The sequence below is a fragment of the Oncorhynchus nerka genome, linkage group LG18 (assembly GCF_034236695.1).
Source record: "Oncorhynchus nerka isolate Pitt River linkage group LG18, Oner_Uvic_2.0, whole genome shotgun sequence".
NCBI lineage: Eukaryota > Metazoa > Chordata > Actinopteri > Salmoniformes > Salmonidae > Oncorhynchus > Oncorhynchus nerka.
The window spans coordinates 60,419,890-60,564,068 of NC_088413.1; the positions used below are offsets into that span (position 1 = coordinate 60,419,890).

Sequence of the window (144,179 nt, forward strand, 5' to 3'; positions counted from 1 at the left end):
TTGCAATCTACTGCAAAGATAGCCTGCAAAGTTCTGTCTTACTATCCAGGTCTGTACCCAAACAATTCGAGCTTCAACTTCGAAAAATTCACCTTTCCAGAAACAAGTCTCTCACTGTTGCCGCTTGCTATAGACGACCCTCTGCCCCTAGCTGTGCCCTTGACACCATATGTGAATTGATTGCCCCCCCATCTATCTTCTGAGCTCGTGCTACTAGGTGACCTAAACTGGGACATGCTTAATACCCCGGCCATCCTACAATCTAAGCTTGATGCCCTCAATCTCACACAAATTATCAATGAACCCACCAGGTACAACCCCAAATCCGTAAACACGGGCACCCTCATAGATATCATCCTAACTCGTCCTTCAAATACACCTCTGCTGTTTTCAATCAAGATCTCAGCGAGCACTGCCTCAATGCCTGCATCAGTAATGGGTCTGTGACCAAACGACCACCCCTCATCACTGTCAAACGCCCCTAAAACACTTCTGTGAGCAGGCCTTTCTAATCGACCTGGCCGGGGTATCCTGGAATGACATATCCTCATCCCGTCAGTAGAGGATGCCTGGTTATTCTTTAAAAGTGCCTTCCTCACCATCTTAAATAAGCATGCCCCATTCACAAAATGTAGAACCAGGAACAGATATATCCCTTGGTTCACTCCAGACCTGACTGCCTTTGACCAGCACAAAAACATCCTGTGGTATTCTGCAACAGCATCGACCAGCCCCCGTGATGTGCAACTTTTCAGGGAAGTTAGGAACAAATATACACAGGCAGTTTGGAAAGCTAAGACTAGATTTTTCAAACACAAATTTGCATCCTGTAGTACAAACTCAAAAAAGTTCTGGGACACTGTAAAGTCCATGGAGAATAAGAGCACCTCCTCCCAGCTTCCCATTGCTCTGAGGCTAGGAAACACTGTTACCAGCGATAAATCCACTATAATTGAGAATTTCAATAAGCATTTCTCGACGGCTGACCATGCTTTCCACCTGGCTACCCCTACCCCGGTCAACTGCACGGCACCCTCCACAGCAACCCACCAAAGCCCCTATTACTAGCCTGTTCAACTTCTCTTTCGTATCGTCTGAGATTCCCAAAGATTGGAAAGCTGCCGCGGTCATCCCCCTCTTCAAAGGGGGTGACACTCTAGAGTCAAACTGCTACAGACCTATATCTATCCTATCCTGTCTTTCTAAGGTCCTCGAAAGCCAAGTTAACAAACAGATTACCGACCATTTCGAATCCCACCGTACATTCTCCGCTATGCAATCTGGTTTCAGAGCTGGTCATGGGTGCACCTCAGCCATGCTCAAGGTCCTAAACGACATCATAACCGCCATCGATAAGAGACATTACTGTGCAGCCGTATTCATCGACCTGGCTAAGGCTTTCGACTCTGTCAATCACCACATTCTTATTGGCAGACTCGACAGCCTTGGTTTCTCAAATGATTGCCTCGCCTGGTTTACCAACTACTTCTCTGATAGAGTTCAGTGTGTCAAATCGGAGGGCCTGTTGTCCGGACCTCTGGCAGTCTCTATGGGGGTGCCACAGGGTTCAATTCTAGGGCCGACTCTCTTGTCTGTATATATCAATGATGCAGCTCTTGCTGCTGGTAATTCTCTGATCCACCTCTATGCAGACGACACCATTCTGTATACTTCTGGCCCCTCTTTTGACACTGTGTTAACTAACCTCCAGACGAGCTTCAATGCCATACAACTCTCCTTCCGTGGACTCCAACTGCTCTTAAATGCAAGTAAAACGAAATGCATGCTATTCAATCGATCACTGCCCGCACCTACCCGCCCGTCCAGCATCACTACTCTGGACGGCTCTGACTTAGAATACGTGAACAACTACAAATACCTAGGTGTCTGGTTAGACTGTAAACTCTCCTTCCAGACTCACATTAAGCATCTTCAATCCAAAATTAAATCTAGAATCGAATCTTCCTACATTGCAACAAAGCATCCTTCAGTCATGCTGCCAAACATACCCTTGTAAAAGTGACCATCCTACCGATCCTCGACTTCAGCGATGTCATTTATAAAATAGCCTCCAACACTCTACTCAACAAATTGGATGCAGTCTATCACAGTGCCATCAGTTTGGTCACCAAAGCCCCATACACTACCCACCACTGCGACCTGTACGCTCTCGTTGGTTGGCCCTCACTTCATACTCACCATAGCAGCACCCACTCGTAGCACGCGCTCCAGCAAGTATATCTCACTGGTCACCACCAAAGCCAATTCCTCCTTTGCTCGCCTTTCCTTCCAGTTCTCTGCTGCCAATGACTGGGATGAACTGCAAAAATCACTGAAGTTGGAGACTCATATCTCCACCACTAGCTTTAAGCACCAGCTGTCAGAGCAGCTCACAGATCACTGCACCTGTACATAGCCCATCTGTAAACAGCCCATCTATCTACCTCATCCCCATACTGTATTTATTTATTTTGCTCCTTTGCACCCCAGTATCTTTACTTGCACATTCATTTTCTGCACATCTACCATTCCAGTGTTTAATTTCTCAATTATAATTACTTCGCCACCATGGCCTATTTATTGCCTTAACTCCCTTACCTTACCTCATTTGCACTCACTGTATATAGACTTTTTGGTTTATTTTTTTCTATTGTATTATTGACTGTTTGTTTAGTTTATTCCACGTGTAACTCTGTGTTGTTGTGTGTGTCAAATTTCTATGCTTTATCTTGGCCAGTTTGCAGTTGCAAATGGGAACTTGTTCTCAACTAGCCTACCAGGTTAAATAAAGGTGAAAAAAAATAAGACTAAGGTTGCCAAATGTGGAAAAAGTCAATTGGTCTGAATATTTTGTTAATGCACTATTCCGGACTTTTTGATTATGTGTTTATTGTTTTGTATTTACAGGCATTAAAGTTGTTGGAGCTAGAAACACAAGCATTTCGGTGCATCTGTACATCTGTATGAGACCAATACACTTTGATTCGATTCATTCCTTTTGGGGATGCCAATTGATACAGTGTCATGTGATAGGACTGTAGGCTATAAGAAAGTTTACCACAAATAGGCTAACAATGCATGTGGCCCAACTGGATTGCACGCTACCATTTATTGATTCAATTTATAATGACAGAGCTAGTTTTGGCAATATATTCATGAGAAGTAAATGGTAGACTCGGAATAAATTGATCACATTTCATAGTAAAGGCATAGTTCCACAAGACTAAATTGCAGTTAAATTCATTTTTCAATAGAATAAACATATTTACTGAATTATTCAAACTTTCCCCAATCCAATCATGATATTAGCATTTTAGGCTAGGTAGTATGGGGTGTGTTAATGCGAAATGTATCATGTTCTGTATCCTGAAATTATAATTTCAGTGACCTGTTCCCGATTTGGAGAAATTACTTTGCCAAAGACCCAAATTGTTATACATTAGGCCTACTAATATTTACGATTGTGAAACGAATAAGCAACAAAACATTAGGTTAAATTAAATCACAAAATGTTCTGACCGAAGTGTTTGTCACCTGTCTCGCCAAATTGAGAAATGTTTGATTTCAATTAGACGTATGTTTAGCCTTATAGAAAACAGACAAAAGTTGTGAAAATCTTTCATTGATTTTTTTTAGCTCTTGCTTAGTGCGTTGGAAACTGTCATGGACACATGTGTGCTGTAAAGAAATGCTGAGAAATGAGCATGGCGTTTGAATATCTATTAGAGAAAAGCCCGACACACCCCACGGCAAAAATGGATTGTTTCGAAATGAAAACATAAGCCCCACAAGACAAGTCACATTTTATTCCTGACATTTCCGCCTATAGACTCCTTTGTCTCACTTGATTCCCGTCCTTTTACACCTTTTAAGACCGTTTCATAAACAGTACTTTTAATGATTATGGGGCAAAGACAGTGAGTCAATATGTGTTATGTTTAAACTTTAGTAGGCCTATAGATTATAGCCTACACGTTGTTGAGGACAGGAACGATCCATATTTCACCTTGGGCAAATAAACTGCTAGCTATGCATCTTAGAATATAAAAATAAAACAAATATGTTTTTCTATCGGATAAACCAGTCACAGTAATATACATCTTTGATTATTTTAGGCAACTTTACTTCATATTCGGTAGTCAGGCGTTTTTACTGAGGCATATATATCCACACCCGTGTGCCAAATGACTGGCACAGCGCCTATGCTGAAGGTCTGTACAGGATATGTTGAGTTCTGAAAGGAGTGGATTTGTTGATTAGGCCATGTTTGCAGTTATAACCGTAATCCTGAGTATTTCCACTCTGTTGCTCGTAGTAGTAGTGCATTATTTGTAGGTCTACTGGCACCATCTGCGCAACACATGGTTGGCGGCCAATATTCGCAGCAACGTCAACATAATGCAAAGCCATGATAATATAGGGCTTTCAAACAAAAAGACATGCAGCGCACATTACGATTGTGCACAGGACTGTGGTGAATGTGGTGTGAAGGACTGTGGTGAATGTGGTGTGAAGGCAATTAATTGACGTGCCAGCAATGCGATGGTATTCCTATTGCTGAATCAATTCAATTAGTTGACAAGACCTCGTCAGGATGCATTGTGTGCAATTATTATTTTCAGATTTAATACGCCATCATGGCTTGATAGCCTACTGATAATCTAAACTAGTGAAAAATGATCTCCCCTTTTAACCCAAATTAGTCTCAAATAATAAAACAATCTACAAATGTCTATTTTTAATAGGATAACAGACCACATAGCTGATGTGTGTAGTGGGTCGTTAGGGACATTGTATGCACTAGATATGCACTTCATCCAGGATTTTTATTCCAGATAGTGACCATTGCGCAGTATTCAATCATATCCACATATCCCCTCCCCTCTGTCTATAATGTTTGAGGTCTAAACACCTCAATAACAACTATAGTTTATTTATGTCCTCGTGGATGTCCTCGTGAATATTCCATGACCAGTGCTAAAGGTGTGCAGTGGTAAGGTCATTTGCCTGAGGTTATCAGACACACTTTTGATTCAACTGAGAGGAATAGTGATACCATGTTGATCAAATTTTGTTATCCAAATTCCGTTACATTCCTATGGGTCAATAGTGATATGCCTTCACAAGCTTCTCTTTCCCTTGTAGGTAAGAGTAGTGTCAGCCTGTGGCACAGACATTCTCAAAAAGACAGAAAGGGCACCATCTGCTGGATTAAGCAGTCACATAAATCACAGACAAATGTCATATGAAATACAGTAGTGCTGCTACACTGAACAAAAATATAAACACAACATGTAAAGTGTTGGTCCCATGTTTCATGAGCTGAAATAAAAGATCCCAGAAATATGCACAAAAATCAAATTTCTCTCTAATTTTGTGCACAAATTTGTTTACATCCCTGTTAGTGAGCATTTCTCATTTGCCAAAATAATCCAGCCACCTGACAGGTGTGGCATATCAAGAAGCTGATTAAACCGCATGATCATTACACAGGTGCACCTTGTGCTTGGAACAATAAAAGGCCACTCTAAATTAAATGTGCAGTTTTGTCACAAAACAGATGTCTAGTTTTGTTTAGATCTTATGAACTTGAATATACTCTTTTTTTCTAAGCAATTTATGTTGGCTAACAAACTAGAGACGGCAATGCGTCTCTCGCAGCTCTTCACCGTCTATCGCTCAGTAATGTTCATTCTACCTTTCTTAGGGTAAGGGTCAATGCTCCAATTGTTGTCTTTGTCTATATGTCTATTTAGAAAGCAATACGCTATGATAGGGACTGGTCATTGGGTTTGATTTTCTACTGCACTGTGCAGTTTGGGTTTTGCATTATATCGTTAATGTTTACTCAGTTCTAGCACCAGGGATATTTTTTCTACATGTGCACATAGCAATATAGCAGGGATAACCAATGCAGAACTGCCAAATGAACAGATGTTTTACCAATGGCATTATCAAATTTACATTTACATTTAAGTCATTTAGCAGACGCTCTTATCCAGAGCGACTTACAAATCAAATGTCTGGAATGATCGCCTGATGCCACCACATAGTCACTTCCATAGCATATTGTGGTCTAAATTGTTGTTCCACCATTTTTATATACTCCAAAATGTATACTGAACAAAAATATAAAACGCAACATGAAAAGTCTTGGTCCCATGTGTCATGAGCTGAAATAAAAAGATCCCAGAAATGTTCCATATGCACAAAAAGCTTTTGTCAATTTTGTTTACATCCGTTAGTGATCATGTCTCCTTTGCCAGATAATCCATCCACCTGACAGGTGTGGCATATGAAGAAGCTGATTAAACAGCATTTAAAGATATCCTGACCAACAGATGCATATCTGTATTCCCAGTAATGTGAGATCGATAGATTAGGGTCTAATTCATTTATTTCAATTGACCAATTTCCTTATATGAACATTAAAAAATATATATTGCATGTTGCATTTATATTTTTGTTCAGTATACATTGCAGCTGCCCCGACAAGTGATTTAGTACACCCCCTTCTGGAAGAAGTTGCAATTACCAGAGGTGATTGGCTCGATTCAGCCTCTGGACAATTTCTTCATGAAGGATGGTCAGGTGGCCAAACAGTTATAACATTTGACTAAAACAATCATGTCAAACCTTTCATTATTTACATGATCACATCTCTCTATTATGCATGGGAATAGTTTGGAACAGATTTCCAAAACTTCTAATCACGTGGAATGGATTTACTGTTGTTTTTTTATCCGTCTTTTAAAATCCGCCAGTTTGGGAACTCTGCCCTACATGATATGTCCTAAACAGCATGTGTGCAGACAGTATTATGAATTGCTCCCAAGTTAAGAAAAACATATTTTTCTACACTGCTCAAAAAAAAAAAGGGAACACTAAAATAACACATCCTAAATCTGAATGAATGAAATATTCTTATTAAATACTTTTTTCTTTACATAGTTGAATGTGCTGACAACAAAATCACACAAATTGGATTTGGAGTCACACTCAAAATTAAAGTGGAAAACCACACTACGGGCGGATCCAACTTTAATGTAATGTCCTTAAAACAAGTCAAAATGAGGCTCAGTAGTGTGTGGTGTGGCCTCCACGTGCCTGTATGACCTCCCTACAACGCCTGGGCATGCTCCTGATGAGGTGGCGGATGGTCTCCTGAGGGATCTCCTCCCAGACCTGGACTAAAGCATCCGCCAACTCCTGGACAGTCTGTGGTGCAACGTGGCATTGGTGGATGGAGAGAGACATGATGTCCCAGATGTGCTCAATTGGATTCAGGTCTGGGGAAAGGGCGGGCCAGTCCATAGCATCAATGCCTTCCTCTTGCAGGAACTGCTGACACACTCCAGCCACATGAGGTCTAGCATTGTCTTGCATTAGGAGGAACCCAGGGCCAAACGCACCAGCATATGGTCTCACAAGGGGTCTGAGGATCTCATCTCGGTACCTAATGGCAGTCAGGCTACCTCTGGCGAGCACATGGAGGGCTGTGCGGCCCCCCAAAGAAATGTCACCCCACACCATGACTGACCCACTGCCAAACCGGTCATGCTGGAGGATGTTGCAGGCAGCAGAACGTTCTACACGGCGTCTCCAGACTGCCACATGTGCTCAGTGTGAACCTGCTTTCATCTGTGAAGAGCACAGGGCGCCAGTGGCGAATTTGCGAATCTTGGTGTTCTCTGGCAAATGCCAAACGTCCTGCACGGTGTTGGGCTGTAAGCACAACCCCCGCCTGTGGACGTCGGGCCCTCATGGAGTCTGTTTCCGACCGTTTGAGCAGACACATGCACATTTGTGGCCTGCTGGAGGTCATTTTGCAGGGCTCTGGCAGTGCTCCTCCTTGCACAAAGGCGGAGGTAGCAGTCCTGCTGCTGGGTTGTTGCCCTCCTCCACGTCTCCTGATGTACTGGCCTGTCTCCTGGTAGTGCCACCATGCTCTGGACACTACGCTGACAGACACAGCAAACCTTCTTGCCACAGCTCGCATTGATGTGCCATCCTGGATGAGCTGCACTACCTGAGCCACTTGTGTGGGTTGTAGACTCCGTCTCATGCTACCACTAGAGTGAAAGCACCGCCAGCATTCAAAAGTGACCAAAACATCAGCCAGGAAGCATAGAAACTGAGAAATGGTCTGTTGTCACCACCTGCAGAACCACTCCTTTATTGGGGGTGTCTTGCTTAATTGCCTATAATTTCCACCTGTTGTCTATTCCATTTGCACAACAGCATGTGAAATGTATTGACAATCAGTGTTGCTTCCTAAGTGGACAGTTTGATTTCACAGAAGTGTGATTGACTTGGAGTTACATTGTGTTGTTTAAGTGTTCCCTTGATTTTTTTGAGCAGTGTATTTAACAAAAATGACAAGTTTTGAAATGGTCAGACTGCAATGCAGAGGTGCTTTAAATAAATACGGCTTGACAAGTTTTATTCATAAATTCCCCCCGAAGGTGTCTTGGTCAGTTCACATGTTTAATCCAAAGCAAATTAACATAGTAATTATAGAAAATAAAAGCAGGGAAACAGTTTCGTAGACCTTTACCAAATTAGGACCGCAATTAAAAAATTAATAAAAGCAAAAATAAAACCTTAATGGGCAACTCCGCCACTTTTAACATCTGGGTTGTTATGAAGTATTTAGTGATGTTTTACACAGTTTGTGTGACTTCATGATTTCATGTATATTGACTGTTAAGTGATACGCAAAACCAGATTCTTTTTTCAAGTAGGATCCCTGAAATTACTAATAAAATAAATGGACAGTCATTTTCAGCTATCGATATAACCCATCTAGTTCTGATCATATGTTGCTCGGTTGTCTTCATCTAATAACATCTGTAAATAAATAGACGCTCAAAAACCTATATATATGTATAGCTAGTTTACATCCATGTGTTTCTGTTGTTCAAAGCTCAAATTGCCATGATTCCATTTGGCAAAACCACTCCCACCAACAACAAAGTTGCAGCTCCAAATAGACTATATTCTCATTAGTTCCAATAGGCCTAATATTGTTGGATGGTTGCTAAGGCTATATTTGGCAGCTATTGTTGAGCACACTACTTCCAATGGAACAGGGTTAGCTACTTAGCTAGCATTGCTAATGTCAGCACAAAATATACAGGCTTTAATGAGAGACTAGGATTCCATAGTGATTTGCCTGTAAATGTCATAATAAATGTGATCTAACAGGCCTACATGTTGTTTGGACTGTTGTTTAAGACAGTAGCCAAGATTAAACTCAGCTGTTATTGTTGCAAAAACCTATTTCGGATGTAGCAGTCAGGCTAGCTAGAATGCTAGCTAACCATCAGATACAGTAATTTATGCTTCGCATTCGTTAGCATCTAAATTCTATTATTTGAGTGTAATGCAGTTGATTGGTGACAGTGGGATGAACATATATTCAGCGTGATATACATGCAAGCATTATAATATGAAATGCACTCAGATGAAGCTTGTAAAGCGAACTGTCGACTGGACGGAGCATTGCATCCTGGTAGGTGAAACGCAACCTGGAAATTGCAGTATACTGTAGATGAGGGCAGTGCAGAAGCTTAAATGACAAACTAGGAATCGTGCAGTATGACAGACAAATTAGTTTCAGATCTTATGGTGGGGCATATACGAACAGCATAATAACTGGTTATAAAGTGGTGTTGTCCTTTAACTCGAACACCTTCAAGCCATACACCCAACCGTTCAGCAATTGCCTTTCACACTAGTCTAACAGACTACAAACACCTTCAAAAAAATACACATTCCTTTACACTGATATGCATGTGCAAAACTATTTTACCAGAGTAAACTAGTAAGGCAATGCAACAAATCAGTCACCCCAAGCACTCAACGAACAGCATCTAAGAAGCAAAATAAATTAAATCCCTGAAAACAACTGAAGACATAAACATTGAGGGAATGTTTTGAAGCTATACAATGAGACAGTATATATCCAGATAGGGAGACCTGCATAGTGAAGGGTGAGTTCTACTAGACTAGAGGTCTATGGGCTTGGTGGCTGACAGCAGTCTGCCCTCGTTGAGGAGGTTCCTGGGGGAGCCTCTGTAGTAATACACATCCTTCTCAGCCACCTGCTGTACCACAGACCTCTCACCTTCACCTCCTGGGTCTTTAACAGGTGTCACACCTTTGGCCTTCAGTTGTACCTTGTTGGTCACGTCGCTTAGAGTGTAATTCCTGGGTTTGCCGGCGATACTGGCTGGCTTCTTGGGTGGGACTGGAGGAGAGCAGGTTTTTGTGGAGCGGACCGTGTCAAGTGTGGGGCCTCCCTGATCGTTTGGCTGGCGCTGAGCCCCAGCAGACAGGCCACTCTCCAGGCTGACAGCCTCTCCCACAGGGATGGTGGTTACCTGGCTGGAGGATGTGATACCAGCCGGTACAGGCCACCTGTCCCCCAGCAAGGAGTTGATCCTGCGGATAGACTGGCGCACAGGAGTACGCTGGAACTTGAGGGGGGACCTGACTGCTTTGGCCTGTGATTTGGGTGAACACAGGGTGAGCTTATTGAAGCGCTGGATGTGGTCTACCACCCTTAGCCTGCTGGTCTCCAGGATGCCTGGGGAAGGCAGCTCCAACAGCTGCTGTTCCTGCCTCTGGGGGTGGGCACTGGGTTCTGGGGATGCCACAGCCTCAACATGTACCATTACAGGCACTGTATCCAGAGGGGGAAGAGGGTTCTTGAGCTCCTGAAAGTACTCCAACCCTGAAGCTCTGTATGGAGTGGACTGGACCCCAGCAGCAATGCTGCGTGTGAAGTGAGCAGGGCTCTGGATGTCCAGGGCATCGATCAGCTTGCTGCAGTTCACCTGCTCAGCCACAGTATCTGCCTCTCCCGCTACAGACCTGTCACCAGCACACAGTGACCAGTCACAGGCCTTCTCTGACAGACTGCCACATCCTCCCACTTCAAACAGGGCACTATCTATATACAAGGGAGACAGAGGAACAAACTCAATCTGACCAAATGTAATGTTCTGGTCATCAGCCAGATGCCTCCAAGGAGTTGGCATGCCAGAACGCTCTTTGTTTGGTGACACACCTTTAAGTGTAGAAGATTCAGAAGGAGTTGAATCTGTTGAATCAGTTTGAGTGTTCTCAGGCTGTGTTGCCTTGCCCCCTTCAGAGGGGGCACCGTCATCCCTCAGTACTCCCTGTAGGTTGCTGCCAGACTCAGTGAAGGCTCTTTTGATCTTGAGCAGGGTGGGCCTGGTCAGAGTCTGGCTGAATGAGCACTCACTCTCGAGGCTCTCAGCTCTGGAGGCACAGCACAGCTTCTTGGGGAAGCTGGCCACCATGGGGGGCTTGGCCACCACGATGGCAGGCTCAGAGTAGTAGTTGTTCTTCAGACACATGTTAATGGGGGTGTCGGTGAAGGAGCCTCCACTGAAGACATGGCCCTCGTCAGGGGTCTCCCCACTCCAAGACATCCGGAGGGCACTGCCGTCACACTGGGGGGTTAGCAGGTTGTCTTCTGACTTGCTGTAAAACTTGGAGCCTGTGGAGCAGTGGGCATTAGCAGACATCACTTCCCACAAGGGACAACAAAACACTGATCCATTTCATGCATTACTTTAGCACTTAGCACAAATTATGAAAGTACATTATAAATTATGTTAGTAGGTTTTTAAAAAGCAACTCACCCTTTGCGGCACTCTTGTTTCGCAAAACAGTAGGGCTAAATTTGGCGTCTTTGAAGCAAAAACTGGTGGTGCTCTCTGGAGTGGCAAGTCGCCAACCAATGAACTCTGAACCCTCTCTCTGAATCGCCAGCATGGAATAAGAAATTACATTGTTGGGATGGAGTCATACTTTTTAGTCAATCATATAATGTTGCCTTACACTAAAACCTTGTTAAGTTATGTGAAATATTTTCTTAACTCTTCTTGAAATGCACTGTTGGTTAAGGGCTTGTAAGTAAGCATTTCACAGTAAAGACTTGTTGTATTCAGCACATGTGACAAATAAAGTTGTTTTGAAAATCTGATGCATCATAATTTAAGGGTCTTCGGTGTATGGTAAAAAGTTACTCAGATGAAATTAGTGTTGGTCAATATTGTTTTATTAAATTGCAAATATACATCAGTATGCCATTATAAAGTGACCCATGCATAAACCAAGTTACAGTTCAGTTTAGGTAAATATAATATTTGGTTAATATTAAATGTTTTTAATGTCTTAAAATGTTAGATTTCACTTATATTAAATATTTCAGATCCTAGAATTGAGAATATAAACATCAAATGTTACAGAACAGTCATGCAGAAATAACGGAATTCTCGCCTTGAAAACAAGAACGTTTGATTTACGTCAAGTAGAAGCTCACAACCTCAAAATGCTCTCCAGTCAATTTATTAACTGAGCATGCATTACTGAAAGTAAACATGTGCCCAAACTGTTATAAAATCAACAGCCCAAAAAAAGAACCTAAAAAGATGAGAAAAAAGTGCTACTGTGCAAAATTGTACCCTACAATTGCACCCCAAGCATAAATGTAGATGATTTATTCTGATTAATACAATTAGTCAATTTGCAAGGGGGGGGGGGGTCATCATCAAGACTGGGATTGAGTCTTTTCCTCCCATTTGAGGGGCAGATAATCAGTGTGAGGTCATACATGGGTATCTGCACTTACAGGATCTCTGCTGCTCTTGCCCAGGCTGAAGCGAAGGCGCAGGGACTTGCGAACATTTTCTTTCTTGGTGACCTTGGGAGAGAAGCAACCAGCCTTCCCCGACTCTACTCTGAAAAACAGACAAGAACATACTGTTTCAACCATTGTCAAGTTATAAATATTATACAATATAAACATTTAATAAGAAGGCCTCTAGTCCGATGCAACAGAGAGAAGTGTGACATGAAAAAGTTGGTGTGTTTGAGATCGTTATCAGCTTAGACATAAGTTGTCATCTGCTTGAGCAATACATTTTCAATTCCACATAGGATCAGGAAATAGCCTTTGATAAACCACATGATGTATGTACCTGTCGACAAAATGTCGGCGACTCAGTCGTTTGCTCTTTCTCCTTGCAGAGCTGGCAGACTGCCCGCTGGACCTCCCAACTAAGGCCAAAGCATTATGGGAGGAGTCCAGGGATTTTGAGGCACTTGGGTCAAGGTATCCTGAAAAACAGGAGCAACACACTCAATGCACATGAATACTTTTTAGTAAAAAAATAAAATAAAAATAATAATAATTAAAAAAAACTTTGATTAAATACAGATGTGAGTCCTTGTGGAGTTACCTGGTCCAGGAGTGGAGCTTCCACCGAACAGAGAATTAGGAAATAATTCTACACCAAGGTTATTTTTGATGGATCGCCGTTTCTTGTTGGAGAATCCATAACTATGACCAGATTCCAAAGGAATTTCTCTCTTGGAGCTGGGAGTAATTATCACAGGAGTTGCAGAAGAAAAGACTGGTGGGGTAAAAAAAAAAAAAAAATCACAAGAAAGAATTCACTATTAGGTCATAGTCTCCCACAGATAAATATTCAGAACAGCTGAAATAATTCGCTAAAATTCTTGATTAGCGTCGATTAAGAAAATTAAAGCCAAAAACAAGCACACAGACAGAGTAGGCAAGACAATTTGGGCAGGCATCAAATCAGTAATGTAATAGCGGGAAAAAAATGACAAGACAGTGTTACTACGCATCCACTACATAAGCTCAAATGAAAAGAAAATCTGAAAACAAATTTAAATTAAGAGTTGCATTTCTGTGAAAGACAAGCAGCTGATTCCCTGTTGCAGGCTGAATTAAATGAATGCGTCAGAGCTACAGGGCATTGATGCTCTCATTAAACGGCAGGAGGCGAAACATGACCTCGGTACCTACCATATCTGTCTGACTGGGGAGTATTTGTGGGTGTTCTATTTGTTTTTAACTTATTCAGAGCTCCATTGACCATATCTGCAATGCAAAAACCATTCCATATCTTGAAATTCAATGGAGATTTACAGAGGAGGAAGAATAAGCCTATAACATTGGATCATTTAATATAATTTCAAAGACGACCCAATGCTGGAAAAAAATACAAATTCTAAGAGCAATGTTCTTCCAGGGTATCTTACCCCCTAGACTGCGCCTGCATCTCCTCTTGGCCCCTGAATTTGTGTCCAAGTCCTCTAGTCGCTCAAGAGTAGGGAACAGAACATCTGCCTCACAGCCCAGCATGGCTGGAATCTTCTCCATGATGAACTGAGGTACCACACCTACCACACAGAGACACATTTAGACACGGTTTGCTATGAACATTCCCTTTTAACTTTCAATCACCAGTTGATTGATGACACTACAATAACAAGGCTTGAACTGCTACCGAAGTCTGAAGCGTGTTCTATAAGGCAGTGGACCACAGCTGCCTGTTGCTTGAGGCGTTTCTCTGTGCTGGCGTTCATCTTGTCTGCCCCGTCTCCAGCGTGTAAGAGGTTGGGAGCCAGGATCACAGACAGGTTACTGCTGTCCATCTTATTCAACCCACTCCTGAGAGAAAAAGCAAAACCAGATTGAGAAATAATGATTGACCAAGTCCAAAATGTTACAGTGTGAAATGATACTATTTAATGAGACAAACTTGTGAAATCATACCTTTGAGAGACTTTGTTGAGGAAGCCAAAAAAGTAACGTAGAATGCTCATGTTCCGGTCAGGCAGTACACAAGACAGCAGCAGGGTGGCATAGGTCCTGTCCTCCTTTGTGGGCAGCTGCTGGGCCTTGAGGAAGGCATCATGCAGCTCTGTAGGCATAACGGGATCCGGCAGCTCCCTAAAGAACTGCTTGACCAAGCCAGCCACATCACACGGCAGGGCAGTGGACAGGCACCTCTCACCCTTATCCAACTTCACCTGCACAGAAAAAAAACCAATCCGGCCTTGCGTTGAACTATTCCAGCAGCCAGGGCCTTCCTATTCATAGCAAGGTCAATCTCCAGCCATCACTCACCCGCAGTGCTTTCAGACGAACAACAGAGCCAGACTTTCTGAACAAGCCCTCTGTATCCACATGCTCCAGCAGACTTGCACATGCATCTATGAGAAAGCTGGAGAGCAAGGGGATGGGAGAAACATTAGACCAAAAAAAAGGACAGAGAATGTTGGTCTACCACGCACAAATGAAGGACGACAAAATATTTTGTTAGAAAGTACAAGTTCTAGCTAAGACAGGTGTTTATCTTACCATGGTATATTCGCATTCTCCACATTGTACTGCAGAAGGCTCTCCAGCGGTACACCAAACACTTTCACCTGGAAAACATGATAAAACAAGTTCATGTTTGATTTCAACAAGGAAGGCTTTGCATGGTAGCTGGTTAAATGATCCTACATAGGACTAAGCTCACTAATAAGCTTCGACTTGGTATCCCATCCAACTTCCCGCCACGGAAATGTCTGTGAAAGGGCACAAGTTTTTACATGGGATTTGTCCCCATTTAACAGAAGGCCCTGAAAGCTGTTTTACAACAGTTCGGCATTCCCCTACCCAAGGAAGTAGTTAGTAACTCATCACCTGATCAAATACAAGCTAGCGCTATGTTGTGGCTGCCAAGCGTCAAACATTCCGCTAAGTATTTTAGAGGGAGACTGGAAAATAGGTGCCTAGCTGTGCTTTTGAAAAACAACAGCCTATAGCCTACTACAGTATAATGACAGCCCTGTGCCTTTTACTTGGTACATTTTCTGCCAGTAATTTTCACCTGGAAAGTACAAGTTTAATGGACCAAACCAATTGCCTGAAATCAAATTAGGCTAACTGCCTAAAGGCAAGCATGTGCCTTGTACTACCGTCTCAGCACCAAGCCCACTTAAACAGTCCACTGCACTATTATGTATGCCAAATGTGTCTACTATTGTCAATCATTTGAATCATTCGCAACAATTCACTTCAAATCAAATTTTATTGGTCACATACACATGGTTAGCAGATATTAATGTGAGTGTAGTGAAAGGCTTGTACTTCTAGTTCCGACAGCAATAATATCTAACAAGTAATCTAACAAATTCACAACAACTACCTAATACACATAAATCTAAAGGGGTGAATGAGAATATGTACATATAAATATATGGATGAGTGATGGCTGAGTGGCATAGACAATGTGCAATAGATGGTATACATGTGATATGAGTAATGTTAGATATGTAAACATTATTAAAGTGGCATTGTTTAAAGTCACTAATGATTCATTTAAAGTGGCCAGTGATTGGGTTTCAATGTAGGCAGCAGCCTCTCGGAGTTAGTGATTGCTGTTTAGCAGTCTGATGGCCTTGAGATAGAGACTGAAAAACAGCTTCTCGGTCCCAGCTTTAATGCCTCTGTACTGACCTCGCCTTATGGATGATGACGTGAACAGGCAGTGGCTCGGGTGGTTGTTGTCCTTGAAGATCTTTTTGGCCTTCTTGTGGCATTGGAGTGCTGTAAGTGTCATGGAGGGCAGGTAGTTTGCCGCCGGTGATACGTTGTGCAGACCACACCACCCTCTGGAGAGCCTTGCAGTTGAGGGTGGTGCAGTTGCCGTACCAGGCTGTGATAAAGCCTGACAGGATGCTCTCGATTGTGCATCTGTAAAAGTATGTCAGGGTTTTGGTGAAAAGCCACATTTCTTCAGCCTCCTGAGGTTGAAGAGGCGCTATTGCGCCTTCTTCACCACACCATGTGGGTGGACCATTTCAGTTTGTCTGTGACATGTACAAGGAGGAACTTGAAGCTTTCCACCTTCTCCACTGCTGTCCCTTCGTTGTGGATAGTCCACGATCATCTCCTTTGTTTTGTTGACTGAGTTGTTTTCTCCAAAAACCACACTCCGAATGCCCTCACTTCCTCCCTGTAGGCTGTCTCGTCGTTGTTGGTAATCAAGACCACTACTGTTGTGTTGTCTGCAAACCTGATCATTGAGTTTGTAGGCGTGCATGGCCACGCTGTTGTGGGTGAACTGGAGTACAGGAGGCGGCTGAGCACGCACCCTTGTTGGGCCCCAGTGAAGTAGAGATGTTTCCTACCTTCACCCCCATTTAGTTCAGTTATCTTTGCCTTCTTGGGTACAGGAAGAATGGTGGCCATCTTGATGCACTTAACTAGCTAGTTATGAACCCCCAACACAATTCAGACGGACAGACTAATCCAACAATGAACGTGAATTACAATGACAGGCTAACAAAAGTGCTCAGACTGAATGCAAATGAGCTAGTCAGCCAGAATGGTTCTCAAAAGGACTCTTTTCACACCACTTCGTTACCATTGTTATAACCGGAGACGTGAATTATCCTAACCTGCTGCCTAAATTACACTAATCTGTTACAAAACCAAACCACTTCCGTAACAATGTTTCTCGGTTTGCAAACATGGAATTTTAGCTAGCTAACGTTAGCTACTTAGCCCACCAACTGACTCATTCAGGCACTGTTTTACAACCAAAGTTTGACAATTCTGTCTAAGAGTAACGTTAAGCATTTGAGTGTTTATCTAGCTTGTAAGCTAAACAAAAATAGACTTAGTTACCTTGTTGTTAGCTGTCAACTTGCAGCTGGTGCGTGCTTTGTTTTTGTTCCAATTCTTAGTCTTTATCCCATAAGCAGTACGAAGGTGTTGCACAATAGCCAGGCGCATCACATTTCTTTCCATTACCTTCATCTTTAACTTTACAAATTACTTTCACTGTGCCTTCTTAAACTTTCAACACATACTGTACCAACTTAGCCAACTTGCAGGTCTATGCTTAGCTACTATTATCCCTCTTGAATCTAACGCGTCAGTATAACAGCTAAATGAGTTATCGTAACCCACGTCCGCACGTCTCCTTCCTTTTAAATCGCCAACAATTCTTTGCGTATGCCCTTCTCATTCAAAACAATCTCGCTAACTTGACATACCAACTCATTCTACACGTAACTTACAACTAGCTAGGTCGACCTAAAAGCAACCGCCGAGTCACTGCCAATTATCCAGTCCCAGCAGAATCGACCCAGCTAGGCGCGATCATTCTCGTGTGACTAGCCCACGTTCGATATCATCTAACGTTAACAATTATCATAGCTAGCTAACCATAACTAATGTATATTACCGTATGCCTAAATCTGTATTCTAGCATTTACCTGAATACATAATTATTCTCTTGTTTTTATATAATCTGATATGCCTTAGCTAGCTATATTGCTTGCAGACAACGTTTCCCTGAAATATTTTTCCGCACATCTTTTAAACGGCAAAAGCGTTTCTACATGCTCCGCTCTGATTGGCTAGAGTGGGTTCAAAATATTAAGACCCACACAATGTTATTTTTCTTCTTCGTTGGGGTTTATCGGCTGTTGGCATCCAACATTATGGTGCATTACCGCGACCTAATGGACTGGAGTGTGGGCCAGCGACTGAGAAACCAAATCCTAACTCAGCCCCTTTTCTATTAAAACATCATACAGTAGACATATGTTAATAATTATTTAGTAAATATAAGTTGACATGCAATCATAACTGACTGTGGTGCATATAAAGCATCCACAAGCTACTGTAAAAATACATGCTCCACTGTCTCTGTTTCCTGGCAATAATCACACTTTCCTGTCGGATTATTTCCTATCACATTTAAAGTCTTACTCACCCTTAATCTTGTAACAATAGCCTCCTCTATTCTGCCCCTTCCTGCTGTCTGTTTCAATATGCTTTGCGTTGTAGTCAAGACAGACAAAGATGTATAAGCAAACTTTACTAGGCATGTTGTCAACCACTGGTTTCCGTTTCCTGTGTAACATCAATATGAGTAACATCAATATTGCTACATGTAATTTTTTTTTACAAGAGCAGACTCCATCTAACTTTGGCTTGTAGTCAATGTCTGCAATAAACTTAAATGTGAACTGAATGTTTGTTTACTGTCTGACTGTCCATTCATTATTCAGGTGTAGGGCCATTACTATAGTAAGTAACCACTGGTTTCCGTTTCCTGTGTAACATCAATATGAGTAACATCAATATTGCTACATGTAATTTTTTTTTACAAGAGCAGACTCCATCTAACTTTGGCTTGTAGTCAATGTCTGCAATAAACTTAAATGTGAACTGAATGTTTGTTTACTGTCTGACTGTCCATTCATTATTCAGGTGTAGGGCCATCAGAAGACCTATACAAGACCTTGTGTTGATTACATCAGGAGGTGCTTGACCTGAGATGTTTGGATCTTCTTGTTGATGTGCAGCGTTCACCTCCAGGTTGTGTTCAGCACCCTGCTGGGCGTCAGCTGGTGCTCTGTTTACTGGCTATGTGCCAGGCTCCTCCTCTATTTCTCCGCTCTTCCTCAGGTGTCGCCTGTTCCTCCTGAAGACTTGTCCTGGTTCTGTCTTCACCTCATAGGACCTTTGCTCCACAGGTCTGACTACTGTGACCCTCTGCCACCACTGTTTCTGTCCTGTGAGTGGCTGAACTCTCCCACTGTCATCTCATTGCAGCTCTGTGAGATCCTTAGCAGAGGTGTCGTAGTACTTTGCCTGTTTCTGCTGTCTTTCTTTGAACTTCTCCAGCTGACAGTTTTCCATCCCTGGTCTCAGAAGATTTTCACTCATTATAAGTAGTGTCTTTGTACGTCTTCCCATGAACACCATTGCAGGGCCGCTGTCTGTTCCTTGTGACGGGGGTATTTCTGTGATCCAGCATTACCAGGTATTTTTTTTTCACCTTTATTTAACCAGGTAGGCTAGTTGAGAACAAGTTCTCATTTGCAACTGCGACCTGGCCAAGATAAAGCAAAGCAGTTCGACACATACAACAACACAGTTACACATGGAATAAACAAACATACAATCAATAATACAGTAGAAAAATATATATACAGCATGTGCAAATGAGGTAGGATAAGAGAGGTAAGGCAATAAATAGGCTGTGGTGGCAAAGTCATTACAATATAGCAATTAAACACTTGAATGGTATAATGTGCAGAAGATGAATGTGCAAGTAGAGATACTGGGGTGCAAAGGAGCAAGATAAATAAATAACAGAACCGTCCAGAGAAGTGATGCTGGACGGGCGGGCAGGTGCGGGCAGCGATGGATTGAAGAGCATGCATTTAGTTTTACTTGCATTTAAGAGCAGTTGGAGGCCATGGAAGGAGAGTTGTATGGCAGTGAAGCTCATCTGGAGGTTAGTTAACACAGTGTCCAAAGAGGGGCCAGAGGTATACAGAATGGTGTTGTCTGCGTAAAGGTGGATCAAAGAATCACCAGCAGCAAGAGGACCATCATTGATGTGTACAGAGAAGAGAGTCGGCCTGAGAATTGAACACTGTGGCACCCCCATAGAGACAGCCAGAGGTCCGGACAACAGGCCCTCCGATTTGACACACACCCAACTCTATCAGAGAAGTAGTTGGTGAACCAGGCGAGGCAATCATTTGAGAAACCAAGGCTGTTGAGTCTGCCAATAAGAATGTGGTGATTGACAGAGTCGAAAGCCTTAGCCAGGTCGATGAATACGGCTGCACAGTAATGTCTCTTATCGATGGCGGTTATGATGTCGTTTAGGACCTTGAGCGTGGCTGAGGTGCACCCATGACCAGCTCTGAAACCAGATTGCATAGCGGAAAAGGTACGGTGGGATTCGAAATGGTCGGTAATCTGTTTGTTAACTTGGCTTTCGAAGACCTTAGAAAGGCAGGGTAGAATAGATATAGGTCTGTAGCATTTCTGGTCTAGAGTGTCTCCCCCTTTGAAGAGGGGCATGGCCGAGGCAGCTTTCCAATCTTTGGGAATCTCAGATGATACGAAAAAGAGGTTGAACAGGCTAGTAATAGGGGTATTGAGATAAACTTTTGTTATTGACCAAATACTTATTTTCCACCATAAAAGAACAGGGCTCCGGGCAGCCGAGCGGAAATGGAGGAAAACTCGCCTCCCTGCGGACCTGGCATCCTTTCACTCCCTCCTCTCTACATTTTCCTCTTCTGTCTCTGCTGCTAAAGCCACTTTCTACCACTCTAAAGTCCAAGCATCTGCCTCTAACCCTAGGAAGCTCTTTGCCACCTTCTCCTCCCTCCTGAATCCTCCTCCCCCTCCCCCCTCCTCCCTCTCTGCAGATGACTTCGTCAACCATTTTGAAAAGAAGGTCGACGACATCCGATCCTCGTTTGCTAAGTCAAACGACACCGCTGGTTCTGCTCACACTGCCCTACCCTGTGCTCTGACCTCTTTCTCCCCTCTCTCTCCAGATGAAATCTCGCGTCTTGTGACGGCCGGCCGCCCAACAACCTGCCCGCTTGACCCTATTCCCTCCTCTCTTCTCCAGACCATTTCCGGAGACCTTCTCCCTTACCTCACCTCGCTCATCAACTCATCCCTGACCGCTGGCTACGTCCCTTCTGTCTTCAAGAGAGCGAGAGTTGCACCCCTTCTGAAAAAACCTACACTCGATCCCTCCGATGTCAACAACTACAGACCAGTATCCCTTCTTTCTTTTCTCTCCAAAACTCTTGAACGTGCCGTCCTTGGCCAGCTCTCCCGCTATCTCTCTCAGAATGACCTTCTTGATCCAAATCAGTCAGGTTTCAAGACTAGTTATTCAACTGAGACTGCTCTTCTCTGTATCACGGAGGCGCTCCGCACTGCTAAAGCTAACTCTCTCTCCTCTGCTCTCATCCTTCTAGACCTATCGGCTGCCTTCGATATTGTGAACCATCAGATCCTCCTCTCCACCCTCTCCGAGTTGGGCATCTCCGGCGCGGCCCACGCTTGGATTGCGTCCTACCTGACAGGTCGCTCCTACCAGGTGGCGTGGCGAGAATCTGTCTCCTCACCACGCGCTCTCACCACTGGCGTGCCCCAGGGCTCTGTTCTAGGCCCTCTCCTATTCTCGCTATACACCATGTCACTTGGCTCTGTCATAACCTCACATGGTCTCTCCTATCATTGCTATGCAGACGACACACAATTAATCTTCTCCTTTCCCCCCTTCTGATGACCAGGTGGCGAATCGCATCTCTGCATGTCTGGCAGACATATCAGTGTGGATGACGGATCACCACCTCAAGCTGAACCTCGGCAAGACGGAGCTGCTCTTCCTCCCGGGGGAAGGACTGCCCATTCCATGATCTCGCCATCACGGTTGACAACTCCATTGTGTCCTCCTCCCAGAGCGCTAAGAACCTTGGCGTGATCCTGGACAACACCCTGTCGTTCTCAACTAACATCAAGGCGGTGGCCCGTTCTTGTAGGTTCATGCTCTACAACATCCGCAGAGTACGACCCTGCCTCACACAGGAAGCAGCGCAGGTCCTAATCCAGGCACTTGTCATCTCCCGTCTGGATTACTGCAACTCGCTGTTGGCTGGGCTCCCTGCCTGTGCCATTAAACCCCTACAACTCATCCAGAACGCCGCAGCCCGTCTGGTGTTCAACCTTCCCAAGTTCTCTCACGTCACCCCGCTCCTCCGCTCTCTCCACTGGCTTCCAGTTGAAGCTCGCATCCGCTACAAGACCATGGTGCTTGCCTACGGAGCTGTGAGGGGAACGGCACCTCAGTACCTCCAGGCTCTGATCAGGCCCTACACCCAAACAAGGGCACTGCGTTCATCCACCTCTGGCCTGCTCGCCTCCCTACCACTGAGGAAGTACAGTTCCCGCGCAGCCCAGTCAAAACTGTTCGCTGCTCTGGCCCCCCAATGGTGGAACAAACTCCCTCACGACGCCAGGACAGCGGAGTCAATCACCACCTTCCGGAGACACCTGAAACCCCACCTCTTTCAGGAATACCTAGGATAGGATAAAGTAATCCTTCTCACCCCCTCCCCCCTTAAAAGATTTAGATGCACTATTGTAAAGTGGCTGTTCCACTGGATGTCTTAAGGTGAACGCACCAATTTGTAAGTCGCTCTGGATAAGAGCGTCTGCTAAATGACTTAAATGTAAATGTAATTTGCAAATAAATTCATTAAAAATCCTACAATGTGATTTTCTGGATTTTTTTTCTCATTTTGTCTGTCATAGTTGAAGTGTACCTATGATGAAAATTACAGGCCTCTCTCATCTTTTTAAGTGGGAGAACATGCACAATTGGTGGCTGACTAAATACTTTTTTGCCCCACTGTATGTATCTTAAAAAATAGTCTACTAAATGCAATCAATCAGTCAAAGGAAAATATGAATACCAAAAATCGTATTTACTTTTTCAAAATTCAATATTTCTATGCACATTTCAGATAGATATATAGATTAATAGATACATTGATTAAAGTTGGCGTATGGCATCTTGATAGGCCTATAACAATGCCGAAAACAGTTTAGAACAAATGTACTTAAAAGGATCTATTTTTATTACAACAGTACATGTATATACAGTAAACAACACAGTATGAATGTATGGGTGAAGGGGGGGGGGGGAGTTGATTGTTTAGAAGCACTTCCTGTGGACAATGGAGGGGCCTGCCTCATCGTACTCCTGCTTGCTGATCCACATGGCCTGGAAGGTGGACAAGGAAGCCAGGATGGAGCCACCGATCCAGACAGAGTACTTACGCTCGGGGGGAGCGATGATCTAGAAGATAAACAGAGTACAGGGAATTGCTTAGTTTCACGTAGACCCACTGTAAATCGGAACATGACAATTAACTTGATGGTTAACTTCATGAAGGTTAACATGGCGGGATTGTCCCTCACCTTGATCTTCATGGTGCTGGGGGCCAGGGCTGTGATCTCCTTCTGCATACGGTCAGCAATACCAGGGTACATGGTGGTACCACCAGACAGCACATTGTTGGCATACAGGTCCTTACGGATATCAATGTCACACTTCATGATGCTGTTGTAGGCGGTCTCATGGATACCAGCAGACTCCATACCTGGTAGAAGACATTACAGAAGTCCATTAATTGACACGGCAACACAATACACATTGTATTGCAACCATAATGCATAATGCTTACTGTAGGTGTGACTTACCAATGAAGGAAGGCTGGAAGAGGGTTTCTGGGCAACGGAAACGCTCATTACCAATGGTAATGACCTGACCGTCAGGAAGCTCGTAGCTCTTCTCCAGAGAGGAGGAGGAGGCAGCGGTGGCCATCTCATTCTCAAAGTCCAGAGCCACATAGCATAGCTTCTCCTTGATGTCACGCACAATCTCACGCTCAGCTAAGGGGGGCACGTTTCAATGATGAGAGGGAGAACATTTACAGAACTGCACAGCAAGAGATCGCTCTAAACACACAGAAATTACAATAATATAAAAAATGAGGCATAACGTCATTGACAGAAGTTAGCTCTCCTACACATCCTTACCGGTGGTCACGAAAGAGTAGCCACGCTCTGTCAGGATCTTCATCAGGTAGTCTGTCAGATCGCGGCCAGCCAGATCCAGGCGCATGATGGCGTGGGGAAGAGCATAACCCTCATAGATGGGGACGTTGTGGGTCACACCATCACCAGAGTCCAGCACAATGCCTATAGGGAGCAGACAAGGCACGCTAGTCAGTCAGACATGACTGACAGGAATGACTGACAGGAATGGTCGGCTGTTATATGGGAATCACTCCAAGCATTTGTCACATCATAAACAAACAATGCCGCTGACATCAATGGCTACAGGTGTGCCACACACCCTGCCAAACAGGGATTAACATGTCCTTGACAACAGAGGAACAATTCATCTAGCTATCTCTGACAACTAAACAGCTCACTTACTCAACACTATTGTTATTCGTGTACATCACCTTGATTTGAGCTGTCTCCTGTTGTTATGTTGACCACTAATGTGTGGAAGCGACCTACATATTGTATCAGTAATATAGCAACTATCCATGGTTGACATTGGTACATATAAAAGGCAGTGTCCTGGAATACTGACCGGTGGTACGACCGGAGGCGTACAAGGACAGGACAGCCTGGATGGCCACATACATAGCAGGAACATTGAAGGTCTCGAACATGATCTAAAACACAAGAATAAGAGAGACATTTCAGAAGTTTGCTGGACTGTTATGCTCTAACAGAAGACGTGGATTTGAAATACAGTGGGGGGAATAATGGAGTTAAAAGTACCTGTGTCATCTTCTCTCTGTTGGCCTTTGGGTTTAGGGGAGCCTCTGTCAGCAGGGTGGGGTGCTCCTCAGGGGCCACACGCAGCTCATTGTAGAAGGTGTGGTGCCAGATCTGCAAGGATACGAAAGAGTTCCCTGTTTATTATGTTATTATGCTGCATGTGTTTATCTTGCTCTCTAGTCTTGTGCCAAAGTCAATGCCAAAACTCAGCAAGATGTTGTAAGAAGTGTGTAGTAATTTAGGACCCACCTTCTCCATATCGTCCCAGTTAGTGATGATGCCATGCTCGATGGGGTACTTCAGAGTTAGGATACCCCTCTTGCTCTGAGCCTCATCACCTACATAGCTGTCCTTCTGACCCATACCCACCATCACACCCTGGATGAGAAAGAAGAGAGGTTAGGAGTGACACAATCATCACTGTAGCCTAGATGACAGACTGCATACTAACATACTGCACCCTTTTTGACAGTTTCCCCCTATAAATGTGTGTCCGTACAATGACACAATCTATGCCCGCCCCAGTTACATTATGGTACAGTACCTGGTGACGGGGCCTTCCAACAATAGAAGGAAAGACTGCACGGGGAGCGTCATCTCCGGCAAATCCAGCCTTGACCAAGCCAGAGCCATTGTCGCACACAAGGGCGGTAGTCTCGTCGTCGTCACACATGGTTAGGCTTTACTGGGATGGTCTGTGTGTGACAGAGAGACACAGGGGTGAGACTGAGTGGTGGGAACAGCTGCACCCCCCCCACCATTGAAAGAATTTCAAGCAAGCCTATCCTAATTGGTTTGTTCACAGCCACAGATTTATTACTGTACTGACATGAAAAATGTTCGCATCCGATATACAGCATTTTTTTTGTCTTTTGGAATAATATATTTATTTTACTACTATAGTCAAATTCGTACAACTTGTCTTATAACTATTTTGAAAATGTTATCAATTCCTTGTATTTCAAATATCAGCTATCTACAATGTATCCCATGTTATTTTTGTCCCAAACATGTTGTGAAGTTACTGATACTATGTATCAGCTGTCATGATTGTTCCTGGGACATTATAGGGCTGCCTAGGTAGCTCCAAAAAGGGGCATATCAGTGGAAGCAGGAAGCAAGACCAGCTATCTATTTTAAGCTCCACCCCCTGGCTGCTCCATGCACAGCTACACCAAGTGCCACATTGACCTCCATGGATCCCTATCTGGAACTATTTCAGACATGGGAGAGTTGGAGCCAACCCAGAGGGCAGCTGTCGGCACATTGTAGCACCTCTGTTTACAGCATGGCTCCTTGCTCCATCTGCCTATAATGGCTTCATTCATTAGACACAATTTAGTTCTGTCTCAATGTTCCTGACCAAACCAGCGTTGGTCAGTGTATCGGTAACTGTTATTATACTAAGTTATTACACTGTATTTGCCGGGACCCTCCCCACCAACACCTGATGATAAATCATTTATTTCTGAATAGCTGAATGTCTTGTATTATTTTGGAGCGATAGCATGAATCCATTCCAATAAGCAGTTACTTCAGTTTGAAGTGTATTTCAAGTTCATGCTTCAATAAAGCTACAAACAACCCATCCAGGTAGAAAACACTATATCATCCAATGTCAGAGACCAGCTCTGTCTGGTCAGCGCCAGGTTAAGATGTACTCAAATAACTAAAATGTGGACACTTAGTCCCCACAAAGTCTCATGTTTTCCATAGAAATAAGTAGTAATATACAGAAATATGCACTCACCAAGTTGTAGCGCAAGACTGATGCTTCCACTGGGACAAAGGAGGAGGGTGAGAGGACCCCTTAAATAAGAGTGGGGTCTGGGGACCAGGGGTGGAGCCTGGAGTTCACACAATTCCAAATAAGAGCTGCTAGAAAAAAGGAAAACGACCTACAAGTCAAATTATGCGATTGGTTGAGATGGAACTCCTCAAAAATGGTGAGATGCTTCCTGAGAAATGCCAGACTGATATGCTTTAGAGATGAGAATTGAAAAGGGAATGTTTTGTTTTATTAAGATGTCTGGGTGTTACAAAGGTGTCAGACCATTAAAATGCAATTACAATGGTCTTCTTTATTTAAATACTTTTCTGCAGGTAAAGCTTTAATTTAAATTGTATTTTTTTTTTACAAACAGAATAGTTTAATTATAGCAAGTTCAGTGCATCCATTTGACACTAAAGAATTCTGAATCAAGGTTCTGATCAGTCATGATTTCTGAAATCACACAAAAATGTGCATTGGTCATTGTAAATTTAGATTGATGGTGTTGTTGTTTTAAAGGACAGGGTTTGTGAGAAATCTGAAAAGTGATTAAGACATTTACTGAAATTGTACATCATACAATTCTCTCGAAAAACATTGAGCAGATGTGTCACAGTGTTTTCGTTGACACTCACTAGGTAAGAGCGGAAATAGTAGACTTGCGGGCCTTGTTAAGGAGATGAAAAAGAGAGGCTTTGGTCCAGTCGGTAAAACACTGTATATGTCAGTGGGCCAGGCTGCTGCTGGAATGTGAGCTGAGCCACTAAATGTGGTGAACAGCTGAGGGTTATGACGTCTCGTCCTTCTTCCGAGCTGGCGGTCTGACTGGTCTGCGTCCACCGTGCTGATCCCTGATTGGTCCTGCTCTCTCCTTTTAGGGTCATGGTGTGTAACAGGTGTCGTTAATGTCCATCCAGTGGGGTCCCCCCTTGTTGAGTTTGCAAACTGAGATCCTTATTCGTCCCACCCCCTTCAACAGCCTTTATTTTTTCTCAATGTACCTTATGAGGAAATAGAGTCTTTCAAGTTTCACCTTTTCAAATGTATTGAGAAAATCAATCACCTATTGAATGATCCAAATGATTATTTTCTATAACACGTTTTACCCATATTACTGAACTGAGCACTATTGGCACAGTGCATTATCAATGGCAGTCGTCCATCTGATGTTGTCAGGTATATTTGGACTTGTAAGGCAGGTAGAACAGACAGGGGACACTGTAGCAGACTCTGTTAGTTTATATCCACGGCTGGATTATATGAGAGCATTTTTCCCTCTAGGCTGTCCCACTGGATGTTAGGCCTGCCTATTTATAGGTGTTACTTTCTCTCTATGTCCACAGATAGATAGGTGTTGGATGCTATGGTTTAGAATTCCATTGCCGTGTAATTATGTTCTTCTGCCAGCCAATGAGTGATGGGAGTTAACAGTTAAACTGACACGGATGTTATCTGAAAGATCCTTTTCAGAATCTCACACAACTCAATGTCACACAGCTTGTTCTGAGCATAGGCATCTCTTTGAACTCTCTTATCACACCCAGAGCCTTTTACACCAATAACGTATACCATTGAATATCTGTTATAATTTTTTTTTACCAGAATATTTTTTTTTTATTACGGCCTGTTTTCCCTACTTAGCCGCTCGTTCTCCTCATCACCATAATCAATATTTAGTCACTTGAGACAGGAATTATTGGCCTTGATAATTACACAACAAATTGTGATTGCAAATTGTGGTTGATAATAAAGAAGTCAGGTGAACAGATGTGTGATGAATTGCATAACTTCCATTTAATGTTTTATTTAATTTTTCTTTAGAGATGTGCATTACTGCCATCTACAGTTATGTTTTGGAAATGTTACGTAATGACGTTACATCTGCGACGGCACGTATGACGCCTGCCATGCACCAGCGTTGCGACTATGTTGTGATTCCGTGGTGCTGTCAATGCTGGAAGTTCCTCGATTTGGAATCAGATACATTATTGATCGCGTAACTTTATCCAAGGTTGATATTGTAATGTTACTAAGTAACAAAAGACGAGTGTTACAATAGGTTGTAACTAATTCGCCTCGATATTAAGACGGGTGTATGCGCGAGACATGTGTGTCCATGTAGCTCAGCTAGTAGGATGAGTTGTCATCAGACTTCTGCAGCTGGGAGTGGAACCGACGACTATTCTGTTCAACAGGAAAACGAACTAGAAGCGCTTGCATCCATTTTTGGAGATGATTTTCGGGATCTGCGGAATAACCGTCCATGGAAGGTAGGCCTACTTTCAACACAATTGTTTGATGAATATAGTTCCTGATTGCTGACTTGCTAATGCGACGTGGTGTTGATTACACCAACAATAATTCCCATATTTGTGTCCTTCTGTGTTCTGCTCTCTCCTCATTCAGATCAAAAGGCCACCCGAGGTATACCTGTGCCTGCGACCTAACGGACTAAGCAATGGGAAGGAAAGTTATGTGACAGTGGACTTGCAGGTCAAAATCCCACCAACGTACCCAGATGTGTGAGTATCATTAGATCAATCCATCGATGGAATGCATGTCATACGGTATATCTTGCCCTAGATTCAGATGTATAATGTTAGATAATGTTTCCTAGTATACACCACTGGGGCCACGTGTAGTCAGGCCAGCTGTTGCTGTCTGATGAAATATGAATAACAGCTGCCACCTCTGGCATTAGGAATAATACTGTGCCTGATTTGTAGTTAAACGTGTTTTTCGGTTTGATACAATCGCCTAATCATTTCATCTGTCTGGAACAAAATGGTATATGTTTTTAAACATTCATTCCTTTGTTTGTTTGGGAGACAGGCCTCCAGAGCTTGACTTAAAGAATGCCAAAGGTCTCTCCAATGACAACCTCCAGAGCCTCCAGACAGAGCTCACTAAACTGGCTGCAGAGCGATGTGGGGAGGTGAGATAGTCTTTTACAGGCCGGCAGACAGATGACCAACATCTCCACTGAATCCTTAGACACTACAATTATAATTTTGCTTTGGTCACGTCATTGTGTAAGTCTCAAAATGACATATTTTCTCCATCACCTCCTCCTCTCTTCCCCCAGGTGATGATCTATGAGCTGGCCGACCATGTTCAGGGGTTTCTGAGTGAACACAACAAGCGTCCGTCCAGCTCCTTCCATGAGGAGATGCTGAAGAACCAGCGGCTGCAGCAGGAGAGGCTAGCCCTGGAGGAGCAGGAGAAACTGGACCAACGCCGCAGGCAGGAGGAGCAGACGGTGAGGAGGAGACACACACACACACACACACACACACACACACACACACACACACACAAATGTACTATATCTTTAAACCCTTTCACCTCTACAGAAATTTGAGATCATGGCTGAAATCCAAAGAAGAGAGGAGGAGAAACGAGAGGAGAAGAAGAGGAAAGAAATGGCCAAACAGGTGCCTTCATAATCTTCAAATGTTTACATTTAGCCAACTCACTTTTTTAGAACCAATACTTCTTATCCCTCTTTGGAAAAGTGACGGACTTTAGGTTTTTAGGATACTGATCATCAATTAATATAATATTGTTTGAAACCAAATGAATTAAAATCATGCTTGACTTGACCTACATATTAAAAATAAACCTCCATACAAAACAGAGCATGAAATGTAAACAGATTCTGGCTTTGTGATTGCCCAGGAGCGCTTTGACAGTTTGGACCAGCCTGCCATAGAAAGTTGTTCTGTATTGGGCAGCTCACCTTGTTCCCCTGGACCTCCACCTGAGCTCACTGAACCCAGAAAAGGGGCCAACCACCGGAGACGAACCAACTCGAACACCCGCCACAGGCACGGACCAGCAACATACATTCCTAAGATATAGCTCTGTCCCTGAACTACGCGGAGCTAATGTTGTTTTTGTTGTCACCAGACGGGACACATACAGCGAGGATTGCCAACGCTCACAGGAAGTGCTTCACTTCAGCAACAGTACCCTGGGGGACATCGTAGTGCATAGAGGGAAGTGCCTGGGTAAGAGATTATAATTTCCTGTAAATCTCTCTCATTACGTTGTTTTGTATTGTAGTTTACTGTACTGTCAGTGTTGAGTTGTGCGCCTCAGTATGCTATGTGTCTGTGTCTCTGGCAGGGGAGAGTGAGAGGCTTGGCCGTAATGTTTATAATGCTTTCGATGCGACCAACGGAGAGTTTGCTGTAGTATACGAGTGGATCCTACGCTGGAACAAGAAGATTGGCAAGTTCTTCACCAGCGAGGAAAACGGGAAGATTGACAATTGTAAAAAGCAGGTGAGTAATTCCTTGCTGAGATCCTTCCTGACTTCAGATGCTATAGTCATAGATTTCAAGATATTGTAACACAGATGCCTACACACTAAGTAATACCCTCTGTCCATGTCTTTATAGATCCATGGAGCAGAGAGTGAGCTGAACTCCCTGCTGAAGCTGGAGCACCCTAACCTGGTGCACTACCAGGCCCTGAGCTCCAGTGAGAGGGATGACTGCCTGGTGGTGGACCTGCTGGTGGAGTATGTCGGGGTCAGCAGCAGTCTGAGCCAGAGCCTGGCCAGCCAGACCGCCATCCCCCTAGAGCGCCTCCGCCTGCTCACCACCCAGCTCCTGGCTGCCCTCGAGTACCTTCACTCCAACTCTGTTGTCCACAAACAGCTGGGCGCCTCTAGTGTGCTGCTGGACCACCAGGGCAATGTGCGTCTCACAGACTACAGCCTCTCCAAGAGACTGGGTGACATCTGCAATGAGGACATCTTTGTGCAGGCCCGCGTGCACTTCTGTGAGGACATGCTTCCCACCAAGGCTGGGAAGAAAGGGGACGTATGGAGCATGGGGCTTATGCTGCTGGCATTGAGCCAGGGGAAGGAGGTCAGGGAGTACCCTGTGTCTGTGCCCACCAGCCTGCCAGCTGACTTCCAGGACTTCCTTAACAGGTACGCCTGCTTGACAATAACCATCAACTCAGTTTGGCCAGACAGCTAGTCTCAGTGACAGCTAGACAGCCCAGTCTCAGTCACTTCTTCCATGCCTGGACCTTCTCACTTTTTTATGGTGGCAGTCAATTAAAACTTGTATTTTTCTGTGGTTAAATTAAAATGTGTTTTACAGATTATGACTCATTAGCACATATGTTTTTTGGTATATCTAGCTAGATGATTTAGGAAACATGTCAGCTTTATTATTCTTGTGATAGAAACCAGGCACACTGCACATACAGGTTCAATTTGATATATTTCACTTTCCTGTGCCTTTTGGCCTATTGTCCTCCTATCATGGACAGTGTGTTAATCAGCGGTTGGTTGTCAGAGTTCGTCCTCTGTGTTTGGGTACCAGTGTTAGTGTAGTGTGGATGCAGAGTAACACAGTGTGGACCAGATGTTGATGGCCACAGTGGGCCTTGCCAGGAATCCCCTACATGAATGTTAGCTCTATTGGAAGTTTCCATGTGTAATGCAACGTTCACTGTTTGTGTGTGTGGTAGGTGTGTGTGCCTGGATGATGCTGACCGCTGGAACACCCAGCAGCTCTTGGACCACCCCTTCCTCAACCCTCCACTTCCAAAGACCCCTCTACAGTGCCAGGATGCTAGTCCAGAAGGTGACAACTTCTCTTTACAAAGTTCAGAACAGAGCCACTAGATATTTTCAGTGTTAAAGTCACACACTAAGAGTTCAGACTTCTGATTCACCATATAGAGTCCTGACTGGTGTATTCTGTCCTCTCCCAGACAATGGGGATGACTTTCCGTCGTCGGTCATCCCTCACAGTCACATCCTCAATGCTCCGTTCAGCACTGGGCTGCAGAGGCAGTTCTCACGCTACTTCAATGAGTTTGAAGAGTTACAGCTGCTGGGGAAAGGAGCTTTTGGTGCCGTTATCAAGGTAAACCATGTTTAATATAGCATAGCTGACAGTAGCTTTCATAGCCTTCCCCTTGTCTTTTAGGCCATGGTTATTGTTCACATAATGTTAGTATTCGCTTGTCTCCCCACCCATCTTTGTTTGTCTTTCTGTCTTTCCATCCTCTCGTTATGTGCAGGTCCAGAACAAGTTGGATGGATGTTACTATGCTGTGAAGCGTATCCAGGTGAACCCAGCCAGTAAGCAGTTCCGTAGGATCAAAGGTGAGGTGACGCTGCTGTCGCGCCTCAACCATGAGAACATCGTCCGCTACTACAACGCCTGGATCGAGAGGCACGAGACCCCCTCCACGGGGGTCCTGAGCTCAGACAGCTCCGAGCCCAAGAGCACAGCGGAGAAACTGCCCCAGGTCCGAGCCCCCTCTCTGCGACTCAACGAGCTGGGCTTCAGCATTCTTGACAACGTGGAGGACAACGCCCCTCCCCCCGCCCTAGCCAGCTCGGTGGAGTGGAGCACCTCCATCGAAAGGTCCTCTAGCGCCAAGTGTAGTGGCCACGAGACCAGCGATGAGGACGACGATGATGAAGAGGATGTCTTCTGTGCCTCCTTCCTGTGAGTTCCTCTAAGGGTACATCTGATGCAGTGCCCTGTGCACTTGATATACTGAAATAAAATGCACTTCTTGTTATCTGTTTTGTTTGCGTCTAGCCCGTCAAACAGTGACTCAGAGAGTGACATCATTTTTGACAATGGGAATGGCAGCATATCTCAGGTTAGTGTTCACATTATTGCCATAGTGTGTGTTACTAGTGTGTACAATTTCACCAATTACATTCAATGTAATCTCCATTCCTTAGGAGGAGCCAAGCAAGAGAGTGGGGGGTGACACGATAGATAGCACAGACTCGGAGAGGCCACAGCTCATAGCACATTACCTTTACATCCAGGTAAGGCTCAGTTCACTAGCACTTAACTAATACCATACTAGAGGGCACTGTTTTATGTCTGACATCTAACCCAGGGGTTCTCAAACGTTTTGGGCTGTGACACAAAATTAATCAGGGACCCCCTCATAATCAGAACACAACTTATATATATGTGTATGTATTATTATTATTATTTAAAAAATGTTGCTCTGACCGTGGACACCCTGACCCACTTTGAGAACCCTGATCTAACCTGTTTTCTCTCCTCCCTCCAGATGGAATACTGTGAAAAAAGCACTTTGCGAGACACCATTGACCAGGGCCTCCATCAGGACAACAGTCGCCTGTGGAGGTTCTTCAGGGAGATCCTGGATGGCCTGGCTTACATCCACGAACAGGTCTGTCTGTAAAGCCCCATCTCCCCTAATCAGAGTGCACTGTAGGGTTCAGTGTCTGCTTCAGGGTGTGGAAAACAGAGATATCATGTTGAGATCATAGAGTTGGAGAAGAGTGGAGCGAGAGAGGGTCACATTCGGTTAAGAAGTAGGAAGTCCAGGACAGTCACGCATGACATGCTTCTAGCCACGGTTCCAATTAGCACTAATTGATCACCTCCCCATCACCCTTCCAACAGGGGATGATTCATCGAGACCTCAAGCCTGTCAACATTTTCTTGGACTCTCAGGACCATGTGAAAATTGGAGACTTTGGCCTGGCCACAGACCATCCTGCTAATGTGGTATGCCTTAATGTCCTCAGCTTCGCTGTCTCCTGGTGATAGAGATTAATTAACTGATACCTTGAAGTTCATGTTGAGGTCTATAAGTGGAATTTTGACGCTGTATCAAGTTGATGTATTTCTTGTGTTTTTTGTCTTTTAATGTCAGAATTGTAATGTGTTATTGCCTTCTCTGCAAGCCCAAGTAAGTCAAGAATCAACAAATAAGTGGTTTTGACTGTACATTTAATCTCCTCATAGGCTGCAGCAGGTAAACTGGATATTGAGGAGAGTGGCTCTGTTCTGATTCTCAAATCGGACCCAACAGGTACTGAGAAGCAACCTCCTTCCACGTCAAACTGCCCCAAGTGTTTCAGGCTTTGTGACTCTGTTAAGCTCATATTTTGTACCTTGTTATTTCTGAACAGGGAATATGACTGGTATGGTTGGTACTGCCTTGTATGTCAGTCCAGAGGTGCAAGGAAATACTAAAGCCACTTACAACCAGGTAAGAAATACAGTATGAATGGAACAAGCACCAAAGTCAATTCAGAAGAACAAAATAAGGAGGTATTGTCTCAGTACAATCATTCATAAAAGATCTCAAAATTAGTCTCAAAAGAATTATACTATCTTATAATGACTTTTTAAGGCCCTTGACTCCTGGGTGGAGCACAGACTGATGTCCTCTGTCATTTTAGGCAGTTCAAGGTTTTCCCAACGGTGTTACTGTATTCTCACTAGGAAATATATCATTCTGTATGAACCTGATGTAAAAGGGGAGAGGGTTCAACCCACGATGTGTTTTTATCCTCAGAAAGTGGATCTGTTTAGCTTGGGTATCATCTTGTTTGAGATGTCCTACCGGCCCATGACCACCGGATCTGAACGCATCTCAGTCCTGAGCCAGCTGCGCATGGTGAGTCTGTCCAGCAAAGGGAACACGGGGGGGAGGGGGTCTCAATCATCTTTCATCACCGTCACTCTGTCATTCCACTCTGCAGGAGGACATCCACTTCCCTGAAGACTTCCCTGAGTGTAAGAGTGGAATGCAGGTGACTAAGGACATATTCTATTCATGTTACACAAGTTATACTCTCAGCTCTGTGAATTTTGTGAAGCTATGTATGAAGTAGAAGTAGTTCACATAGTCTGACGATGGGAAGTTTAATGAAGCCAAACTGAGTGACGTTACACGGTATGGGCCGATTGACTGATCCTTAGCCCTGTGTCTATCTCAGAGGAAGGTGATTGGCTGGCTGTTGAACCATGACCCGGCCCTGCGTCCCACGGCCCAGGAGCTCCTGAAGAGTGATCTGCTGCCCCCGCCCCAGATGGAGGAGTCAGAGCTCCACGAGGTCCTGCAGCACACCATGGCTAACGTCAATGGCAAGGCCTACCGCACTATGGTCAACCAGCTCTTCTCCCAGAACACCTCCCCCGTCATGGACTACACCTACGATATCGACCTCCACAAGGTACTAGGCAACTGCCCTGGCCAACACACCGACACATTGGACCAGACCCCTCAAACCTGACCTAGCCACACAAACACAACACAAAGCCAACCAGACGTTAAAGCTTGGGTACGATTATTCTTTCTGCCGTTTCATAGCGTCTCAAACCACTGTTTGTGACAGACAGGTATTGGAGAATTTGTCTTGAATGCTCAGAACAGAATGGTCCAAAGTGGGAAGAGCTTCCCATCTCCTCCTGTAGGTGTCACTGTAGACACAGTAATGATGCTGGTCCTGTGTTCCGTTGCAGTTCTCCCGTCATCTGTTCCACATAATGCTGGGATTGTTTAAGCTTTAATCGATGCCTTTTTATTCATAACAGACTGCGTTTGTTTTGTTTTGCTGCAGGGTAGTTTTAATTTCAACAGTGCTAAATTGCAACAGTATGTGTACGAGACAATTACCAGGATCTTCAAGAAACACGGTGAGTCCGGACTATTTTGTCCCATTTTAAGAGCTGAAGTCATGTTTACTCTCTTGTGCAAACGACTTGACCCATTCCACTGTAACTCGCTGTTATGAAGACCTCACTGGGGGCCTTGACTTAAACATCTGCTCCCATATATACTGTTGTCTCTAGTGACTATAATTCTAGGCAGATGTTTGGTTATATATACATGTTATAGACCTTTATACAGCTGCGATTCTTTATTTGAGTTGTTTATTCAGTTTATATATTATCTGCTTCGTCCAGGTCAAATATATATATTATGCAAAGTAGATACTGTACATGGCTGGCGGGCACACTGGTTGAATTTGAACTTCCATATTGTGTTTGAGGTTCTATTTTTATGTACATTAAACTTATTAACATACATTAAACATAGTGTTTCTGTGGCTGTCTGTCCAGGGGCTGTGCGTCTCCAGACCCCCCTCCTGCTCCCCAGGAATAGGAAGTTGTATGAGGGCAGTGAGCTGGCCTGCTTGATGGACCACAGCGGTATGCTGGTCACCCTGCCCTACGACCTCCGGGTGAGCATCAAGAAGCAGGAAGTACTACACCGTTATCGTGGCACGCAATCAGAGTGGACTAGAGCCAGGACAACCCTGGAACATCCTAGGGACTAACTGTCTGTTTCCATATAGGGATCTATTGTAGTCTTGCATGCACTGTTTATTGAGTCTCTCTTTTGTCTCCATTCCAGATGGCATTCGCAAGATTTGTGGCCAGAAATAACATTACCCATTTCAAGAGGTAAACCTCATAGGAGTCAATCATTGAATTCTTGAGTCTATGCATGTTCAGTCTTTGCATGTCATCTGAGCATGTGTTTATATCCAGCATAATGTAACGGGGTGTGTGTGTGCACAGGTGGAGCATCGAGCGTGTGTTCCGGCCCAGGAAGCCAGACAGGGCTCACCCCAGGGAGCTGCTGGAGTGTTCCTTTGATGTCATTGTCCCTGTCACCAACAGCCTGCTGCCTGACGCTGAGACCATCTTCACCATCTCAGAGATTATCCAGGAGTTCAGTGTCCTGCAGGTATGAGTACTGGACCACTTCCTGTCTGGCTCACTCCTTTCACCGTGGTACTACCGCTGTCACAGTCTAGTTCAGGTCACAGGCCTGTTCACTCCCTGGACACTACACAGGGATTTTTCTGCCATTGAAATTCTTGGGCGGGAAAAACACTTTCCGTGTAAATGTAAATGACTAAAACCAGATATAAAGAATGTAGAAAAGATAAATTACCTATGTATTTTTTAAGAATATAATCTTTGAAAACTAGCAGTCACCTAAATATAATCTAGATAGTCAGGGAGAATTGAAAATTCAAAATAATAATTTACCAGTGTAGTTAGAACACAGCATTAGCCATTGCAAAATGCTTAGATTTGCAGGAAATTAGCTTTAAAACTTTAAAATCTTCTCTCAGCTCCATGGCAGAATATGTCAAATCACACTAAATTTGTTTTAAAACTGCAACATATCTTCTCTGTTGCATGGAAAAATGTGTAGAATTGCAGGAAATTGGCTTATAAAAGCAAAAATGTCTCTACAACATCAAGATGGGGGCCTCTAAAATGTTCTCTAAAATTCATCCAGGCCGACTGCAACCCCTGCCACGTTCACCACCTAAGCTCCATTTTGATCCAGAAAAAACCCTGGTACAGTAGGCCCAGTTCACTCAGCATGAGCCCAGTCCCCCCCCCAGCCCTGTTACAGCCAGAGGACCCCCGTGGCTCCAGGCCCACTCTAAAAGGCCCTCTCCCTGATTGCACCATTTACTGTATATTCCCTCTCTCTGTGTGAGAAAGCTGTTAAGAATGTGTGAGTCACTGAATGAGAGAGCAGCAGCCAGCCTCTGTGGCCATTTCACTGAGCAGTCCTCCTACAGTAGTGATTTAGGGATGAGAAGTCCCCCTACTGTAGTGGTTTAGGGATGAGAAGTCCTCCTACAGTAGTGGTTTAGGGATGAGAAGTCCTCCTACTGTAGTGGTTTAGGGATGAGAAGTCCTACAGTAGTGGTTTAGGGATGAGAAGTCCTCCTACTGTAGTGGTTTAGGGATGAGAAGTCCTACAGTAGTGGTTTAGGGATGAGAAGTCCTCCTACTGTAGTGATTTAGGGATGAGAAGTCCTCCTACTGTAGTGGTTTAGGGATGAGAAGTCCTACTGTAGTGGTTTAGGGATGAGAAGTCCCCCTACAGTAGTGGTTTAGGGATGAGAAGTCCCCCTACAGTAGTGGTTTAGGGATGAGAAGTCCCCCTACAGTAGTGGTTTAGGGATGAGAAGTCCTCCTACAGTAGTGGTTTAGGGATGAGAAGTCCTCCTACTGTAGTGGTTTAGGGATGAGAAGTCCTACAGTAATGGTTTAGGGATGAGGTCCTCCTACAGTAGTGGTTTAGGGATGAGAAGTCCCCCTACAGTAGTGGTTTAGGGATGAGAAGTCCCCCTACAGTAGTGGTTTAGGGATGAGAAGTCCCCCTACAGTAGTGGTTAAGGGATGAGAAGTCCCCCTACAGTAGTGGTTTAGGGATGAGAGGTCCTCCTACAGTAGTGGTTTAGGGATGAGAGGTCCTCCTACAGTAGTGGTTTATGGATGAGGATTGTATTTGTGCTCAGGTGTATTGGTTGTGTGGTGTGGTGTGGTGTAATGGTGTATTGTGTGTGTTGTGTTAGGAGAGGAACTACCACATATACCTGAACCACACCAGTCTGCTGAAGGCCATCCTGCTACACAGCGGAGTCCCAGAGGACAAGCTGAGCCACGCCTCCAGTATCCTTTGTGAAGCCATGGTTAGTACTCCGCCCACCGCACTCGTGCAAATTAAACATACACATACACCATGCATGCGTAGATTGTGTGGTAGAAGTTTTGTCTGTAACATATTTGTTCTACCAGTGGAACTATAAAATGGTATTCTGTCTCTGTTCATAGAGTGAAAAGCTGACCAGGCGAGAGGTGGAGGCCAAGTTCTGTAACCTCTCTCTGTCCAACAACAGTGTAAGTATCTACTGTTGCATGACATGTCTGGTGAAATCATCAGTGTGTCCACTGTGACTCTGCTCAGAGGGAAGACACTGGTCAGCTTTTCTTGAACATTGCCTTGCTCTCAGCTACAGATACTGTATTTTCTCTCTGTTCAGATCTGTGTCTGATGTTGTCTGTCTTTCCCTGCCAGTTGCAGACGCTGTATAAATACATAGAGCAAAAGGGAGACCTTCGGGACCTGGTCCCCCTCATCACCTCTCTGACCAAACAGAAGACTGCCGTAACCCAGCTGGCCAAGCAGGGCCTCAGAGACCTGGAGGAGCTCACCGGTCTGCTCAGGAGACTGGGCGTCAAGCTGCAGGTACTGCTACTCCCTCTCACCCTCCATCTTGATTGTTACCACATGTGTATGAAGTGCATGGAGAGAATGGTATTGAAATGTGTTTTGCTGTTGAGTGAGTGAGTGATTGATTGATTGATTCTCTCTCGTGTGTGTGTCTTTTAGGTAGTGGTCAATCTGGGTCTGGTATATAAAGTGCAGCACCATTGTGGGGTCATCTTCCAGTTTGTGGCCTTCATCAAGAAACGCAGACGCACAGTGCCAGACATCGTGGCTGCAGGAGGGAGATACGACCACCTGGTAATGCCCCCACCCTACCCATGCCGCCAACAGATTATGTCCCAACTTAGGTCCTTGGAAGTGTTGAACTATCAGGGTTTCTGGTTCTCTTCCTGTAGATCCTTGAGTTCCGTGGTCCAGCGTCCTCTGCTCCTGTCCCCTCGGCAGTAGGGGCCAGTGTGGCTCTGGACAAGGTCTGTGCTGCCCTGGCCAACATGGAGGAGCCGGTGAGAACACTTCATCAGTGATAATGACCCACAGACACAGAAGGTCATATTTGAGGATGGCTTATTACTTTCAGTTATATGTTATTATCCTGCCTCTAAAATGTTACTGTTTTGGGAAAGGCTCTACTGTATATTTCTATACTGTAGAATGACAGTTGATGGGTTTACCCCCGAACCCTCTGTAATCAAATCAACTGAATTTGTGTGGAGCTCTGTGTGTGTGTTTAAACCTAACTCCCTGCCTCCTAGCCCTCTATCAGTTCGTGTGATGTGCTGGTGGTGCCTGTAGGCCACACCTCCATGGGCAGGGCCATCAATGTGATCCAGAAGCTGTGGACAGCAGGGGTCTCTGCTGACATCGTCTATGATGTGTCACAGGTAAGTGATGAGCAGCCTGTAGCACCTTCTGCTGTGACAATATCTAACCAACAGGGGGCAACACCTCTATTCTCTTCTACCCAACATGGACAGGGGGTCCAAACTGCCCGAGTTATTTACCTTGACAGTGTCTGGGCCTGTAAACACTCAGGGGAATGGGATCCATTTTGAGGTTACTTGTATAAGCCTGTTAGTGTAGCACGTTTAAGAAATACGATGAAATACATCTCTGTTATTTTATAGAGTTTTCTACGCAGTTTTTATTTTCAGTTTGTAGTTGAAGTCTGACCAACTTTATCCTGAGAAGAGTTTCAATGTGTTCCAGTGTACTTGTTGTCATCCTGTTGCATGTGGGTGGTGTAGTGTGACTGCTGTTCTGGTGCCATGCCTCGTCCCATTCTTCATGTTTATGTGACAGCCTGATCTCAGGCCAGGAGCTGTACGTCACTACTGCTGTGTGTCTCTCTCTGCCTGGCCCCCATAACCTGGCGTTAGCGTGCAGCTGACAGCTCTCCTCTCTCTCTTACGTTGAAACTTCCCCTCTTGTTCTCTTCTTTTAATCCTCTTTTCCTCTGTTTACCTCACCCTTTTCTCCCTTGTCCTCTCCATCATTCCTTCCACCCACTCCAGTGTCCCCCCTCTCTTCTCTACTGTTCATTTGAACTCTTCTGTTTCTGTCTCGGTGACTCTCTGTAACGTCACTGATTGCCCAACTCCATCCCCCTGAGCCCCAAGCAGCAATTAAAAGCTTTGCTTTGTCTGAGCTCACGCTGCTTTGCTGGAGAGGAACAACATGTCACTCCAAGTTGTTAGGGATGCCTGCCTTATGGACCAGCCAGCCAGCTGGGGGGAGGGTGAGAGACAACATCCAGTGTTCAGAGTTTATTAAGTGCTGAGATTACTCCACTCCTAACACCTTTCACATGCACTGCTTTTACTGGACAAATCTCCAGTAAATGATCATTTATGGTCCGGAGATGGTTCCTTTCTTTTAGTTTTTCTAGCCAAATATGGTGAAACCTGAGGTCAGCTGGGAGGCATATGGCCGAAAGCTGGTCTACCCTCAGGCATCCACAGTGGCAGAGCTATAGCCTCTGCGGTCTCAGTGAGAGAGCTGCTGTGAGGACGCTGGTGGGGAGAGAGACCGCTGGAGAGCAGAGCAGAGAGATGATATACAGTACAGGGATTGTTCCTCAGCAGAGTCCGTCTGCTGCTCTGTTCTGACTCAGCATTGCCTGCCAGTTGAAACCTGTCTGTCTGTATTTGATTAGGATAAATCAGCTCTGCTGCTCACACACAGCCACGGGTGAGTGCACTACCCGGACAGGACCAGGTGTGTGCAATGGGCAGAGTTGCTCTCCGTTCCAAGCTAAACTTGGTTCTCCGCCACTCTGGAGGAATTTATGAGGCACAAGTGAAGCGTTCCCCCAGCACGCATTTAATTTTCCAGGCTTTATGCTGCCGTGGCCCAGTGGTATCTCTGCCACCCCTGCTCTCTCTCTCTCTCTCTCTCCCACCACATCACTTACTCTGATCTCAGTGTTAAATGGGGGCGTTTTCTGCTTTTATTATTACATTCCTGCCGTGTTGTCCAACACGTATGGCTCACACTCTCCGTTTGCTCGCACACTCTCCGTTTGCTCGCACACTCTCCGTTTGCTCGCACACTCTCCGTTTGCTCGCACACTCTCCGTTTGCTCGCACACTCTCCGTTTGCTCGCACACTCTCCGTTTGCGCGCACACTCTCCGTTTGCGCGCACACTCTCCGTTTGCTCGCACACTCTCCGTTTGCGCGCACACTCTCCGTTTGCTCGCACACTCTCCGTTTGCGTGCACACTCTCCGTTTGCTCGCACACTCTCCGTTTGCGCGCACACTCTCCGTTTGCTCGCACACTCTCCGTTTGCTCGCACACTCTCCGTTTGCTCGCACACTCTCCGTTTGCGCGCACACTCTCCGTTTGCTCGCACACTCTCCGTTTGCTCGCACACTCTCCGTTTGCACAGGAACTGATGAGTCACAGGAAAGCCACTGAAACCTGCCTGAACCCAGCTTTCAGCACACCACTAAACCACCAGAACTGCTTACAACTCTTACTCTTAAACAGACAGCCCACATTGATAAATACGCCACAAACTAACTTTCCCATAACCCCACTGTCATATTACAGGAGAAACATGGAGCTGAAGGAGAGTATCCTCAAACGAATTCACTGTATAGTGTTGAATGGGTCCACTTGCTCACTGTAACCACTGAACTCTAGCTCACTGTTACCACAACCCCTATAGCTGGAATCATCAACTAGATTCAGCTGAAGGCCAATTTTCTTTCTTGAGGGGATGGTTGGGGGGCTGGAACATAATTACAAATCATTTGTAGACTGCAAATTGACAGCATGAAGCCCAAATAGATGTAATATTTGACTAAAACATAATCATTTTAAACCTTGATTACATTTGTATATGATCACATTTGTAAACGATCTATCTATAATGTGTGGAAATACTTGAACAGATTTCCCAAATTAAAATCACTTGGAGCTGATGGGGGGATTTCGGGGGCCAAATAAAACCTTCCGCTGGCCCAATTCTGCCCGCAGGCCACCAGTTTGGGAACCCTGCTCTATTGTAAGTACATGCAGGTTACAATTCACCAAAACCATACAGTTGGTCAATCCACATATAGTAGTAGTAACTGTAAATGTTCATCTGGGTCTAGAAATAGGTTGCAGGATCTGTAGCCCGTTGGGACATCATCATTTCGGGGGCAGTATATACCATATTTTCACTTGGCTATTACAACGTAGTGTTTTCTTCCCACCTGGATCTGACTGTGTTGTGTTCAGTCCCAGGAGACTCTGCTGGAGCACTGCAGACAGGCTGGCATCACCTGCATGGCCCTGGTCTCAGACAAGGAGGGGTACTACATCAAGGTGATAATAACTATTCATTTATATAAAGCTTGTCCAGATGCTCAAAGCTCTGAGGGCAAACGGGGTGGTGAAACTCTATATTAGGAAGGTGTTCCTAATGTTTGGTATACTCAGTGTATATGGTATTGATATGAATTCCCCAAAATATGAGAATTTTGAGTGAACGTGTGTGTTGGAAGCAGGTCTGATTCCCCTCCCTGTCCCCTGTGTGTCCCCAGGTCAAGTCCTTTGAGAAGGAAAGGCAGTCAGAGAAGAGGATTCCAGAGTCTGACCTTGTGGATCACATTGTTCAGAAATGTCGGACCAAATTCTATGAGGAGAGAAATGTCAGGTGACAACACGGTTTACTACCCCACGCACAAACTCTGTTCCACACTTCCAGTGAAGTTGGGGAAAGAGACTGACACAGCGATGTTGTTTCTCTCCTCCAACAGGGAAATCTCTGAGACTGTCTCTCTTCAGAATTCCAAGGGATCACTCGTCAGTACCTCAGGTACAGTTGAACAGCCTCTTGACCCTGTGTCCAAGGATGACCCCATTACCTTTGAGAGAGAGCAAAGCAGTAATTATGGTCCTCTGGTTTCCTATGAACCTACTTTGTTCTGGGTTTAAGTCCCTACATGGTGGCAGAGCTTTGTTAAATGGATAATCAAAGAGTGATGGTGAATATGTGAACTACAAAGTGATTAGTGGTAGTGTTACATTTCTCACCTCTGGCTCAGATGTACACTAGATATAACCCTTAATACAACACACTGGACTTATTAGTCTGGCTAACAATGATGGCTTCTCAGTCGACTGGTGTCTGTGGGTGGTGGTGGGAGAAGGCTGTAACAGCTCTGACATATTGCCATGGTCTCATTAGGAGTGTGTGTGTGTGTGTGTGGTGTGATCTGACAGGATCATCAGAGCAGCACGGGAGCAGTGCCTCTAGTAACATGAATGTGAACCTCCTCACCCCGGAGAAGGTGTCCTCTAGCACCAGACGACGCTACGAGACCCAGGTCTGTCAATCAATCACATATGTCACTCACACCTCTCCTGGAGTAGGCTATAACAGACAGACAGACAGACAGACGGACGGACCGAGCCAAGCCCAGTCATGCAGCCGATCACGAGACCGGGACAACCTCGCCCTCTCTCTCCCTCTCTGGCTGTGGTTCCCAGCTCTGTCTCACTGTAGCGTTCGTCACAGTCAGACAACGCACCGCCTTTTACACGCCGCCAGCCCAGGCTTAAACCCCATTGGCTCGCGTAGAGACGGATTGCATGTGAGGATGAAGTGGCTTTTGTTTCCCAGTTTCATTGTGTTCATGGGAGCAATTACTCCTTTTCCCCCTCTCTCTCTCTCTCTTTGTTCAGATACAAACCAGATTGCAGAATCTAGGTAGCAATTTACAGAGCAAGAGCAATGACATCGAAGTTCTGGCTGTAAGTCATTTTCTGTTTTCCCGCCTCTACACCTTATCTGTTGAATCCATGTATGAAATAGATCTGTGCGTGAAATGAGGACAAAGGTTAGCCGATCAGTTGGACTAGTGGTCCTCCCCTCTGTTTTTCTCTGCATGCAGAGGGGTTACCAGAGCTCTCCTGGAGGTAGATGGCTACAAAGTGATTCCAGTTGCTCCAAAACAGAAAACGGAAGGAGAGAGCATGTCATTTGGAGCTAAATTGCTAGCATATTTTGTTTATTTGTGGTTTCGTAGTCAATTTGAAAGGAGATATTCACAGAGTAAATTATACAGTGTATTATTTACTGATACGACAGAGTCCAAATACATTTGTCATTCCATATGTTTGTGTCTGGTTCACATCAGAGGGTTAGATGCTGGAGCGTGAGGTATTGAAGCGTAACAGACATATTCACCTTGATGCCGGTATGTATTTACTGAGAGCTAGAAGTCTGTTTCCAGGTTACATCAGCAGTAATGCTACCCGTCTGTCATAGGTAATACCCCTAACTAAAGAAAGAGGCAATTTAACCTACATTTTAAAGCATAGATGGAAAATCAGCACTGACAGTTCTATGATTTCCTGCAAAGGACATTTTACAGTTGTGCACTCAGTGGTGGTGAGAGCACCATGAATGAGTTACAGTTGTGCACTCAGTGGTGGTGAGAGCACCATGAATGAGTTACAGTTGTGCACTCAGTGGTGGTGAGAGCACCATGAATGAGTTACAGTTGTGCACTCAGTGGTGGTGAGAGCACCATGAATGAGTTACAGTAGTGCACTCAGTGGTGGTGAGAGCACCATGAATGAGTTACAGTAGTGCACTCAGTGGTGGTGAGAGCACCATGAATGAGTTACAGTAGTGCACTCAGTGGTGGTGAGAGCACCATGAGTGAGTTACAGTAGTGCACTCAGTGGTGGTGAGAGCACCATGAGTGAGTTACAGTAGTGCACTCAGTGGTGGTGAGAGCACCATGAGTGAAGAATAATGAACAAAGTCTATGTTCTGCTCTGACTAAATTGCTACAGCACAGTGGGCAAATGATCTTCATGACCTTGAGCTGAGGGAACTGAACCTTCTGTTTTGTGCCATTGTGGAATGTGTCTTGAATATTTATAGCTAACATTTGAGTGCTGTGGCTGAGGTTACATATACTTCCTAAGGAAAAGGACAGCATGCTATGTACAGTGTGGTCTGAGATGACATGGTGAGATGCAGTAACAGCCGTTGTGTTCGTGGAGTCTAACGCACCTCCCTTTGTTGTTCTGTCCCAGGTGGACCTGCCGAAGGAAACCCTCATCAACTTCCTGTCTTTGGAGGTCTGTACCCAGCTCTGCTTATCATGACCTCCATCTGCACAACCAATAAAGTACATCTTGGCAGGATGGAGTAGGGGAGGGAAGGAAGGGGGGTCAGGCCTGCGGAGAGGAAACATTTGGGAGTCCTGACTCCTTCCTTAGCCTTGTCTGGGGAGGGGAATAAACACCACAGATTTACCCAACTATCAGCTGGGACAAGGTGTGAACACTCACATTCCAAATTCCTGGCTGCAGCGCCTGCCAAACGAAGCAGAAACCCCTAGCTTTCATTTAAACAAAGAGAATGTAAATGATATGGTGTTAAAGATTTTTTTAAATGCTCCAAACACAAGCTTATATTAGCAGACAAAGCATAGAATGAATGGCAACCTTCTACAGTTCCACTCTCACATCATACATGGCTTTGTGATTGAGTGTCAGAGAAAACAACTTCCAATACACAGTGTGCATGCCCAGACCCACAGGAAACCCCCCATCACACTAATTACCCCACAGAGCATTGAGGGCCTGAGACTCTAAACTATCCTAGCAGCTTTACAGAACCTCCAGTCTCAACAGGCAAAAATATACAATGTGTAAAATCCACAACCCGCAGATCTATCTTATATATTTCCCCCCATTAACTGCAGATGGTGGAGTCTCTGACACGGTATCGACAAATACAATAACAACCGTGTTTGTTTGATCATAGTGGCTATGTTGAATGTCTGATCTCTCTCTCTCTCTCTCTCTCTCTCTCTCTCTCTCTCTGTCTCTCTGTCTGTAGTTTGATGGAGATGAGTCGTTCAATATCAGCGTTAAACATCTGCTGTCGCGTCTCCCCAAGCAGCGCTACCTCAAGTCCATCTGCGAGGAGATCCACCGCTTCAAAATCATGAAGAGGTGCGTAGTTGTACCTGTGGTTACTGGGCTGTTTTGAACAGCGTATGGGTGTCTCAGGGCGGGCGAGCCCAGCCAGCGTGAGAGAGCAGGGCAGTATACCCCATCGCCTCGCCCCTGTGTGCTCCCAGGGTCTGACTCAGGCCCAACTCGCCTTTTTTATTAAAAATCATGAAACCTGAGGAAAACGGTAGAGACCATTAAAGGCCCTTTAAAAACCAGACTTCCTTTTGTGACCAGCAAACATCAGAAAACCCCAGCCCATACCCCAGGTAGGTGGATGTCAGTAAACTCTTCAAACAGATCAGGTCAGAGATAACTATAGTCTAAAACAACTCCTCAGATGATCAGGTCAGAGATAACTGTAGTCTCTAAAACAACTCCTCAGATTATCAGGTCAGAGATAACTATAGTCTCTAAAACAACTCCTCAGATGATCAGGTCAGAGATAACTGTAGTCTCTAAAACAACTCCTCAGATGATCAGGTCAGAGATAACTGTAGTCTCTAAAACAACTCCTCAGATGATCAGGTCAGAGATAACTGTAGTCTCTAAAACAACTCCTCAGATGATCAGGTCAGAGATAACTATAGTCTCTAAAACAACTCCTCAGATGATCAGGTCAGAGATAACTGTAGTCTCTAAAACAACTCCTCAGATGATCAGGTCAGAGATAACTGTAGTCTCTAAAACAACTCCTCAGATTATCAGATTTCCATTTGGAATCTGGGGGAAAGATTTGGACTGCTTTTCTGTCTGCTGTCTGGTTGTTTCCACTGTGAGTGACACCTAGAGTCCTGGGCCATAGGCCAGGTCACAGGTAGGGCTAAAGCCCCACTGCAAGCTGTCTACAGGAGCCTGGGCTAATATCAGACTCACTGCCTATAGCCCTGCTCAAAGACTGGGCTAAACTCTTTTTTTTTTTTGCATTGCCTAGCTTCATTTGGATTTTCAGAACAAGGAACATGTAGGATTTGACGGATGTTCTCTTTCATGCATGGGAGAAAGCTAGAGCCTCTTTCTATGGTTCCATCTGGGCTCTTCGTAGACTGTCCAGAGCAGTTGGTTTTAATTTCCTGTGTGTACTCATTCACCGTTAAGGGAAAAGTGTTTACTGACAACATCATTTGGGCTCGCTAACAATGGAGATATTCACAGTGGGTGTTTTTGTGTTTGTTTTGGCTGGAACTAGGGCACAGAGAAGACAAGATGAGTGGGCCAAAGGCCACAGTAGTCAACAGTCACTTGGCTGCACTGTGCCTGTAAACTACCCATAGGGCCCCACAGTCATTGAGCTGCCCCAGTCTTACAGCTACAGCCACTATTTCATGTACTTCAAAACAGACTAGCTGCCCCCCCCCCCGGGTCATCTGAAATGCCCTGTTAATGAATGGAAAGCTAGGGCCAATAATGATCAAGGTGACAATGAATAAAAATAGTCCAATTAGGCTGTTTTTACACAATGAACTGGCCAGTTAAACAGCTAAACAGACTTTATCTGGTGTGGTAGACTTACACAATAAAACAGTTATAGGTTATTGTCTGTTTTTGATGGCCATAGCAAGTGTTCTACATTCCCTTTGCATATGGAAACATCAACAGTCTGCTAGTGGACAGATGTCTGCTAGTGGACAGATGTCTGCTAGTGGACACACGGTGGGGTTGTTTTGGACATACATTAAATATCAAGTTTTTGACTTGATGAGTGTGTTGTCTTTGCAGAGTTGCTGTGGTGGTTTTGTACAGCTACAAGGATGATTACTACAAGATTCTTCTGTGAAACCGAAGATGTTTCTGCCCAGGACAAGCTCCAAGCTGCTCCCAGCACAACGGGCTTCCTGTGCTTTTCAATTTTGTGAAACAGTATCGGTTTGAAGATGTTGACAGCTTTATTCTGTGACTTTCCTTTTCAGAGTGAACCCAAATTCAAAAGTAAGTGTTGAAATGTAATCCAGGTACAATCAGCTGTTACCCTGAAGCTCACAGCATTGTGTTACTCCCTACCACAAGACCAAGACCGTTTCTAACCTTACTGTACCTGCCTTAATGGAACAGCTCATATACATTCTGAAGCGGAAGGTTTTTTTGATTGCAGATAATGTTTTCGAAAATAATGTCCAATTCCATATTTTTTAAGTGACACGATTAATAATGGCAATAAATCACATTTTCCCTCAGTTTGTGGTTCTCTTCTTTGAGAATGCCCCAGTCTGCGAAAACAATGAATGTGTTCATAAAACAAAGTAGCTCAAACCTTGGATTAGCTCAAACCTTGGATTAGCTCAAACCTTGGATTAGCTCAAACCTTGGATTAGCTCAAACCTTGGATTAGCTCAAACCTTGGATTTAGCTCAAACCTTGGATTTAGCTCAAACCTTGGATTTAGCTCAAACCTTGGATTTAGCTCAAACCTTGGATTAGCTCAAACCTTGGATTTAGCTCAAATCTTGGATTAGCTCAAACCTTGGATTTAGCTCAAACCTTGGATTTAGCTCAAACCTTGGATTTAGCTCAAACCTTGATTTAGCTCAAACCTTGGGTTTAGCTGAGAAACTTGATAATTAGCTATGGACTGTGGATATTATTTTACTGAGAGATCTATGGGGTGTTTGACTAGTACTCTGAATTTCACAAAATGTTCCTGTTGAATGTGACCTCTGATGGTATCAAAAAGCCATCGTGACCACACTAATAATTGGTTTAACCGTTATGCTGTAAGAATCTAATCTTTCAGAAAAAGCTCCTTAAATGGTTGATTTCTTGTGTTTTCGGACCAATCTTCACTTCCTCATGTTGAGCTTTATGAGCAAACGGTGACAGACAAGTCAAACGGAATTCTTCAGGTTGTCTGTTCAAGCCTGGTTTTTTCTGGTTTTCTGAAGCCCCGAGTGTGAAACTGAGATCTGGCCGCTGCATTCCCCACTCACGCCTCATCCGTATAGTCCTGTGGGCTGTGAGAAACACCAAATACACATCCCCGGTCTTCCCCATTCGCTAACACAACACGGATAAGGAGAGTAGAGCAACTACGCTTAAGAGAAAGGAAACTTTAAAACCTTTGGGAAACTTAAGTGAGAGAAGATTTTTTTATTGAACCTTTATTTAACAAGACAGTTAAGAACAAATTCTTATTACAATGACTGGCAAACCCGGACGACGCTGGGCCAATTGTGGGACTCCCAATCACAGCCAGATGTGATACAGCCTGGATTTGAACCAAGGACTAGTGACACCTCTCCTTAGACCGCTGCGCCACTCGGGAGCCCAGGAAGCAGATGCCCTTCGGCAGCACCGGGCAAGAGTAGATAAAGGAACACATGTCACATCTAACCATGCTATGATATGTTACCTCTTTTGAACCCAACTGTTGCTAAGTTGATATTTATTTTATTTGTTGGGATCTCCAGTCTTTTTTTAAAAGCACGGTGCATCAGCCAGCTCCGTCACACTTCTCATTGCAAACATCATGTCACCATGAAAATGTCACAAGCACTGAAATGTCTTCCCAAATGTTAAACGTAAAGGTCATTTTTGTTCCCACATTTTGTTTTTCAAAATAAGTATAAATGTTACAGTTCAACAGCAAAGAAACATGTATTTACAGTTCAACAGCAAAGAAACATGTATTTACAGTTCAACAGCAAAGAAACATGTATTTACAGTTTGCAACAGTCAAATAAATAGGCTTGAAAAACAAAGCAGATGGAAATGGTAAATGGCTTACAATATCTCAAATGTACAGCAGCTTTGGCTACCAAGTTCATTTGCCAAAAACATGTCATTAACTCAAACTATACTTTAGTATTCATAAATAAAGCTATGAGAAAAAATAAATAAGGTACACTTCTGTCCTACTTTTATCTACCTTTTTTTTACACATAGGAAAAACAAATAACTTTTACAAGTCTCCTCTTTCCTTAATTTAAACCACATGGTTGTGAATCAAACAGACCCAAATCTAACTTAATTACTTTTGAAACTCTTCAGTAGATATCTGTATTTGTCTCCACACAGTTTTGGCATCGAGAGACTGGCAATGTAACTATGAAATCAGATCCAAAGATTTCCTATTAAACCCCAGTCTGTTTTGTAATGCTCTGAAGCACATCCATTTCACTAGGTTGATCAGATTGTTAAATAAGCCTAGAATTTGCTGCACCATTATGTTTTCTTGAGTGATTCATCACCTCCATGTGCTAAATATGCCCATCAAATCCTTGATTAGGCCTTTATCCCGCCAGGAATCTCACCCACAGCTTTTTAAAACACTGGATCCTAACAAAAGTGCTACATTTTACGAACATGCGCTGTTGGAATGTACCATTATTTGCATTTCATAGCAGAGTCTCCTTGAGACCCTTGCCCCTGTTCATTGTAATATGTTATAAACTGGTGGGAATGGGGAGACCTTCAGTCAGGTGACCTTGGCATGGAATACATGGCACAAGTCATTACAGGAGAAACAATGAAATATGAAAAACATTAAGGCTATAAAATAAAGGCTACTAATGTATGTTAACATTCTCTGGAAACAGTAGCTCATGTTTACGCACAGCAGTAAATGAAGTTATATAAGCGAGGCTTATTGTATGTTGACATTCCTCATGAGTAACTGTCTGGAACTGCTTCTGTAGTTTCCTGTAACGAGTCCTCTTATCTGCAAGCTATAAAATAACAGTCTGGATTGGTATTAATCCACCTAATCGTGAAGTCCATTCCCATTTGTAGATGAAGTCCAGCCAATGGCATGATTCCTTCTAAAGGGAGTTGTTGAGTACATAAGGGTGAAGAACCTTACTGTATTACAGACAGACACACTGGCTTCACAGCTGAGGCAGAATACATCCACACTGTTTTCCCTCTTCCCCGGGGTGGTTGGTTGTTTTCAGAATGGAATGATTTTGGTCATCACCTTTGAGGCAGACAGAAACCACTACAGTAAGTGGGAATAGAAGAGTTTCATTCCTTTGCATCGATGGGGAATGTTTAGTCTGGCATTTACAATGTTTTAATCTTGCCACCATGGAGACTTCCATAACAAAAACGAGGCTTGACCAAGAAAAACACTACAACTATTACACACAGAAATATATATTTAAAAAAAACTAAGATGGAAACCACACGTTCTAAAGCAGGAGTTTGGGTTTCTTTATTTTTCTGGGCCATAGTCTGCTGGGTTCTGATGCTGCTCAAAGTCATTGACTGGGGAGAGGAGCGAGTCATGGAACTAGCCATTCATCTGATAATTGACTTACCCTCCCATGCAATTTTGATTACAACTGGAAGACCGGCTAAATTGGCATCACTAAAACAATTGTTGATTAATCAATTGCTGTGCTGCGGCACATAGAAAACAGCAAACTAGAGACCCTCGACTAGAACCCAAACCCCTGTCCTGAAGCTGTTATATTCCTCCTATTAGTTTCACGTTCTAGTTCCAGAGGAGGTGAGAAGTGATGATGATCATGTTCACATTTCAGAGCTCTCTCTGGCTGACTAGTAGCCTCTCTGTCTGACTAGTAGCCTCTCTGGCTGACTAGCAGCCTCTCTGGCTGACTAGCAGCCTCTCTGGCTGACTAGCAGCCTCGCTGGCTGACTAGTAGCCTCGCTGGCTTACTGTCACTCTGTCTGTGGTGAACTGTATGGCAAAGTCCCATAATGGCCACATCCTCCTGCCTCCCCAGTCTCTCCTCACTGTACCAGCAGTATGATAAAGCAACAGGCAGTTGCATTGCATTGTTGTGGATAGATCACCATGAAAATGTGAGAAAGAGAGAAGAGGTGGTGCTTGGTAGCCCTTTGGGCAGCGTAGAGTTTGGGGGTCTGGTGAACGGGGGTTGGTGTTTAGGGGGAGGGGGGTCTAGCGCTGTCCCCTGCCCTGGCCTGTACTCAGCTTGGCCCGGGGGATGAGCATCCTCTCCCCACATGGTGAGCTCATCTCTGGGGAGAAGTTGATGCCACAGTCATTCTTCACGCTCTGGAACTTGTTCTCCTTTGAAGGTTCCATGTACACCACCGGGTTCTTATTCGCATGCTTCTTCAGGATCACAGTCTAGGAAAGGAGGAAAGGAAAAAATGTAAATATCAATTACTTTATTTTCACACAACAGGTCTTGTCAGCTAAATTGATTGAATCCTACTGCTTTGTATTATCATGTCTAGTTAGGACGGGAGAGACTTTTTCGGAAACCGTGTGACGAATTACGATTTTCTGTGCTGCTCTAATCTCATTTCATGGGGGCGTTGTAAAACGATCACATTTTATGATAAACTTGACACAGTTCAAAGTGCTCCATCAGAATTAAGTGCTGGAAAAATACATTAATCCCTACTTTATGACACCCTGAACATGAATTGTAGCAGGAGCTGGAAGATCAAGGAAAACCCACGACCCACCCACAGATTAGATCCTAAAACAACGGCCCACCGCCCCGCTATGGTGCTATGATTTAGCACCATAGTGGTCTGAGTTTGGGCAGCAACCCCATACCAACATATCGGGCAGAATCATGAGGCATTTCGGTGCTGGGTTACAATTCATTTGTGAATAGTCTTTTTCCGCAAGCTGTACGTACAGTACTGGGCCTAATGAGCGGCTTTACCCACAATGCCTCTCACCTTCTTGGGGGCGCTGTAGCACGACATCTGCACCCACTTTTTCTTCTTGTTAATGAGGACTGCCACAATGAGGAAGATGACGATGGCCAGGAGGAGACCGGCCAGTATCCAGGCAGCTGATTGGTAGATGAGAGCCATCTCAGTTTGACTGGGGATGTTCTCTCCCAGGTTGTTACCATCTGCAGGGAATTTCAATATCAGCTCTCCCCCACAGACTGGACAACACATACTGCTGTCACACAGGCCAATATTTACATTACATTATTCCCCTTCTAATCAATTGAAATGAAAAAGCAGCTCATGTCCTTCCTAGGTGTTTGGCAGTTTTCCCTGGCCAATACGTTAGATACAGTCTCCAGATGAATGTGTGTCAGTGTGCATTTATCTCATTTGTCAAAGCATTCCCATTGCCCCACAACAATGTAAACATCATCAACAGGCTGGCTGGGAAAGTATGGACAATGATACCAAGTCACAGGTCTGAAGCAGTTGTTACCTATCAGTAATCTATCATTTAACCATCTATGTGGGCCATGTGAGTGAGTGAGTGAGTGAGTGAGTGAGTGAGTGAGTGAGTGAGTGAGTGAGTGAGTGAGTGAGTGAGTGAGTGAAAGAGAGAAATAGTGAAAGAGAGAAGGTGAGCAAGAGAGAAAGAGAGATGGACAGACAGACAGTACCTGTAGCAGCAATGATAGGAGGCAAAGGGACAGTGGTGATCCAGACTGTATTGTCCACTGTGGTAGTAACCCTGGTCTTGGGGGCCTTGGTCGACACCATCATTGGAACAGACGTTGTTGTCATTTCTGTAAACCAAAGAAGATAATCACAAATAAGTCACAAAGCAACCCACGTACGTAATGTCAAACACACTTGAGCTGAAAACAAATCCCACATCCCAGATCAATGTAACAGAAGGTTATGGTTGGGTGGAGTGTCTGTAGATAAGGTGTGTTTACGGGATGTGTTCCCTAAGCTTCCATGACCTCCTTTTGTCAAGAGTCTTATGTAAAAGTGCTGTTTTCCACCGAGCAAATAACCAAAACAAAGCTGAGATGAAACGGTTACAAATCAGAGTGAACAATGCATGCCTGTGCCGAGGTTTTCCTCTATAGGAAAAGCTGACATGGAGCTTTGCCTTCCTGTGCCGGCATTGAGAGTGGCGGGTCGGCTCAGCCGGAGACAGGAAACACGTGTGAATGTGCGGATGCTTGGGGAATGTTTTCACTCTGAGTGAGTTGTGTCACATGGAATGTTGCTGTGAGTAACGGTGTTTGCCCAAGCAGTGCCAGCGAAACAGGCCCCCAGAACGCGACTCACACACGCTTGCTTTATTCTAGCTAAGTTTTAAAACTGTTCCTCCGTTCCTACAAGTTACACTGTGAATAATAATGTTCTCAATAACAAGCTGTACCTTGTCCCAAAGGAATAACTTGTTTTAATGCATACTTAATATGGGATTTTTCACAAGACACAAATATACTACACACTAGAATTACAGTGGACATCATTAGAGAGGCTAACAAGGCAGTGTGCTCTCACCCATCTAGACATTCCCAGGAGTTTAGTTCCACGGACAGACTCACTCTCACACATACACATTCACTTACCCAGACAGTGAGGGCAGCACTGGCCCTTGCGCAGGACGGGCACCCTGCAGTTGGCAGGCGGGCAGCGCTGGGAGAAACACTGAATGGTTCCATTGTTGCAGGTGCAGCTGGTGCAGGCATTGGCCTTCCAGGTGTCCCCAGCCAAAAGCACATCTCCCTCGCTGGAGATACAGTACTCCTGCTGACTGGTGCTCACCGGGAGCTGGGGACCCTGCTTGTCCTCTGTGGACGGAAGGATGGAGAGAGAGGGACACCAAGGCAATAAGATGGTTTTACTGTATGGTAAATTCTAGCAGGAAGCTAGCTGATGACTAGGGACTAGGGAAGACATGGCTGCTGTGCTGAGCTGTGTCAGTTAACTCTCAGGCTTATCTCGGTGTCTCATAGCCATAGGCCCATAGATCAATGGCCTGTCTGTGACAAAAGCTTAGCTAGACTATACACATCTCAACACTAATGTAAATCAAATCAAATGTTATACATCACATGCTTCGTAAACAACAGGTGTAGACTAACAGTGAAATACTTACAGGCCCTTCCCAACAATGCAGAGTGAAAGAAAAAAGAGAAATAATAGAAAAGTAAAACACGTAATAATAAATACACAATGAGGAACGATAACTTGGCTTTATACAAGAGGTTCCAGTACCGAGTCGATGTGCAGGGGTATGAGGTAATTGAGGTAGATATGTACATAGAACTAAGGAACAAAGTGACTAGGCAACAAGATAGATAATAAACAGTAGCAGCAGCCTATGTGATGTGTCATAAAAGTTTGTGCAGAAAGGGTCAATGCAGATAGTCTGGGAAGCTGTTTGATTAACTATTTAACTAACTATTTAGCTGTCTTATGGCATGGGCGTAAAAGCTGTTCAGGGTCCTGTTGGTTCCAGACTTGGTGTGTCAGCACTGCTTTCCGTGCGGTAGCAGAGAGAACAGTCTTTGATTTGGGTGGCTGGAGTCTTTGAGAATTTTTTGTGCCTTCCTCTGAAAAGGCCTGGTATAGAGGTCCTGGATGGCAGGGAGCCATACACTACCAGTATACACTACCATCTGTAGCGTCTTGCGGTCTGATGCCAAGCAGTGGCCTTACTAGGGGGTGATGCAGCCAGTGGCCATACTAGGGGGTGATCCAGCCAGTTAAGATGCTCTCACTGGTGCAGCTGTATAACTTTTTGAGGATCTGTGGGCCCATGCCAAATCGTTTTAGCCTCCTGCCACCCACGACTGTGTTGGTTTGTGTGGACGACGATTCATGTAGTACATCATCATCTCCTTTGTCTTGCTGACATTGAGGGAGAGGTTGTTGTCCTGGCACCACATGGCCAGGTCTCTGACCTCCTCCGTACAGGCTGTCTCATCGTCGCCGTGCGCATCCACGCAGTCGTGGGTGAACAAGGAGTACTTGTGGGACTAAGATCGCACCCCTGTGGGCCCCTGTGTAAAGGGTCATCGTGGCAGATGTGTTGTTGCCTACCCTCACCACCTAGGGAGGCCCTTCTGAAAGTCCAGGATCCAGTTGCAAAGGGAGGTGTTCAGTCCCAAGGTCTTTAGCTTAATGATGAGCTTGGAGGGCACTATGGTGTAGAATGCTGAGCTGTAGTCAATGAACAGCATTCTCACATAGGTGTTCCTCTTGTCCAGGTGGGCGAGGGCAGTGTGGAGTGCAATAGAGACTGTGCCATCTGTGGATCTGTTGGGGCGGTATGCAAATTGGATTGAGTCCTGGGTGTCTGGGATGATGGTGTTGATGACCAGCCTTTCAAAGCATTTCATGGCTACAGATGTGAGTGCTATGGGGCAATAGTCATTTAGACAGGTTACTTTGGATTTCTTGGGAACAGGGACTATGGTGGTCTGCTTGAAACATGTACTGTATGTATTACAGACTGGGTAAGGGAGAGGATGAAAATGTGAGTGAAGTCACCAGCTGGTCAGCGCATGATTGCAGTACACGTCCTGGTAATCCGTCTGGCCCTGCGGCCTTGTGAATGTTGACCTGTTTAAATGTCTTACTCACATTGGCTGCGGAGAGCGTGATCACACAGTCTTCCGGAACAGCTGGTGCTCTCATGCATGTTTCAGTGTTATTTGCCTTGAAGCGAGCATAGAAGTAGTTTATCTTGTCTGGTAGGCTTGTGACACTGGGCAGCTCTCGGCTGTGCTTCCCTTTGTAGTCTGTAATGGTTTGCAAGCCCTGCCACATCTGACGAGCGTCAGAGCCGGTGTAGTACGATTTGATCTTTGTCCTGTATTGACGCTTTGCATGTTCGTCGGAGGGCATAGCGCAATTTCTTATAAGCTTCCAGGTTAGAGTCCCGCTCCTTGAAAGTGGCAGCTCTACCCTTTAGCTCAGTACGGATGTTGCCTGTAATCCATGGCTTCTAGTTGGGGTATGTACAGTGGGGCAAAAAAGTATTTAGTCAGCCACCAATTGTGCAAGTTCTCCCACTTAAAAAGATGAGAGAGGCCTGTAATTTTCATCATAGGTACACTTCAACTATGACAGACAAAATTAGAAAAAAAATCCAGAAAATCATATTGTAGGATTTTTAATGAATTTATTTGCAAATTATGGTGGAAAATAAGTATTTGGTCAATAACAAAAGTTTATCTCAATACTTTGTTATATACCCTTTGTTGGCAATGACAGAGGTCAAACGTTTTATGTAAGTCTTCACAAGGTTTTCACACACTGTTGCTGGTATTTTGGCCCATTCCTCCATGCAGATCTCCTCTAGAGCAGTGATGTTTTGGGGTTGTTGCTGGGCAAACACGGATTTTTAACTCCCTCCAAAGATTTTCTATGATCTGCAGACTGGCTAGGCCACTCCAGGACCTTGAAATGCTTCTTACGAAGCCACTCCTTCGTTGCCCGGGCGGTGTGTTTGGGATCATTGTCATGCTGAAAGACTCAGTCACGTTTCATCTTCAATGCCCTTGCAGATGGGAGGTTTTCACTCAAAATCTCAGTCGTCCTTGTCCCTTTGCAGAAAAACAGCCCCAAAGCATGATGTTTCCACCCCCATGCTTCACAGTAGGTATGGTGTTCTTTGGATGTAACTCAGCATTCTTTGTCCTCCAAACACGACGAATTGAGTTTTTACCAAAAAGTTATATTTTGGTTTCATCTGACCATATGACATTCTCCAAATCTTCTTCTGGATCATCCAAATGCTCTCTAGCAAACTTCAGACGGGCCTGGACATGTACTGGCTTAAGCAGGGGGACACATCTGGCACTGCAGGATTTGAGTCCCTGGAGGCGTAGTGTGTTACTGATGGTAGGCTTTGTTACTTTGGTCCCAGCTCTCTGCAGGTCATTCACTAGGTCCCCCCGTCTGGTTCTGGGATTTTTGCTCACTGTTCTTGTGATCATTTTGACCCCACGATGTAAGATCTTGCGTGGAGCCCCAGATCGAGGGAGATTATCAGTGGTCTTGTATGTCTTCCATTTCCTAATAATTCCTCCCACAGTTGATTTCTTCAAACCAAGCTGCTTACCTATTGCAGATTCAGTCTTCCCAGCCTGGTGCAGGTCTACAATTTTGTTTCTGGTGTCCTTTGACAGCTCTTTGGTCTTGGCCATAGTGGAGTTTGGAGTGTGACTGTTTGAGGTTGTGGACAGGTGTCTTTATACTGATCATTTGCAAATAAGTGTATTAAAAATCCTACAATGTGATTTTCTGGATTTTATTTCTCATTTTGTCTGTCATAGTTGAAGTGTACCTATGATGAAAATCTCATCTTTTAAAGTGGGAGAACTTGCACAATTGGTGGCTGACTAAATACTTTTTTGCCCCACTGTACATACGGTCACTGTGGGGACGACGTCATCGATGCACTTATTGATGAAGCCAATGACTGATGTGGTGTACTCCTCAATGCCATTGGAGGAATCCCGGAACATATTCCAGTCCTGGAGCTTAGCATCTGCTGCATCTGACCACGTTTTTATTGATCAAGTCACTGGTGCTTCCTGCTTTAATTTTTGCTTATAAGCAGGAATCAGGAGGTTAGAATTATGGTTAGATTTGCCAAATGGAGGGCGAGGGAGAGCTTTGTATGCATCCCTGTGTGTGGAGTAAAGGTGGTCCAGAGTTTCTTTCCCTCTGGTTGCACATTTAACGTGCTGATAGAAATGAGGTAAACCGTATTTAAGTTTCCCTGCATTAAAGTCCCCAGCTACTAGGAGCGCCGCCCCTGGGTGAGCATTTCCTTGTTTTCTTATGGCGTAATACAGCTCATTCAATGCGGCCTTAGTGCCAGCCTCAGTCTGTACTGGTATGTAGCTCTGAAAAATACAGATGAAAACTCTCTATGTAAATAGTGTGGTCTACAGCTTATCATGAGATACTCTACCTCAGGCGAGCAATAGCTCGAGACTTCCTTAGATATTGTCCACCAGCTGTTATTTACAAAAATACATTGTCCGCCGTGGGGGGTTTATTGGGGGGTTTATTCGATCGCCTATGAATTCTCAGAAGGCAGCCTGCCCTTTGCCCCTTTTTCTCCGCCTTCTCTTCACGCAAATCACGGGGATCTGGGCCTTTTCCCAGGAGAGCAGTATAACATTCACGTCGAGCTCGTCAGACTCGTTAAAGGAAAAAAAGGATTCTGCCAGACCGTGGTGAGTAATCTCAGTTCTAATGTCCAGAGGTTATTTTCGGTCATAAGAGACGGTAACGACAACATTATGTACAAAATAAGTTACAAACAAAGCAAAGAAACAAACAAAAAAACACAATTGTTTGAGGACACGTAAAACGGCAGCCTTCTTCTCTGGAGCCACCTTATTTATTTCAGTTTTCCTGCATTAAAATCACCAGCCACTAGGAGTACCGACTCTGGATTAGTATTTGCTTATGGCCCTATACAGCTCGTTGAGTGCCATCTTAGTGCCAGCATCGGTTGGTAGTGGTTAATAAACTGCTACCAAAAATATTGATGAAAACTCTCTTGGAAAATACTATGGTCTCGTTCTCTTAGAAGTCTTTGGGACTGGGGGCTGGTCCTTGGTGAGCAGTATGTTCAGCGCCGCCAACTTCGACATTTTCATCAAAATCGACATTAGTGATCGTTTTTCTGATGTCCAGAAGCTCTTTACGGTCATAGATAATGATGGTGTAAACATTATACAAAACAATTCCCACTCAAAATAGCCTGTAAAACGGCAGCTATCCATTCCAGCGCCATTCTTAGTCTTCCACAATGTACACATACATCAAGGGGCCTGTCATTGAAATGTGTGTTATTCCCACATTCTTCAGAGACAGAACCATACATATATCAAAGGGCTGCCTCTTACAATCTGATTTTGTGGTGGGAGATGTGGTGATAACGCAACTAGCCGAGCATTCCCAAGGAGGCTCTGTGGGTTTCAGGGGCTGTCATGCATTTCTGATTTGTAAGGCTCTTGCTTGGGGGCTGGAGGGAGGAGTGAGGGGCGGGGGAGGTGGTGCTGGGGGAAGGTGGTGATGGGACAGGTGGAGGGGTAGGAGCGAGGAGCGGGGGGGGAGGAGTGAGGGGTGGGGGAGATGGTGGGGGGGGGGGGGGGGGGACAGTGGCCTACTTGGTCCAACTCTATTCTTCTCAGCAGCTGGTGAGGTCACATGACCTGAATAGGGTTGCGAAATTCTGGGAACCTTTAATAAATTGCCTGGTTTTAAAGAAATCCTGGTTGGAGGATTCTGGATTTTCCCTATTGATTCTGGAATCTTCCAAATGGGATTTCTGGAAAACCAGGGAATTTATTGAAAGTGCCTGGAATTTTGCAACCCTAGACCTGACCAGGAGAAACTAGTTATAGGCTATAACTAGGGCCTAGAGTTTTTCCTAGTCATATCACATTGCCATGAAAAATACTGTTCTTATGTACGACTAGTGGAAACAGACAGGCTTGTACCCATGTGTTCCTCTCTGGAGGATATATCCCCATGTAAAGCCAGCCGGTTTGGTCTGGTTTCTTTATTAGCCTGTGTGTACTGACATTAAACTGTGGGACAGATTGCAACATGCACCAAGACAAGGCAAGACCCTCAATCCACCACCACATGCTGCTGATAATGGCTCCAGATCAAATGTATCCCACTCTATACTGATCACAAACTGACATCGCTTCTGGAACCATTCCTGGATGTAAGTGCTTTTGATATTATCTGAAATTGCTCTTGTCAAGGCTAGTATGATGATAGAGTTCTACATTTACAGAGAAGAAAATGGCTTAGTACTAGAGGTTTCCTAGTAAAGCAGCCTATGACAGATGCGGGGGATGTAAGGTACTGTACCTGGGCAGACATGGCAACAGGTGTCCCTGTTCCTGGTTGGGGCCTGACACACAGCAGGGGGACACACTTCAGTGTCGCACAGGACACGGCCCTTCCTGCAGATGCAGCGTGTACACTCGTCCAGGTTCCAGGTCTCTCCCTCCACATAGAGTTTCCCCCCAGGGGCTCGACACACCACCAGGTCCATGCCCTCTGGCTGACCACTGCCTGACTCATCTGGACAGACAACACACAGGTTATGAGAGGCAGATAACAGTAACACAACAACACATGAAAGACTACTAAGAATAAGGTTCACATCTTACTAGAACTAAGCTCGGGAGTTACACAACAATTTGTGTTCGGACATACTTTCCTCTAGTCCAGTACAACAGTACAGATAAAACAATTGACTGCAATAGGGTTGATATCTGTAAGGAGTTAGTCTGAAAGTTGTAGACATTCTTTCACTTTTAAATATTTGAACAGTCCACTGAGTCACTCCCCTATAAATATCCCCAGTGACTCTGAGGGGTGTGGATGAAAAGGCGTGGGTGTGTAACTGTGTATCAGTGTGTGTTGCTCCTTACATCAACACAAAGTGTGAGTGTTCATGGAGCCTGAGACCTGACTGATGGGGCAGTAAGTGGACTGGGCTCCAGGGTTTGAGCTCCTATGGGACTGTGAACTGCCAGACGTGTGTGTGTTGATAGACCAGCCGGCTCCAGACAAGACGTACCTTCACAAGTGGGACAGCACTGGTCAGGCCTGACCACGGGGTTGGGACAACTGGGCACAGAGCAGGATATGAGCACACACATCTCTCTCCCAGCAAGGCAGTAGCAGTCTCGGCAGCCATCGTGCCAGCTCTCGCCCTCCTCATAGCGGTGCCTGTTGGAGGTCAGGCAGTAGCTGGGCATGGGGGCGGGGGCAGTGGTGCTTGGCAGATCACTCTCTGGAAAAGAAACATGAACACAGACAGACGTTAGGAAGGGAGGGAGACTGGTGACTTGAACCTGTGAGAAACCATCAACAGGGATGTTTCAGGGCATGGGAGACGCAGGAGTGAATTCAAAGTGGAAATGTCATTAAGAATAATTATTTACAATGAATAGTAAAGCTATCCAATGTTATTGTCTTGGGTCCATTGGAGGCTAACGAGAAAGCTCTGCTAACCATCCCTGGTTCCTCCCAGCTCCACCTTCACCAAACACCATTATGTGCTCTTCCTTTTAAAGTCTCTTTATTTCACAATAATCCATTTACAGTTACAACACAAATAAATAAAGTTTAATAATTTCCCTGAAGGTTTTGGGATCTGACCCAAAACCGAGGTCTTCTGTTTCTGTTGAGAGATAGGTTGAGGTTATAAAACCCCACATCTGCCAATAGCTGGCCCCCAAGTGGGATATAAACCCAGTGTGGCTGTTAAGTCTGGGGAGAACAGTGTTTTTGATAGAACGTAGTATTTCAGTGAATCACATCATGTTTCCACATCCAGGGCAGATGTTAGTGTCTCTTCTCTCTCAACACACTGTTATACACTGGGAAAAGGTACACTTCACAAAAAAGTTTCCTATCCATAAATATTTTAACAGTCCACTGAGTAACTGATCTAACAGTCTCAAAATAAGATAAACATGATGGGGTGCCACTGCACCGCCATCTTGCTGAGCAAGAACCCCCAAATACATTCCAAGCTAAAATATTTATAATATTACTGGGAAAATGAAATAAATGCATTAAAAAGTATTAAAAAAGTACAGATAAAAAGTATAAATAAGCCGTCCAAACTTTCTTTAACTTGTGTGGTTGGTGAATCTAATCCGACATGCACACACAGGCCTCAGCGGTAGCTAAATAAAACACAAGAGTCAAAACATCCATTCATAACAGGCTTCACAGCAGATCAGCTAATGGTTCCAGCAAATCAAATCTGCTACATAGTGATAGAAAGTCAACACACACACGGTCACATCAACACACACGCGGTCACACACACATGTGTACACACACGCTCGTTCACACACACATGTGTACACACACGCTCGTTCACACACACATGTGTACACACACGTTCGTTCACACACACACACGCTCGTTCACACACACACACACACACACACACACACACACACACACACACACACACACACACACACACACACACACACACACACACACACACACACACACACACACACACACACACACACACACACACACACACACACACACACACACACACACACACACACTACTGTTATTGAACTGAAGTCGTGTGACCGGCTGACCCAGACGGATGAATATTGATGCGGACCAGATGAGACAGACAGACAGATGAGAATCATACCTTTGCACATGCAAATGGAGCAGCCCTTCCTGTTCTGCCGGTAGCCATCGCTGCAGTTCTTGTCACAGGTGAAGGGGGGACACTTGATACAGCGACACATCTCACAGCTGTGCTTATTCCTCCTGTGGGATAGATAGAGCACACATATGTCTATCAGATATGTAATGAGGGAGGGAACAATAAGAATGGCATTTTACATCTCAAATGGGGCATATTAAACTCATATTTGAATGAAAGCTCAATAGCCAGTGATCTTGTGATTACATTTACATTACATTTAAGTCATTTAGCAGACGCTCTTATCCAGAGCGACTTACAAATTGGTGCATTCACCTTATGACATCCAGTGGAGCAGCCACTTTACAATAGTGCATCTAAATATTTTAAGGGGGTGAGATTGGTCTGATTGGTCTGGTGGAGTACTGCCATGGAACCAGATGGTCAGGTCTGGTATAATAGACATATGGTTCTGTTTTCCCCCTGCTATATTAGCTGGCTTTGAAGAGGCCTGATAAAAGCAGCACCCTGGAACACGTGAGAGCCCCATGGTGCACGGCACACACACCATACCAATGCTAGAGTCTAGGGCACTGGGTTTAAAGCAAATTCAGATGCTTTCCATTTGATTCAACCTATTCAGATGGCTACTGTATTGCTACCAAAGCCTTTGGCTGACATGTGAGGTCCAGAGCAGGGCCAGATGATATTAATGCAGCCAGGTTGATTAAGGAGACTGAAGGGCCCTGCTCTCCATTAACTACGAGCTCATCATGGTTGATTTGATGACAAACAGATTTGTAAACAGAGTAGACACAGGGATGACACAGAAAAAACAAACCCAGAAGAGTTTGAGAGACGATCTACGCGGCTTCTGAAATAAACTAAACCCCCACTGAATGGCCAAAAGCTAAGGTAGATACACGCAGAGAGAAAACCATAGATGAGTTAGGAACGGACACAGAGCATGTGACCTAGTTGGATCCAAATATAGAGGTCATAAAACATAGACGAGCAGCAGGTTGAGAAATGCCCAATCGAGATGGGTTCATCTATTACAACTCCAGTCTCTCTGTCTCGTTCTCTGTGTGTCTCCCATACTCTCTTTTTCTGGAATCTGTAACCCATAAGGCCCTTTTCAATTAAACATGGATTCCGTTAGGTTGGATTAATTACACTATTAGTCTCTGTAGGCCACATAAATAAAACAGGAAATGAACCCAAATCAAATGTTATTCATCACATGCTTCGTAAACAACAGGTGTGGACTAACAGTGAAATGCTTACTTACAGGCCCTTCCCAACAATGCAGAGAGAAAGAAAAAAGAGAAATAATAGAAAAGTAAAACACGTAATAATAAATACACAATGAGGAACGATAACTTGGCTTTATACAAGAGGTTCCAGTACCGAGTCGATGTGCAGGGGTATGAAGTAATTAAGGTAAATATATACATATAACTAGGAATAAAGTGACATATGGTAAACAGTAGCAGCAACGTGTGTGATGAATCAAAAAAGTTAGTGCAAGCAGGGTCAATGCAGATATTCCGATAGCTATTGGGCAGTGATGTAATGTAACTAAGTAAAAATACTCTGAAGTAATACTTAAGTACATTTTTTGGATATCTGTACTTTACTATCTATATTTTTGACAACTTTTACTCCACTACATTCCTAAAGAACATATGTACTTTTTACTCCCATCCATTCCCCCTGACTCCCAAAAGTACTCGTTACATTTCTAATGCTCAGGCAGGACAGCAATATGGAGCGGCAGGTATCCTAATGGTTAGAGCGTTGGGCCACTAACCGAAAGGTTGCTAGATCGAATCGCCGAGCTGACAAGCTAAGAATCTGTCGTTCTTCCCCTGAGGAGCAAAGCAGTTAACCCACTGTTCCCCCAGGCGCCGTGGATGTCCATTATGGCAGCTCCCCGCACCTCTCTGATTCAGAGGGGTTGGATTAAATGCAGTAGATACATTTCAGTTGTGCAACTGACTAGGTTTCCCCCTTTCCCAATATTGTCCAATTCATGCACCTATCCATATTATGTGTTGTCATCCCTACTGCCTCTGATGTGACGGACTCACTAAACACAAATGCTGTGTTTGCAAATAGTGTTGGAGTCTGTCCTTGGCTGTCTATACATTTTAAAACAAGAAAATTGTGACTTCTGCTTTGATTAATATAAGGAATTTGATATATAATATTTACTTTTACTGAAGTATGACAGTTGAGCACTTTTTACACCACTGTTATTTGGTTAACTAATTAACTAACTATTTAGCAGTCTTATGGCTTGGGTAGAAGCTGTTCAGGCTCCTGTTGGTTCTCTGCTACCGCTTGCTGTGCGGTAGCAGAACAGTCCATGACCTGGGTGGCTGGAGTCTTTTACAATTTTTAGAGCCTTCATCTGACACCACCTGGTATAGAGGTCCTGGATGGCAGGGAGTCCGGCCCCAGTGATGTACTTGGCCATAAGCACTACCCTCTGTAGCGCCTTGCAGTCAGATGCCAAACAGTTACCATACCAAGCAGTGATGCAGCCAGTCAAGATGCTTCCAATGGTGCAACTTTTTGAAGATCTTGACCTAGGACAAATATTTTCAGCCTCTGAGTGGTGTTGTCATGCCCACTTCACCACTGTGTTGGTGGGTTTGGACCATGAAAGATCTTTAGTGATGTGGACACCGAGGAACTTGAAGCTCTCGACCCGCTCTACTACAGCCCCCAGAGGCAGTCGGAGACAGAGCCCTGCCACTAGCAGTGGTCACATCTCTACTGATTCAGCAGTAATGACAGTATGGAGAGGCCAGGCTGAGCTTTGAGCTGGCTGGGCCCTCAGTGTACAAACACAGAGACAGAGAGTCTGGCCATCTTGGTAACTGGGCTTTGTTTAAAGGTGGTGTGTGGAATTTCGTGCACAGCGCTGGGCTCTGGGGCTGGGACTGCTGGCTCTGCACAAATTCCAGCGTGCTGGGCAACAGGAGAATTCCGTGCATTTCCTATCAGGTCCGATGATGATTTAGACCCATTGAGGAGGGGAAACACTTTAAGTCCCCCTTTGTGTCCTGCTCGAAGGCGTTCAACTATGCCAAATGTCAATGTAAACACACCTTTAGGGCTCTCACCCACTCTGACAGCCCACTGCTCATTGCTTACATGATGTCCCCCTCTACCCTATGGAGATAAGAGAACTGGACTGTTCATACATAGCAAGGATAGTGTTTGAGGCAAAAAATGATATAGTTGACTTCTCTGTAGAGGTTATAAATGCAGCCAATTTATACAAAGCCGTCTCTGTGCCACCTCTTTGTATCTTCTCACTAGTCCATTATAGGAGCACCACTCTGCTAGAAGATTGATGCATTGCTTGGCTCATCGAGGATTCAGACTTCTGAAGCCGGCCCTGAACTGGTGCTTATGAATGCTTCCTGCTCCTCTTCCCCCTCGGGGGGACTCTCTGCTGGCATCCTGTGCAGACATATCAGGCCCATCTTGAGCAGAGGCTCCAGAGAGCATGGTTCAGATACCAGCAGAATCTCACTGTATACACTTCATAGAGACCGCTTTTGTGGGGATGTGTTTTTGATCGTTGTTTTGAGACGGAAAGATGATTTATGAAATGAGAGTGTGGGGGGAGGGGTAGAGGGGCTGAAGCACCGGACACCGCACTGGTCACACAGAGACACAGATTGGCCCCTGATTGGCCCTGAATGACCCTTTAGATCTGAGCAGGTGGGGAGAAGGTGAGGCTGCCGGGTGTGTAAAAGTATACTTCCTCTCTGCCCACTGAGACCTGTATCTGCACCCTGCCAACTACTCCACCTGGAGAATGATGATGTTGTCTGTACACACTGATCTACAGTCATGTTTTTACAGAGTCTGATCGTCCTGTCAGCCAAGACACGCTTGTGTTCCATTGCCAGAGCCAAAGATTTCACAGTGTGAGTAGTAGCGCGCTCAAATGACCAAAATCAAAAAATAAAAGTGTTTACACAGTTGAAGTCTACATCATTACAAAATACACGACTGAACAAAACAAACAATGAGAGGAGGAGCCCTATTTATACCTACATGGTACAAACATAGAGTGTTTTTCCAGCTAACGAGAGGCCGGATTGTATGTTAGGGCCCATGTCAATAATAAACCAGACAAATCACCATTACTTCAGGCTTTGGCCTTCAGTCGTAACCAATGGGGCTGTAACAGCCTTTGATCAGAGTGGAAACTAAGGGGTGAATAATGAGCAGTGCTTAACTTGAAGATGTGGAGACGATCCAGAGGACTTACACATATCCGTAGGGACAGGTCTTGCTGCAGGTCAGGGGTCGGCACTTGGGCATTGGAGAGCTGCACTCACACACCTCGCAGCCAAAGTTATCCTTCTCGTATCCCATGGGGCATTGCAGGGAGCAATATGCCCCCAGGTCAGGGCAGGATTCATCTGAAACAGTTCACATGGAGGTCATCTTACCATCAACACCATGTTAGTTTGCATTAGGGTTTTTCATTTGAGAATTCCTACAACTTAAAACGGCAAAATACTATGGAAACACATGAGGTGCGACAGATTTATTTTTATTTAATTTTATTTAACTAGGCAAGTCAGTTAAGAACACATTTTTATTTTCAATGACGGCCTAGGAACAGTCAGTTAACTGCCTGTTCAGAGGCAGAACGACAGATTTGTACCTTGTCAGCTCGGGGATTTGAACTTGCAACCTTCCGGTTACTAGTCAAACGCTCCAACCACTAGGCTGCCCCGCCCCAGATATTTCTTAGTGTGTGTGCTTATATCTGTGTTATGGAGATAACGTGCCAGGGAATCGTCATTTTAAGCAAGTTACAGTATGTGTGTGTTTACGGTATGTGTGTATTTACAGTATATGTGTGTTTACGGTATGTGTGTGTTTACAGTGTGTGTGTGTGTTTACAGTGTGTGTGTTTACGGTATGTGTGTGTTTACAGTGTTTGTGTGTGTGTTTACAGTGTGTGTGTGTGTGTGTTTACAGTGTGTGTGTGTGTTTAAGGTATGTGTGTGTTTACGGTATGCGTGTGTGTGTTTACGGTATTGTGTGTGTTTACAGTGTGTGTGTGTGTTTACGGTATGCGTGTGTTTACAGTGTGTGTGTGTTTACAGTGTTTGTGTGTGTTTAAGGTATGTGTGTGTTTACGGTATGCGTGTGTTTACAGTGTGTGTGTGTGTTTACGGTATGCGTGTGTTTACAGTGTGTGTGTGTGTGTTTACAGTGTGTGTGTGTGTGTGTTTACAGTGTGTGTGTTTACGGTATGTGTGTGTTTACAGTGTGTGTGTTTACGGTATGTGTGTGTTTACAGTGTTTGTGTGTGTTTACGGTATGTGTGTGTTTACAGTGTGTGTGTGTGTTTACGGTATGCGTGTGTTTACAGTGTGTGTGTGTGTTTACGGTATGCGTGTGTTTACAGTGTGTGTGTGTGTTTACGGTATGTGTGTGTTTACAGTGTGTGTGTGTGTTTACGGTATGCGTGTGTTTACAGTGTGTGTGTGTGTTTACGGTATGTGTGTGTTTACAGTGTGTGTGTGTTTAAGGTATGTGTGTGTTTACGGTATGCGTTTATTTACAGTGTGTGTGTGTGTTTACGGTATGTGTGTGTTTACAGTGTGTGTGTGTTTACGGTATTGTGTGTGTTTACAGTGTGTGTGTGTTTACAGTGTGTGTGTGTTTACAGTATGTGTGTGTTTACGGTGTGTGTGTGTTTACAGTGTGTGTGTTTACGGTGTGTGTGTGTTTACAGTGTGTGTGTGTGTTTGCGTATCTGGGTTTAACCCTTTGCATCCAGTATGAGACTCACGGTTGAGGCACTGGCAGAGCAGGCAGCCGTTGTTGTCCTGCTGGAAGCCGTAGGGACAGTCTTTCCCTGATCGAGAGCAGTTTTCCAGACGAGGACACAGCATGGGGCTCACTGTCTCATACGAAGGCTCTGTGAGATAGAACAGTAGGTTATAACCTTCATATGATGCTGCTATAACTCTCTATGACATGCCATACTATACTTGACACTATGAAGCCTATAACACTCACAGACATGTCATACTATTCTGAAATGAGGCTTTATTGAGAGTTCAGAGTAAAGAAACATACATTTAGACACACGCAATGTTACACATCTATCTCCATGCCAACAGAAATAGTTCAGTGTTCACGTTGCTCCTATCAGAGAGTGCTGTGATAAGAGATAAACGCAGGCCCATTACAGAAGATACTGTAGGTGCTCTCTATCAAAGGGCTCTGATGAATGAGCACCTCACATGTTGTCTAAATGACCTGGAGTGCAGGAGCACGCCTTGCCTTGGTTCTCTCCCCTAACAGAGTAGGCCCTATGTGGGAGTCTGGTGTGTCAGAGGCTGGCACTGGACAGACCCAGAGGGCTTCTGGCCCTGGTCAGGGCCTCATCCTCACTGGAGCCGGTCAGCGATGAGGTGTTCTGCTGGCCTGGGTCACACATGTACGAGCCACAACCAGAGGATGTTAAGGTGGAGTTTGGGTGGGAGCCCATTATCTTGCCACGTTCAGTGGGAGGAGCACCAAACAAGCTGTAACTAATTATGCTCACAAAAAAACAGTGATCCACTCCAATTAAGCAGCCTTAAGCCCTCAGTCTAAGCTGCACCTCATGGAGGTGGGTCTCATTTTGCAGTCTGGACCAATAAAAAATAACAAAGGAGCCTGCAGTGGAAGAATGCTGTGCGGCCTCCCCTTTAATGAGCCACCAACATGGCCTCTACATAGCTGCAGGGGGAGAGACTATCCCACAGTTCTGTTCCACCAGTCAGGTTCTAAGCTCAAAGTGACTGTATTGTAAAACAGAACTGAATTGTAGCTTGGGCCAACGAATTAGGAATTATTCCATTTACAGATGAAGACGTCAATTGGCGGACGCACTTGTACATTGATTTGTTGCACATCTGATATAGCTACATTGACATTTGAGGGGGTTGCATTAATGGGGGTGTTTTCCTGAAAATCAGCTGCCGAGTTGTAAGTTGTTTATGACAGCAGTTTGGCAGATACACTACGTTGGCCATATGTAGAGCTCAATGGAATGACAGATACAATTTATGGTGCCCCTGATCCTTAAACATCAGAAACATTGAGGTTGTTGTGCTTTCAAAAATGTTATTAGATTAAAAACGGAGTATACATTATATTATACAGTCTTTACAGCCCTATTAGGCTAGATGAAAGGAACATTCCATCTACCATTAAAACCTATGGTATGTCAATTGCTTGCACATGTAATATTAAGCTTCTGGAGAAGTGCGACGTCAGATATTTCCTTATGAGGACATTGGTTGCTTTTGACAATAAGGGGTATGTCTTGAACATGCTAAAATTGGACTTGTTCCTTGCTATTTTCAAACTTAAATCTCCAACTACTTCAATGCTGTATGTGATTAGGTACAATATGATCACACATTTATGAAGCAGGTGTGTGTGTGTGTGCGACTGTTTGTGTGTGCGCGACTGTTTGTGTGTGTGTGTGTGTGTCTCGCTCTCTCTCCGTACCCTCGCAGAAGGGGCAGCATTCTCCTGGGATCTTGACTGGGTTCTGGCAGCTCTGTTTGCAGGCCATGGCGGTACAGTGAGGGTCTCCATCCACACACTGACAGAAGGTGCAGTCATCCTCCTTCCACTGCTCCTCGTGGCCACGCAGCTTGTTGTTCACCCAGCAGCTGGCCTCCGTGCTGTCCATAGACAGGAGCTCCACATCTGGACACACAGAGAGGGAGACAGATAGAGGCTGGGATCAGAAGGAGATGAAGTGTGGGAACTATACTGTGCTCTTTGGTATACCATCCTTACTTGTAAATACTGTGTGGTACATATGCTGTATGACACACAACTGTAGGATTGTTTTGCAGCCTCAATTCATCTGGGCATGGACTCTCCAAAGTGTTGAAAGCATTGAGCATGAAAAACCATGCAGAGTTGCAGTTCTTGACACAAACCGGTGCACCTGGCACCTACTAACATACCCCGTTAATAGGCACTTAAATGTAGTCTTTCCAATTCACCCTCTGAATGGCACATATACACAATCCATGTCTCAATTGTCCCAAGGTTTAAAAATCCTTCTTTAACCTGTCTCCTCCTTCATCTACACTGATTGAAGTGGATTTAACAAGTGACATTCGTAAGGGACCATAGCTTTTACCTGGATTCACCTGGTCAGTCTGTCATTAAAAGAGCAGGTGTTCTTAATGTTTTGTATACTCATTGTATGTACATATCCACGTAATTGAGTTAACAAAGTCCTGGGTGGAAGCAGGATATTGCTGGAGGGACCAGGAGAAACTGGTCGCCACCAAGACCGGTGGAAGAACACTCCAAAGCTCTTTAAGGAGTCAGAGAGGATGTAAAGAAACTGTACAGGGATCTAATGTACATATAGTGTAGGTCTAATGTATAATGTATGTAATTCGAGCTAGATGGAAGAGCATGGTATCGGATAATTTCATATTGGAGCGAGATTAGTTCATTAAAAGCAAGACAGACATATCTAATTTCCTGTCTCTGCAGTGTCCAGTCATTCCCTTTAAGAGGAGTACCCTCAGCCATGTGCAAGTCACACAGATCCAGTTTCACCAGTGCCCCCGAAGGCCAAAGACCAGTTCAGGGTTCACCGTCAAAAATTTCACTCCAAAGCAAGAAATCCCATTCAAGAGCATTTCATGCATAACATGCGATTTTACCCATTTGTTTGAAGTCTAGGAACAGCAACATAATAAAGCCAGCTGTTTAAGAAGCAACCCAGAAAACACATTGTGCTTAGAATTCTGGGACCTGTTCTGATGACTTAAGAGTTTAAATAACCATAATTGTTTTTTGTTCAACTGTTTATTGATAACAGAGGCAGGCCATTACCACAGCAGCAGTGTGTGTGTGTGTGTGTGTGTGTGTGTGTGTGTGTGTGTGTGTGTGTGTGTGTGTGTGTGTGTGTGTGTGTGTGTGTGTGTGTGTGGGTGGTGAAGAAGGGGGGTATCCCTAAGGCCAACGTCCTATTTGCCAATTTTGATTCCAGCAGAGATTTGGCTGCTGTGATTCCTCCGTCTGGGTGTGATTACCACGAATATGAAGCAGTTCTGCTTTTCTCTCTATCTATCCCTTTCTTTCTCTTTCTATCCATCTCTCACTCTATCAATAGTGAGCCTAAAAATACACATTGTATTGCACTCACACACAAGCCTTCAAGCACTTTTAGGGTTTTAGTTGACTTGACCAGCCTACGAAAAGGATTAGAACAGGTATGCAGCTGTGCCTTGTAAATGAGACAGCTATCAGGTACAGAACCGGAGGTTCCTCTTAATAACGACCATGAACCAGGTGCCACCCCCAGCTTACCACAATAACTCTGACTATAGCCTCCTCAATGACTGGAGCTTTGGCCAAGCAGGGGTACAAGATGAAAGCATTCCCCATCATCTCAGGGGCTGAACATTCCAGGTGTACCTCCGACACTGACCTCCAATAACCTCCCTGTCTCCCTCCCTCTCATGTGTCTGATCAATTACAAAAACACAGGCAGACAAATCTGGCTACCACCATCAGCATTATACACTGAACAATGAGCTGATGTAAAAGATCAAAAATTTACATTGGTTTAAATCCCTGTTAGTAACCATTTCTTCTTTGCCAAGATAATCCATCCACCTGACAGGTGTGGCATATCAAGAAACTGATTAAACAGCATGATCGTTACACAGGTGCACCTTGTGCTGGGGACACTAAAAGGCCACTCTAAAATGTGCAGTTTTGTCACACAACACTAAATGTCTCAAGTTTTGAAAGAGTGTGCAATTGGCATGCTAACTGCAGGAATGTCCACCAGAGCTGTTGCCAGATAATTGAATGTTAATTTCTCTACCATAAGCTGTCTTCAACAACGTTTTAGAATGTGTAAGTACAACCGGCCTAATAACCGCAAACCACGTGTAGCCACCCCAGCCCAGGACCTCCACATCCGGCTTCTTCCCCTGCTGGATCGTCTGAGACAGCTGATGAAACTGTGGGTTTTCACAACTGAAGAATTGCTGCACAGAAACAGTCTCAGTGATGAGTCTCAGAAACAGTCTCATTTGCATGCTCGTCGTCCTCACCAGGGTCTTGACTTGACTGCAGCTCGACGTCGTAACCGACTTCAGAGAGCAAATGCTTACCTTCAATGGCCACTGGCAAGCTGGATGAATCCCGATTTCAACTGTACCAGGCAGATGGCAGATGGTGTTGTGTGGGTGAGCGGTTTGCTGATGTCAACGTTGTGACCAGAGTGCCCCATGGTGGCGGTGGGGTTATGGTATGGGCAGGCATAAGATACGGACAATGAACACAATTGCATTTTATCATTTGCATTTTGGCAATTTGAATGCACAGAGATACCGTGACGAGATCTTGAGGCCCATTGTAGTGCCATTCATCAGCATGATAATGCACAGCCCATGTCGCAAGGATCTGTACACAATTCCTGGAAGCTAAAAATGTACGACATCGTGTTTCAGTTTCCTCCAATATCCAGCAACTTCGCACAGCCACTGAAGAGGAGTGGGACAACATTCCACAGGCCAGAACAGTCTGATCAACTCTATGCGAAGGAGATCTGTCACGCTGCATAAGGCAAAATATGGTCACCAGATACTGACTGGTTTTCTGTTCCACCCCCATACTTTATTTTATTTTATCTGTGACGAACAGATGCATTTCTGTATTCCCAGTTATGTGAAATCCATATATTAGGGCGTAATGAATTGATTTAAATGGACTGATTTCGTTATATGAACTGTAACTCAGTGAAATCTTTGAAATTGTGTGTACTTCACCAGACAGTGTACTTCACCAGACAGTGTACTTCACCAGACAGTCTTTTGTTGTCCACATGTGCTGCCCAAACCCTTTCAACAGCTCCAACCGCAGGTACCAGTGTTTTTACCTGCCTCTGAGGACATGTGTTTTAGTGAGGAGATCAGGTACAAACATGTCAACCTCCATTAAGGCTACCAGATATAATGAAGCCAAAGCAGTCACTCAAAGGAGGTTTATGTTCCTGACTTCCTAGACATGGCTAATTCTTTTGACCGGTCCTTGTATGTGAAGCATGTTAATGACTCGAGTCGAGCTGGATGTAAACGGAAGGGATTAAGGTAAGGCCATTGTATGGCATGTTGGGTGCCCTGGGAGAGTGGACTAAAGCCTTATGTGCTTGATACGTCTGCCCCCTGCCTCCCTAGTGCCCCCCCCCCCTGCCAGTCTGGCCACAATCAACACTAATCACAAACGGAAGTAGTAGTTCCCCTTGCTCTGCAAGTGCCGCGGCTTTTGTGGAGCGATGGGTAACGATTCTTCGAGGGTGACTGTTGTTGATGTGTGCAGAGGGTCCCTGGTTCGCGCCCGGGGACGGTATAAAGTTATACTGTTACATTGATGCTGTTGACCCGGATCACTGGTTGCTGCGGAAAAGGAGGAGGTCAAAAGGGGGGTGAGTGTAACGGATGTGAAACGGCTAGCTTAGTTAGTGGTGGTGCGCGCTAAATAGCGTTTCAATCGGTAACGTCACTTGCTCTGAGACCTTGAAGTAGTAGTTCCCCTTGCTCTGCAAGTACCGCGGCTTTTGTGGAGCGATGGGTAACGATGCTTCGAGGGTGACTGTTGTTGATGTGTGCAGAAGTTTCCTGGTTCGCGCCCTGGTATGGGCGAGGGGACGTTCTAAAGTTATACTGTTACATACCTATGCATACTGGGCAGCATTCTCCCTCCGGGATGTAGAAGTTCTCACAGTCGAGTTCCGCACATTCTGCTTTGGAGCAGAAGGATATCCCTCCTCGGCACTGGCAGAGCCAGCACGTGTCCATACGGTACACCTCCTCCTCTGAAAACTCCTTCCCGTTGTGGACACACTTGGGAGAAACTGGGGAAGTGGAAGAGGAAACAGATTCTGTCAACCTGAACGATATGTAGGGCTCTTGATGGCTAACATACACTAACGGCTGGCTCATTCATCCCCCCTCCTCTCCCCTGTAACTATTCCCCAAGTCGTTGCTGTAAATGAGAATGTGTTCTCAGTCAACTTACCTGGTAAGATAAGGGTTAAATAAATAAATAAAATGAATGAATGTACTATGCTTAAACCATCCCATTTGGTATGTATAAAATACATGATCCACCCCGGGACAGAATGAGTTTGTTGCTTCTGTATCCGTGCATTAACTCAGAAGCAATAATTACAGTGTAGCTAGCTGTGGATGGAAGAGCAGTGTGTTGTGGTAAAGTCGTGTAGAGCTAGGCACTTGGGCCGAGAGCCCTGTGCACTGGGCTCCAACAGCATTAGACAATGAAGCCAGCTCCATTAGGTGGAATTCAGCAGAGATTTGTGAAGTCTTGGTGGAGACAGCACTCGCGGCGTAGCTCAGCTCAGCTCATCCCAGCGCTGGGTAAAAGAAAACAGCAGCAGACTGTGCTGGTACAGTGTGGTCTGGAGAGCTGGGATGCAGACAGCAGACAGGCCCAGTAACGCCAGCGTAAGTACCGGAAACCTCAGCTGTCTGTCTCCAAACGCCGGCCCATAGAACAATGACTACCGTACGGATCATTAGAGACTCATAACAAGCCCCGAGCAGCCGCTTCGCAGACACAACTGTCCACTCACTGCACGCGATACTCCTGGAACACTCCGGGAGATAGTGTGTGTGTGTGTGTGTGTGTGTGTGTGTGTGTGTGTGTGTGTGTGTGCGTGTGTGCGTGTGCGTGTGTGTGTGGTGAAGGACAAGCCCATTCTCTATTTAGTTTATTATTAAAGTTCCATCATTTAAATGTCCATAATTTCATTCAAATGGATTCTGTGTTATTGCCAAATAAACAAGAGGGGATGTTGACAAACTAACTCAGTGATTACCACAGCCATTTGTCTTTGACACTTTCACTGACAATGCCTTTGACTCAGGGTCTTGAAAGACCACATTAACTTCTCATCAAAACCATGATGATTTAGCTACTGCTGGAGAGTGATTATGTAAACAAGTCATGGTTTGATATGCCATGGAGGAGAAGGAGGGGTAAATAACTGCCCAGATGCTAACAGATGTAGCTAGCCCCACTAAGGTTTCCATCTGTATACCATACCCTGATAGAGCACTGCTCTGACCCCTCTCCTTGCCCCCTGGACCAGCCCTGCACTTTAATACAAAGCAGGTGGGCCAACTGAGTTGAAAGTAAAGCAGGGATTCTCTCCCTGCCTGCCTGCCTGCCTGCCTGCCTGCCTGCCTGCCTGCCTGCCTGCCTGCCTGCCTGCCTGCGAGAAAATACAATAAGCACTTCGCCAGACAGAAATGTAAATGCATGGAAAAAATAGGAAGTCAAAAGGCAGGATGTTCACGTGATTTCCACAGTATTTGTTAATGGTAATCCCTAAAACAAACTGGAGGCTGGAACACTAAATTCCATTCATGCTTTTATCCGACTGGATTCAACATTTAAAAAAATATCAGACTGGATTCACTTCTAAAACCAAAGTTGCGCCCTTGCATGAAACCCTGACTTTGGCCCACCCTAAAACATTCATTACATTCAACATGGTGTGACCGTCTCTTCCAGCAAACAAAAATGTAAAACCAAATTATAAACAAAAAATCTGAGGGAAGTTTCTCAATGGAGGTCTCAGCATATTAATTCTGGTGAATCCAATTTCCTCCCATATAATGCACATCAAGACTTCTACCATGCATTCTTGATTAAAATTGCCAGACACTTCGTGTGGTTGTAGAGCTTGATTCAAGTTCACAGCTTTAATGTTCTTGGAAAGCAAGTACCATACTAGTCTACATCAAGCTGTGGTTAAACCTAAATGCTACATGCGATGAAGTCCGTTCTGTTTGCTCGTCGAAGGGCTGATAAACAGTAGGCTGCTGTTAACACGGTCGTTTGGAACCATCTGTAATATCAGATGACATCAGGTCAGGAAGGCCATGCCAGCTCCTGCCCAGCCACCCAGACCCATTCTTCAGCTAGAGCTGGAAACGTCTTGTCAAACATGGCCAAAACACACGGGTCCGACCCATTGTCATAGTACTCTGTACACTGACCCTGACCAAATACCCACCAAAAGCCAACCTCGGGTCTGTAAAAACATTTGTTCAATGCCTTAGGTCACTGAAAGTTGGGTACTATTATGTGTTCCATTGCGAAATACTCTAGGAATCCCAAACGTTGTGATTAATGAATCGGATTAGAATTTGTTTTGTGGATGGGTTTTAGTGTTTGTGAGTGACCCAACCATTAGCGAACAGTCATTCATTTTGAGCCCCACCTGTTTAGCAAAAAATAACAAAACAAAAAACAATTGTTTTGTTGTTGTTGCCTGTTTTGTATGTTATTTTGGCATTAATACATGCCACATATCAGTTTGCAAACCATGTCAAAATAAATAATTGAGTTAATAAAGCCACATAAAAAAAACATTTCAGCCTAGCTCAGTGCTTTCTGAGGTGGTGGGGCAGCCAGCGGAAAATACAGAACATAGTTGGTAATGTTCTCTAGTTGCATCATGATTGGCTCAGTGTTCTGTCACTCATGGGGACACTACGTCACCACAAAATCTACTGGGTAGAGCTCGAAAATTTAAGCCCCTTGGGTGCTGCCATAGAGTTACATTAGAAGTGCTATTTCAAGAAGGCTTAAGGTCATTGGCCACAGGTAAAATGACGTCAAATCACGTTATATCTACCACAGCTTTGATTGGACTGATCATGTCAACATCATACTTTCAAAATCTTAGCTAGCAAGCCAGACAAACAGTCATCGTAAATAATCAAGTTGACAATCTACTGGAAAATAATTTTCAAGCCTTGTCATTTGAAGAGAAATTATAGACAAAATATATCGGTGCTCATCGGCCATAACCATTACACAACAAGTTGAAAATGGCAAATTCGCTAACTGCAAGCATTGCAAAGCAATCACTAGCCTGACATTCAGTGGAGAGGGTGTGTGGTCCAAGTCTGGGTTTAAGGGTCTCTTTTCCAAGCTTAAGGATAAACATTCCCATGCAACACCAAAGGTTGAATACATTGGGCATGCTATCAATCCAGCATGACTTCTGCCATGTTCAAAACCAGTGGGAACTGTGAAAAAAATTAGCTCAGACTGGGAAGATACGTTTTGAACGGTCATCCAACTCAGAATTCCATGGCGGGAGCTCTGGCCTCTTTTTAGAGCTCTGACCTGAAGATCATTGACGTCCTGATTCAACATTGTTTTTTCAGAGTTCCCAGTTGTCTTGAAAGCACCATAAATCCAGAGAATGTCAGACTTTGATGACAAAGTTTGATGACAAAATTTGCCCACAAGAAAGACCGCCGCACCTCCGTACTGTTCAAGTGAAGACAGCACAACAAGGTGATTCCAAAAATGTATTGTATGCTACTGCATAAATTATGTAATATGCCAGGGAGATATGTATACTGTAGCTAAGAAATTCATTCTAAGTGTATGTTGTGTAGTAAGATGTTAGTAGGCTATGTGCCATGTGTACTCTAATACTTTGGTCTCTTTCTCCCTGACAACTTATCATACTGTACTAACTTGGTGGTGTACATGTAGCCTACAGCCTGTGTTAGAGAAATGTCATCCATGATTATTGTAAAAGCTTTCATTGTCTGCTTATATGCCCCCTTTATTTATCCTATGGTTCTGACTTGGTGTACAAGGAGATTTTTTAAATATATTTTTTAATTTAACCTTTTTTTAACCAGGTAGGCAAGTTGAGAACAAGTTCTCATTTACAATTGCGACCTGGCCAAGATAAAGCAAAGCAGTTTGACACATACATCAACACAGAGTTACACATGGAGTAAAACAAACACAGTCAGTATTCTGCCCTTGAGTTGTAATACAGTAGAAAAAATAAGTCTATAGACAATGTGAGCAAATGAGGTGAGATAAGGGAGGTAAAGGCAAAAAAAGGCCATGGTGGCGAAGTAAATACAATATAGCAAGTAAAACACTGGAATGGTAGATTTGCAGTGGAAGAATGTGCAAGGTAGAGATAGAAATAATGGGGTGCAAAGGAGCAAAAATAAATAAATAAATAAATACAGTAGGGGGAGAGGTGGTTGTTTGGGCTAAATTATAGATGGGCTATGTACAGGTGCAGTAATCTGTGAGCTGCTCTGAGCTGGTGCTTAAAGCTGCCAGACAAGGCTCCACTGATAATCCGGTGTAGCAGTGGTAAGGATTCACTCCATGATGCTGAAAAGAAAGCTCTGCTGTTGGGCCAGCTTTATGTAGGCCCTAATAGTTTGTGGGAACCGTTTGTCGCCATTATAGTGCAATTAATGTATTGTTTAGTGCCGTGTTGTGAGATGGCTTTGCTGGCATGCATATTTGAATTTGCCCCACCAATATTTACATGCTAAAGTCACCACTGCACCCAACACATATCCCCAAAGACCTTCTGGGGAGGTCTTGGGGGATACTAGGGGGGTATGTGCCATATCTTCATCCTCAGTCCCTCTCTGTGTGATTTCTAATGTGGACGCAGTCATGCAGAGCTAACTGCCAGTAGGGGAGGCACAAAGGGCGTCCAGTTCAGACCCAAAGAGCAGCAGACACTTGTTATCAAAACACTGATCCCCTAGCCTCTGCAGCCGCCATTCAGCCCCTGCCGGCCTGCCTGACTCAACTACACTCCCCCTGGAAGACTGGAGCACATAAAAAGCATTCCCATCAATTAACTGTTGAACCTTTTGGATATGTGACCAAGCAGGATCTCTCTCTCTCTCTCTCTCTCTCTCTCTCTCTCTCTCTGACAGATAGACACACACACAGAGGGTGAGAACACCAGTTGCGAGCACGCTTCACACACACAATATGCATAATGAGATCCATTATGTTTAATATGCTTTGTGGTGTTGAGATTATTTGCAGCTACACCCCATAAAAATGTATTTGGACAACAAATGACCATCTATTTCGTGACTCTCCTTTTCATCACGGAACAATTGTGGAGTTAAATTTCACACCAGCACCACTTCTCTCATCAAATTCATGGCTTGCTATGGTTATATACGTTACCTTTCTGGCACTCGAACATGTCACAGCAGTCTCCTGGCTTGCCGGTGGCCTGACTGAGTGGTACAGTCTTCTGGCCGGAGGGGCACTGGGGCTTGTGGCAGGCGCGGAGGTCACAGGTGCACTGGGGGGGCACAGTGGGGCAGCAGCCAGCAGGGGGAGTGTAGCTCTTGGTCAGAACCGAGCCCTCAGGACAGGAAGGTACCGGCAGAGCAGGACATGTGGTCGCGGCACACTTCAGCTCCTCTGAAACACACACACACACACATACACACACACACACACACACACACACACACACACACACACACACACACACACACACACACACACACACACACACACACACACACACACACACACACACACACACACACACACACACACAGAGTCAGTCACATACAATAACAAGCCTCTGTAAGGCATGCTGTAGCACCACCTTCAACCCAGCTCCAGGCTACAACAGTGCCCACACTGTTTGCTAGGTGGCAGGGGAAAAGGGGGGAGAGGAGTGGGGCTCCCTGGCCTGCATACAGTGTTAGTGGAACAGTGTTGCTCATGTTGCAGTCATCAGATCCCCTTCACTCCGTGACAGCTTTACAGCATCCTGTTAGGACGGAGAGTGAGAGCTATGCTCGTCTCTAGACACGACAAACCTCTCAGCACATCCTGTCTAAGACCTTTCCTGATCCCTGCCTGCCCACCCACTGGATCCATCTCTCAATCCAAATAGGCTCTCCATCTCACCAGCCATTAATACAAGGCCATGTTTTACTCAGACTTCATACTCTGGTTAGGGAGTGCAGGTGGCACAGGGGTGTACTTTGGACACTTTCAGGAAAAGAAAAGTGGAGTGCCCCTCTGTCTCATATTGTAGAAGGACAGTAGCTACCTTACGAAGCTTGGATTACCCAATCCTTAACCATTGCTTATTTTGGTTCAACCGTGTCACTGTTATGCATACAGAGTCGAGGGATTGGGTGCTGCAAACTCATGTCCTGTCCTACACAGTGCCTTCCGAAAGTATTCACACCCCTTGCCTTTTCAAAGTTTTGTTGTGTTACAGCCTGAATTTAAAATGTATTTAATTTAGATTTTGTGTCATTGGCCTACACACAATACCCCACAATGTCAAAATGGAATAATGTTATTTTTTTTATTTGTACAAATTAATTCAAAATGAAAAGCTGAAATGTCCCAAGTCAATAAGTATTCAACCTCTTTGTTATGGCAAGCCTAAATAAGCTCAGGAGTAAAAATGATCTTGACAAGTCACATAATAAGTTGCATGAACTCACTCTGTGTGCAATAATAGTGTTTAACATGATTTTTTTAATGACTACTTCGTCTCTGTTTCCCACACATACAGATAATTGTAAGGTCCCTCAGTCAAACAGTGAATTTCAGGGCCTCCCGGGTGGCGCAGTGGTTAAGGGCGCTGTACTGCAGCGTCAGCTGTAAAGACTCTGGGATCGCGCCCAGGCTCTGTCATAACCGGCGGCGGCGACGCACAATTGGCCTAGCGTCATCCAGGTTAGGGAGAGGTTGGCCGGTAGGGATGTCCTTGTCTCATCGCGCACCAGCAACTCCTCCTAAAGGGCCAACTTCCGGGTTGGAGCGAGCCGGTCGCATCCGCGCTTCGGTCTCCTTCGGTCTGCAGGTTGTATAACCATTTCATTACATTTCATTATAGTACAACGGTCTGATTTGTCTAATCTTAGCAATTTCTTCTTAGCTAGCTACATAGCCGTCGTTGTATCAAAGATAATTGCGTAATTATCGTATTTCGTCGTCCTCCTATCTGCCCAACACGTTCACCGTCTACCGTAGCACTGTAGTAACTATCACACTCAACTGAACGACTTGATTAGTGTAGTGTTAGCTAGCTACATAGTTGTCTTTGCTGTCTTCGTATCCAAGATAATTGTGTAGTTTAGAGTGTGGAGTCCTAGAGTGATAATTGCGTTATTATCGTATTTCGTCGTCCTCCTATCTGCCTAGCAGCTAGCCAGCTAGCATACGTTCACCGGCTACCGTAGCACTGTAGTAACTATCACACTCAATTGAACGACTTGATTAGTGTAGTATTAGCTAGCTACATAGTTGTCTTTGCTGTCTTCGTATCCAAGATAATTGTGTAGTTTAGAGTGTGTAGTCTTAGAGTGATTATCTTAATTTACCGAGGTTAGCTAGCCAGCTATTTTGTCGTCCTTAACGTAGGAGACACTCCTAGCTAGCCAACAGCCAGCCAACGTCTACTGAATAGAACTTTCGCATTCCGGTCGCATTCCGCTTCGCTCCACAGGTAGTATCACATTTTCATTTCATTTCATTACAGTCCCAACGGTGTGATTTGTTTGATCGTAGATAGCTACATAGCTAGCTACATAGCCGTCTTTGTTTCAAAGATAATTGTGTAGTCTAGAGCGATTTTCTAGGTTAGCTAGCCAGCTATTGTCGTTCTCCTAACGCAACGTAACGTAACCAACACTGCTAGCTAGCCAGCTAGCCCCCGAATAGCAGCATTGTAGAAACTTCACACTCAACGGAACAACTTGATTAGGGTAGTGTCAACAACGCAGCTAGCCTACCTCAGCAGTACTGTATCATTTTAATCATTTTAGTCAATTAGATTCTTGCTACGTAAGCTTAACTTTCTGAACATTCGAGACGTGTAGTCCACTTGTCATTCCAATCTCCTCTGCATTAGCGTAGCCTCTTCTCTAGCCTGTCAACTATGTGTCTGTCTATCCCTGTTCTCTCCTCTCTGCACAGACCATACAAACGCTCCACACCGCGTGGTCGCGGCCACCCTAATCTGGTGGTCCCAGCGCGCACGACCCACGTGGAGTTCCAGGTCTCCGGTAGCCTCTGGAACTGCCGATCTGCGGCCAACAAGGCAGAGTTCATCTCAGCCTATGCCTCCCTCCAGTCCCTCGACTTCTTGGCACTGACGGAAACATGGATCACCACAGACAACACCGCTACTCCTACTGCTCTCTCTTCGTCCGCCCACGTGCTCTCGCACACCCCGAGAGCTTCTGGTCAGCGGGGTGGTGGCACCGGGATCCTCATCTCTCCCAAGTGGTCATTCTCTCTTTCTCCCCTTACCCATCTGTCTATCGCCTCCTTTGAATTCCATGCTGTCACAGTTACCAGCCCTTTCAAGCTTAACATCCTTATCATTTATCGCCCTCCAGGTTCCCTCGGAGAGTTCATCAATGAGCTTGATGCCTTGATAAGCTCCTTTCCTGAGGACGGCTCACCTCTCACAGTTCTGGGCGACTTTAACCTCCCCACGTCTACCTTTGACTCATTCCTCTCTGCCTCCTTCTTTCCACTCCTCTCCTCTTTTGACCTCACCCTCTCACCTTCCCCCTACTCACAAGGCAGGCAATACGCTCGACCTCATCTTTACTAGATGCTGTTCTTCCACTAACCTCATTGCAACTCCCCTCCAAGTCTCCGACCACTACCTTGTATCCTTTTCCCTCTCGCTCTCATCCAACACTTCCCACACTGCCCCTACTCGGATGGTATCGCGCCGTCCCAACCTTCGCTCTCTCTCCCCGCTACTCTCTCCTCTTCCATCCTATCATCTCTTCCCTCTGCCCAAACCTTCTCCAACCTATCTCCTGATTCTGCCTCCTCAACCCTCCTCTCCTCCCTTTCTGCATCCTTTGACTCTCTATGTCCCCTATCCTCCAGGCCGGCTCGGTCCTCCCCCTCCCGCTCCGTGGCTCGACGACTCATTGCGAGCTCACAGAACAGGGCTCCGGGCAGCCGAGCGGAAATGGAGGAAAACTCGCCTCCCTGCGGACCTGGCATCCTTTCACTCCCTCCTCTCTACATTTTCCTCCTCTGTCTCTGCTGCTAAAGCCACTTTCTACCACTCTAAATTCCAAGCATCTGCCTCTAACCCTAGGAAGCTCTTTGCCACCTTCTCCTCCCTCTTGAATCCTCCTCCCCCCTCCTCCCTCTCTGCAGATGAGTTCGTCAACCATTTTGAAAAGAAGGTCGACGACATCCGATCCTCGTTTGCTAAGTCAAACGACACCGCTGGCTCTGCTCACACTGCCCTACCCTGTGCTCTGACCTCTTTCTCCCCTCTCTCTCCAGATGACATCTCGCGTCTTGTGACGGCCGGCCGCCCAACAACCTGCCCGCTTGACCCTATCCCCTCCTCTCTTCTCCAGACCATCTCCGGTGACCTTCTCCCTTACCTCACCTCGCTCATCAACTCATCCCTGACCGCTGGCTACGTCCCTCCCGTCTTCAAGAGAGCGAGAGTTGTACCCCTTCTGAAAAAACCTACACTCGATCCCTCCGATGTCAACAACTACAGACCAGTATCCCTTCTTTCTTTTCTCTCCAAAACTCTTGAACGTGCCGTCCTTGGCCAGCTCTCCCGCTATCTCTCTCAGAATGACCTTCTTGATCCAAATCAGTCAGGTTTCAAGACTAGTCATTCAACTGAGACTGCTCTTCTCTGTATCATGGAGGCACTCCGCACTGCTAAAGCTAACTCTCTCTCCTCTGCTCTCATCCTTCTAGACCTATCGGCTGCCTTCGATACTGTGAACCATCAGATCATCCTCTCCACCCTCTCCGAGTTGGGCATCTCCGGCGCGGCCCATGCTTGGATTGCGTCCTACCTGACAGGTCGCTCCTACCAGGTGGCGTGGCGAGAATCTGTCTCCTCACCACGCGCTCTCACCACTGGTGTCCCCCAGGGCTCTGTTCTAGGCCCTCTCCTATTCTCGCTATACACCAAGTCATTTGGCTCTGTCATAACCTCACATGGTCTCTCCTATCATTGCTATGCAGACGACACACAATTAATCTTCTCCTTTCCCCCCTCTGATGACCAGGTGGCGAATCGCATCTCTGCATGTCTGTCAGACATATCAGTGTGGATGACGGATCACCACCTCCAGCTGAACCTCGGCAAGACGGAGCTGCTCTTCCTCCCGGGAAGGACTGCCCGTTCCATGATCTCGCCATCACGGTTGACAACTCCATCGTGTCCTCCTCCCAGAGCGCTAAGAACCTTGGCGTGATCCTGGACAACACCCTGTCGTTCTCAACTAACATCAAGGCGGTGGCCCGTTCCTGTAGGTTCATGCTCTACAACATCCGCAGAGTACGACCCTGCCTCACACAGGAAGCGGCGCAGGTCCTAATCCAGGCACTTGTCATCTCCCGTCTGGATTACTGCAACTCGCTGTTGGCTGGGCTCCCTGCCTGTGCCATTAAACCCCTACAACTCATCCAGAACGCCGCAGCCCGTCTGGTGTTCAACGCCGCAGCCCGTCTGGTGTTCAACCTTCCCAAGTTCTCTCACGTCACCCCGCTCCTCCGCTCTCTCCACTGGCTTCGAGTTGAAGCTCGCATCCGCTACAAGACCATGGTGCTTGCCTACGGAGCTGTGAGGGGAACGGCACCTCAGTACCTCCAGGCTCTGATCAGGCCCTACACCCAAACAAGGGCACTGCGTTCATCCACCTCTGGCCTGCTCGCCTCCCTACCACTGAGGAAGTACAGTTCCCGCTCAGCCCAGTCAAAACTGTTCGCTGCTCTGGCCCCCCAATGGTGGAACAAACTCCCTCACGACGCCAGGACAGCGGAGTCAATCACCACCTTCCGGAGACACCTGAAACCCCACCTCTTTAAGGAATACCTAGGATAGGATAAAGTAATCCTTCTCACCCACCCCCCCCCCTCCCCCCCCCACCTTAAAAGACCTAGATGCACTATTGTAAAGTGGCTGTTCCACTGGATGTCATAAGGTGAAAGCACCAATTTGTAAGTCGCTCTGGATAAGAGCGTCTGCTAAATGACTTAAATGTAAATGTAAATGTAAATGTGGCGGGCCGGGCGCAGTGCATGCTAACCAAGATTGCCAGGTGCATGGTGTTTCCTCCAACACATTGGTGCGGCTGGCTTCCGGGTTGGATGCGCTCTGTCTTAAGAAGCAGTGTGGCTTGGTTGGGTTGTGTATCGGAGGACGCATGACTTTCAACCTTCGTCTCTCCCGAGCCCGTACGGGAGTTGTAGCGATGAGACAAGATAGTAGCTACTAAAACAATTGGATACCACAAAATTGGGGAGAAAATTCAAACACTAATTCAACCACAAAGACCAGGGAGGTTTTCCAATACCTTGCCAACATGGGCACCTATTGGTAGATGGGTAAAAAAAATATTAATTACACTTTTGATGGTGTATCAATACACCCAGTCGCTACAAAGATACAGGCGTCCTTCCTAACTCAGTTGCCAGAGTGGAATGAAACAGCTCAGGGATTTCACCATGAGGTCAATGGTGACTTTAAAACAGTTTGAAGGGTTGTGATAGGAGGAAACTGATGATGGAGCAACAACATTGTAGTTACTCCACAATACTGACTTAATTGACAGTGAAAAGAAGAAGCCTGTAGTGAATTTTTCAGTTTTTGATTTGTTAAAAAAGTTTGAAATATCCAATAAAGTCATTCCACTTCATGATTGTGTCCCACTTGTTGTTGATTCTTCACAAAAAAATACAGTTTTATATCTTTATGTTTGAAGCCTGAAATGTGGCAAAAGGTCGCAAAGTTCAAGGGGGCCGAATACTTTCGCAAGGCACTGTATGTGGCTGTTACGAAGGACTGGGAGAGAGTGTGAGGAAGGGAGGAATAAAGCACTGTATGATTGATGACAGTGGAGAAAATTGGTAATTACGTTTCTACTTAATGTCTTCCCTTGGGCCTTTAGGAAAAGAAATGCCATGAAGCTAATAAATAAGTAATTGCCTCATAAGAGAGAGAAATGTAATGGCTATGATTGCGTATGGGAAGAATACTTTACAATCTTTGCATGCGTTATGGTTTTGGTGGAAAGAGAATGAAATATAATGAAATTGTGTAACAAGGCTTGGGGTTTGTGGCTCTTTCAGAAGCTAGTTTGTTGATGTCCTTCCCAGACATTTGGCGTTCCCTGGTGCAACATGACTCTAGCAGAGGATGTGTCTCATCCCTGACATTTGAGGGCCTGAAAGAGGATCCCTGAGGCTGTTCCTACCAGATGGGAAACTGAAATGGCAAACAGAGGGACTGGAGCCCAGGTTCTGCTCCACAGACAGACAGTTCAACTCCACATACAGCGATGATTGCAGTATTACTTTCAATAGTCAAACCCTCAAGGGTTGAACACATCGGTGCGAACCAATGCTCACCCGGCATTGTTAATCTTCCATCTATGCAGTCGTTTGAAGTTTGCCTGAACCGTAAAAGTTCATTTAAGTTGTGACTTGAGCAGGAGAGTCATATTTGGGGGAGATATCTGACAGATGAAATTGAGGATGAAGGAAGTGTTGGAGTTTTTCTTCCCTGAATAAATAGTGCATGGGCATGAGGTATCTGCACTGCACTGTACTGTTTGCTCTAGGAACCTGTGAACAGTCAGGGCAGGCACAAAGCTTGTATTGATCAACTCTGTTACTGAATAGTGTCAGAGAGAAGGGGGGAAATTCCCCTGAATTAGATCCATTTAACGTTGTTTGTCCTACTTTCTGCATTTGAGTTAAATAAACTTCAGTTACAGGCTGATGTCAGAGGTTTTATATCAAATAGCAGTAACACAGAGCGTGCTACTGTCTAACAGAGTGATGTGGCCATGAATAAAATGTTGTGCAATGTTTGCATTGAATAAGACTTTCTCTGTGCCCCAGTCAAAGAAAACAGATTGCTTACTCATGTCTAACAATGGGTGGACTGGAGTACGCTGGGAAAAACCAGCTGCCAGACACTCTATTGTCATTCAAATGAATGATATTGTAGCCATTTCTGAACATAATAGGGCAGACACAGAGCATGGAAACAGTATGGTAAACTCAGTAGAGGATGGATTTCAGCACATTCTGTTTGTGTTCTATCTCGAAGCACCAATGGGGTAATTGGCTAGTCAGTGGTCACAAAAGCAATCTCTGTATTACAATGGTGGCTATTCTCCAGTTTATGCAAACAAGACCACAAAGACCTAATTTGGCATGCTTAATAAATTCAGTTTGTAGAATGGTCAAAACGTTCTCTTGTTGTGGTGGTGAGATAGTATGGAAAACCTAGCCACCCCTTAGGGAAAGCCTTAATACACACACAAACACGTACACATGCGCACACACACCCACACGCACCCTGAAGTTGGGCTTGAGGTAAGGATTTAGAAATTGGTTTATTACCACAGAATGGGCTATTGTAAACAATGCATATTTCTGGCATCTCCGAGAAGCCCATTCGGGAAAGGAAAACACCTCTATGTAAATGAGCTTTTTTCTACACAGAGCACAAGGAGCACAGTATTCATCTGACTGAAGCAGCTCTGGTAGGCAGAGGAGGCTGTGTTGACAGCCTGAGTTTACTCATGGAACAAGTGCACAATGTGACTTTTGTTCAGTGACTGACTTTGGAAGCAAGTCAGCGGAGAACAAAGCTGTCTTAGTACAGCGGCCCTCCATGGGCCTCTGGTACATCCTCTGGTTTTATACAGTTTGTCCGCAAAGGGACCCATCAGGCTCATCTCTCACGTAAGCTGTGGAGGACTGGCCGCTTGCCCACTGGCGGTTGAGGCTACAAATGTCTGTATTGTTCTCTATTTTAAAGAACTAAGTCTGGGAGGTGGTTCAGGGCAAAAGGCACAGGGTCACAGGAGAGGGAAACATAGACGTGTGATCATCACACTCTGGTTAGGGCAGTGTGTCAGGAGAGAGAGCTGCAGCAGCTCACAGTCCACACACACACGCACACGCACACACGCACGCACACACACACACACGCACGCGCACACACACACACGCATGCACGCACGCACGCACGCACGCACACACACACACACTTCACAGCTCCTCGCTCTCTCACGCTCAGGCTAAATATTTGAGGATGAAAAACGTGATCCTGGTATCCCAGGATCACGGGTCGAGTGTTCTCTGCTCAGAGTAGCTCAACACAGCCTTCTTCGTATTGTCAGATGAGATTGGGCCAGGGAGAGTGAAAGTAGAGGCTGAGCTTTTATCATGCTGAATGGGCTGAACAATGTTGCAGAGAATACTTTCTATGGACAATTGTCTACTACAGAGCTGGCACAAAATGCATGGGAGTGAAAGGATGGCACAAGTATGGTCCAAGTTGAATAGAACATTAACAAATTGGCCATGAGGGAACCTTCAAAATGAGTTAAAGGTCTCTGGATCTGCCTTAGAAGAAACTGAACATAAAATATGAATTGGGCTGTACACATAAAAGTCAGTCCAGGGGAGTACGGTGCTACGCTCTGCAGCTGCCCAGTCAGTCCAGGGGAGTACGGTGCTACGCTCTGCAACTGCCCAGTCAGTCCAGGGGAGTACGGTGCTACGCTCTGCAGCTGCCCAGTCAGTCCAGGGGAGTATGGGCTACGCTCTGCAACTGCCCAGTCAGTCCAGGGGAGTACGGTGCTACGCTCTGCAGCTGCCCAGTCAGTCCAGGTGAGTACGGTGCTACGCTCTGCAACTGCCCAGTCAGTCCAGGGGAGTACGGTGCTACGCTCTGCAACTGCCCAGTCAGTCCAGGGGAGTACGGTGCTACGCTCTGCAGCTGCCCAGTCAGTCCAGGTGAGTACGGTGCTACGCTCTGCAACTGCCCAGTCAGTCCAGGGGAGTACGGTGCTACGCTCTGCAACTGCCCAGTCAGTCCAGGGAGTACGGTGCTACGCTCTGCAGCTGCCCAGTCAGTCCAGGTGAGTACGGTGCTACGCTCTGCAACTGCCCAGTCAGTCCAGGGGAGTACGGTGCTACGCTCTGCAGCTGCCCAGTCAGTCCAGGGGAGTACGGTGCTACGCTCTGCAGCTGCCCAGTCAGTCCAGGGGAGTACGGTGCTACGCTCTGCAGCTGCCCAGTTTGTGGTAGTTGAGGCAGTTGAGTGATGTAACATTGTTGGTCATCTGCTCATGTTTTCTCACAGACAAACAGAAAAAGAAGAGGCTGGCGGCCTGGCTAGAGCTGGAGAGCTGGGGCAGGGGCTGGAGGGCAGGAATGGATCTGAGACCCCAGCAGGGGCTGGGGCTTGGGTTGGGGCAGGGCTTGGGAAAAGTTGTGGTGCCTGGTAAGCAGAGCTATCAGCTGGGTGACTGGGAGCAGTGAGAGGACAACAGGCTGAGACAGCGATCCCACTTTGCCTAGAGCTATCAGCTGGGTGACTGGGAGCAGTGAGAGGACAACAGGCTGAGACAGCGATCCCACTTTGCCTAGAGCTATCAGCTGGGTGACTGGGAGCAGTGAGAGGACAACAGGCTGAGACAGCGATCCCACTTTGCCTAGCGGGAAGTTCTTTGTCTGAGCCAACAGATAAACTGTGTTTTGTTTCCCCTCTGAAATCACTGCCAAGAGACACACACACACACACACACACACACACACACACACACACACACACACACACACACACACACACACACACACACACACACACACACACACACACACACACACACACACACACACACACACACACACACACACACACACACACACTGGGACATGAGCAGGCTCGCTGGGCATGACAGAGGCCATAGCCTCTGCAGATGACACACAAACACAGAGACGTCTAGCACCCCTGCCAGCTACTGGCGGTCTGGACTGGCGAGTAATAGTGATGCCACAAAGAGGCTGCAGCCAAGCAGAACTAATGATGCTTTCAGGGGAAGGAGACGGGCGGGAGGGAGTGTGGTACTACTGGTGGGCCAACTCTGTGGTGGCGAGGTCTGTTTGCACCATGGCATCATGGTGGGCACGGCTCCAGTGTCTGACCCACCTCAACTCCATTTCCTCCCTTGTAATGTTCTTTTAAAAAGTATACACTTATACTAAACATTAATACTGCCCCATTTCACCCATATTAACCTTCTGAGGTTAGCCATGAGGACCAGTCATATGTTGGGAGTTTAAAGTACATCAATGTAATATGACATACAATAGCTGTGTAACCACCCACAGGCTTAAATCTGCATTCTGTTTTCCCAGAGCCTCTCTCCGCAGGGCCATTACAACATCAGGTCATATCAGCAACATCAATCAAAGTATTACAGAACAAGCTCCTCTTCTGAAGGCCACATGTGGAAACTCCTTGTGCACAACAGCTCAAAGGTGTATAATTAATCAAAGCCATAAATGTACACACAGGGCCGGAGAACTAAATACAGGCCCCAGGCCATTTCCTGCACTTGACACAAATAACTTGTCAAAATGGCTTCCCCTAGCTGGCTCCCTGGCCTGACCTCTTCCTCCTCTTCCACTAATTTGATCAATCCTCCGAGATTCAGTCTAATACTTCCTCATCAGCAACACAGTGTGCCTGTGTTCATGTCACCTCCCAGCACCCATCATGACATTGACCCCTGTCTGAAGTCCAACGACGTGCGTCAGCATACTGACAGTACATATATAGAGAGCCCTTAGCGATACTAAGAGGTGGCTGTTGGTGATCAGGCGCTGCAGACAGTGAAGCTGCAAACAAGGTTTGTGCCCCAAGTCTTCGAACAAACAGTAAACAGGAACACAAACCAGGACAGTTGGCTGGCCTCAGAAGGCTACTCTACTCTCTGAGTCAGAGCGAGCATTAAGAGCCAGTCCCAAACCACTACCATGTGTGAATGAACGTACAAGCCCCAAGCAGAGGCAGAGGATGTTATGTTCAAATGGATGGCTGAAAAAGTGCCTCAAGTACTGGCAACAAGGTCCGCTTTCATCTTCAACTGCATGTGAAGATTGGAATCACTGTAACTCTCATGCAGTGAAAGCAGAGCTTTCAGTATGTGTAGACATCACAAGCTAAGGGACACATTGACCCAGACCTAAATCATTACTTGATCAGATGGGTAGCTCCATGACCTCTCAGGAGCACTGCACTCAGGGTTACTCATCATAACGGAAGCACTGATGACAGACAGCAAGATCTCCGCCAAGCCAGTCAGACAAAACAAGTTCATTATCACTTCCCTCAACACACACACACACCCTCCTTACTTAATGCATGGCCGTTTGAAGGGTGTGTGGAGAAGCGACAACACATGGGCTGCAGAAAAATGTTGTTTACTGTTTTCAGTGTTGTGATTTCACGCTGTCGTCCTCTCTTGGCTGCTCTAGACAACTGGAAGTTGAGAAATGCAGCAGAGGACTTGTATATTATTCTTAGGGACACAGGAGAGGGCAATGACACTGTCTCTCAATAATACAGTATGTGTACTTTTCCACACTGCTAGAGGAATTTACAGAACAAACAGCTCAGTACAAGTATCCAAATACACAGCCAAGGGACTGTACATGCTCTGTAACAACCCTGTTTGTTTGTAGATCTTGTTTGCAGATCATATAACTGAAGATTACACATTTTGTGGTCCTCGCTAGCTCAGTTGGTAGAGCATGGTTCTTGTAATGTTAGGACGGTGGGTTTGATTCCCGGGACCACTCATATGTAAAACATTTTTTCATGCATGACTGTAAGTCGCTTTGGATAAAACGTCTGCTAAATGGCACATCCTGCAATACTCTCAGACCTTTCATTATCAGGAATGGTACACATTTCCCAACTGAACGATCAAAGAAAAAAAGGGAAGAAAGCACAAACAAAGCTAAAACAAATGTCTTAGTTGTGGATCGAGTCACTTGTCTTGAATTGGGCCTCCTAAACTCAACAAATGTCCTTAGTAAACTGGGCCTCCTAAACTCAACAAATGTCCTTAGTAAACTGGGCCTCCTAAACTCAACAAATGTCCTTAGTAAAGTGACGTGAGTCTATCTTTTTGACACAACATGGCTACGCCATATTATGAAGTGGGTGGTGAGATCTTCCCACTAACACAGCAGGAGAGAATCTGTGAGTTCACTCACTGGCACTTTCTCAGTGAGACCAATGTTCTTTGTACATACAGAGAGCTGCCATGTTGGTTTTATGCATCTCTCACACAGTTCTGTCAAAGGGGTGAAATAGAACCCACCTCAATAACAATTCTCACTTAGAAGTGCCAGTCAGAGAGGCAGCTACATGGGTACTTACCCTTAGTGTGTGTGTGTAAAGAAATAAAACAACAGTAAATAGACATTTGAAAATAAGAGTAGCAAGGCTACATACAGACACCTGTTAGTCAGGCTGATTGAGGTAGTATGTACATGTAGATATGGTCAAAGTGATTATACATATATGATGTATAGCAGAAGCGTAAAAAGAGGGGTTGACGGGTGGTGGGACACAATGCAAAAAGCCCGGTTAGCCAATGTGCGGGAGCACTGGTTGGTCGGGCCAATTGAGGTAGTATGTACATGAATGTATAGTTAAAGTGACTCTCGGTGTTGACATGGAAAGGACTTTGGAATAGACTGACTGATTGTCTACTACACCTCTGTGATTTTTCACAGGTTGTGCTGACTCGCTGTACTGTAAGGGTCTAGGTTGAAGAGAAGGTTAAGACAATGTAATCATTCCATGCAGAAGTGTTAGAAAATAAACAAATTCATTGGACCAGTGCCAGACTGGAAGTGAATGTTAGCAGTACAGAAAGTTTTCCATCAAAGTGGAGAATAAACACCATCGTAATGAATTTCAGCTAACTACTCAGCAAACACACATCATAACTGTTTTACTGTAAATCTACTTATTGAAACGTTTTTCAAATGATCTACAGACACTTTATTACTTGATTTCCCGACCACTGGTCACATTATCAATGCTAATCCTGTATAATCAGCAACAGTGCTGGCACAGTGAATGTGCTTATTTTTTAACGCTCAGCATGGAATTATTACTTTGTCTTAAACGGTATTTTTTCAACCTAGACATGAGTCAGGTATAACTCAAGCTATATATTTGATTTGATTATAGATTTGATTTGATATATTAGGGTACATAGGGTACATATGCTTAATAAGCTGAGCTCAACTCAAATAGAGATAGTGTAAAAGACAGGGATTTTGTAGGATAAACAAGGTCAGCTCTGTTCTTGAATCTGCATTTTGTGTATCACTGTATCAGCCACTGTATCAGCCACTGCATCAGCCACTGCATCAGCCACTGCATCAGCCACTGTATCAGCCACCTTTGTGCAACATGACTTGAGCAGTTGTTGGTTAGTTTTAGGTTAGTTTTAGGTTAGTTCTAGGTTACCTGCGGCCTCCTGGCACTGGCTGCGGTTGATGTAGGAGGAGTGATAGTGGCAGCTCTGGGATTCACACACACAACCCTGTGCTGTCAGGTTGCATCCAGAAAACATGCAGGCTGGGTCGGAGGGTCCCACAAACTTCTCCCTCTGCCTCTCCTGGTGCTCATGTCTATGGCCTTCTAAAAGAAAGAGAAAAGGGGACAGGACATAGTCCGTCATCATGAGTCACTGACAATGGCACCACACAGATCCATACTGGGGCCACCCTCAGACTGAGCATGTGTCATCACTATGACATGTTAATAGCATTAGTCACCAGCGTACAACATCTGGTATGGATTATCAATGTTCAATGGATTGTATTTTTTGCTCCTGACGGCTATCTGTGGGAAACTCACCCGTCTTGCTGGACCTCATGCAGGATTCCATGTCAGGGTAGCTGAAGGAGCCCAGGCAGGAGTGACGGGCGTCACACACACACATGGCCCCGGCCCTGTCACAGCCTGTCTGCAGGGGGCAGCGCTCATCCTCCAACCCAGCCTCCGGACTGTGAGGCAGAACTGTGGAAAGGAGGAGATGAGATTTTAAAGGAAAAGAAAGAAGAGGGGAGGTGCTGGAGAGGGGGGGGGGGGATATGAGAGGAAGGGGGGCGGGGGGAAGAGAAGCATCATCAAAGCGATCCAGAGCAGACATCTCTGTTCTGTTCCTGCTATGCATTGCCTTGCTACTGCCATTTACCGTATGTATTTGTCCCATGCCCAGCCAACCATCCCTACCCCTCCCTCTGAGATACTGTAGCTAGCTCCTCCAGGCTGAGCTCAACACAAACAAACACATCTAATGACAATGGGGGGGTGGAGGATGGAGGGAGACAGGGGACCCACCACGCCAGCTGCCTCTCTGCTCCTCAGGGATCCCGCAGGGTGGTCGTGTTCATAAACAGGCTCAAACAGAACACAACACACCGCTTCTCTCCTCTCCCTTCAACAGCTTGTCTTCCAGGCCTCAATCAACAGAGTAGAGACTTGATTACAGCTTATCAAAATACTCTGGCTTCTCTCACAGACACATTTAGAAGTATGAGTAGTAGTGTTCCCATCAGAATGTATTACAGGAGCTGGGCTAAATAAACTGGTAAAACACTATAGAGCGGTAATCGTTGAGTAAAGGTGTACTTCTTTCCACTCAGAAGGGGAAGCCTTGCTTTCATACTCTGCTAGGGGCCGGGAGACAATGATGATTAAAAATGATGGTATATGAATGGACATCTAGGCTGGCGATAATGAAAATACTTAAGAAAATGTACGTTGTTCATTTATTAATACCAAACAAAGGGAAAGCAGGGATGAACTTCTATTATCGTACAGCACATTCAGTCATTCCTTTCAGAAGTGGTGCTTGAGAAGTGCTCTGTATGTAGCCTATAATGGTCACCTATACAAACCCACATCTCTCTCTGGTGTGCTAATTCTGGAGACTCTATAAGTGATCTTGGGTGGCAGACAGTCATGGTCCCTGTGAGTTAAACCAGCCAGGACATTGGGTAGAGTAGAGGGGCAGGCAGGCTTTTCAAACGGAGCTCCCCTGCCACGCCAAAACTCTCCCTCGTATTTCCTGTTACCTTAAAATGATCCCCACCTCCACATTTGTTCCATCTTTGGGCCTTTCTGTGCCTGGGAGGGTATTTTTAAATAGCAGTCATTGAAGGTGGGTGTCTGAGTGTGTCTGTGGGGTGCTAAAGGGGGCCTCCAGGAGTAGGAGGCAGGAGGTAGACAAAGCAAAATGAGAGGTTATGGGGGGTGAACCTCTAATTACTGTAGTTAATTAATGATTAGGTTGACCCTCTGGCTGTGATATGACCCCACTCAGCTGGCCTGGGTCACTGCTGCGTCTCTGGGGAAGTCCTCTCAGCCATGGAGACTGCTTGTCTTGGCATCCAGAGCTGCGTTGGGAAAGTTGACCTCTGAGGCTCTTTGGCTGATAGCAAGCTCAAAAGGAAGTCTTTGAAACATTAGATAATGCTGGAGGAAGAGGGAAGTGGACAGGATTAGAAGGAGTAGTGGACTGGACAGGACGCAGAGTCCAGTCTTTGCGCTTGAGGACAGACATTCTGTGAGGTGGTATTGTTAAGTGCTCTGGAGAGGGAAGAGGTGGCACTAACACAGTGAGACAGACAAAATAAAAACACCCTGGGCCAAACATCGATATCACTCAAGTGGTGAAAAACCCTTTGGGGATTAAATGAGTTACGTGTTTGGATTCACAGGCAACTTTCCCTAATCACAGCTGTCATAACAATACACAACCACTTTAACTGGCTGCACTTGATATACAGTATGCACATAGTATAAAAGTCCTCATAAGCATACACTTACTGGATATTTAGCATTCTGTTCAATATCATGTGCATCAGCTATTTTCTCACTGACTGTACACATGTTTGTCTACTACAGATCTCACCTGAAGACATGGTCTACCTTCTTCGACCTCCATCACCCTTCCATAGTGTGCGAATTACGGGGGGAACACAGAACCCCCAAATCAGACATGAGATCCCATAAATGCAACGAAAGTCCAACTTTGGGGGTAGGGGGTCTCTAATTGAACCATTCTCCTATTTAGAAAAATGCAATTGTGTACTGATACAGTGGTAAATATGAAAATGTAATATTTTTCCAAATGAAACAAACACTTCCACCTCTCTGTCATGGTTTGAATAAGTGACAGTTGGTTCAGGTTCTTTCAATCACATTCATCTCTCTTCTCCGCCTGCTAGCGAACTTACAACATTGTTTCAATGGTGCCTTACAGTTTTCCGCGCCGATGAGCTTGGGACGGACACAGCTGTATTTACGTCCCGTATTTCAGCCCCTTTCAGGTTTCCAGACTTTTCTTTTTACAAAAAAGGTCAATTTCTCAGCAAGACACATCGCTGAATTCAGGCTAAAATAGTATAGGCCTAATGACAATTCGCACTCTGCCCTTCCATATTGACCACCCAGAACAACAAGGCTTAGAGCAGAGGAGCGGAGAGAGAAGCAGGGGTCAGAGACTGGAAACATTTACCCCCTACTCCTGATTGTGACCCTAATCACTTTAAGACCCTACCCCCGGCTTGGGAGGGAAATCCCAGATCAGCCTGGCACTCGTGGCCTCTGCAAACACACAGGGAGGTGTTGATTTACCCTCACACAGCCAACCCCACCGGGGGGCTCTGCATGTGCTGGGTCCCGCAGCCACGAGGACCAGAGGCACGACTCAATCATGGAAACCATTACATTAGACATTTTAGTAATTTAGCAGACGCTCTTAACTGGAACGACTTACAATTAGTGCATTCATCATTTAGAGACGTTCAAAGCTGTTAATTTGACAGAGGGGGTAGCTATGGGTATGGAGGGGGATTAAGGCCTGCAGACAACAGTCATCCATGAAGCATTGTTACCCATCGCTCCACAAAAGCCGCGGCCCTTGCAGAGCAAGGGGAACCACTACTTCAAGGTCTCAGAGCGAGTGACGTCACCGATTGAAACGCTACCAGCGCGCACCACCTCTAACTAGCTAGCCATTTCACATCCGTTACACCAGCATAACCTGTAATCAGGGACACTGTCTCCTGGGACACCCTGCAGACCCAGGAACACTAGACCCCTCCGAGTGATGATGGAGGGCAGGATCATGAAGATCTGGCCCCAACGTGGGACTGTTTTTCCTCACCTCTGGTAATGTCAGTCCCATGCAATTGCTTTGTTTCAGCCTGGACAGAGTCCAGGTGAGGGACTGGCTGGTGCTTGATGTGATCCTGACCATGCCCCATGCCCAGCTCTCTCAGAGGGCAACTCCTGTTCTGCCTTTTAGAATGCTACATACACACGTGCGCACACACACTCAAACACACACTCAAACACACACACACTCACACACACACTCAAACACACACTCACACACACACTCAAACACACACTCAAACACACACTCAAACACACACACACTCACACACACACTCAAACACACACTCACACACACACTCAAACACACACTCAAACACACACACTTACACACACACTCAAACACATACACACACACAGGTCATGGATCGGTACCCTTGAAACCCTAAAGGATTTAGAGAGCCATCCTCTGGAGTATAATTTTCCTGGGAGCCAGGGATATATTGTGTACAACAGCTTAATAAACTGTCAGTAAAGGACTGGTATAGGACATGGATCTGATGGCAGGGAGACCACAGTGGGATTCATGGTAAAGTCATTCAGATAAATCTGCCAATGAAAACCTGCTGGTGAGTCTTTTGCCATTTTGCCTTGACCCCAAGGAAGCCCTCAGAGGCACATCACAAGCCCATTGATTGTGCAACCACATTACAGCAAAGCACTTTCTACAAGGACAGCTAACCTGTTTCAGGATCAAATGAAGCCAGAGTAAAGTGTACACGCACAGATACACATTTCCCATTATTAGGCTGCCTATGCTTTTTACATCAGACAAATGAAAATAGTCATTAACTTTTAAGAGGTTCAAATTGGGCCCTGGCAGGGAAGCCTGAACTTAAGTAATACTGACATGGAGGCATGGTGCAAAGGTTTGTTGCCAAACCTATTGTCATGCCTGCAAGAGAAGAAAGCTGAGGTTTCAAGGGGGGATTAACAGTTTAACATGAGGTCCTCTGTTGGCAGTCAAGAGCTACTTAAACCTGTAGACCTGCTTCAACCAGTCCACTGAGCTTAGAGACAATGTCCAGCACAGTCGATGGAATCATGAACTAGCTGGCCACTGTGGTGTGCTCAAACTAAATTAGAATAATCACTTACTATGGAGACTTTTCTGCCCAGAGCTGAGAGTGATGTTTAATGAATAACGGTGTTGCTGAAACCTCAATGTCAAAACCTCCCATTCTTCTATTTAGTATTTTTTCCCCATTTTTAAATGTAACCTTTATTTAACTAGGCAAGTCAGTTAAGAACAAATTCTTATTTACAATGACGGCCTACACCGAACAAACACGGACGACGCTGGTCAAATTGTGCGCCGCCCTATGGGACTCCCAATCACCGCCGGTTTTGATACAGCCTGGATTCAATCAATGAGAAATAATTACCTAGTAGCCTGAGGGCAATTCCACAATAACTAAATTATGATGAGGCTCTGAATTTTCACTGTAAAATGTATGCCAAACAAAAACCATTGACAAAGAAGTTTAACAAACCATACACCTCTATGCACAATGTCCACTTGCTGAAAAATCTCTGCGTAATTCCGTTATCATGGAATTGTCCCTTTAGCCTACTATAGAAAAAAGATGTTTGTGCCATTCCAGGTCATGCTTACATTTCAGAATGGGAAACAAGACCAACATTAAATTGAGCCTATTTTATTCATACGTGAAGTCTTATTTTAGACATAGGCTACCCACCTTTACAAACTCCTATATCAGGGAGCGTTACAGCTCCCGTTTGGTTGACAGCGGCGCAGGTTAGTCCCAAGGCGCAGTAGCCCAGTGCCCAGTCCTGGCCGGCGCATGGCTCCCACTCCATCCGGGTACACTGATCGCAGCATCCGCACGGGTCCCTGGCCAGAGTCCGACCGCTCTCGCAGGCTTTCGGGGGACACGTCCGGAGATCACATGGCGTGCATTCATGAGACACCAACACACGCACCAGAATTGAAAATTTCAAGAACTCGACCAAACACTTCCTGAACATATTTCAAATATGATGAGCCCAAGATCGGTAGCCTATGTTAAAAATGTAGGTCTAAGCAAACAATGTCCTTCTGTCAAGTAAATCGCCAAATTAAATCCGCGAGGTCCGTTAGATGTAATTCCAGAAGTTATAACGTTACGGTTAAAATGGAATGAGAAAAATGGTTGGTGCCTGCGCTGTCAGTGCATTTACAATAGCCTAGGCAGCATGCTGCCCGAGAATAGGCTACCTCGGAAAGTGCACGGGAAAGTGCACGGATGCTCCTGGTTTGGTCTCTCCGGTAGGCTGGCTTGCCTTTTACTGGCAATGGGCTATCCTCAGAAAAACTGATTCAATGCCTGCTGTAGGTAGGTGCACTTTCATTGTTGTTTCAAGTAAAATAATAGCTGCGTCCTACGACAACCACATAGTGTGAGTCTTCTGCGTTTGGAGAGGAGTGGGGATGCCCTAACACCGAAACATCGGGATGCAATCTGAGACCCAAATTGACATTACAGGCATAGACATTAGCTGACATGTACGCCCAGCCTGGTGTACGCCATCCAATCACAAGTAGCGAACGGAGGGAGGATTTGAATTGAGATATCCTCTAATCGTTCCGCTGGTCCTCTCATTTTGTTGCGCAATAGGTAGCGTATTCGCAATGACCTTGAAATTCCGTTGAACGAAATGTTCTTTCCGCTTTTTCTTTCCATTTATACTTTTATTTTAACGACAAATTAAGAGTAAAAAAAATGTATCACATTTTCATTTTAGAAAAACATGCTATTTTCTATTTCAATTCAACTGTTGATTATGGTCGGCCTACATGCTCATTGTAACTGATTCTGAAATATCAAATAGATTTTTACATTTGTATGCAATTCAACATATAAGCTATTGATCAATCAGTAGGCTGCACACTAGGGCATCTCATGAAGGAAGCCCGTAACTTAACCGATGTAGCATTTAGATGTGATCTCAGTCAAACATAAACATAACAACATGCTGGGCACATTGCTTCATTTCTGGAATATCATTTCCATAGTTGCGCACTGGACATCATTCAATACCGACAATTCCAGTTAATGGCCAATGTCAACGCATTATCTGCCTATCCAATAGCCCTTGACCACTTCAGAGAGCTGTTAAGCAAGGTGCAGCCACATCTTGAGTTTTCCCTGCCCGAAAGACAGTGCAGTGACCCGTGGAGACGTCTATCAGTGGTGCCAATGACCAGCAGACACCAAGGTCAGGTGTATATGAGGTAGGTCATATTGTGTCGTTCACAATACTGTTTACAAAGTACAACATCCCCTGTTAGCTGTTTAACTCGCTAGAGTTAAGACATGTACTGTATGTTGGCTACAGGCCCTAGTCATGTGCATTGTCTTGAGATGTTCAGTATGACTTAGCTACCGTTAAAGATAACTCCTTAAGACTGGACATTCGGTGCTTTTGATACATGGTGGGTCTCTCTTAGAGGGTCCACTGCTGCAGCTCAAAGTGGGGTTCCTGATGGCCGCTGGAGACCTCAGCTCCATGTCAGACAGTCAGGGTCATGGACTCAGACCTACTCTCACTGAGGACAGGCAACCTTCAGATAGGCTATCAGTTGTTTTTATTCACATTATTACAACGACACACACCAGATATTGGGCCAGAAAAGGTCTCGTAACACACAATATTTCCACATTTGTTTATGTTCCTTGTAAGGAAAGCACCAAAGATGATTGGATATTTTTCAGCTCACTGTCACTCCTGGAGAGCATCTGTTTTGTGTATACAGTATGTCTCCCTGCTTATGGTCATGATCAGAAAACAGTGCTACTCACTAAAACTCTACTGGGGATTGATACTGGATTTGGCAAAGTATAAACGAGTCCTTGTGTACACATTTGTTCATTTTCAAGGGAAGGTGTTCATACCAGTAGCGTTTCTGTTAAAGAGGTAACATGGTTACAGCATGTCATTATGTTGTCATCAACAGTGATTTATGTATTATCATTCAGTAAACAAAGATGAAGCTATCTATGATTTCAGTCATATTGTCACGCCCTGACCGTAGATTGCTTTGTATGTTTCTATTTTTTGTTTGGTCAAGGTGTGATGTGGGTGGGTATTCTATGTTGTATGTCTAGGTGTTGTGTTTCTATGTTTAGGCCTGGTATGGTTCCCAATCAGAGGCAGCTGGTTATCGTTGTTTCTGATTGAGAACAATACTTAGGCAGCCTGTTTTCCCACTAGGGGTGTGGGTAGTTGCTTTCTGTCTCTGTGTCTGCCCCAGACAGAACTGTTTCGGTTTCGTTCGTTCACGTTGTTGTTTTTTTATTTTTCAGTGTTCTATTAAAATACTTTTGTGGATGACGGATCACCACCTCAAGCTGAACCTCGGCAAGACGGAGCTGCTCTTCCTCCCGGGGAAGCACTGCCCGTTCCATGATCTCGCCATCACGGTTGACAACTCCACTGTGTCCTCCTCCCAGAGCGCTAAGAACCTTGGCGTGATCCTGGACAACACCCTGTCGTTCTCAACTAATATCAAGGCGGTGGCCCGTTCCTGTAGGTTCATGCTCTACAACATCCGCAGAGTACGACCCTGCCTCACACAGGAAGCGGCGCAGGTCCTAATCCAGGCACTTGTCATCTCCCGTCTGGATTACTGCAACTCGCTGTTGGCTGGGCTCCCTGCCTGTGCCATTAAACCCCTACAACTCATCCAGAACGCCGCAGCCCGTCTGGTGTTCAACCTTCCCAAGTTCTCTCACGTCACCCCGCTCCTCCGCTCTCTCCACTGGCTTCCAGTTGAAGCTCGCATCCGCTACAAGACCATGGTGCTTGCCTACGGAGCTGTGAGGGGAACGGCACCTCAGTACCTCCAGGCTCTGATCAGGCCCTACACCCAAACAAGGGCACTGCGTTCATCCACCTCTGGCCTGCTCGCCTCCCTACCACTGAGGAAGTACAGTTCCCGCTCAGCCCAGTCAAAACTGTTCGCTGCTCTGGCCCCCCAATGGTGGAACAAACTCCCTCACGACGCCAGGACAGCGGAGTCAATCACCACCTTCCGGAGACACCTGAAACCCCACCACTTTAAGGAATACCTAGGATAGGATAAAGTAATCCTTCTCACCCCCCCCCCTTCTCACCCCCCACCTATCGGCTGCCTTCGATACTGTGAACCATCAGATCCTCCTCTCCACCCTCTCCGAGTTGGGCATCTCCGGCGCGGCCCACGCTTGATTGCGTCCTACCTGACAGGTCGCTCCTACCAGGTGGCGTGGCGAGAATCCGTCTCCTCACCACGTGCTCTCACCACTGGTGTCCCCCAGGGCTCTGTTCTAGGCCCTCTCCTATTCTCGCTATACACCAAGTCACTTGGCTCTGTCATAACCTCACATGGTCTCTCCTATCATTGCTATGCAGACGACACACAATTAATCTTCTCCTTTCCCCCTTCTGACGACCAGGTGGCGAATCGCATCTCTGCATGTCTGGCAGACATATCAGTGTGGATGACGGATCATCACCTCAAGCTGAACCTCGGCAAGACGGAGCTGCTCTTCCTCCCGGGGAAGGACTGCCCGTTCCATGATCTCGCCATCACGGTTGACAACTCCATTGTGTCCTCGTCCCAGAGCGCTAAGAACCTTGGCGTGATCCTGGACAACACCCTGTCGTTCTCAAATAACATCAAGGCGGTGGCCCGTTCCTGTAGGTTCATGCTCTACAACATCCGCAGAGTACGACCCTGCCTCACACAGGAAGCGGCGCAGGTCCTAATCCAGGCACTTGTCATCTCCCGTCTGGATTACTGCAACTCGCTGTTGGCTGGGCTCCCTGCCTGTGCCATTAAACCCCTACAACTCATCCAGAACGCCGCAGCCCGTCTGGTGTTCAACCTTCCCAAGTTCTCTCACGTCACCCCGCTCCTCCGCTCTCTCCACTGGCTTCCAGTTGAAGCTCGCATCCGCTACAAGACCATGGTGCTTGCCTACGGAGCTGTGAGGGGAACGGCACCTCAGTACCTCCAGGCTCTGATCAGGCCCTACACCCAAACAAGGGCACTGCGTTCATCCACCTCTGGCCTGCTCGCCTCCCTACCACTGAGGAAGTACAGTTCCCGCTCAGCCCAGTCAAAACTGTTCGCTGCTCTGGCCCCCCAATGGTGGAACAAACTCCCTCACGACGCCAGGACAGCGGAGTCAATCACCACCTTCCGGAGACACCTGAAACCCCACCTCTTTAAGGAATACCTAGGATAGGATAAAGTAATCCTTCTCTCCCCCCCCCCCCTTAAAAGACCTAGATGCACTATTGTAAAGTCGCTGTTCCACTGGATGTCATAAGGTGAAAGCACCAATTTGTAAGTCGCTCTGGATAAGAGTGTCTGCTAAATGACTTAAATGTAAATGTAAATGTGAAAGATTTAGATGCACTATTGTAAAGTGGATGTCATAAGGTGAATGCACCAATTTGTAAGTCGCTCTGGATAAGAGCGTCTGCTAAATGACTTAAATGTAATGTAAATGTACTTTTGAACACGTACCACGCTGCACCTTGGTCCTCACCTTCTTCCACCTACGGCGTTCGTTACACATATAGCTTCCTCTGTCTGGCATTCTATATTGTTTAGTTCCCATAAACACTCAGACAGGCACTATCACTCCTAGATTAATACATTTGCTTCAGACAGTGTGTGTATGTGTGTAGCCTAATAACGGACCCAAACTAGCCAAGGGAGATGTAGGAAGACAGCCTTGCAAAAGGTCTCCAAGTGCAGAGTGCAGGAGTGCAGGACATCAGTATCTAGTCCTACAGTGAATAAATGACTAAAAGAAAAAAGGAAATTGACTTACAAACAAGTCTTAATTGAATATACTTTTTCAAGAATAACAGGCTAAGTATAAATGCTTAAAGCGGCATGGCACAGTAGCATGTGCATCAGGACAACACCCCCCTATACTCCATAGCCGATAGCAGATTGCTATAATCCAAAAGGCATTCACCTATCATTTCTCTTCTCAATGACATCACACCAGAGGTGTAAAGTATTTAAGTAAAACTATTTTAAAGTACTACTTAATCTTTGGGATAGGGGGCAGCATTTTCACTTTTTGATAAATAGCGTGCCCAGAGTGAACTGCCTCCTACTCAGTCCCAGATGCAAAAATATGCATATTATTATTAGTATTGGATAGAAACACTCTGAAGTTTCTAAAACTGTTTGAATGATGTCTGTGAGTATAACAGAACTCATATGGCAGGCAAATACGTGTGAAAAAATCCAAAGAGATAGTGGGAAATCTGAGGTTTGTAGTTTTTGAACTCAGCCCCTATCGAATTCACAGTGGGATATGGGTTATTTTGCACTTCCTAAGGCTTCCACTCGATGTCAACCGTCTTTATAACGTTGTTTCAGGCTTCTACTGTGAAGGGGGGCCGGATGAGAGCTGTTTGACTAAGGGGTCTGGCAGCAGCCTCGTTCTCAGTCACGCAAATTTCACATGAGAGGTATCTCTCGATCCATTGCATTTCTACAGACAATGGAATTCTCCGGTTGGAACATTATTGAACATTTATGATAAAAACATTCTAAAGATTGATTCTATACTTAGTTTGACAAGTTTCTTCGACCTGTAATGTAACTTTTTGAACTTTTCGTCCGACTGGACCAGAACGCGCTTTTGGATTTGTTTACCAAATGCCCTAACAAAAGAAGCTATTTGGACATAAATGGACATAAATTATGGATATTATCGAAACAAAACAAGCATTTATGGTGGAACTGTGATTCCTGGGAGTGCATTCTGATGAAGATCATCAAAGGTAAGTGAATATTTATAACGCTATTTATGACTAATGTTGACTGCGCAAAATGGCGGATATTTCTTTTGGCTGGTTTGGGCTCTGATCGCCGTTCTCAGATGATGCTTTTTCTGTAAAGTTAAAAAAAAAATCTGACACAGCAGTTGCATTAATAAGGAGAAGTGTATCTAAAGTTCCACGCATAACACTTGAATTTTCATCAACATTTATAATGAGTATTTCTGTGAATTCATGTGGCTCTCTGCAATATCACTGCATGTTTTGGAACCTCTGAACATAACATGCCAATGTAAAATGAGGTTTTTGGATATAAATATAAACTTTACCGAACAAAAGATACATGTATTGTGTAACATGAAGTCCTATGAGTGTCATCTGATGAAGATCATCAAAGGTTAGTGATTTATTTTATCTCTATTTGTGTTTTTTGTGACTCCTCTCTTTGGCTGGAAAAATGGCTGGGTTTTTCTGTGAGTTGGTGGTGACCTAACATAATCATTTGTGGAGCTTTTGCTGTAAAGCATTTTTTTTTAAAAATCAGACACTGTGGCTGGATTAACTAGAATTTTATCTTTAAAATGGTGCCTAATACTTGTATGTTTGAGAAATTTGATTTCTGAGATTTCTGTTGATTTGTATTTGGCGCCCTGCAATTCCGCTAGCGGAACCTCAGTCCTAGGTAGGTTAAATCTGTTTTTGGGGTATCTGTACTTTACTTCACTATTTATATTTTTGACAACTTTTACTTTTACTTCACTACATTCTAAAATAAAATAATGTACTTTTTACTCCATACATTATATAGAATGGTGACAGAGGGGATGGCTGCCATTTTACGTTCTCCAAACCAATTGTGTTTTTTCGCTTAAATAATACATAGATAATATACAGTTAGCAGGGTTTTCCGTGCATCGACAAGACAAAACAACTACCTCCGGTAAGACGATAGGTGGTGGTCTGTGTCAGTTTGTCAATAACAGCTGGGGCATGAAATCTAATATTAAGGAAATCACTAGTTTTGCTCGCCTGAGGTAGAGTATCTCATGATAAGCTGTAGACCACACTATTTACCAAGAGTTTTCATCTATATTTTTCGTAGCTGTCTATTTACCATCACAAACCGATGCTGGCACTAAGACCGCACTCAACGAGCTGTATAAGGCCATAAGCAAACAAGAAAATGCTCATCCAGAGGCATCACTCCTAGTGGCCGGGGACTTTAATGCAGGAAGACTTAAATCTGTTTTACCTAATTTCTACCAGCAAGTCACATGTGCAACGAGAGAGAAAAAACTCGAGACCACATTTACTCCACACACAGAGTACACAGTACAATGCTCTCCCTCGCCCTCCATTTGGCAAATCTGACAATAATTCTATCCTCCTGATTCCTGCTTACAAGCTAAAACTAAAGTAAGAAGTACAAGTGACTCGCTCAGTACAGAAGTGTCCAGATGACGCAGATGCTAAGCTACAGGACTGTTTGCTAGCCCAGACAGGAATATATTCCGGGATTCATCCGATGGCATTGAGGAGTACACGACATCAGTCACTGGCTTCATCAATAAGTGCATCGATGATGTTGTCCCCACAGTGACCGTTCATACATACCCCAACCAGAAGCCATGGATTACAAGTAACATCTGCACTGAGCTAAAGGGTAGAGCTGCTACTTTCAAGGAGTGAAACAGTAATCCGCTATGCCCTCCGACAAACCATCAAACAAAGCAAAGCGTCAATACAGGACTAAGATTGAATCCTACTACACCGGCTCCAACGCTCGTCAGGTGTGGCAAGGCTTGCAAACTATTACGGACTACAAAGGGAAGCACAGCCGCGAGCTGCCCAGTGACACAAACCTACCAGATGAGATAAAGAAATTCTATGCTCGCTTTGAGGCAAGCAACACTGAAGCATGCATGAGAGCATCAGCTGTTCCGGATGACTATGTGATCACACTCTCCGTAGCCGATGTGAGTAAGACCTTTAAGGAGGTCAACATTCACAAGGCTGCAGGGACAAACGGATTACCAGGACGTGTACTCAGAGCTTGCGCTGACCAACTGGCAAATGTCTTCACTGACATTTCAACCTGTCCCTGACTGAGTCTGTAATACCAACATGTTTCAAGCAGACCACCACAGGCCCTGTGCCCAAGAACACAATGGTAACCTGCCTAAATCGACACCATTATCTCAGAAACACTAGAACCACTGCAATTTTGTATACCCCAAAAGATCCACAGATGATGTCTTCTCTATTGCACTCCACACTGCCCTTTCCCACCTGGATAAATGGAACACCTATGTGAGAATGCTATTCATTGACTACAGCTTAGCGTTCAACACTATAGTGCCCTCAAAACTCATCACTAAGAATAGGACCTTGGGACTAAACACCTCCCTCTTCAACTGGATCCCGGACTTCCTGACAGGCCGCCCCCAGATGTTAAGGGTAGGTAACAACACATCTGCTACGCTGACCCTCCCATAGAGGGGATCAGGCTGTTGATTGTGGCCTGTGGAATGTTGTCCCATTCCTCTTCATTGACTGTGCGAAGTTGTTGGATATTGTCTCGAACTGGAACACACTGTCGTACACATTGATCCAGAGCATCCCAATCATACTCAATGGGTGACATTGGGTCTGGTGAGTATTCAGGCCATGGAAGAACTGACAAAACTGCACAAAAAACTGGCCTTTTATTGTCCCCAGCACAAGGTGCACGTGTGAAATGGTCCTGCTGTTTAATCAGCTTCTTGATATGCCACACCTGTCAGTGTAACGGCAGTTGGAAGGAGTGGAGGACCAAGGTGCAGCGTGGTACGTGTTCATCTTTATTATTTGAACTGAACACTGATTAACAAAAATAACAAAGAGAATGAACGAAAACCGAAACAGTTCTGTCTGGTGCAGAAAGACACAAAACAGAAAATAACTACCCACGAGACACAGGTGGGAAAAGGCTACCTAAGTATGGTTCTCAATCAGAGACAACGATAGACAGCTGCCTCTGATTGAGAACCACACCCGGCCAAACACACAGAAATAGAAAACATAGAACACAAAAACATAGAATGCCCACCCCAACTCACGGCCTGACCAAACCAAAATAGAGACATAAAAGGGTCTCTAAGGTCAGGGCGTGACAGTCAGGAGGATGGATTATCTTGGCAAAGGAGGAATGATCACTAACAGGGATGTGAGAAAATTTGTTCCCAAAATTTCAGGGATCTTTTATTTCAGCTCATGAAACATGGAACCAACACTTTACATGTTGTTTTCATATTTTGTTCAGTATACATGGACCCAAAAGAGTTCTACCAGGAACCAAAACTATTTATGCTATGGGGACAGCCAAAGAACCCTTTTGGAACCATTTTTTCTAAGAGTGTAGTGAGTAGATGTATGTGTCTGTGTGTGTAAATACCAGGGCAGGGAGCAGAGAGCAGGGTGGGTTACCATACATTCTCAGGTACTGAATAGGTATAGTGTGCTGGTGGACTGACTCAGGGGCACTGCTGCTGTGACTAACTCACCCAACCTCCAGCGTGTCCATGAGGTCAGCTCCCTGACTCCAGGGTGTGGACACGGTCCCTGGTGGTAGGCTCGTCATCCCCTACATGAGGAGGCCTACAGTACAGCTGGAAGGGGTTATTAGGGTGGGGGGTCTCAGGCCTGAGTGTGTCTCTGCTTGCCCCTCACACTCCCTCCATTGTTATAGCTGTTGGATTTACACCCTGCTGCTGTGGAGGGCTTGGCTGGTGTGTGACTGACTTGCCAGGGCCAGAGGGTGTTTCTGACACATTGGAGGGGCTTCCACAGACCCACAGTACAGAGCCTATGTTGAAACAGTGAGCCACCTCCATGTCCACAGCTTACAGGGCTATACAGCGGCTATGTTTTGATCTGGCTTTGGCGGATGCAAAGAGAACACTACCTGCCCGAATGCATAGTGCCAACTGTAAAGTTTGGTGGAGGAGGAATGATCTGGGACTGTTTTTCATGGTTTAGGGCTAGGACCCAGTGAAAAGAAATCTTAACACTACAGCATACAGCAATGACATTCCAGACGAGTCTGTGCGTCTACCTTGTGGCAACAGGAAAGGGCCTTGTGGCAAGGCCCTTTCCTGTTTCAGCATGACAATGCCCTCATGCACAAAGCGAGGTTAATACAGAAATGATTTGTCAAGATCGGTGTGGAAGAACTTGACTGGGTGGGCACAGAGCCCTGACCTTAGTCTTTCTTTCTTTCTTTCTTTCTTTCTTTCTTTCTTTCTTTCTTTCTTTCTTTCTTTCTTTCTTTCTTTCTTTCTTTCTCTCTCTCTCTCTCTCTCTCCCTCTCTCTCTCTCTCTCGTAGGCTAACTGGCCTGATGACTCCTTGCTGTCCCCAGTCCACCTGGCTGTGCTGCTGCTCCAGTTTCAACTGTTCTGCCTGCAGCTATGGAACCCTGACCTGTTCACCGGACGTGCTGCCTGTCCCAGACCTGCTGTTTTGAACTGTCTAGAGACAGCAGGAGCGGTAGAGATACTCTGAATGATCAGCTATGACAAGCCAACTGACATTTACTCCTGAGGTGCTGACCTGTTGCACCCTCTACAACCACTGTGATTATTATTATTTGATCCGGCTGGTCATCTATGAACATTTGAACATCTTGGCCATGTTCTGTTATAATCTCCACCCAGCACAGCCGGAGGAGGACTGGCCACCCCTCATAGCCTCGTTCCTCTCTAGTTTCTTCCTAGGTTCTGGCCTTTCTAGGGAGTTTTTCCTAGCCACCGTGCTTCTACACCAGCATTTCTTGCTGTTTGGGGTTTTAGGCTGGGTTTCTGTACAGCACTTTGTGACATCAGCTGATGTAAGAAGGGCTTTATAAGTACATTTGATTGATTGATTGATTGATTGAACCCCATCGAACACCTTTGGTATGAATTAAAACGTTGACTGTGAGCTAGGCCAACATCAGTGCCTGACCTCATTAATGCTCTTGTGGCTGAATGGAAGCAAGTCCCTGGCTATATCAGTCTGCTAATACAGGACTATTAAAGACCCAGTGCACTACTTTTGTGAGAGAGAAAAAAAAATTCAGGGGGTGCTGCGGTACCCTCAGAACACCTACGTCCCCCGGCTATGCTAGGGAAGGATTTTTCGCCTGGTCACAGATAGCTGATGTGTTGTGCACTGAAGTCCACAAGCGAAGGGAAAGGTAAGAGGAGGAGAGCGTGTGGATGCGAGAAGGATTTAAACAATAATCAAAGGGATCATGCTGTTTGTATGGGTCTGCTATGAAAGTGAATTGTTTGCATGTGATCAGGGGTGTATTCATTCCACCAATTCTGTTGAAAATGTTTCTTAAATGTAAGCAAAAGGAACGAAACAGGGATAAACATGCCTGAATTTGCAACTGTTGGACTAATGATTACACCCTACTGTAGGTCAGCTAGATGCAGGCAAGAGTGTGCAAGGCCCTATTGAATGTGTCAATGTCTGTCACTTTGTAGCAACCTCAAGGAAAATTCTAAACCTATCGATGTTACATTCAGCTGGGTGAATGGAATATGAATGACAGTCATCCAATATGCTGTAATAGAAATAAGGCCTGCTCATTAAAAAAAAAATCGTCCTCCCTAATCTTAAAGGGGGGCGGCAGTTAGCCTTGTGGTTAGAGCGTTGGGCCAGTAACCAGAAGGTTGCTAGATCGAATGAGCTGAAAAGGAACAAATCTGTTGTTCTACCCTTGAACAAAGCAGTTAACCCACTCTTCCTAGGCTGTCATTGTAAATAATAATTTGTTCTTGACTTGCCTAGTTAAATAAATAAAGATAAAATAAATAAATAAATAGGGCAACTTTCATCTGTATTTGGCACTGAGGCACTGACTACCACTGGTGGGGACCAGGTGTCCAAGTAGCCTACAGGTATCTATGTGTGTGGAAAACATTTAATCACAAGTTAGACATTTAACTTGTTTAGTATAGTCTGTTTGTAACTCCACTCACTACTTGTAGCTGCAAAGCCTGTTTGTTTGTGTTGTTGGCCTTGGGTAGGTTATTGTTCTGGTCGGTAGCACTTATTCATGCAGCTGCTAGCACCGTCATGAAAAGGGGCATGAGGGAAGCCTTACAATATGAAGTGTTTTTAAGTAGTCAGAATGCTCGGTAGCAGGCAATGTTGAAAAATAATCTTTAGACATGTTGGACTTTTCTTCAACGTATTTTTGTAATTGATTTAAACAAGCAGACAACAAGAAAATTGCATTTGAAAAAGGTCAACATTTTGCTGTGAGCCAAAAGGGAAACCTACAGTAGGTAACCACAATTGGTTTTCCCCACTGGTGGGTAGGGCTGCAACGTTCTACGATCTAATATCGACTGGGACTATATCAGTTAGCATCATTTGAATGAATATTCTACATTACCATGGACGTTATTGCATCACAATACCAGGCAGCCATTGCGAGGGTACCCATGAGCAGTAAATCAGGCCTGACCCTTGACAACGTGTGAGAGGTAACCCCGTCCACACTGTTAAGATAATGGGAATGTTTTAATCCCTGCTTTCTCAGGGGCGTGAAGGGAAACAGGAAACATTACTGGGAAACAGACTGGGCATTTCAAAAACTTTAAATATTGCATCAAACATTCATTACAACATGAAGCCAGGCTAGCAGTATCGTCTTGATGTTTATAAACATTTCAATAAAGATTTACGTATCACCGAATACTTAAATTACATCAATCCAAGAGGCAAGCTTTGTTTTTCCATCTGGGGTCCATTGGCTGGCATATGAGTGCAGGCCTTACCGCATGGCTTACTTTACTAGGATTTGTCAGAGGCCTGTGTAGAGTTGTAATGGCATACATTAGGGCCTTACACTCGTGGTATTGCTGACCTTGACTATTAATTTTTTTAAAAGGACCAACAGCATCACTCACACTAATAGAGATGTAGTGACACATAGTGGCTCTGGGTTTGATGGTTGGCACCTCAGACCTGTTGACTCATGCACTCATGTAGAGTTGGAGTATGGAGTAAGGAGTAAAGCTTTTACTTACAGTTCTGGCTGAGCTCCTCTGGACCTGGACCATGCCTGTGACAGACAGCTTACAAACGTATAACTTACCGAACATTACTGTTAAGATGAAAAAGGACCAGTTCCTTTTTGTTTTACTCTGGGTGACTCCTTTAATGTCTAGAGAGTTAGGTAAATCAGCCTTTAATTTCCTTGCCCTTTACGTTTGGAATGGTTTACAATACACTTCAACATTTTAGGAATTAGTGCCTTTAGGGCATTTCAGATGGTTGTTTTACTGAGAATGTCTCTGTTTTTTATGATTGCCTTTTGTTTTTTTGTGTATTGTTGTGTATAATGATGTGTATTTTATTGTGTATATGTGCAGTGGTGGAAAAAGTACCCAATTGTCACACAAAGTAAAGATGCCTTCATTGAAAATGAATCAGTCACCCAGTAAAATACTACTTTAGTAAAAGTATAAAAGTATAAATCATTTCAAATTCCTTCTGTTATTAAGCAAACCAAACAGCACCATTTTCTTGTTTTTTAAAATGTATTTACAGATAGTCAGGAGCACACTCCAACACTCAGACATAATTTACAAACTAAGCATGTGTTTAGTGAGTCCGTCAGATCAGAGGTAAAGGGATGACAGGGATGTTCTCTTGAAGTGAGTGAATTAGACCATTTTCCTGTCCGGCTAAGCATTCAAAATGTAATGAGTACTTTTGTGTGTCATGGTAAATATATGTAGTAAAAAGTACATAATTTTCTTTAGGAATGTAGTGAAATAAAAGTGATATTAAAGTAAAGTTCAGATATCCCCAAAAAATACTTAAGTAGTACTTTAATGTATTTTTACTTAAATACTTTACACCACTGTGAATGTGTTTATTGTATTTGAATGTTTATTGTGGTGCTGTACAGGGCTCATCTGGAAAAGACACCTTGGTCTCAGCATTGACTCCATGTCAAAATAAAGGTTAAATAAAATAAAAAATACTATGAGCTTCTCACCCTTCACTACCACTGGGAAAATATGACCTTGGAGAGGGATGGCCATGAGCTTGTTTGACATTTGTAAGTGGCATACTAGCTCACCCCTGTAATGTTTGAATGGAACTTTAAGTGGGACCTCTCAGAAGCTTAATCTGTAAATCTTTGTGTTGATGGAGAATTCCAAAGCGGATTGGGAACTTAAAAGAAACGTTGTGTCCAATTCCCACAACACCTGCCCATTATATCACTTCATATGTGGGATCAGGGACACTATGGAACCAGCATAGCTCGTAGAGGATCCGTTTACATCAGCAGGAGTCAGAACCCAGATAGCCTGCTAGTCTCCCTCCCTGATTGTAAACAGATCTGGAAACCTCTCACCCTTTCTGAGTGTCCGGCCGGTGGGAGCAGGTCGGACCCGGCGGGGGGGGGGGGGATCTCCCCAGGTAACCATCCCAGGTAACTGAGGCTCTAGATTTATAGTCAGACATCCATCTGGCTCTGGAATGGCAATGCTCCCTGTTTCAGCTGTACATTCTCCAGTAATTACAGTGTCACAAACTCAAACATTAAAGTGAAACAACCACCTTACTGGCGGAAAATAATTGTTGCTTAATGTTATTTCTAAGACATGTGTACATGCAGTTTGCTGATTTTAATATTTAGAGTTAGGTAGGAAATAATGTTTATTTGACAAGTATATAGGGGAAGAAGCCTTGAGGCTGGACTCTAACATGTTTGTATTATCTTATATAAGTCATATGTTTTGATCATGGCCGGCTCCAGGCATAAGCAACATAAGTGGAATGTCATTCACCTTTTAACTTCAGCCTATGAGCATGGCTCACTAAGGCAATTCCACCACACTTGCTGATTAACCTATGTGCTCACTCGTACAATAATCACTTTCCCTTTCTTCAACCAATGGGCATGAATCTAGGGGAGTATTTATATGTCAACTTAAACCTTGTGTCTCCCACTTGCTGTTTTGCAGCAACAGTCTTCCAATGACCTTCCACTTTTCCACCACCACCAACTGAAGGAACGCCATCGGATCCCCATTCTGCCAGCTGCCCAATGTAGGGGCGGCAGGTAGCCTAGTGGTTAGAGCGTTGGACTAGTAACTGAAAGGTTGCAAGATTGAATCGCTGAGCTGACAAGGTCTTTCTAGCCCTGAAGAAGGCCGTTAACCCCACTGTTCCTAGGCTGTCATTGAAAATAAGAATTTGTTCTTAACTGACTTGCCTAGTTAAATAAATAGGGGAACCTGTCATTTGGCAGTGAGGAGCATTTCTCAGAGATGAGGCCTACCCCAAACTATTCAATAAAATTCTCTGAATAAAATATGTTCTAAAATTGCAACATTTTCTCTTCACCCCATTGCAAAATGTGTAGAATTGCAGAACTTTTGCTTTTAAACTGCAACATTTTCTTTACACCCAATGTCAGAATGTGTAAAATTGCAGAAAATGAACTTTAAAACAAACAAAAAAATCTCTCCGCCCTCAAAATTGGAGACGCTAATTTTTTTGGGCTGGGAAAGACAAGAGGGGGGTACTAAAATGTTTTGTTGCTTAGCCCTAAGCCTTTTGCTGTGAGCGTCTGTTTAGTGAATGCCAGGATGACTCATCACCATTTTTGGTAAATTAACCTGTACTTATTACGCTATGTGGTGCTGCCTCCCAATGGTATACCATAGGCATTGCCTGTTCAACCACTTTCTCTCTCACCCATTCATCCATTAGGTTAAAAAGATACCAGTGTGTGTGCTGAACCAAACTGATGAATATTAAGATGTGCTCAGAGATACAGCATCATCTTGCCTCTAAATTCAGGACTAGGGACAATGTGTCATGGCTGCCAGTCTCTAGCTTATACCCTAAGGCCTGCATCCTCTCACCTCCGTCCTCTCTTGCCTCCTTTTGAAAAAGGTCAAAGCAATCAAGGAGAGGCGGCGAGGAGTGAACGTGGACGAAAATGCACTTCTATGAGATGAGAAGCTCCTTCTCCTCTGGCAAAGAACATTTACAGGGGTGGATCTCAAAATAAATATTTAAAGTAATAAATGCAAATTAAGTTAGTTGTGCAAGACATTTTATAGATAAAATGATAAGTAGCCTATTGTTTTTAAACGTGTGCATGCTTTTCTCCTCCAACAATGCAGCTGATTCAAAGGGGGTGTGACCGATATTACAACTCTTCTGCGGTAGTAAACGTTTGTGATTTCTAGCCGAAGGGAGGCTATCGAGGAGGACCGTCTTCCATTTGCCTACTAACAAATTAACACTCCTCGACCACTTGACCACTTATCGGTTTCTGGGTCACGGAGGAGCGAGGATGGAGGAGAGAGGACGGAGGACAGACTTTTCACCAAACGAGAAAAAGCCAGACTCTACTGAGGAGCGATCTAAAGCAGGAAGCTGTGTTGGCTCACAGTTTTTATTGGCCGGACTACAGATCACTTCCTGTTTTCCTTCTGTGAAATGCCAACAAACAATGATAGGAAGGGCCTTTCTCTCTGTCTAGACATGAGTCTGTCAGGCCAGGGGATGCTGCTCTCTCTGTTGTCTTGTCTGGCTCGTGTCAACATGTCCCAAGGCTGATTCGTATCAGCATCCAGTGCCCTCAGAAAGTACTCACACCCCTTGAATTTTTGCACATTTGGTTGTACTACAGCCTGAAATTGAAATGTAGTAAATTTAGATTTTGTGTCACTGACCAGCACACAATAGCCCAAAATGTCAAGGTAAAATTATGTTTTTAGACATTTTTACAAATTAATTAAAGATAAAAAGCTGAAATGTCTTTAGTCAAGTGCTCAACCCTTTGTTATGGCAAGCCTCAATAAGTTCAGGAGTAAAAAATAAAAAAATAACTTAACTAGTCACATAATAAGTTGCATGGACTCACTCCGTGAGAAATAACAGCATGATTATTGAATGACTATCTCTGTACTCCATAAATATGATCAGTGGTGGGAAAAGTACCCAATTGTCATACTTGATTAAAAGATACCTTAATAGAAAATGAAACAAGTAAAAGTGAAAGTCACCCAGTAAAATCCTACTTGAGTAAAAGTATAAAGTATATACTTAAGTATCAAAAGTAAATGTAATTGCTAAAATATGCTTAAGTATAGGTATAAATCATTTCAAATTCCTTGTTTTTACTGATAGCCAGGGGCACGCTCCAATACTCAGACATAATTTACAAACAAAGCATGTGTTTAGTGAGTCCACCAGATCAGAGGCAGTAGGGATGAGCAGGGAGGCTCTCTTGATAGGTGTGTGAATTAGACCATTTTCCTGTCCGGCTAAGCACTCAAAATGTAACGAGTACTTTTGGGTGTCAGGGAAAATGTATGCAGTAATATAAGTACATCAGTTTCTTCAGGAATGTACTGAAGTAAAAGTTGTCAAAAATATTAATAGTAAAGTGTAGTGAGTAAGTAGCACTTTCAAGTATTTTTACTTAAGTACTTTACACAACAGCATATGATTATCTGTAAGGTCCCTCAGTTGAGCAGTGAATTTCAAACACAGATTCAACCACAAAGACCAGGGAGGTTTTCCAATGCCTCGAAAAGAAAGGCACCTATTGGTAAAAAAAATCTAAATAAATAGACATTGAATATCCCTTAGAGCATTGTGAAGATATTAATTACACTTTGGATGGAGTATCAATATACCCAATCACTACAAAGATACAGTGGGGAGAACAAGTATTTGAGACACCGCCGATTTTGCAGGTTTTCCTACTTACAAAGCATGTAGAGGTCTGTAATTTTTATCATAGGTACACTTCAACTGTGAGAGACAGAATCTAAAACAAAAACCCCAAAAATCACATTGTATGATTTTTAAGTAATTCATTTGCATTTTATTGCATGACATAAGTATTTGATCACCTACCAACCAGTAAGAATTCCGGCTCTCACAGACCTGTTAGTTTTTCTTTAAGAATCCCTCCTGTTCTCCACTCATTACCTGTATTAACTGCACCTGTTTGAACTCGTTACCTGTATAAAAGTCACCTGTCCACACACTCAATCAAATAGACTCCAACCTCTCCACAATGGCCAAGACCAGAGAGCTGTGTAAGGACATCAGGGATAAAATGGTAGACCTGCACAAGGCTGGGATGGGCTACAGGACAATAGGCAAGCAGCATGGTGAGAAGGCAACAACTGTTGGCGCAATTATTCGAAAATGGAAGAAGTTGAAGATGACGGTCAATCACCCTCGGTCTGGGGCTCCATGCAAGATCTCACCTCGTGGGGCATCAATGATCATGAGGAAGGTGAGGGATCAGCCCAGAACTACACGGCAGGACCTGGTCAATGACCTGAAGAGAGCTGGGACCACAGTCTCAAAGAAAACCATTAGTAACACACTACGCCATCATGGATTAAAATCCTGCAGAGCACGCAAGGTCCCCCTGCTCAAGCCAGCGCATGTCCAGGCCTGTCTGAAGTTTGCCAATGACCATCTGGATGATCCAGAGGAGGAATGGGAGAAGGTCATGTGGTCTAAACTCCACTCACCGTGTTAGGAGGAAGAAGAAGGATGAGTACAACCCCAAGAACGCCATCCCAACCGTGAAGCATGGAGGTGGAAATGTCATTATTTGGGGATGCTTTTCTGCAAAGGGGACAAGACGACTGCACCGTATTGAGGGGAGGATGGATGGGGCCATGTATCGTGAGCTCTTGGAGAAAACTGAGGATGGATCAGCAACAGTGTAGTTACTCCACAATACTAACATGAATCACAGTGAGTGAAAAGAAGGAAGCCTGTACAGAATACAAATATTACAAAACATGCATGCTGTAGAATAAGGCACTAAAGTAAAACTGCAAAAAATTTACTTTATGTCCTGAATACAAAGCGTCATGTTTGGATAAAAAGTAACAGAATAGAGCTAAGCACAAGCAAATTCGTAGATGAAAACCTGGTTCAGTTTGCTTTCCAACAGACACTGGGAGACAAATTCACCTTTCAGCAGGACAATAACCTAAATATCGAGGTCAGATATACACTGGAGTTGCTTACCAAGACGACATTGAATGTTCCTGAGTGGCCTAGTTACAGTTTTCACTTAAATAGGCTTGAAAATCTATGGCAAGACTTGAAAATGGCTGTCTAGCAATGATCAACAACCAACTTGACAAGGCCTGAACATTTTTTAAAGAAACATGTGCAAATATTGTACAATGCAGGTGTGCAAAGCTCTTACTGATAGCCAGGGGCACGCTCCAACACTCAGACATCATTTACAAACAAAGCATGTATCTATCTAGAAACAATCACAGCTGTAATCGCTGCCTAAGGTGAATTCAGGATGTAACACAACAAAATGTGGAATAAGTCAAGGGGTATGATATGTTGAAATCACCTTTGTCTCTCTAATCAGCTACTGGCACTACTTCACAGAAGCCTCCTGATGGTTGTTGTCACCGGGAAGCTGCCACTTCTCAGCTGACCTCTCCATACTGACCTCTCAGCTGACCTCTCCATATTAACCCCTCAGCTGTCTTCTCCATATTGACGTCTTATCTGGCTTCTCCATATAGAAAGTCTAAAAATATGAGATATAGAAGGTATCAGAAACATGTCATCTAACTATATTTTGACCTGTAACTGGTTCCATTGTGACAGATATTTAATGACACCTGCTGTTCCCCCGAAATGTTGCTTGTTTCTTTGTTCACTGTACAATGCCATATGTTACACAACTACAGTGGTGGAAAAAGTACACAATTGTCATACTTGATTAAAAGTAAAGATACAGAAAATGACTCAAGTAAAAGTGAAAGTCACCCAGTAAAATACTACTTGAGAAGAATTTAGAAGTATTTTATTTGAAATATACTTAAGTATCACAATAAATGTAATTTCAAAAATATACTTAAGTATCAAAAGTAAAAGTAAAAGTATAAATAATTTCAAGTTCCTTATATTAGGCAAACCAGACGGCACGATAAAATGTACGGATAGTCAGGAGCACACTCCAACACTAACAATTTACAAATGAAGCATTTGTGTTGAGTGAGTTCGCCAAATCAGAGGCAGTAGGGATGAGCGGGGATGTTCTCTTGATAAGTGCGTGAATTGGACTATTTTCATGTCCTGCTAAGCATCCAAAATGTAAGGAGTACTTTTGGGAGTCAGGGAAAATGTAAAAAAAAGTACATTATTTTCTTTAGGAATGTAGTGAAGTAAAAGTAAAAGCAATCAAAAATATAAATAGTAAAGTAAATTATAGATACCCCAAAAACAACTACTTAAGTAGTAGTTTAAAGTAGTTTTACTTCAGTAAAATACACCACTGTAAAACTATGTTCAACAGTCACTTTGGTACATCTTGTAGTAGACATTTTTTAATTTACAGGCTGCAGTAGATTGAATCAGCCAGCCGAGGGCAGAATTACCCAACTTTTTATGTTGCCTTCTCTCAGGTCGATGGATAGCGTTAGGCCTTATCTAATACAAGGGTGTATACACTAGTGTAATACTGGTGTTACAGCCGAAAAGCAGGGCATAGTATCTCTTGTGGAATGACAATGTGTCTTGGCCTTGGAAAGCTTGCAGTTGCAGTGGGGAAGATATCACATCAATTTGGATTAAGATACAAAGTTACAAAACTGACATGCAAGCTACTTTAAGTGTTCATGATTACCGCTTGTCTGAGATATATCACAATTTTTAACAAATCAGTTAGTTATGTGAGTGGATTGGCCCTTTGAGGCTTAGCAACACACTTCCTTTGAGACTACACGGCTCCTTGACTACATCTTGACCATAGCTGTCCTGTATCCTGCCAGCCTGCACTAGATAATAAGACACTGGGGGCCTCCAAAATGATGCCCTATGCTCTATATACAGTAGTAATATATGCCAGATTCCAATGGGCCTTGCACTTAATAGGGATTAGGGTGCCATTTCAGACACAGCTGTCTTTATTAGAGTGTTGTTTACACTTAGGTGGCGTGTTGCAGCCAGGGCCTGGGCAGCACATCACAGTGAATCAATGTTTCATACTGACTCTGCTGAGGTAGGCAAGGGTAGACTCTCTGGAGCCAGCTCCCCCATGCCCTCTGTCTCTACCTGTCACTTTAGAGACCAGGAGGGAGGGAGGGAGAGGGAGAGGGAGAGAGAGAGAGAGAGAGAGAGAGAGAGAGAGAGAGAGAGAGAGAGAGAGATAGGAAGAGGGGGAGAGGGAGGGAAAGACGAAGAAAGAGAGGGGGGAGAGAGAGAGAGGCAGAAAGAGTGAGCGACCACAGTAAGCCTTGTCCTGAGGGGATGAGTATGTCTGAGCTTGGTGTGGAAAGGAGAGGCTGACAGTGTCATATACTCAGCTTTAAACTGGCTTACGAGCAACACATCTGGGTTTGGTATCATGGGATGCAGTGGGCTGAGGGGTTGTCTGCAAGTTTGAAAGAATCACTCTAAATGCAAACTTTAAACCAGAAACGTTCTCTCTAACTTGCATTAATGTGCCTGCGTGCAGCCGTGCACGCACAAATGCACCATATACCTCTTTTTCACTTCACACTTCTACTATTCTCAGGGTCATTAATGACTGTATCAGAGGGATTCTTTTCCCTGGAAGCAGTGTGTCTGACTGTTCTACAGCCAGCCTTAGGGTGGAAGCCTGTCTATTATTACATGGTCTGATTACACATTTACTGCTCCCAAAAACACCAGCCTTTTACAGAACACACGCACCTCTGTCGTCTAACCTGCTCCGTGCAACATATCTTCCTCTTTTCTCTCTCTCTCTTTTCAGCCTCCTTGCACAATGAAGAAAGTACTCTTCCTGAGCCAAGGCTCTGATTACACATTCAGGTTGGACCTCTCCATTGCTCCCTTGGGCTGTTTGGAGACACAAGGAAAAGAGGAGTTGATGGAAGGAAGGCCCACAAAAGCAATGTGTTTCCTGGCATGTCGGAGCCTGCAGCCTTACCACCTACTGCACCTGTTCTGGAGCCTCACACTCACTTACTGACTGACACACGTAGTACTGGAGCTCTGGTGGCACCTGCAGCATGGCCCCAACCCAGCTAGGGTGAGGCCCGGACACATCACCACCACCAGCACCTCCCTCCCTTCACCCCCTCCACCTCCTCTATCCACACTACCCAGACACTAACCTCACACACGTGTTCGTTTCCCCCATCACCCCTCCATATATCCCAGACCACAATCATAGCCTTGCAACACTAGATAATTGAGTAAGTGTGTGATGAGGTTGGTCATTGGTATCTGTAGGTAATCCAGTTTAAATGTGACCCAGGCCACACCACGGCCCAGCAGGTTCACTGGTTCTGTGTGTAGTACAGGGTACTGTATAAAGTAGGAGGAACAGTGCCATTAAATGGAATAAAGTTTGATTTGTTGATGGCTCAGTGTTGATAAGTAACTATTCCTCATGACAGTGGTTCTCAGTGGTTTCCTCATTTGCCAATCTCTTCCCATCACTATTTATTTTTAAAAAACTACCTGGGTATAGATAATATCTCACACAAAATGTGGCATACGAGTCTCCATGGACAACCAGCACTGGCAGTAATATTTTACGACAGACTCTTTTACATTTGAGCTAGTTTCCAAACTGTGATGCCACACCAAATACGGTTGGTGTAATTCTCACTTTAAACTCTCATCAAGCTCTCAATCGTTTCAGCATTGTATTCTGTTGTCTTAATGACAGGTTTTGAACACACTGGGCCTCTGACTTTGGTGTTGAATAAACACTGGTGTACATCCTAACTTCATCCCTGCTGAGATACTATTTGGCAGCCTGGGCATCCCTCTCTCTGGCTGTGATTGGTTGAGCTTGGTGTTGTTGCTGTGGCAGCAGAGGTAGTGTGACCTCATGGTCAGGGCCAGTGAGTGTAGCGTTCTGCTCATTTCCTTCAGTACCAGGAGCGGGCTCAGGAAATTAACTAACCAGTGCTACAGCTGGGGGCTGCTCCACCATGATACCACCTCCCCCAGAGTCCACACAGGAACCCTTAAACAGCATATGCCCGTGTTCTGTATGTAAAATACATCTGCCTGTGTTTGCTAGTTCATTGCACTTTATCCAGACATTATGCCTGTCATGACTGAGGTGGTGGAGAGCAGTGGAGAGAGAGATAGAGCTCTGAGGTCAAATGGTTACTGTTTGCAGAATCTGGGAGGGCCTACAGCAGCACCTAGAAGATCTGCACCTAGAAGAGCTGTACAGATTCTTTCAGACTTGGGGCCTGACAGTAAATCTCAGTAAGACACAAATAATGGGGTTCCAAAAAAGTTCCAGTTGCCAGGAAAACAAATACAAATTCCACCTAGACACTGTTGCCTTAGAGCACACAAAGAGTTGTACCTACCTCGACCCAAACCTGTACCCCGCAGGTAACTTCCACAAGGCTGTGAACGATCTAAGAGACAAGGCAAGAAGGGCTTTCTCTGCCATCAAAAGGAATGTATAACTCAACTAGGATCTGGCTAAAAATACTTTAATCAGTTATAGAACCCATTGCTTTCTATGGTTGTGAGTTCTGGGGTCCACTCACCAACCTATAATTCACAAAATGGGACAAACACCCAATTGATATTGCATGCAAAATTCAGCAAAAATATGCCTTCGTGTACAACACAAAACCCCAAACAATGCATGCAGAGCAGAATAATGGCTATATCTGCCAATTATCAAAATCCAGAAAAGAGCTGCTAAATTCTACAACCACCTAAAAGGAAGCGATGCCCAAACATTTCAGCACAAAGCCCTCACCTACAGAGAGATTAACCAAGAGAGGAGCCCACCTCAGCCAGCTGGTTCTGTGTTGTCTTTTTGTGTTTGTGAACAGAGCCCTAGGACGGCAACACAATTAGACCCAACTAAATTATGAGAAAACAAAAACATTGCTATTTGACACATTGGAAAGAATCAACCAAAAACTGAGCAAACTGGAATGCTATTTGGCCCTAAACAGATCATTCACAGTAACATAATACGTGACTACTGTGACTGACTCTATATAAGTAAATCCTTGACTATGTACAGACTCAGTGAGCATAAATTTGCTATTGTGAGAGGTCACCATAGGCAGACCTGGCTCTTGAGAGAAGAAAAGTGCCCATTGCCCACAAAATGAAGTAGAAACTAAGCTGCACTTCTTTACCTCCTGCCAAAGGTATGACCATATTAGAGACACATATTTCCCACAGAAAACACAGACCCACAAAAAAATTGAAAACAAATCAAACATTGATAAACTCCCATATCTGTTAGGCAAAATATCGCAATGTGCAATCCCAGCAGTAAATTTGTGACACCTTGCCATAAAAATTGGGCAACCAGTGGAGCACAAACAACATTTGTGTTATTCTCTTTCTATTCTGTTTCTATTTTTTTCTGCATTGTTGGGAAGGGCCTGTAGTAAGCATTTCACTGTTAGTCTACACCTGTTGTTTCTCTCTGCATTGTTGGGAAGGGCCTGTAGTACGCATTTCACTGTTAGTCTACACCTGTTGTTTTCTCTGCATTGTTGGGAAGGGCCTGTAGTAAGCATTTCACTGTTAGTCTACACCTGTTGTTTCTCTCTGCATTGTTGGGAAGGGCCTGTAGTACGCATTTCACTGTTAGTCTACACCTGTTGTTTTCTCTGCATTGTTGGGAAGGGCCTGTAGTAAGCATTTCACTGTTAGTCTACACCTGTTGTTTCTCTCTGCATTGTTGGGAAGGGCCTGTAGTAAGCATTTCACTGTTAGTCTACACCTGTTGTTTCTCTCTGCATTGTTGGGAAGGGCCTGTAGTACGCATTTCACTGTTAGTCTACACCTGTTGTTTCTCTCTGCATTGTTGGGAAGGGCCTGTAGTAAGCATTTCACTGTTAGTCTACACCTGTTGTTTCTCTCTGCATTGTTGGGAAGGGCCTGTAGTAAGCATTTCACTGTTAGTCTACACCTCTTGTTTCTCTCTGCATTGTTGGGAAGGGCCTGTAGTAAGCATTTCACTGTTAGTCTACACCTGTTGTTTCTCTCTGCATTGTTGGGAAGGGCCTGTAGTACGCATTTCACTGTTAGTCTACACCTGTTGTTTCTCTCTGCATTGTTGGGAAGGGCCTGTAGTAAGCATTTCACTGTTAGTCTACACCTGTTGTTTCTCTCTGCATTGTTGGGAAGGGCCTGTAGTAAGCATTTCACTGTTAGTCTACACCTGTTGTTTCTCTCTGTATTGTTGGGAAGGGCCTGTAGTAAGCATTTCACTGTTAGTCTACACCTGTTGTTTCTCTCTGCATTGTTGGGAAGGGCCTGTAGTAAGCATTTCACTGTTAGTCTACACCTGTTGTTTCTCTCTGTATTGTTGGGAAGGGCCTGTAGTAAGCATTTCACTGTTAGTCTACACCTGTTGTTTCTCTCTGCATTGTTGGGAAGGGCCTGTAGTACGCATTTCACTGTTAGTCTACACCTGTTGTTTCTCTCTGCATTGTTGGGAAGGGCCTGTAGTAAGCATTTCACTGTTAGTCTACACCTGTTGTTTCTCTCTGCATTGTTGGGAAGGGCCTGTAGTAAGCATTTCACTGTTAGTCTACACCTGTTGTTTCTCTCTGCATTGTTGGGAAGGGCCCATCAGTAAGCATTTCACTGTTAGTCTACACCTGTTGTTTCTCTCTGCATTGTTGGGAAGGGCCCATCAGTAAGCATTTCACTGTTAGTCTACACCTGTTGTTTCTCTCTGCATTGTTGGGAAGGGCCTGTAGTAAGCATTTCACTGTTAGTCTACACCTGTTGTTTCTCTCTGCATTGTTGGGAAGGGCCTGTAGTAAGCATTTCACTGTTAGTCTACACTTGTTGTTTCTCTCTGCATTGTTGGGAAGGGCCTGTAGTACGCATTTCACTGTTAGTCTACACCTGTTGTTTCTCTCTGCATTGTTGAGAAGGGCCTGTAGTACGCATTTCACTGTTAGTCTACACCTGTTGTTTCTCTCTGCATTGTTGGGAAGGGCCTGTAGTAAGCATTTCACTGTTAGTCTACACCTGTTGTTTCTCTTTGCATTGTTGGGAAGGGCCTGTAGTAAGCATTTCACTGTTAGTCTACACCTGTTGTTTCTCTCTGCATTGTTGGGAAGGGCCTGTAGTACGCATTTCACTGTTAGTCTACACCTGTTGTTTCTCTCTGCATTGTTGGGAAGGGCCTGTAGTTAGCATTTCACTGTTAGTCTACACCTGTTGTTTCTCTCTGCATTGTTGGGAAGGGCCTGTAGTAAGCATTTCACTGTTAGTCTACACCTGTTGTTTCTCTCTGCATTGTTGGGAAGGGCCCATCAGTAAGCATTTCACTGTTAGTCTACACCTGTTGTTTCTCTCTGCATTGTTGGGAAGGGCCTGTAGTAAGCATTTCACTGTTAGTCTACACCTGTTGTTTCTCTCTGCATTGTTGGGAAGGGCCTGTAGTAAGCATTTCACTGTTAGTCTACACCTGTTGTTTCTCTCTGCATTGTTGGGAAGGGCCTGTAGTAAGCATTTCACTGTTAGTCTACACCTGTTGTTTCTCTGCATTGTTGGGAAGGGCCTGTAGTAAGCATTTCACTGTTAGTCTACACCTGTTGTTTCTCTCTGCATTGTTGGGAAGGGCCTGTAGTAAGCATTTCACTGTTAGTCTACACCTGTTGTTTCTCTCTGCATTGTTGGGAAGGGCCTGTAGTAAGCATTTAACTGTTAGTCTACACCTGTTGTTTCTCTCTGCATTGTTGGGAAGGGCCTGTAGTAAGCATTTCACTGTTAGTCTACACCTGTTGTTTCTCTCTGCATTGTTGGGAAGGGCCTGTAGTAAGCATTTCACTGTTAGTCTACACCTGTTGTTTCTCTCTGCATTGTTGGGAAGGGCCTGTAGTAAGCATTTCACTGTTAGTCTACACCTGTTGTTTCTCTCTGCATTGTTGGGAAGGGCCTGTAGTAAGCATTTCACTGTTAGTCTACACCTGTTGTTTCTCTCTGCATTGTTGGGAAGGGCCCATCAGTAAGCATTTCACTGTTAGTCTACACCTGTTGTTTCTCTCTGCATTGTTGGGAAGGGCCCATCAGTAAGCATTTCACTGTTAGTCTACACCTGTTGTTTCTCTCTGCATTTTTTGGGAAGGGCCTGTAGTAAGCATTTCACTGTTAGTCTACACCTGTTGTTTCTCTCTGCATTGTTGGGAAGGGCCTGTAGTAAGCATTTCACTGTTAGTCTACACTTGTTGTTTCTCTCTGCATTGTTGGGAAGGGCCTGTAGTAAGCATTTCACTGTTAGTCTACACCTGTTGTTTCTCTCTATATTGTTGGGAAGGGCCTGTAAGTACGCATTTCACTGTTAGTCTACACCTGTTGTTTCTCTCTGCATTGTTGGGAAGGGCCTGTAGTAAGCATTTCACTGTTAGTCTACACCTGTTGTTTCTCTCTGCATTGTTGGGAAGGGCCTGTAGTAAGCATTTCACTGTTAGTCTACACCTGTTGTTTCTCTCTGCATTGTTGGGAAGGGCCTGTAGTAAGCATTTCACTGTTAGTCTACACCTGTTGTTTCTCTCTGCATTGTTGGGAAGGGCCTGTAGTAAGCATTTCACTGTTAGTCTACACTTGTTGTTTCTCTCTGCATTGTTGGGAAGGGCCTGTAGTAAGCATTTCACTGTTAGTCTACACCTGTTGTTTCTCTCTGCATTGTTGGGAAGGGCCTGTAGTAAGCATTTCACTGTTAGTCTACACCTGTTGTTTCTCTCTGCATTGTTGGGAAGGGCCCATCAGTAAGCATTTCACTGTTAGTCTACACCTGTTGTTTCTCTCTGCATTGTTGGGAAGGACCCATCAGTAAGCATTTCACTGTTAGTCTACACCTGTTGTTTCTCTCTGCATTGTTGGGAAGGGCCTGTAGTAAGCATTTCACTGTTAGTCTACACCTGTTGTTTCTCTCTGCATTGTTGGGAAGGGCCTGTAGTAAGCATTTCACTGTTAGTCTACACTTGTTGTTTCTCTCTGCATTGTTGGGAAGGGCCTGTAGTACGCATTTCACTGTTAGTCTACACCTGTTGTTTCTCTCTGCATTGTTGAGAAGGGCCTGTAGTACGCATTTCACTGTTAGTCTACACCTGTTGTTTCTCTCTGCATTGTTGGGAAGGGCCTGTAGTAAGCATTTCACTGTTAGTCTACACCTGTTGTTTCTCTCTGCATTGTTGGGAAGGGCCTGTAGTAAGCATTTCACTGTTAGTCTACACCTGTTGTTTTCTCTCTGCATTGTTGGGAAGGGCCTGTAGTACGCATTTCACTGTTAGTCTACACCTGTTGTTTCTCTCTGCATTGTTGGGAAGGGCCTGTAGTAAGCATTTCACTGTTAGTCTACACCTGTTGTTTCTCTCTGCATTGTTGGGAAGGGCCTGTAGTAAGCATTTCACTGTTAGTCTACACCTGTTGTTTCTCTCTGCATTGTTGGGAAGGGCCCGTCAGTAAGCATTTCACTGTTAGTCTACACCTGTTGTTTCTCTCTGCATTGTTGGGAAGGGCCTGTAGTAAGCATTTCACTGTTAGTCTACACCTGTTGTTTCTCTCTGCATTGTTGGGAAGGGCCTGTAGTAAGCATTTCACTGTTAGTCTACACCTGTTGTTTCTCTCTGCATTGTTGGGAAGGGCCTGTAGTAAGCATTTCACTGTTAGTCTACACCTGTTGTTTCTCTCTGCATTGTTGGGAAGGGCCTGTAGTAAGCATTTCACTGTTAGTCTACACCTGTTGTTTCTCTCTGCATTGTTGGGAAGGGCCTGTAGTAAGCATTTCACTGTAAGTCTACACCTGTTGTTTCTCTGCATTGTTGGGAAGGGCCCATCAGTAAGCATTTCACTGTTAGTCTACACCTGTTGTTTCTCTCTGCATTGTTGGGAAGGGCCTGTAGTAAGCATTTCACTGTTAGTCTACACCTGTTGTTTCTCTCTGCATTGTTGGGAAGGGCCTGTAGTAAGCATTTCACTGTTAGTCTACACCTGTTGTTTTCTCTGCATTGTTGGGAAGGGCCTGTAGTAAGCATTTCACTGTTACTCTACACCTGTTGTTTCTCTCTGCATTGTTGGGAAGGGCCTGTAGTAAGCATTTCACTGTTAGTCTACACCTGTTGTTTCTCTCTGCATTGTTGGGAAGGGCCTGTAGTAAGCATTTCACTGTTAGTCTACACCTGTTGTTTCTCTCTGCATTGTTGGGAAGGGCCTGTAGTAAGCATTTCACTGTTAGTCTACACCTGTTGTTTCTCTCTGCATTGTTGGGAAGGGCCTGTAGTAAGCATTTCACTGTTAGTCTACACCTGTTGTTTCTCTGCATTGTTGGGAAGGGCCCATCAGTAAGCATTTCACTGTTAGTCTACACCTGTTGTTTCTCTCTGCATTGTTGGGAAGGGCCTGTAGTAAGCATTTCACTGTTAGTCTACACCTGTTGTTTCTCTCTGCATTGTTGGGAAGGGCCTGTAGTAAGCATTTCACTGTTAGTCTACACCTGTTGTTTTCTCTGCATTGTTGGGAAGGGCCTGTAGTAAGCATTTCACTGTTACTCTACACCTGTTGTTTCTCTCTGCATTGTTGGGAAGGGCCTGTAGTAAGCATTTCACTGTTACTCTACACCTGTTGTTTCTCTCTGCATTGTTGGGAAGGGCCTGTAGTAAGCATTTCACTGTTAGTCTACACCTGTTGAGGCATGTGACAAATATTAGATGTATTTATTTGAAATACAACCAATATTTATCTGTTTACTTGTCTTTCCCTACTACTATTTGTACTACTACTGTTTGTACTACTACTATTTGTACTACTACTATCTGCATATTGTTAAAAAAAAGCTTTACGTAGCTGATAATATAACATTTGAAATGTCTTTATCCTTTTGAAACCTTCATGAGTACAATGTTTACTCTAAATGTTTTATGTTTTTTGTTTTGTCTCACTTTTGTTTGATTATTTCATTTGCTTTGGGGAATGTAAACATATGTTCCCATGCCAATAAAGGCCATTTAAATTGAATTGATATGAAATAGAGCAGGCATCCAGCAGGGACCCAGCCTGCCACAGCTCTGCGCTGCAGATAAACATGTCTTCACACTGTGGCCACTATCTGACAAGGCTGTCTAGGGTGGTTAGGGGTTACACCTACCCCCCCTCCTTGGTATTTAAAGCACCCTCTCTATCTTTTTATTGTTTCTGTCGACCATGTCCCCTTCTATTTAAATATTTTTTTGAAACTTTCGATCACTCTATAGCTCTTGATTTATCTTTCTCTCTTTCTTTCAACTTTCTCCTCCTCCACCACTCCCTCCCCTCTCTCTCCCTCTCCTCAGAGAGTTGACTCACTCTGCTCTGTGGGGTTGTCAGACAAGGCGGCCTCTGTCTGCTGGAGCTGCAGTCAGGCTGTGCAGGGCCAGCCTCCCCTTTGTCCTGGACATCTCTGGGAGATGGATGTGTCTCCAGGGGATTGGCCCTAGAGAAAAGCACATCCAACTCACTCATATTAAATTCTGCTGAGCAAATACAATCCGCCAATGTGTTTTTTCTCTCTTTTTTAGTGGAAGGGCTAATTTAGAGAGAGAGAGAGAGAGTGGGGGAAGGGTACAGTATCACAATGAGAAAGTTAGAGGCAAATAAAACATCAAAGTGAAAGACAACGAAAGTGTCCATGTTGATTTATTTGAAATATTTATTTCTCTCACTTCTTGGAAATAATTATGGAAAACGTTAATTGGGGCAGAAGATGCTTCGGATGTCTTTAAAAAGGTTCAGTTCTTTGGGTCCCTGGGACCAGTATTTGAGAAGCATAGCCTTCTAACAATGTTCTTTAAGATGTCTGAAGAAATCTAACTGTATGAAGTAATCTTAAATTGTAAACCATGAAATGTGTATGAAATATTAAAACTGAACAACCTGAATATATATATACAGTTGAAGTCGGAAGTTTACATACACCTTAGCCAAATACATTTAAACTCAGTTTTTCACAATTCCGGACATTTAGTCAGAGTAAAAATTCCCTGTCTTAGGTCAGTTAGGATCACCACTTTATTTTAAGAATGTGAAATGTCAGAATAATATTAGAGAGAATGATTTATTTCAGCTTTTATTTCTTTCATCACATTCTCAGTGGGTCAGAAGTTGACATTCTCTCAATTAGTATTTAGTAGCATTGCCTTTAAATTGTTTAACATGGGTCAAACATTTCGGGTAGCCTTCCACAAGCTTCCCACAATAAGTTGAGCGAATTTTGGCCCATTTCTCCTGACAGAGCTGGTGTAACTGAGTCAGGTTTGTAGGCCTCCTTGCTCACACACACTTTTTCAGTTCTGCCCACAAATTTTCTATAGGATTGGGGTCAGGGCTTTGTAATGGCCACTCCAATACCTTAACTTTGTTGTCCTTAAGCCATTTTGCCACAACTTTGGAAGTATGCTTGGGGTCATTGTCCATTTGGAAGACCCATTTGCGACCAAGCTTTACTAATGTCTTGAGATGTTGTTTCAATATATCCATATAATTTCCCTCCTCATGATGCCATCTATTTTGTGAAGTGCACCAGTCCCTCCTGCAGCAAAGCACCCCCACAACATGATGCTGCCACCCCCATGCTTCACTTTTAGGATGGAGTTCTTCGGCTTGCAAGCCTCCCCCTTTTTCCTCCAAACATAACAATGGGCATTACAGCCAAACAGTTCTAATTTTGTTTCATCGGACCAGAGGACATTTCTCCAAAAAGTACGATCTTTGTCCCCATGATCAGTTGAAAACTGTAGTCTGGCTTTTTTATTGCGGTTTTGGAGCAGTGGCTTCTTCCTTGCTGAGCGGCCTTTCAGGTTATGTTGATATAGGACTCGTTTTACTGTGGATATAGATACTTTTGTACCTGTACCTGTTTCCTCCAGCATCTTCACAAGGTCCTTTGCTGTTGTTCTGGGATTGATTTGTACTTTTTGCATACAAAGTATGTTCATCTCTAGGAGACAGAACGCGTCTCCTTCCTGAACGGTATGATGGCTGCATGGTCCCATGGTGTTTATACTTGCGTACTGTTGTTTGTACAGATGAACATATTACCTTCAGGCATTTGGAAATTGCTCCCAAGGATGAACCAGACTTGTGGAGGTCTACAATTTATTTCTGAGGTCATCCCTGATTTCTTTTGATTTTCCCATGATGTCAAGCAAAGAGGCACTGAGTTTGAAGGTATGCCTTGAAATACATCCACAGGTACCCCTCCAATTGACTCAAATTATGTCAATTAGCATATCAGAAGCTTCTAAAGCCATGACATTTTCTGGAATTTTCCAAGCTGTTTAAAGGCCCAGTCAACTTAGTGTATGTAAACTTCTGACCCCTGGAGTTGTGATACAGTGAATTATAAGTGAAATAATCTGTCTGTAAACAATTGTTGGAAGAATTACTTGAGTCATGCACAAAGTTGTTGTCCTAACCGACTTGCCAAACTATAGCTTGTTAACAAGAAATTTGTAGAGTGGTTGAAAAACAAGTTTTAATGACTCCAACCTAAGTGTATGTAAACTTCAGACTTCAGCTGTGTATATATATATATAAACACACTGTATATTTAAAAGGTTCAGTTCCTTTTGTTGACATATCCTCATGTCACGCTATCCTCAAAGGCTCATACTGTCAAGCCTCTGAGCTCTGGCATGTGCTGGGTCTCTCTGTCCTGTTTTAAACCAGTGTTTGGGACTCATTATATGTGTGCTGGCCTGGCCCTAATTTATCCATCTTCTTCTTAGGAGAATAACAGGTGAGGTTTGGAGGAGAGCGGAGCTGCTGTGTCCGAGCTTGTGCTTATGTCAACCCTCCTCCCTCAAAGCCTGCTCCCCCCTCCCCCACTTCTCTCTTCCGCTCCTCCCCCGGGGCTGAAGCACGAGCACCTGCAGAAGCACTGGGCTGTGGGACTCTCTCTCTCCCTCCCTCCTTTTCTCTCATTCTCCATCTCTCTTTGGCAGGATGCCAAAAGCCTGTGTTGACAGACTCACACCCCTGTGCATGAGAGTGTACCTCTGTAGATGGCTGGTTTGTGTGTATGCTTGATTGTCTGTGTGTAATGCTAGAGTTTATGGAAGTTTGACTAAGGTGAATTCTGCCTCTTTTCATGGGGTTGATTCACTATGACAGAAAACACATTTGGTGATAGAGACTCAGCTCTGAGTTATACTGACCCATAAACTCCCGAGGTTACTCATCCACTCCTCCACACCCTGCTTCTTCTCCTCCTTCTCCCGCCTTCATCCTCTCCTCCCCTGCTACTGACCGTGTGTCTCTGGCTCTGCTATTTACATGCCCGTGCTTTACTACTCTATATTGATGTGATTTTACTGCAGGGATTTTTAATTAGCTTGCACCTGCTCTATTGTATATTGCACTATGAAACAGCTGGGGATGTACGTTTATTTCCAGATCCCCATGACTAATGCTTGCCAGGCCTTCCTCTTCTCCTCACATTGGTTTATTCCTTGTCATTTCTCTCCCTGATTGAAACCAGGCTGAGCTCTGGAGCAGCCCAGTGCCAACGCACAGCCTGGCAGCATCTCTGCCACCTCTCCCCTGGCCTGTCTGGCACCCACACACATGGCACTGCCCCAAACACATGGTTTTAATAGATCTTCTTTTCTTCACTCTTTCTCTCGCTCTTTCTTTGCCTCCTCTTATATCTTTCTGACACATATGCAGTCAAACACACACACATACACACCCACACACTCTCCCTCACAAACCCAATGTTATGTCCTTGAAATTAAGACTTGAAATTAAGATATTATGGGGTCTCCAATTGCATGCATTTTCTCCTTGGCTGCATGTGGTATTGATTGCTGTATTTTGATCCAGCTGTCGTCCCAACAGTCCCCAAGGTTAGAAAGCAATGTATCACTCACGGCCTGAAGCACATACTCCTTTTCCATTGAACATATTTCCCTGGCCAGAGGGATTCTACATGATTTTCATTAGCTGTGTGATTGCTAGAGAGCCATCCTTCTCCAGTCAGATCTACCATCATGTACTGATCAGGATCAGTATCAGGTGCTCTGGGGAACTGCACGTTTCTAGGATAGTAGATGAGAGCTCAGGGGAATTCATCTGGCACTAGAAACATTAGAGAGTTATCACTACACCAGCACCATACTGACCAACTGTCCACTTCTCGCCCACATCACACCAAAGCACAGCCTTGTTGATTTTTATTTTATTGTTACTTTTCCTCCTTTTTTGTAGAAGTAGTAAAGGTTCTGGGGCTCATCAATATGCTGTATAATAAACCATCACTCCATATATGAGGGTTTAGTTAAGAGGGAAGAAGAAATATATCATTCCAATCTTAGATGGATTTTAATTGTAAGATTGATTGAAAATGTATAATCCATTTGAGGAGTGAAGCCTCGTTGTACAGGTAACTGCCAAAATAATGGAAACACTTGAGTAAATGAGGGATACAAAGTACATTGAAAGCAGGTACTTCCACACAGGTGTGGTTCCTGAGTTAATTAAGCAATTGACATCCCATCCTGCTTAGGGTCATGTATAAAATGCTGGGAAGGCCATTATTTTGGCTACCATGGCTCAGGATGACAATGCCGAGTGGTCACTGAATAATTTGACGAGCATGACAACGGTGTAAATCATATACCATGGCCGTCTCAGTCACCAGATCTCAACCTAATTGAACACTTTTGGGAGATGTTGAATCTACGCCTGAGACAGAGTTTTCAACCACCATTAACAAAACACAAAATTATAGAAATGATTGTGGAAGAATTGTTTTATTTGTTTATTTTTTATTTCACCTTTATTTAACCAGGTAGGCTAGTTGAGAACCTTTATTTAACCAGGTAGGCTAGTTGAGAACACCTTTATTTAACCAGGTAGGCTAGTTGAGAACACCTTTATTTAACCAGGTAGGCTAGTTGAGAACCTTTATTTAACCAGGTAGGCTAGTTGAGAACACCTTTATTTAACCAGGTAGGCTAGTTGAGAACCTTTATTTAACCAGGTAGGCTAGTTGAGAACACCTTTATTTAACCAGGTAGGCTAGTTGAGAACACCTTTATTTAACCAGGTAGGCTAGTTGAGAACACCTTTATTTAACCAGGTAGGCTAGTTGAGAACACCTTTATTTAACCAGGTAGGCTAGTTGAGAACACCTTTATTTAACCAGGTAGGCTAGTTGAGAACACCTTTATTTAACCAGGTAGGCTAGTTGAGAACACCTTTATTTAACCAGGTAGGCTAGTTGAGAACACCTTTATTTAACCAGGTAGACTAGTTGAGAACACCTTTATTTAACCAGGTAGGCTAGTTGAGAACACCTTTATTTAACCAGGTAGGCTAGTTGAGAACCTTTATTTAACCAGGTAGGCTAGTTGAGAACACCTTTATTTAACCAGGTAGACTAGTTGAGAACCTTTATTTAACCAGGTAGGCTAGTTGAGAACACCTTTATTTAACCAGGTAGACTAGTTGAGAACCTTTATTTAACCAGGTAGGCTAGTTGAGAACACCTTTATTTAACCAGGTAGGCTAGTTGAGAACCTTTATTTAACCAGGTAGGCTAGTTGAGAACACCTTTATTTAACCAGGTAGGCTAGTTGAGAACCTTTATTTAACCAGGTAGGCTAGTTGAGAACCTTTATTTAACCAGGTAGGCTAGTTGAGAACACCTTTATTTAACCAGGTAGGCTAGTTGAGAACACCTTTATTTAACCAGGTAGGCTAGTTGAGAACCTTTATTTAACCAGGTAGGCTAGTTGAGAACACCTTTATTTAACCAGGTAGGCTAGTTGAGAACCTTTATTTAACCAGGTAGGCTAGTTGAGAACCTTTATTTAACCAGGTAGGCTAGTTGAGAACACCTTTATTTAACCAGGTAGGCTAGTTGAGAACACCTTTATTTAACCAGGTAGGCTAGTTGAGAACACCTTTATTTAACCAGGTAGGCTAGTTGAGAACACCTTTATTTAACCAGGTAGGCTAGTTGAGATCCTTTATTTAACCAGGTAGGCTAGTTGAGAACACCTTTATTTAACCAGGTAGGCTAGTTGAGAACCTTTATTTAACCAGGTAGGCTAGTTGAGAACCTTTATTTAACCAGGTAGGCTAGTTGAGAACACCTTTATTTAACCAGGTAGGCTAGTTGAGAACACCTTTATTTAACCAGGTAGGCTAGTTGAGAACACCTTTATTTAACCAGGTAGACTAGTTGAGAACACCTTTATTTAACCAGGTAGACTAGTTGAGAACACCTTTATTTAACCAGGTAGGCTAGTTGAGAACACCTTTATTTAACCAGGTAGGCTAGTTGAGAACACCTTTATTTAACCAGGTAGGCTAGTTGAGAACACCTTTATTTAACCAGGTAGGCTAGTTGAGAACACCTTTATTTAACCAGGTAGGCTAGTTGAGAACACCTTTATTTAACCAGGTAGACTAGTTGAGAACACCTTTATTTAACCAGGTAGACTAGTTGAGAACACCTTTATTTAACCAGGTAGGCTAGTTGAGAACACCTTTATTTAACCAGGTAGGCTAGTTGAGAACCTTTATTTAACCAGGTAGGCTAGTTGAGAACACCTTTATTTAACCAGGTAGGCTAGTTGAGAACACCTTTATTTAACCAGGTAGGCTAGTTGAGAACACCTTTATTTAACCAGGTAGGCTAGTTGAGAACACCTTTATTTAACCAGGTAGGCTAGTTGAGAACAAGTTCTCATTCACAACTGCGACCTGGTCAAGATAAAGCAAAGCAGTGCGACACAAACAACAACACGGAGTTACACATGGAATAAACAAACATACAGTCAATAATATAATAGGAAAAAAGTCTATATACAGTGTGTGCAAATGAATGGTGTAGCATCCCTTCAATATAGTTCCAGACACTGTAGAATCTATGTCAAGGTGCATTAAAGGTGCTCTGGCTGGTGGGGGCCCAATGCCTTATTAACAGGCTTTATGTTGGTGTTTCCTTTATTTTGGCAGTTACCTGTTTATCTGTGGGATCCTAGAGCTGTGGTCTTGACTGTGGGGTCACATGGGATAAGAGATTTCATAATCCTAATCATGTGACCAAAGAACCATTTCAATGAAACTTGAATGGAAGCCTAGTAATTACTGCAGTGAAAGGGGCTGAGATGACTGGTCTTGAGTCATGCTGAGACGTTTAATCTGCCTCTCTAATTACTACCATGGGAGAAAATTAAGACAAAATGCCAACATGGTTGTTTTTGAAAATAACTGTAAGGAAAGTCTGAGTCCTCCTTCAATTGAGTGATTCCATTTATTTATAATATAATGGCCCAATACATTGTACTGCAGCAAGTTTTCAGGTTTGAAAACAGCAAACAATACAAAAGCTGTCTTTTTGCACAAAAGACTCAACAGGCAATGCCAAGAGCAGTCAGCTGGCCTCGTTCCAAAGGGAGCCTTTGTGTGTCCCCCCTCCCAACCCCCACATAACCTCTGTTACCCCCCCGTATCGTATCACCTGGGTCCTGGGCCGTGGCCAACAGAGTGAAGCCCCCCGGAAGGGACCAGGGATTATGGGTCTTTAAACAGGCCGTCTATGGCCAGTAGACCCAGCAGCCTCCTAAAGGGAATGTGTCTGCTGCTCTGCTCTATAGTATCAGTGCTCTGGTGTAGCAACACTGAATCCCTCCAGTCTGACTCTACCTCTGATATGATACTCATGCTGATACAACTGTACAACCCTCCCTGAGGTACTGTATCTATAGCGCACCTGTCTGTCTGTCTGTCTGTCTGTCTGTCTGTCTGTCTGTCTGTCTGTCTGTCTGTCTGTCTGTCTGTCTGTCTGTCTGTCTGTCTGTCTGTCTGTCTGTCTGTCTGGCTTTCTGCCTGTCTGCCTGCCTGCCTGCCTGTCTGCCTGACTGCCTCTCTGCCTAGCTGTCTGTCTGCCTGTCTGTCTGTGAAGCAATCTCAAGATAAATAGCCAGTTTTCTGTTTAGTCAGGGATACTATAATACTGTACTTAAGTGCCCCCTATCTCCATGACACAGGGACACCTGTGGAATAAAAGGATTGTTCATCTTATTCCTGCCAGTTTAACATTTATATCCTGTATCTTGGAGAACATTAAGTGCATACATAATATCCTCTCTCTGCTGCATGTCACATGACACGTCTCTCCTCTTCTATCTATCAAATTTGCTTTTCAAAACCGCAAGCCCAGGTGCCCCAGCATTCAGAAGTCCCACTCCCAGGACTCCCCATTCTTGAGGCATCACTAGGCTTGTGACTTTAATCACATTATGTTAAGACGTGGCCTTTCCCATAAAGGGAAGACCTTGAGCGTTCTTGAAGACTTTGCCCAGTGTGTTGTCCACTCTGGGTCTGCATGGGGTTAGGGCTGCATGCCCAGTGCTGGACTCTGGTCCCTATTGTGAAGCATGGCTTCTCATTAGAACTGTCCTCATGTGACTGGGCCACTAAAACACACACACATACACACACACACACGCACGCACGCACGCACGCACGCACGCACGCACGCACGCACGCACGCACGCACGCACGCACGCACGCACGCACGCACACACACACACACACAAGGTACACTCATCACATGACCAGCTGAAGAAGAGCCATTGTTCTGCTTCACAGGGTCCATTCACACACAATTCCCTATATGCATGTGCCACAGCTACATACTGTAAATCCCTGTATTAGTATTCTGTGACTGCACACTTCCGCATGTGCATTGAAAGTTGCCACACAAATCATTCTGTGTTCAGGGTGTGTTCAACAACATAACTCTTGTATCTGTATGTGACAACTAACTACAGAACTCACTGTTGTTTATCATATATGCATGGTCACTTTAACTATACATTCATGTACATACTACCTCAATTGAGCCAACCAAACAGTGCTCCCGCACATTGGCTAACCAACCAACCCCTCTTTTACGCTACTGCTACTCTCTGTTCATCATAAATGCATAGTCACTTTCACCATATCTACATGTACATACTACCTCAATCAGCCTGACTAACCGGTGTCTGTATGTAGCCTTGCTACTTTTATAGCCTCGCTACTGTATACAGCCTGTCTTTTTACTGTTGTTTTTATTTCTTTACTTACCTATTGTTCACATAACACCTTTTTTGCACTATTGGTTAGAGCCTGTAAGTAAGCATTTCACTGTAAGGTCTACACCTGTTGTATTCAGCGTATGTAACAAATAAACTTTGATTTGATTTGATTTGTTGTCTTGCACTAGTAAACATTCTGAAGTGGTAGGCTGTGGTAGAAGCACTCATATGCACAGTTTAGAAGGCCAGAGTTTCAGGGGTGAATAATTTGTTAGAAGGGAGTGAATAAGGCCTAGCTCTGTCCCTCAGACCCCAGGCCCCAGTCTCCGCCCTGCCCTTGCACCAGTGGTCCCAGTCTGCCCAGTGTGATAGGGACCCATGGCAGGCTGTGACAGTGACAGTGACAGGCCATTAGCCTGCTTTTTTGAAGGGGCTCTGCTTGGGTCAAACACCTGACCTCAGGGGCCTGGTGTCTTCAGGGACACAGGGTCAGGGTTAGTATGACCATGGCTGACCCCAATCTCTACTCTTTGGGCACAAGTCACAAGACAAACATTTTTAACTATGATTTATGAGCTAATGAACTTTTTACAGATATGACTTTGCACTGTGGGGAAGAAAGCACGTAGGCTACTGCTCTTATACCGCTAAGTCAACATGAACTGTGTGTTTTTTAGACAACTGTGTAATGGGTTTCTTTGGGCTTTGGTAACATTGTACATCGGTCATAGTAAAATACAGCTGTGTATGAACCAGTGCAGGGTGGTGAGAGTGGTGGTCACACTTTGCACTGAATAGATGTTGGATGAAATGTGAAGAGGGTCACACTTTGGCAGCTGCCTTGTCTGGTGTGTCTTTTTCACGGTGTTAGATGAGACACAGCTGTGTGTGCTCACAGTAAACCACTGAAGCTCGAGGGAACTGCACCTGTGAACTGCACCATTTTGTTTCACGAAATGAGGGCCTTTTGCATCCCTTTGATATTTTAAGTAGAAATTGTGCACCAATATAGAATTTAAAAGCCTGTTATATTAAAACTCTTTCCTGCAGTCGAATGACCAAATCTCACTCTAGTGGCCTAATGGATGGAATGGTATTAATAGTTTTCATAATTGAAAATGGCAGTCTTCTGTGATGTATATAAAGTGTAATATTGGGATGCAAACTCAACATGTAATACATTTCAACTCTATCAGACATGGTGTCTTATTTGTTTTAGACTCTTATCCGTGTGTGTGAGGTGTAGACTTTTGTGTCATAGCAGATTAGTTTAAGACTACCACGAAACACTCTGTGTGACCCTGATTTAGCTCACTGCAGTAAAATGTTAAATGAAGTGCTCTTTAACATAGATAAATTCAATAAACCTTATTTTTAATATGAATATTTCATTTGATTAGTGATTCATTTACGTCTGTCCCTCATTTTACGGTCAACCCTGTTACGTGAACTGAAGACTCCTTTTAACATGGTGAAACTATTCCTTTATATATATATATATATATATATATACAGTATATAAAACAATCTTTAAAAAAAACTGTCAACATCTAATAGTGAAATCATAGAGTAGATGCCAGTGAGCTGGTTGTACTCTTTTTGAGCATTTTCTAGTATTCTGTGGTAGAAAAGTGAGCGGGTCGAGCATAACACGTCAACCCTATTACCCATAGATAGAAAGGTTAGAATCGTTTTAACAATTTGTCATTTTATATGTGAAGCTTCCAATCAATTACCATTCCCTGTTCCACTGTCACATAGGGATTTAGGGCTGATTTAAGAAGTAATTGTCAACCCTGTTACTTTATTTGGCACTTAATAGGCACTTTACTATAGTTTTTTTTAATGTAACCTCTTGAGATGGGACAACATGTTTTTTTAAGAAGTTGAACATGTGCTCTTTATGACAGAATGTTAAAATTAGGTGAAATCAAACACTTAAAAAAAATCAAGATGCACTTCTCAAAAGGCACCGAATTGGTGGAACGACACACCTCCTTCTCAGACCTGACCAAAGAACTTCACCCCCTCCCCAAAGCACATACACCAAAACCCTACACTACTACACTACGCCTGGGTCTCTTCCCAGCCCTCTCTTTCAGCAGAAATTCTTCTTCCTCAATGGTTGGCAAAGCTGATGTAGTGTAGAGGGGAGACGCAGAGCAGACAGGAGAGAAAGGCTAGCTGGTTATTGTCATTAAATCCCAAAGGTCACACACAGAAATAGATAAGGTTGAGTGTAATCATGACATAGTTCTACAATAATTCAGTTGTTTGAAAGCATAGCACACTAGCTCATTGTTTAATGATATTGTGAAGTAAACAAATATTTAATAATTTGCCATTTGACAGTTCATAATAATAACCCCTTCAAACTAAAAAGTGTGTTGTCTATTCCGGTTTTCATTGAGGTAAAAACTTTATGTTTTCATTGAGGTATTTACGGACTGTATGTCACGACATATCCTCATTCCCTATGAAAACAACGCTGTGCCACACTGTCACTTCCTGTCTTGCACCATGACACCACTGTGGTATCCTGTGTTAGTGTGATAAGCAGTCCCCTGATACCCCCTCTAGAACCAGAACAAAAGAACCAGAGGAAGAGGGCAGGTCTGTTCAATGAGAGTCTGACAAAACATTTCAGCCCCATATGGTTCAGATTGAACAACAAAAAAAATCCCTAACTGGGCTGCCAATTCATATGCAATTAGGACAATGTAACCCAATGATGTATGAACAGGATCTTACTTACACTGCTCTCTAACAGAACAAACCAGGATATGGAGTTGAAGCAGGGAATTTACATACATAGAATATTTTTTGTAGACCTCCACAAGTCTGGTTCATCCATGGGAGCAATTTCCAAATGCCTGAAGGTACCAGGTTCATTTGTAGAAACAAGAGAACGCAAGTATAAACACCATGGGACCACGCAGCCGTCATACTGCTCAGGATGTCTCCTAGAGATGAAAGTACTTTGTGTGCGAAAAGTACAAATCAATCCCAGAACAACAGCAAAGGACCTTTTGAAGATGCTGGAGGAAACAGGTACAGGTACAAAAGTATCTATATCCACAGTAAAATGAGTCCTATATCGACATAACCTGAAAGGCCGCTCAGCAAGGAAGTAGCCACTACTCCCAAACCGCCATAAAATAGCCAGAGGGGAACAATGGGAACAATGATCGTACTTTTTGGAGAAATGTCCTCTGGTCTGATGAAACTAAATTAAAACTGTTTGGCCATAATGACCATCGTTATGTTTGGAGGAAAAAGGGGGAGGCTTGCAAACTGAAGAACTCCATCCAAACCGCTCTGTCAGGAGGAATGGGCCAAAATTCACCCAACTTATTGTGGGAAGCTTGTGGAAGGCTACCCGAAATGTTTGACCCATGTTAAACAATTTATAGGCAATGCTACCAAATACTAATTGAGAGTATGTCAACTTCTGACCCACTGAGAATGTGATGAAAGAAATAAAAGCTGAAATAAATCATTCTCTCTACCATTATAATGACATTTAACATTCTTAAAATAAAGTGGTGATCCTAACTGACCTAAGACAGGACATTTTTACTCTGATTAAATGTCCGGAATTGTGAAAAACTGAGTTTAAATGTATTTGGCTAAGGTGTATGTAAACTTCCGACTTCAACTGTACCTGCACTGCACACCATCAAACCGGTTGACTGAGTGTGGTGTCAGACAGACTTCCCCCAAGTTATGAAGTAAGATTTTCTACAAGTGGCCTTTTCAACCGTCATACTCTCTACGCAAGAGTTCTCCAACATACAGTACCAGTCAAAAGTTTGGACACCTACTCATTCAATTGATTTTCTTTATTTTGACTGTTTTCTACATTGTAGAATAATAGTGAAGACATCAAAAACTATCAAATAGCACATATGGAATAATTTAGTAACCAAAAAAGTGTTAAACTAATCAAAATATATTTTATATTTGAGATTCTTCAAGTTAGCCACCCTTTGGTTGGCTATTAAGGAACTTAAACCTTAGCTTTTTTACATGGCACATATTGCATTTTTACTTTCTTCTCCAACAATGTGTTTTGCATTATTTAAACCAAATTGGACACGTTCCATTATTTATTTGAGACTAAATAGATTTTCTTTATGTATTACATTAAGTTAAAATAAAAGTGTTCATTGTTCATTCAGTATTGTTGTAATTGTCATTATTACAAATACATATAAAATTCTGCCGATTAATTGGTATCTGCTTTTTTGGTCCTCCAATAATCGGTATCGGTATCGGTGTTGAAAAATCATAATCGGCCGACCTCTAATTCATACCCCATGACTTTTTCCACATTCATTTAAAATTGATTAAATTGAGATTTTCTTTCAGATT

The 144,179-nt window shown here is 44.4% G+C and overlaps 4 protein-coding genes across 6 annotated transcripts; 1 reads left to right on the forward strand and 3 right to left on the reverse strand.

Moving 5' to 3' along the window:
* Positions 1-8,426: 8,426 nt before the first annotated feature.
* Positions 8,427-18,597, reverse strand: LOC115145376 (rho GTPase-activating protein 11A-like). Of its 3 annotated transcripts, XM_029686893.2 has the most exons (12): positions 17,531-18,597; positions 15,212-15,279; positions 14,978-15,074; positions 14,624-14,880; positions 14,355-14,518; positions 14,107-14,247; positions 13,871-13,945; positions 13,278-13,451; positions 13,017-13,155; positions 12,668-12,776; positions 11,676-11,793; positions 8,427-11,530 (listed from the first exon to the last, which is right to left on the reverse strand). In XM_029686893.2, the coding sequence occupies exons 1-12, from the start codon at positions 17,660-17,662 to the stop codon at positions 10,011-10,013; spliced, it is 2,994 nt and encodes a 997-aa protein (XP_029542753.2). In that variant the 5' UTR covers positions 17,663-18,597; the 3' UTR covers positions 8,427-10,010. The 3 variants fall into 3 exon arrangements, with proteins under 3 accessions (XP_029542753.2, XP_029542754.2, XP_029542755.2); XM_029686894.2 differs by lacking the exon at positions 13,871-13,945; XM_029686895.2 differs by lacking the exons at positions 8,427-11,530; positions 11,676-11,793 and having other exon boundaries at positions 12,077-12,776; positions 17,531-18,464.
* A 4,553-nt stretch (positions 18,598-23,150) lies between these two features.
* LOC115145380 (actin, alpha cardiac muscle-like) lies at positions 23,151-26,904 on the reverse strand. The gene is made up of 9 exons (XM_029686900.2): positions 26,796-26,904; positions 25,590-25,740; positions 25,295-25,423; positions 25,046-25,156; positions 24,852-24,936; positions 24,287-24,448; positions 23,948-24,139; positions 23,666-23,847; positions 23,151-23,543 (listed from the first exon to the last, which is right to left on the reverse strand). The coding sequence occupies exons 2-9, from the start codon at positions 25,716-25,718 to the stop codon at positions 23,400-23,402; spliced, it is 1,134 nt and encodes a 377-aa protein (XP_029542760.1). The 5' UTR covers positions 25,719-25,740; positions 26,796-26,904; the 3' UTR covers positions 23,151-23,399.
* Positions 26,905-28,728: 1,824 nt separating this feature from the next.
* On the forward strand, positions 28,729-49,264 carry eif2ak4 (eukaryotic translation initiation factor 2 alpha kinase 4). The gene is made up of 39 exons (XM_029686890.1): positions 28,729-29,086; positions 29,223-29,338; positions 29,649-29,751; positions 29,902-30,075; positions 30,170-30,250; positions 30,495-30,643; positions 30,726-30,826; positions 30,945-31,102; positions 31,220-31,758; positions 32,307-32,422; positions 32,553-32,707; positions 32,865-33,298; positions 33,395-33,458; positions 33,544-33,633; positions 33,888-34,010; positions 34,247-34,351; positions 34,592-34,658; positions 34,759-34,838; positions 35,148-35,249; positions 35,335-35,385; positions 35,572-35,808; positions 36,196-36,271; positions 36,698-36,819; positions 36,993-37,042; positions 37,160-37,328; positions 38,968-39,084; positions 39,227-39,292; positions 39,471-39,641; positions 39,786-39,920; positions 40,019-40,126; positions 40,376-40,504; positions 43,350-43,436; positions 43,655-43,767; positions 43,871-43,929; positions 44,337-44,440; positions 44,799-44,867; positions 46,164-46,208; positions 46,975-47,090; positions 48,810-49,264. Exons 1-39 carry the CDS (start codon positions 28,952-28,954, stop codon positions 48,865-48,867), a joined length of 4,974 nt encoding a protein of 1,657 aa, XP_029542750.1. The 5' UTR covers positions 28,729-28,951; the 3' UTR covers positions 48,868-49,264.
* An 895-nt stretch (positions 49,265-50,159) lies between these two features.
* LOC115145375 (cysteine-rich motor neuron 1 protein-like) lies at positions 50,160-101,368 on the reverse strand. Its single transcript, XM_029686891.2, has 15 exons — positions 100,618-101,368; positions 95,588-95,749; positions 95,195-95,368; positions 81,034-81,276; positions 75,695-75,874; positions 71,482-71,685; positions 69,767-69,895; positions 68,225-68,378; positions 63,931-64,052; positions 62,317-62,532; positions 61,599-61,814; positions 55,313-55,534; positions 54,383-54,508; positions 53,706-53,884; positions 50,160-53,139 (listed from the first exon to the last, which is right to left on the reverse strand). The coding sequence occupies exons 1-15, from the start codon at positions 100,904-100,906 to the stop codon at positions 52,948-52,950; spliced, it is 2,808 nt and encodes a 935-aa protein (XP_029542751.1). The 5' UTR covers positions 100,907-101,368; the 3' UTR covers positions 50,160-52,947.
* Between the last annotated feature and the right edge of the window lie 42,811 nt (positions 101,369-144,179).

Bases quoted from the DNA above. Each gene is read 5' to 3' on its own strand.
- LOC115145376 (XM_029686893.2), bottom strand. From the start codon at position 17,662: ATGAAGGTAATGGAAAGAAATGTGATGCGCCTGGCTATTGTGCAACAC. The intron at 15,280-17,530 runs GTAACTAAGTCT...CATGTTTTCCAG, and splicing joins AGTTGACAGCTAACAACAAG to GTGAAAGTGTTTGGTGTACC. The intron at 14,248-14,354 runs GTAGCAGTTCAA...TCTGTGTGGTAG, and splicing joins AGAACACGCTTCAGACTTCG to GTGTGGTACCTCAGTTCATC.
- LOC115145380 (XM_029686900.2), bottom strand. From the start codon at position 25,718: ATGTGTGACGACGACGAGACTACCGCCCTTGTGTGCGACAATGGCTCT. The intron at 25,157-25,294 runs GTGGGTCCTAAA...GTATCCTTGCAG, and splicing joins ACTGGGACGATATGGAGAAG to ATCTGGCACCACACCTTCTA. The intron at 23,848-23,947 runs GTAAGTCACACC...GTCTTCTACCAG, and splicing joins CTTCCAGCCTTCCTTCATTG to GTATGGAGTCTGCTGGTATC.
- eif2ak4 (XM_029686890.1), top strand. From the start codon at position 28,952: ATGAGTTGTCATCAGACTTCTGCAGCTGGGAGTGGAACCGACGACTAT. The intron at 34,011-34,246 runs GTCTGTCTGTAA...CCCTTCCAACAG, and splicing joins TGGCTTACATCCACGAACAG to GGGATGATTCATCGAGACCT. The intron at 37,043-37,159 runs GTAAACCTCATA...GTGTGTGCACAG, and splicing joins AACATTACCCATTTCAAGAG to GTGGAGCATCGAGCGTGTGT.
- LOC115145375 (XM_029686891.2), bottom strand. From the start codon at position 100,906: ATGTTCAGGAAGTGTTTGGTCGAGTTCTTGAAATTTTCAATTCTGGTG. The intron at 55,535-61,598 runs GTACAGTACCTT...TTCCGTCCACAG, and splicing joins CTGTTGCCATGTCTGCCCAG to AGGACAAGCAGGGTCCCCAG. The intron at 53,140-53,705 runs GTGAGAGGCATT...CTCCTTTCCTAG, and splicing joins GCTACAGCGCCCCCAAGAAG to ACTGTGATCCTGAAGAAGCA.